Source organism: Chaetodon auriga, chromosome 2 (genome assembly GCF_051107435.1).
Source record: "Chaetodon auriga isolate fChaAug3 chromosome 2, fChaAug3.hap1, whole genome shotgun sequence".
Taxonomy (NCBI): domain Eukaryota; kingdom Metazoa; phylum Chordata; class Actinopteri; order Chaetodontiformes; family Chaetodontidae; genus Chaetodon; species Chaetodon auriga.
This window is the reverse complement of record NC_135075.1, coordinates 6505914-6650092: the sequence shown is the minus strand read 5'-3', so window position 1 is coordinate 6650092 and position 144179 is coordinate 6505914. Positions and strand designations below refer to the sequence as shown.

The 144179-nt window shown below is 42.5% G+C and overlaps 2 protein-coding genes across 7 annotated transcripts in view; one reads left to right on the top strand and one right to left on the bottom strand.

Moving 5' to 3' along the window:
- Nucleotides 1–3715, top strand: part of tafa4b (TAFA chemokine like family member 4b) — a 37682-nt gene extending 33967 nt beyond the window's left edge. The window contains exons 5-6 of the mRNA XM_076748564.1: nt 339–463; nt 2660–3715. Coding sequence (XP_076604679.1) covers nt 339–463; nt 2660–2671 — 137 coding nt within the window. The 3' untranslated portion in view covers nt 2672–3715. The remainder of the gene's footprint in view (nt 1–338; nt 464–2659) is intronic.
- Nucleotides 3716–32774: 29059 nt separating this feature from the next.
- Nucleotides 32775–142204, bottom strand: tafa1b (TAFA chemokine like family member 1b). 6 transcript variants are annotated; one of them, XR_013078264.1, is made up of 6 exons: nt 141624–142204; nt 139133–139269; nt 52507–52647; nt 40850–40974; nt 39393–39484; nt 32791–34406 (listed from the first exon to the last, which is right to left on the bottom strand). XR_013078264.1 is itself a non-coding variant. In XM_076751392.1 (5 exons), the coding sequence occupies exons 2-5, from the start codon at nt 139254–139256 to the stop codon at nt 34389–34391; spliced, it is 408 nt and encodes a 135-aa protein (XP_076607507.1). In that variant the 5' UTR covers nt 139257–139269; nt 141624–142204; the 3' UTR covers nt 32790–34388. The 6 variants fall into 6 exon arrangements, 1 of the variants encoding a protein (XP_076607507.1); XR_013078265.1 differs by lacking the exon at nt 32791–34406 and adding an exon at nt 37196–38195; XR_013078263.1 differs by lacking the exon at nt 141624–142204 and adding an exon at nt 139610–139682 and having other exon boundaries at nt 32775–34406; nt 39393–40974.
- Nucleotides 142205–144179: the final 1975 nt, after the last annotated feature.

The following is a 144179-nucleotide window of genomic DNA, read 5'->3' as shown; positions in this document are numbered from 1 at the left end:
ATAGATGAAAAAACACATGCCTGCTCAGATATACTGGAGGTTTAAACAGAGCTGTGGTGCTGTTCATGGTGCTGATTATACTGCAGTCCCAGCAGTGGGATCAGCACCATGGACAGCGCTTCTAACATTTACATTACAAAAATATGCTTCAGGCGCTGCTTTTATTTTTCCAGCCTGAGATGATAGTTCATGGTGGCTGTGGAGCAGTTACTGTGTAGGTAATGTTGTGCCCTATCCTTGCCTTTTGTCATTAATTCAGTGTTGTTCACCATATCATAATGTCCATGTAAGAAACCTGCTGTTCTTCTTTTCCCACGAACCTCTACCTGCTGCTCCAGCCTCCATTGTAGCCCAGAAGTGGTGGTGCCACATGCAGCCGTGTATGGATGGAGAGGAGTGTAAGGTGCTGCCTGACCTGACTGGTTGGTCCTGCAGCACTGGCAACAAAGTCAAAACCACCAAGGTGAGAAGCATGCCTTTCTGTGTTCGCATGTTTTCATATGTGTGCGAGTGCAGGGCCTATTTGCATGCCCACCTCTTTTCCTCTCAACATCTGCCTCTGAGTGTAATTACTGACTGATTAATTGTGTGTATGTTTTATGCATATGTCAGCTCACTCATTCGGTTCTTTTCCTTTCATTTGCTGCTTGTTCTGTTTCTGTGCTTGCACAGTGCCGTCTTTGTACATGTATATCTAGCCAACTCCAATTATTGCAGTGTCTTTGATAACTTCTAATTTGCAAGCAACAAAGCATGTAACCATATCAGTGTTCACATCAAAAGATCCCTGGAGAAACACATGATGTCCAGAAAGAATGAATAGATGTGTTACTGAGCATCTTCCAGCTTCACTAACATTTAATGTAGCCAGACTTGGCCGTGATCTTCACTTGAATAGATTTCTTTTTTCTGTGAATCACCTCACCTCAATAAATGTGTGGTGTTTATGAAAAGAAAGAACTCAGAAGTGCTTACCACGCAAAATAAAAAGCTAATCTTTGAAACAAAGCCTGCTTGGGTTTTTAAGATGCCCACAAATGAGTGTAGTCGAAGCACCAATTTAAAACATCAATAAAAAAAAAATTGCAAAGAAAATACAGAGCTAATCAACAAACAAGCCTCCCAGCGAGGCCTCTTTGTTAATCTGCTGTAACTGTATCTCCTCAGGCAAGGGTGACAAAACAACTGATGGAGAAAACACAAGACCTCTGTACACCGCGTACTCGGCACAACCACTCTGATGCCATGCAAACTTACGCTATTCAGATGAGATAAATTGATTTAAATGAGGGCCCTTCATGGCCCTTTGTAAGCCGTTGAAGTGTGAAAGTTAATTTGCGGGACTGACAACTGGGGTGTGTGTATATACGTGCCAGAGTGCGTGTCGTGGGATGGAGCAGGTGCAGTTTATTTACAGGTGAAATATAAAAAAAGAAACAGTTGCGAGGGAAGCAGCGCAGGCGCCATAAGAGTAATTGCTCGAGAGATGGCATAACAGCACAACATCTGTCGCATTCATTAGAATGCATTATGGCTGGGGCCTTCCACAGAGGCTTTACAATTAAGAGTCATAATTAAATTGGTGAGTGGGATAGACTGAAGAACAGAGGCACTGCTGGGCTCGCTCACAGGCAGTGGAATTAATGACCCTGGGCCTAACACCAACTCTGGGACTGATAGGTGCAATTATCCTCATTCTGTTGCGCGTTGCCATCTCCCTTCTTCTTCTCTTCTTTCTTTTTTGTCTCCCCCACCCCGTCTGACTAGCCGATCAGCTGACGAGCCAGTGGCTGACTACATCAGTGGACATTAATTGTGCATTTGCAAGGTGCTTTGGGACCGGTGAGCAGTTACTTGGAGACATGGTGGCAGATGTCACTGAGGATAGCTGCAACGAGACATCGATTCCCTGGCAACAGCTCTCGTGGCCCTGCACTCTCGCTCCCTCTGTGTGTCTCTTCTTTATCCTGCGTCTCTCTTTCTACCCATGACCTCCTTTCTCCACCTCAGCGTCTCATTCACCGTGATGATCTGTATCTGTCCATCTGTTCCACTCCCACACAGCGTAGGTGTGCTGTGGAGAGATGCATAGATTGCTTGACCGAGCCACCGGAACACTCTTTAACAAGGAATAGCAAAGACGCCGCACCATAAGATGCACTTTTTCACATGTCCCATTTCATATGTCTGCCTTTGTTGAAAAAACATTTAGAGCATTTTCAGGACCAGAACAGGATTTTTTAAATACATGAGCCTATGTGTTCATTACAAATGCACATGAGATGAGGTTTGTTGGTGGAAAACAGGCTCTATACATGTCCAATTATACGCCTTCAACTTACTGCCCAAGTGTAAACAAGCCATTACAGCTCCGAGACATGTGAAATACAGCTTTAGCAGCGGAGACGTGGTTAGTCCCTGCAATCAGTCAGGGAGCTAGACTGAAAGCAATCATTTTCAACCCGATGAAAAAGACATAGAGTCAGAAATAGAGAGCAAATAGTTTGGTTTAGAATATTCTCCTCTGACCTCCGATTGGCTCTTTCAAATGGAAAGATTCATTCAGCGAGTGTGAAGAGGGACAGAGTCACTCCATGTAATTACATGTCTCAGTGACACTGATTGTCTTCTCCTATGTGTGGTGTTGTTTCTTCTTTAGGTCACGCGATAGCAAGAGAGCTGCTGAGCCACGAGGAAACTTGAAACTCCCCATGTGGAAAGGATGGATGACACACACACACATTTACTGTACGGTGGGGAAATGATCAAGGAAAGGACCGTTGTCAGGCCATCCATCACAAAACAATGGGATAAACTGTACTCATCACAAACTATGTACACTTGTCTACATGGAGCCACAAATAAAACACACTGTATACAGTGTGCTGGTTGTTGAGACCAGTGGCCTACAATCATGGACACCCAGGGTACATCTGGACGCAAATGGACTCTTATTTTCCAATAACGGACAAAGTGTGGATTGATCAAAAAAATGGTCAACTTCATTCACTGATTAAGCATTTCAAAGTATATATTTCAACAAAGCATTTGTGGGTGAGTGTGAGATTCGAACTAAAAGCTGTGCTGCTGGACAGAGTCCAGGCCTGCTGTCAATATGTGGGGCTTATACTGGAGACAGCTGGAGATGATTTGGGAGAAATGAAAGAGATAGCAGCTCGTAATTAGCAAATAGCAAATTAGCATCAAATTGCTCTTGTGGGTCAAGTCACTACCATGAAGATTGTTTTGCGGGAGTCATTTTGCAGTTCTAATTAGGAATTGCAGTGTAGGATCATAACAACATATTAAAAATTCATGTAAGATATTTGCACTAGTTGAAACCATTTGGGAATGTTTTGTTTTTCTAGATATCTTCCATCTTTTGCTGTGGATGTCACATGAAATTGAAGGTGAGCATTTTGTAAAATGTCTGACACTTGAAGTAGATAAATATAAATATATATATAAATATATATCATGCCCCATTATTCCTGAGTAGTTCTTGGTTAAAAATGGCTCAGACTATTGAGCCTCGCTTACATACAGCTTGGTACAATATGAACTAGCAAAGTGTGATTCATCTGTCTCATTTTTGCCCAGAAACATTTCCAAGCTCAGCCTTCAAAGTTATATATCTTTGATCTATATTATATTCAGTATGTGACATCTCTTATGTTAACTGTTGAAAGGAGGCCCATAAAATGTTCAAACAAGGAAGACAAGTTGTCTTTATGTTCTTATTTCGCTTCAGTCACAATCTTTTTTCTTCTTTCTGTCTCTCTAAATGTTCAGATCCATAATCTTTAAAAGCACTGTAAATACAAGACAGTTGCGTGAATTGGGGTCTTTTTAACTACCCTTAGCAGCAGATACAATATGTTTTTGTGTGCACATTGCACATTGATTGCTTCCACAATCCCCCTCAACATCAATGCTTCACTCAGGTATACTGAAATAATTGCCACTGACAATTGCATTTCAACTCTTGGCAATCATGTTTTTTTCCCCTCCAGGGCTCGATCATCACTGCACTGAGTACTATAGCTTAGTGTCCTGAACAACCACCTTACATCTCTCAATTATCTCTGTCCCTTCTGCCTCTCACACCCCTCCTTTACTTTGAATCTTTCAGTCCCCTCTGTCTTCTACTACACTGCATATCATACAAAAGATGGCACAGTTGAAATAGTTTCCATACTGTCCTACGCACTATATCTTCATTCCTCAGCTGTTGGTACTAGTGTGCTGCTTTTTGCTCTCATGCTTTCCAAATCCATTTTTTCTCTCGCAGACGTGCATCCAAGTGCAAGTCTTTCTCAAACTGTATCTGTCTGCCTCTCTGATATGTGAATGTGTTGGGTCAGTGTGCCCAGGGGTTAGCCCGCCAGGGGCTGCTCCTCTGCGAATGAGAGCCTCTGCTTTCAGACATGCTGCTTTGTGAGCTATGATAAATCTGTGGGAGCTGAGCCGCTGCCTCTCCAGCTCCAGTGCTGAGCTCTGAGCCAGAGGGAGCTGGGGGACAGCAGGGCTACCAGTGGCAGGCAGCTCCACTCTCTCATTACTGAGAGGCCTGGATAGCACTGGGCTTCTCTCGGGACCGCTGACATGGAATATTTTTAGGCCTATGGTGGAGCACTGCAGTTAGGCCAGTCACACCACAATGCCCTGCTTCCTTGAGCAGTGTCTCAGCAACAATGGTTCATTCTGAGTGGAGATGCGATGACATTCAGCAGCTGCATTCGCACGCAAGCAAATACACCTACGTTCATATAAATGCACATTTTTAAACTTTCAGCAGCCTACCATTCACCCACTCACACCCACATGCACACACTGATGTGGGAGAGCTGGAATCAGCAGAGACAGTGAAAAGCCTTAATTACTGGCGGCATAAGGCAAAATGTCTCCAGAGCAGTGCAACATCAAACCATGTGAGGGCTCTGTATTTTGTATGGTATTCCTTTCCTTGTCCTCTCTCCTTCCTTCCCTCCCTTCCCACCGCCCCCCCACCCCCAGAGGTTTGGTGTTCTGCAGATGAGCCTGGCGCCTTACTCCCTCCGTCCTACATCGCTCTCTGCAGCAGAATCAATATTTGAGGACAATTTGCGCTGTGCTGCTCCCTGGTGGCTGGGGTTTGATGCTCAGCTCCACCTTCAGTTCCAACCACAATTAGACCTGCCAGGGACAGATTCACAGCTCGTCTCGGGTCACCACTATTTAACAAGAAAATCTGCAAAGTGCACCGTGTATATATTTACAACTAGTGACCAGGCTGGCCAGCCCTGCAGCAGACCAGACACACACTCCTCCGCCTTTGCCAATTTATGAGGGGAAGACGACAGAACTTGCTAAGAGGCCTCAAGGTATCTTGGAGGGATTTTGTATTACCATATTCACCTTTAATGAGATGTTACACGGCATGCAAATTTAACAGGCATCAGTGCCTATCCATGGGTTAATACATTGTCTATTCGCTGTGCAAAAAACCCTCAAACCCGCTTCCAACATTGTTATTACCAGCTGCCCTCAAAACTAATGAAAGAAATCTACTCGCTGTATGAATTGTGCTTATGGAAACATTTTTCAGCATTTAAAAAAAAAAGAAAAAAATCATCTTTTTAAATGAAAGAGGATGTGTCTGTGGTGTGTCAACAGGAGTGTAACATCCCAAACTTCCCATGGAGACTGGTTGCTTTGATCTCCATGGGTTAGCAACTGGTGGGACCCAGAGGGCAGGACACACTGAGGCAAACAAACAGCATGGAGGACATGACTGCAAAATAACATGTTAATGAGAGAGGATAGGCAGCTTGAGCGAGAGTGGAAAACAGAAGAACGACGAGCTACCTCAAAGAAAAAACAGAGATAAAGAGGTATAGCTATAGTGTTTGAGAGAGGGGGAGTGTGTGAAGAGTATTTTAAGTATGTCTTTGTTTATGCGCTAAGCCTGGGTGGCTCCCGAGAGGCCACTTGCATCGTCAAACCAAACGCCTCCAATAGTCAATCATCACACTCGTCGGCAATTCACGCAATCGGCACCTAGAAAGTGAGAAATAAAGGGATGAAACACCATTGCCTTGGCATATGCATCATCTTTTGTCAAGTCCAATTTGTATTAGCCTCCAGCCATATCCAGGAAAATATGGGTTCAGGATTCATGTTCAGTGAGAATGGTAATCTTCAGATGAAGCAAGTATGTCGGAGGCAGAGAGATGTGTGACAACTTGAGTCAGCTCTTGGAAAAGAGAGCTTTGCCATTGTAGAGGAAACAGGCTCCAAGTCCTGCTGTCTGAAACTGACATTGATTTAATATAAGTCTGAGGGAGATTAGCTGATGAAGAAGATCTGATCGGCGTTATCGGTGCCGGATGGCAGTCACTGGTCTTGTCACTGTCACTTCAGAGGAAACAAATCAACTTGAGCCAAAATGTTTCCTTTAAGAGATCATATCTTTAGCCTAACAACCATGACATATAATTACTCAAATGGGCTTAGATGTGTGCACAAACGCTCTCAAAAATACATCATTCCAACTCTGTCTAATTGTATTCAGGCCTTTTGTCATCACTCAGCTCGCTGGAGAACACAATGCAGTCAGTCCCCTTCATTCAGTATTCTGGTGCAGCACGTTAGATTGGTGAAACACGGTCACGTGAGGTTATTGGCTACCACAGCTGGTTAGCCGTCAGGTGATGGTGTGTGGATTAATTGCATTAGCTCCACTCTCTTACCCAGCATAGAATATGTGACAAAAACACCACAACACAGCCCATTAAAATTCAATGAAACCAAGCAAAAAAGAGGGCAAACAATCAAAAGTGTCTTTAATATTCATTTTGCGAAAGGGCTGCGACGGGCCGATATTGACGGTGGAGTGAACGGGGGATTCATTAACATCTTCTCCCTCACTGCTTCCTTTCGCTGAGCCGTTCCTTGCTGCGTCGTCAAACTCACTTATCTCTCTGAAGCAATTAGCCACTAGAGGCTCCATTGACCTGAGCCTTTGTTAGACTAACGGGCTACATTAGCATGGCCGTAGCCTGGCAGTCTTGGCAATGCACGTGTCTGTGCCAATGTGAGCGGCACTGATAAGAGGAGAGAGGAGCCCTGTGGTGTGTGTGTGTGCACGTGTGTGTGTTTGGGAGGGTACAGCAACTACATACATGCATATTAGCTGACCTCTACCATTGAGCCATTTCTATTCAGCACCTATATTCTCTTTGTGTTACTGTGTACAATACCGTGTGTGTGTGTATGTGCGCTGTACTCCTGTTTGCACAAGCAGGGTGTGTACAACTAAACAGTCAATGTAAGCAATTCATATCTGTGTGTACATTTAATTTGTCTGCCTTTATGCTACGACATGCAAAAAAGTCAGGAGCTGAATGGACAGTAACACTGATAACGTAAGCAGCAGCTATCAGACACCAGCAATATACATTTCGATACGCAATATCTCCTTTTTATTATGTGGTACGTGATGCACACGCACCGACAGATTTAATGTTGTTTACCGACACTATAAGATTAGGCACATATACGCATGACAATGTGATGAGTTTCCTTGCTTGTATGGGAAAAGTGTTGCTTGTTGTCACTGCTGAGCATATAACTATAGAGAGCATAGTGTGGTGCATGGCCTGTGGCTCTCTGCAGAAAAATATTGTATAGGAACAGTGCTATTTAAAGCCTGTTCCTAATTTGAAAAAATTGCATTTACTTTACTGTCACAGTGTATTACCGCCAACCGTGTAGCAAGCTTCCTGACATGTGAGAACACAATAACAGAGGGAAACATTAAGATGACATAAATATGAATTTAACTGTCAGACAAACAGCCCCCGTTTATGCTAAGTAGAGAAATAGCCCACTAGTATGTGTTTCAGTGTTTACGCCAATGACAACAACAGCTAAGTTTGCATGCATTATTCATAATTAATTATCCAAATGTGCTACTCCTTCCTTATTTACCAAATTAATGGTTTGTTTGCATGAGAAACGTCGCTTGTCTGGTACGTTGGGTGGAGAAACAGCGTCCTCATAAATTTCCCTGGCAGGTGAGGTATAGAAAGAGTGATGAGACAGAACAAGGGAGGATCAAACACACAGAAACCATTAGTTCCGCTGCTTCTGTGGCCCACCGCTACAACTTTAAAATCATTACAGGCAGAGACCTCACAAGTTCTACAATGTTGTGGTACTTGAAGCATAATCGAGAGTCAAACTCGTGCCCTCCCTGCTAGCTAACCTCTGTTCCTGCTAGCATTTGCAACTCAATAAGTTTGTCTTTCACTCATCTTTTTTGCAAAGCTGAGCCATCTTTCTATGGCTTTCTGTCCACATTTTATGTTAAATGGGCATATGCTGCTGTGCTGAATAGTGACTTCTCATAAATGCTTTTTCTTCTCTTATTGTTAGCTTTCAATAGCTACGGCTCCAATTGAGAGCTAAAGAAAAATGTATTCTATTTAAGTCTGTTTCTCTTTTCATACGTGTTTTACTTAAACCTGGTCCCAATCTTTACCAGACACCTCAACTAGCTGTGTTATGTTATTCATTCTCTTATATCAGCAATGCCTAACCATACACCATGAGCTAACCTCAGCCTGTTTGAGTGGAAAACACCCCTTGAAATAAGAGTTTGGGGTTTCATTCCAGGAGCAAGAAAACCTAATCCAGACTAACATTTGTAATAATGCAAAAGACAAAAAAACAAAACAAAAAAACAAAAACAAAACACAGCACTGGAACATAACGTGCTCGACAGTACAACACTGCCATGCATTTCACGTCATTGTTTCGAAGTGAAGGGTGGGTAACTTTTGAAAAAAACAATGTTTAACAAATGGACTGAGGCAAGTTGAGTGATGTGATAATGGACAGGGACAAGGCCGGATCAAAACAAAGAGCCAGGTTCACTGTGTGTGAGGTGGTTCTCAGTAATTTAATTAACCGCACATTTGTTTCAGGATTCACCTCACTAAAAAAATAAATAAACATATTCGGGGTCCTGTATTATTAGCTGATGTTGTGGCCCTGCCTTCTTGAGAATCTTGTTTTTATTGTGCCCACATGATGCATTTTCCTAAAATAACATTGGATTTCATTAAAAACTGCAAACTAACTAGAAATCCTGGGGCTAAGTGGTATATCAGTATAGGAGCCTTGGTGGTTTTCTGGGTCTCTGCGCAAAATGTAATAAAGCTTCCATCTATAGTTTAATTCGGCCTTGGACAGGGCCGATGGCAGTTTTTTAGACAGCAGAAATTACTGTGAAGAAGCTGGAAAAATGACACCAGCGTGTTTGTAGATATGGTAGAAAAAAATCCTCACAACCATGCTGGAAATGTTTCATGGGCGCTGCAATTTTCAATATGCTATCAAATTAATTATTGTTCTTGTTAAAATTACAAAAGGGTTCTAATTCTAACAGCAAGCGCTGCTCAGTAGATACTAATTTATCAGAAAATGACTATTAGGAACACGTCTCATGCAGATAAATCAGTGAAAGACACCCTCAATAGGAGACTGCATTACACAGCCATCACACAGGCCAGAGGAACAGCTCGCCTGGATATGACAGCAGGACTTCAGCTCTCTTTGAGGGTTTTCTGTTATGCCACTGTGGGTATATGATATGTTGAAAACAAAAGAACAGGTGAGCTTTGAAAATAATGGATGCTCAAAGTTTGCTATCCTGTACAGTGGTAGATACCCATTTAGCTGAGTATGCAGAGAAAACTGAAAACCTGAGTCACATGCTTTTCAAAAAGACTGATGAGAACATTCCTCTATGAGAAAATTCACTGAGGTACAGGAGCCATACGGACGCAGAGGCTTGCTTGAAGAGCGTTACTTTGCCTCGTCATATATCCAAAGCTTGTCCTGAGAAATGGCACTCACACTTTCTGTCCACCAGCTATACTGCCGGTGCTGCAGAGCAGGAATTCAGACACATATTTTCAGAGCCTCCTGAGCGTGGCTGCACATCTGCCGGCACTGGCAGCCAGATGCCGTGCCCTCAGCCCAGACGACAAGCTCCACAGGCAGTGACTGGCGTCTCTCATGCTGCTCTACCCTGTTCGCCCTCAGAGCTCAGGGCTATCCGCCTCTACGGCTGCCTCTGTGCCAGCCTGACAGATGCCCCGTCAGTGCAGATGTGAGTGGTGTGGGGGTGGCGGGGGATGGCAGAATAGAGCTAAATCACTGTGTAATCAGCGTGTGTGGTTGGGAGGTGATGGGGGCTCAGCGGGCATGCAAACATTTACAATTGGCCAGGCAGTCCTTGTAAACAGGAGTGGTTGTACAAAAGAGGCAGGTTGAATAATTGATAGGATGTAAGAGGATATGGCTTTGGGGGACTTTGGAGCATTGATTCAGGCTGAGAGGGAGTGAACACTGGGGGAGAGAGAAAGGCTTTCCTGGTGCTAACCTTTATTAATGCTTTTCTCTTTCCTTTAGCCCTCACCTCGACCGGCCCTGATGATTCCGTGCTTGCCAGGTATAGTTTTTCTGTCTGCCTCCATTCTTTTTCAGCCTCTCTCTATGTTCTCCTTTTGTAACGCCTCTCTGTATGAGATGGTGGGTAAGCCATCATGTCAGTGCATGACAACAACATAGCGAGAGAGAAACAAAAGAGCAGATGGCTGCAAAGAGCAAGAGAGAGAATAAAGAAAGAAATGATAGAATAGGGAAGATGCAGGACAAACTACTCAAGCAAAAGAAGAGGGAAACAAAATAGGCAAACAGGAAGAGGATAGAGAGATAGTGAGGAGAAAAAATTGCATTGTGTCAGTAAAAGGGTAAGGAGAGAGGATCAATGTCATAGCAAAACATTTTATTCTGTTTGCCGCTAGCACAAAATGTCAGAAAACAACTAATATAAGTGTGTTAGATTTCCGCACTTTACCTAGATGAAAGTCATTAATAATCTGCTCTCACACACACCGAAACATACATTCGTGCACACACTCACAGATGCACACACACACACACACACACACACACACACACACACACACACAGACACACACCACCAATGCTGTGGTAACCCTTTCATCTCGCCAGCTGCAGGGCTCATAAAACGCGCTGATATAAATAAATTCACCAGCCTGGTTTCAAGCCTTAGTCTGCCAACACACACACACACACACACACACACACACACACTATGCAAACTTGCAGATACACACATGCGCACAAACACAGGCACAAGCACACACTGTTTCACAGCCTCTTTTGACTTTGCACACTTCACATTCACATCATGTCCGCAGACTGAGAAACAAGCTTATCTGTGGTTGTTTCACTTGAGCTGTACTTTGCAGAAGTACGAGAAAATGTCTTGAAGTCTCATTCTCGTCTTATCTAACAGAAAAGGTATCAAGATGTGACATTTCTCTAAACTGGTCACTGGTAAAAGTGCTGCTGCCCTGTTATTGTTGTGGAAGTGATGGGCACTCGCTCTATTCAAATGCAAATACGTCTTTGAACGAAGCTGTACAGCTGCACCATTAGGTGCTTTGACTGTATATTGCCTGTTTTTATCAGAATACATCACAAACATTGCACTTGCATATTGTACAGTACGACACCGGAATAATTTCCACTTCAAAGTCATACATATTCCCATATTTCCTCATACCCAGCTAACTGCAGTTGCCGCAGTAATTTACAGTCCTGGTCTTGCCTTACCGTAACACTTTGCAATTAGCTATGATGGCTATGCTAATGCTTTCCCTCCTCTTGGCATCTCTCTTTGGTTTCTTCCAGAGCTCATGCATCTGGGGAAAGTGAATAAAGATGAGGCCTTTTTTTGGACTTTGTCTTGCTCCGGGATTTGCTTTATCTTTACTTCAAATGAGACCCATTTTGTGCATGAAGTAACTGAGAGCAGGGGGTGGCTTCTCCCAGACAAGAGACATGTGTTTGTTTGGCATTGGGTGGGTGGGTTGCATCATCTAGCTGTCCGCCTCATGGCCATGCGCTCCTCTGTGGCAACACAAAGACAACGCGCTAAGACCATCATCAGAGGAAATTAGCTCAGCAGCGTTGAAAGCGCTCGCTTTTCACAATAGCCAGTGGCCATGCTAAATCATTAGCCTGTCACTTCGTCGGGGTTGAGTCCAATTATTCTCTCAATCCGCCTCCAAACCAAATTGCATTATTGCAATTATATCCATTGCATGACATATTGTCGCAGCGAGGGTGTATGAGATGGGGAAAGGACGAGAGGGGCGGAAAAAAAGAGGGAGATGGAGGGGGAAAATAATTTTGGTGGCATTCTCAAGCGCTGTTTGCTAGCTGGGTCTATAAAAGGCCATATTGATTATGTTTTGTGCTGTAATGGACATTTGTATTTGCCACATAAACATCTCTCCCAATCACCCTTTCTCTCACTTTTTTTCATTCATTAAGATGTTTCTGTGTCAGACTTTGTTAAAGGACCTATTCTTGTCAGTCGTTGCAGACTCTTTCCACTTCCCCCTCTCTCTGTCTCATCACTCTGCGTCTACCTATCTCTTTCCCCCTTCTCTCACCACGGCTTTTGCTGTCACAGCACTCTTTGTCATCAGGCTGTCAGTGCTAATCATGGTGCCGCTGATCATTGTGCATCAGATCATTATCCAGACCTTCCACTCTGATGAAATCTGAGGGGTAATACAGCGTGGTCCTGTCAAACCTGCCGTCGGTTCTGTTGGCATCACCTGCTTGAACTGTAGATCACAGTTCCTGCCAAGAGAGTCAGCGCTGCCACTGGGATGAGAGCACCATGCTGAGGTGTTACACTGACTGACTAAATCCGGCACTCCAGTCTCTTTCTTGATACACATATTGGCTCCCGGTTGCAACAGTGGACTTTAAATGATGTCAGAAAACAATAATTCTTGCTTACTATAAGATTAGGATCAGCACTCCAAGTGTGAGAGGAATTCATATTTGCAGCAGCAGCTTGACTGTGCAGCTTCCACCTGGAGCCAGTTTAAAAGTTGATGCTGTTGAACTGTTGTTTCAGCGTAGTCACAAACATTTTTCTGCCTCTTCTCACCATGCTTCTTGCACTGGAGAACTGTGTGTATGTGTTTGTAAGAGTGCCCTTGCAAAAGTGCCTGTGCCCTTCTGCAGTAAGACCTTGGACCCAAATGTAATTAGACTTGGTAATGATGTGGCCTGTTTACAGCTTAAGCCCTCTGCTAATGATAAATGCACTTGACATATGTAGTCCAGACTACACTTCAAAAAAGAGAGTGTGGGACAAGTTCCATGTCGGTTAGTCAGCCAGTGGTAATGTATCATTCATTTACATCCTGGACCTCCTGCACAGAGACCCACGTCCTCAGAGATGTTTTGGACTGCCCACCATTTTGACAGCTGACTAACCACTCTAATCAACTGCAGAAAACCTTAAACTTAATGAGGAATTTGTTCTAAATGACACATACTCCACATGCTTGTTGTAACAGATGTGTTACAACAAGTAAAAAAGCACAATTGTTGCTTCCTCTTTGCTATGTTCATTATAGCTAAAAGGTTTCTGGTATGTTGTACAGTGATGCTGAAACTGTAATAAACAAAATTGTCTTGATCACAGAGAAATGTCCTGGCCACAAGTGTAGTAATGGACTATGCATTTAACACGGGCAGCAAGCCAGGGGTTTGACAAGATGAGAGAGAGAGAGAGCGAGAGAGAGAGAGAGAGAGAGAGAGAGAGAGACAGAGAGAGACAGAGAGAGAGAGAGAGCAGAGCCTTGGCCACCTGCTCTCCTTCCCTTGCTTGCCATCCTGCCTGGGGGTCACTGTGGACACACTTAGCAGACCTCCACTTAAACTCCTTGCAATCTGACTGAAATGCACGTTCCCCTCATTAATCCACTCAGCTTGTGTGTGCAGCACCGTGTGCATTTACATGTGATACTGTGTAGCCAGCAGTGCATGTATGGTCCTGTGGTGTCCTTGCGTGTGAGGAAGCTGGCCTGACCACCCGGGGAGGGGGTGAGATGGTGGGATGGTCGGGGCTAGGTGCGTGGTGATGTGACAGCGCCGGGGCAGAGCAGGGCCATTCAGTGCAGCTCCATCTGTGGCCCTTCTGTTCCTTCACTACTTGACCTTTGACTGTCTTTAGGTGTTACATGACAAGGATATTGAGGCACGGCCCCATGGCTGCTAGTGCTGCGGACTCAGTATACACAGAGGTTAGCCTGATAATAGGAATGTGCATGAAGTGGCTCACATCCCCCTGCCAAAGGTCAAATGACTGTTGGACACAGGAGTCCATATGTGTGTGCGTGTGTGTGTGAGTGCGGATGGGTGTTTCTGGATAAATCTGAGAGGGGGTTTTGTAGAGGCTTTGATTCACACTTGACACTGTGCTAATGAGGGAAAAAAACTGTCACTTCACAGTGCTAATTTGGGTGTAATATCCCAAAGTCAGCCAATCCGCTGAGGAGAGGAGAAAGAGAAAATTAAGCATCTGCTTCATTTCCCTAACTGGCCATAGCCAGACTCATTAACACGAACTGTGCTCATACAGAGATGCTCCATCGAAGCTATGGGTCCTCACAGTAACATGTGCACAGCCAGTTAAGGAAGTAAAGCACGTAGCAGACTATAAAGTCTGCATCACACCTCACCCCCATTTAAACAAAGAATGAGGATCTCGGAAAATCACACTATGGCAGCAGATTAGTGACAATGACATTAACATCAGGGATCGCCTCATAATATCAAAGGGACTGATGTTTGAGACATTGCTGCTGATGTGTGTTTCCAATAAGTATCACTATCCTTCACTAACCTCTGTGGTGATGATGGTGAGCTGCAAGGTCGGCCTAAACAAAGCTGCCTATCAGGCTGTCGAGCTGCCTGGAAACATTTCTGGGTCAATGAAAGTGAGAGCTGAGCTCATAACAAAATGGAGGCTGCTGGAGCCACAGGAACAGATGGCTTTGAGAGAATGTTTACAGCCACAGCAATGGCAGCGTTTTCAGTTAAAGAGGTTAGTGAGAGTCAGAGGAATCAATTAGATTTGAATGGGGTTAAGTTCTTAAAATTCATTAGTGACAGCTTAATTACAGAGGAACAATGGGCTGATAATTACATCTGCAATAATTAATATACTTATTGTAACAAAAGGAGCGTTGAGAACACAATCATCAGCTAATAGCTTATTACTGAGTTGATAGAATCAGCAATTCTGTAATGAGAGACGACAGAGCAAGAAAACTTGGCCCTGTGTGGGGAAGGATAGGGCCTGGTGTTACAGATTTCTGACATCGCAGCGTGTTCCCAAGAGTCTGAATATTGGCAAAGAAATGCATGGTCGTCAATGATCAGTATCGATAGATTGATAAACTTGATGTATGTAGAGATTACTAGCATACTTAACATTAGCTGGTGCTGGCAAAGTACTTTACCAATTTTACCCAAAGCTAACGCATCATTGTAGACAAGCAATACAGTACACATCAATGATCCTAAAGAGAATTGTTAGTGAGGTCCCTCCCAAACTGTGGGATGGAGCCTGTGGCAGATATACAGCATACTAGAGTGTTTTCTGATCCTTCCATACTGAATTGGCCATATTCAGCCACATATATATAAAGACCTGATTTTATATGTAAAGAGCTATAGTGTGTTCTGAAGAGTAATCACCCAGTTCAGCTTAATTGACTAGTTAAGGAACACCCAATCAGATGAGGAGATCAATTACCTGCATAGTGACAGCACACAGTTTTCTGCTCTGCTTGGAGATTGAGACAAAGATTTTCTTTCACGAGTTTTGGGTTTTTGAGATTAACAGGCTTGGTTCTTGCATGCAGCTATGGGTCCAGTTTTGCCACAGCTTAAGGCAGATCTGTCAACCCTCCTGTTTCTCCTGGGATTCTTCCTCGTTTTATACTTCTTTCTCGCTGTCCTCCCTTTTACTATTTTCCTCTAAATCTCCAGGATTTCTAACCTTTTTAAAAAAGAAAAAAAAAATAAAAATAAAAAAACACCTCTTTGACCCCCTCTGGTACAGCAGATGGCAGTCAGAGTGATGAAGTGATGAAGAGCAACATTGGTCAAAGTCATGTTTTTTGTGAAATATGCCACATGGAGTTTAGTGTACCATGTGGAGAGAAAAGCGACAAATCAGCCAAACATAAGCACACCCAAGAAACATGCTCCACTAATGACTGAATTATACTATCTCTGCCATCCATTTTCTCAATCACCCTCTGCTACCAATTGTGTCACTGACAAGTAGCTGTTTCAAAATCCCAGCTGAATCATAATGTTTAAGTAATGTGCACATATCCTTCAAGTAATACATAAATAAACTGAGTACTGAATTTATATGTCCTTTTGTGTTTCCACTGATATGATGCAGGGATGTTCACAGCATTTCACTTTAAACCAGGTCTGATTCTGAGCCTGTAACTGTCGCCACTTTGTGTAGGAACTAGTTAACCCAATCCTTGTTGCTCTGATCTTTTAAAGGCAGTGGTTACCTAGTGGTGCTTTCAGGATTCACTGTGTGTCCCCTTGTCTAAATGTAAGGGGTGCATGGACATATGTGGCTGGGCACCAGAAAATTTCCCTTATTCTAAAATCCCAACATTATAATAACAACAATGATAAGCTTTATTTGTATAGCACCTTTCATACAGCAGCTCAAAGTGTTTTACAAGTAAGAAATCACATGTGCTGAGTGGGTGTTTTACATAAAAAAAGACAGAATGGACATAAAAACAGATAAAAACGAGTGTAAAATAGATTGAAATAGGGATGGAAATAAAAAGAAAGACATTGCATAAAACCACACAATAAAATAAGATGGAATAAAGACAATGCATAAAACCAAACAAAGGCAAAAATACAGTGGAATAAAACAATATTTTAAGAGAAATGCAGCAGTGTGTGAGTGCGAGGCAAAGCACAATAGTTTCATGTTGACAAGTATGATTTAAAGTTAATTGCTGATTTTATTAATTAAGGAATTTTTTGTGGCCTAATCGAATGTGTGGCTGTATTGTGAGTATTTGCATTTAGTTTAATAGCTGGATTAATGTGGTTATGTGCTTTGTATTCATCTCCGTACACACCTGTGAAGCCTCATTTAAATTTAAAAATAATATCATTTCTTTTTTCTGCTTTAGAATTACATTCCTTTACACACACACACACACACACACACACACACACACACAAATACACAGAAAGTCTTTGTTATACAGATTCATCAGTGAAGTTGAAACAAAGTCTATGTGCGTTCTTACAGATGCCCCACAGTGATCTTTACCTGGCTAACATGCTATCTCAGACAAGATTCTGAAGCCCACATAACAGCATGACAGGACGCCATCTTGATGTCCCTATATGAAGCGCCAAAATTAATCCTCTAATGGCTACCGCTACTTGTCTCCCAGTCTGCAGTATTCATCTTGCTGGTAATTTAAACCCATGAGAGGAAGGTCCTTTTTAATTGATTGTTGTGTGCTTGGCAGGTAGCGCACAGGAAACCCTGGGCCATGATCAAGGGAACTATAACTGCTCATTATAGTGTAATAGCGTAAGATGTCCACAGGGAAAGTCATAAACCATCTCCTCATTATTACTCCTGCACACCTTTGCTTGTGTTAAATGGTGTAGTCCACAGCAGTGTAAACGCAGGAAAAACCCACGAGATCAAACTGTTTGCCCTGTTCTCAGCAGCCTTGACAGATGTCAACATGTGAACAGCTGTCCTTGGGTAAACCTCCAGTGGGGTGGGAGATATGTGGTTATATACCGTATGATGTAAACTGTAAGAAATTTTTGAGGCTTTAGTTGAAATCTTGTCATGTTTGCTTGTGATCACCATTGCTGGTGTAGTTTTAAACATTCGAAAGGGAAATGCATCAATGTCTGTTTCAGAAATCTATGTGTTTGCCAACCAGCACTTTGCAAAGCAGCATCTTAAAAGAAATGAAAATACCAAAAAGTAGGTTAATTACAACCATCTTACCACTCCCAACAGTAAGGGTTAGAGTTATAATGGGGGAGTCAATATTATTATGTGACATTTACTGACTGTACTGTAACTAATTTGCACTCCAGCCTGAGGACACCTAGACCTGAACTGTTTGTTTACATTGCAGAGGCTAAGCACGTACTTTCTCTATATGTGCTATATGCAAGCAGTGAAAAGATCTATGAAACCACTGCTATTAGACACAGATTGCAAACTAAGTTGGCGAGCCATTCCTTTAAAGAATTGCACATGCACATTGCAGCAGCAACAAATTAGGAATAAAAACGATGCAAAATGCAACATTATGTGTGTTTGGTGGCTTTGACTGAGAGGGTTACAAGATGCTTAGAGGCTTCATTTAAAACCTGAAAGTCAGAAAAAACAGCACTGTATTAAAATATATATGCAAATATTAAAAATTAACAAATGAGCTTAAACTATGTAACATGGATTTATTGAAACACTTGTAGAATGCAGGTCCTGGTACGAAGTCTTGACACATGTACAATAAACATTTTCTGGCTGAAGTGGACTGGATGTTGCCACAAGCGCTTTTTCCCAGTGGCCTTTCGCACTCCTTTGGTCTGGGTTGTGCACATTGTTGGATTCAATATTTCAATCAAGGACACTCCAGTTGTCAGGTTTATTTCCATCACAGTAACTGTCTCGAAGGCTTTCACAGGCTGGCATTGGACATGGAAACAAAAGCACAACCCCTTCACTAGGGCATGAAAAAACATCCCAAATAACCTGAGGGCCTCGAGCATAACAGTGAAATAAGGGAAACCATTGGGCATTAAAAAAAGATAATGACATATATGAGTGAAGAGTATAACAAAACAGCAAAAAAAAGATATGATACAACAATGAAGCGGCTCAGAAAATGAACAGTAGCCGAAAAAGAACACACACAAATTGTAAGAGTCTGACAAGGTCACAGCACAATATTTTCCTGAACAACATGGCCAGCACAATGATACACAGTCTGGCAGGAGAAAGAAGTTTTGTACACGTCAGTGAGGGCAGCACCTGCAACCGCTGCCAGGAAGAGCGCTGTGCCGGTGAGGTGCTTCAGCTGGCGGCGGTGACCAAAGAGTCAATGGCAACATCTGCATCCACTGCCAAGCACCAGCCCTGGTGTCCGACATCTGGGAGAGAGGAAAAATAGACAGCGCAGGCAGACACATTCGGCCCTGTGCGTGCTCACAGGCTGCAGACAGTCGGAGGTGTAGCCCGGTGTTTAGTTTATTTTCACTTCCTTACATCCTAATTTGAACAACCAGTGCTCCTCACTGCACCGAAATGAGTAGAATTCATTGCTCATATCGACCTTTAAGAGTCTGCCAGCACACCTTGTGCATCACTGCAGGAAGCTGTTGGAGGCAGCGGACTGACTCATGGCTAGATCGGACTGTGTATCTGCCAGTCCGTCTGTCTAGCAGACAGGTATATTGACTTTCATTCACAGGACATATCTGGCCGTTTGCTCAGGGTAAATGTTAGAGCTATATGACTATGCTTGACTGATGCTGTAGATCTCCCTCAAACTAAAGTAAATATTCCCCTCATGAGAAACCCTGGCCAGGTAGCTACTGGTTGTCAGCGGGACATTCACATCTCTATTACAACTGGCAGGGCACGACACAACTCAGCCGGATAGCCTGACTGCTATTTACACCTACTCACATCCCAGGTGCTGTATTTCTGACAGCTTGGCCTGTTCCACCTCCACCTTCATCCATTTCTTGGGGAAAATACTTTATGTGGACAGACTTACAGTATGTATCATCATGTCTAGTCAATACAGTTAATTATGTCCAGCATGTGTGTTTTTTTATAACCTGACCATTATTTTTGCCATCATTTCCAGCCTGTCAAAGCCAGCCCACATGTTTTGCTACTGAGGTCTGCCAAGGTCTTGGGTAAATAAGCTCAAGACAGATATCATTTCAAATGGGTTCCACAGGTGAACAACGCAAACCGCCTCTTTGGGTGAAATAGGCTTTCATCAGTCCTTGCGTCTGGTGCTCACACTGGAAAGACATAATTTGATGCTCATTACTTATGTTACACGTCCACCAAACCGAGTTTATGAATTACTAGAGACAGCAAACGAGCTGTGATTGTACAATCGCGTCTCATTTTCCTTATGTGCAATTTTCAATGGCTGTAAATGATGTTCTGAAAGCCGGTGAGCTATGCCACTATGTAAACGTTCCCAACGGTTTGTTGAGTGCTCTAGCAGATTTGTGATGCGGCCAAATCAGTCCTTTACTGCATGTGTTCCACTCTTGAATCTGCAGGAAACTGAACTGACAAGATGTGGTCTGGCTTTGTGAGGCTACAACATTTTCTTTGGCAGCTTAAATATGCAATTGTAGACACAGCTTCACAAGTTAGTGAACAAGGCACCAAAAATTGTCAATACTGTGTGTATGGAAAACTCATCTGTCTGGTGGGTTGCACTATGTATGTATTGCATGTACATGTATGTCTAACCATGGTGCTGGAAAATCTACTGGATGCACCAATATAAATTGATTAGATGGAATGTTCTAGACTTTTAATAAGGAGGAATTGATTTTTTCTCTTTCAGCAAAGCCTCCATGTTTCATAGCTAGCCTAAGTGCCTGTTTTTTGTGTGAGTGAGGTCATGACATGAATCTGTGCCCTTGTATATGTTTTCAGGCATAATGGAATAAAATGCGAAATGTATCTCCCAGCAGCCAGTGTGACATCATCCTCTCATTTTCATTTCAATTACTTTTCAGGTTTTCCAGCTAATTTGTGAGAGAATTCTATTTCTAGAGCACCATGAACACACTTCTTCCTCTGGATCACAGAAGGCTTTGATTCAACCTTGATGAATGTCCCTTCTATAAATACCCATGAATGTGTCATTACAAGACACTGTAGGCATGTTTCAGCACATATATGACATCGTATGTATGAAATGGATAAAGAGCTGGTGTTGCTGTGCATAATACTCTCTTCTTATGACATCTTAATTAGCAGCATCTGCACTGGATCACAGCGGTAAGTGCGTATGACAAACTCCCCAAGTCGCCAGAGTCTTCAGGGACTCGATTCTAATGGCTGTTGACTATTTCTCATTCTGCTGCTGGTCTCACTGCAGTCCTCGCAGGGTTGACTCCTCATGCGCACACACCCAGGTCAGGCCACGACTCTGTCAACCTGGGAGATTAAACAAAGGGGGGACCGGTGGTTTGGCAACAAAGGGGGTAGTCTGGAGGCTCCTTGGAGGGAGTGTGTTCATGTGCTTGGTGTTTATATGTATGTACATGTTTACTGTTGTCACTGCAGTTGTATCCATGCCCTGTGTTTGTGTGTGCCTGTAATGACTTTCTTAAAACAATCAAAAATGACTATTGCTGGTCTCCTTTGTGAAAATCTCGTGGCTATCTCCCTACACTGACCTTAAATTTCGTGACTGCTTCACAAATTGCTGCGAAACTGTGTTGAATAGACACAATAACACAGACGTCTGTCCTGTAATACCACCACACACTGTCCTGTGGCCTCAAATATTGCCTTAAACCTCAACATCTTTATCTGTGACAGACACTGACTCAACATCTGTCAGTCAACATCTATGAGGCGGAGGGGCTGAAGTCTGAAAACAAATATGTGCTTTTCAAAGATAGAATTTAATACAAAGCTGTAGGCTTGTGTGATAGTATACAGGTGTTACTGTTATTATGTCTACCCTCTGCATGGGTAACTTAAGTCCTCTTTTATTGTGCAAACACAAAAACAAACAATATATTTACACCTCCCCTGTCCCCTCCCACTTACCTGCCCAAATATGGGACAAATCAGTTTGAAGTGAACTGTCATATTACAGCAGCGTAGCAGCAGACAGGGCCATCCCGTCTCACACAGACCTTCATCTCCATGCTTGTGAATGTCCAAGCATTTGTGACCTTTTGAGCCACAGGCCCGGCTCTTTGTGTTGCTCCACCCATCTACCAATCTGATGGTGCAGAGATTAAATATCCTGTCTCCACCTCTTACCGCCTGTAGCTGTCACATACTGTTCTGAGCTTCTTAAAAGTTCACTTTATGTCTGGAATCTAGTTTGGTTTTACCTCATCTTCACCTCCATAGGAGAATATTCTAGTCAACACGTGCTGATTTATAAAGCTGTTGAGTCCATTTATTCAGCGATGGCAATAATGTAACATCAGAGGCATTGATTAAATTCCAGTCACTCCCCTGTCAGTGACTTTGTGACAAGGCTATCTATCCAAAGACTTCTTTAATCTGATTGCTTCATGTAGATCGCAAGTGGATTTTCGTTCCTCTCTGAGCCTCCACTATTCATGTTTTATTAATGTCATATGCTGTCGAACTGGGCTCTCCTAACTGACTTACCAAGTCATCCCTTTCCTTGTCACAAATCAAATTAGCCCAGGCTGTGATTAATCATCAGGCGGAGCACCCAGTGAAAGGGGGCTGGCACCTTATTAATTTCCTTAATTACATCTTGTATTAGGTTTCAGAATCATCCTGTCTAATTATGCCGCCTTTGACTCCCAACTCTTTCAACCTAGCTACACAAATTATTTGTGCAACCAGGGGTATTTAAATGGATTTCATTTAATATAGGCGAGTGTGATTAATGTAATAAAGATAGGGGGAGGTTCAGGTGGAAGGTTTTCAGTTCTTTCATTTGCTACACAACAGAGAGTCGGGGATAGGCTTGAAAGTTCCACGCCATGCTGCACACCACGGCTGAGATAGGCATTGCATCGTCTTCTGAAGTTTGAATTAGTATTATCAGGAGTTATTGATTAATGTAGCCTGTCTTTTTTGCTACATTAAAGAGAATTAATCGTGGTAGAAATATTATAAGGTGTCTTAGAGCCAGATTTTAATAATAGGCTACCTGTCTGGATATGAGAAACGGCAAATATGATCTGCTTTAGATTTTTCGTTAGGTTTTCTTAAAAGTACACAGCTCTGACGTGTTATTTATCAGTTCGATGATATAGATAAAATGATTTGTAATTAAAGTATTTTGTGCATCATGATGCCTGCTCTTGCCAAATCTTTTCCGTACAAGATTCATTCCCACATTACATTTTTGAAAGCAAAAAGGCCAATAAGCAACACAAGAAGGAAGAAATACATTTCTTGCACAAAAATAATTTGTATATATATACATTGATATAGATGAATAGATATAGATGAAAATAACCTAATAAAACACACTGTAGTGCTTAAAACATCTGCCTTATGACAAATTAATGGTTTCCAATCAAAATCCATAGTTAATGATGGCGTAATGTAGTGCAAATACAGGTTTATAACTTACTTCACATCATTTTATAATATCACTGGACTGAATTAACTGTCTTTGTAAGAGTTCTTAATAAATACACTACAGTTTTATTAAAGGCAAGCAGGAAAATATCAGGAGACTGAAACTTTAAAGAACCACTGCACATTGACCAGGCACAGCAATGACAAAGAAAACATAGTCCAACTGAACGTGAGATGAACTGCAGCGCATGTTTAAAGCTTTTTGAATCAATAACACATCGAGTCCATGATCAGTGCAGTGGAAGGAGCAATAATGTCCATAATCTACGGATACTGACCCTGAAGAGTGCATTGCTCTTCAGGTCCAGGATAACTTTCTGGAGTGCTGTAACGGTGTACTTGAAATCAGGAGGTAATTTGGTTCAAATAAAATGGCAGCTGCAGTTATTCAGAACTTGCCCTTGAGGACATTCCTGATGTCTGCTGGTTTAAAACGCTGGCATCATGGTCTTTGATAACATGCATTCCACTGTCAGCGGCTCAATAGATCTCTGGATGGTGGCTGCGTGATCTGTGACCTTTGGAATGCACAAAATAAAATGCAGTGAGATCAAATAAAATACACTTTGTACACATTAGAAATGGCTGCATTCAACAATAATCAGATGTGGTCAGGAATGTGCGCTGAGGGAACAGGGTCTGAAGGCAGTCACAGGAAGAAAAATCATTTTCCAAAACATGACATGGTAGAGTTGTTGGTGCGTGTAAGCACCATGCAGTCTGTGAAGTGATCCCTTAATAACATCACCACACTGTAAGACAGGAGGCCAAAATCCATGGTCCACATCTGCGATCTGACACATTCACATTAACATTAAGACCTCACATTGAAATGAGCTTCATTCAAGCTTTTCTTGTAAATAAAAATTTGGTCGCTGACATCAGAATCTCAAGTCATATAAAGACATGAATGATTTTAAAAGAAAAGTTTCGCTTGTACACAGTTAAAGACCGTTGGCAAACTGAAAAACTAAATTATCTAAAATTATTTAATATGAATGATATGCAGCACTAACACTTGATTGTGGCAAAAAAACAAAACAAAAAAAACAAACGTTAACGTTGTTGTAGAATTTGAACTACTGCTCTCCTCTGCTGTCACCTGAAATGAAACACTCATTTGCCAATTGACTGTGACTGACTGAGCTCGCCCCTACTTTTTTCTAACTTCTAAAAACTTGACACATGAGAAAAACAAAGCCTAACTCATGTCCCTGTGGAGAGAGAAAATTAATTTAAGGCTCAAAAACAGCAAAAGCACATCTTTTCCACACATTTTGTAAGACATTAATGCTGACAGATAAGGTTTTAAAAGCTAGTTTCTTCCTAACATGACTACAATGTACGAGATAGGAGACAAAATCCAACAATGCATGTTAACAGATCAGCTCTAACGTTGCTTGAAGTTTTAATTACCTTCACTGTGTTCTGGAGGTCTATGACAAAACATGAGCTGCGGAGTCTGTTCTCAGGAGGCGGGGCTTTATATTTTAAACAAAACATAATTTCTTTCATGTATCTCAACATGACTGAGACGGGAAGACTTTACATCCCTCAAGATGAAAACACCTGAACACTCCACAGGCCCCACCGTGGACTGTAAGAGACCGTGTATGCACACTGGCGCTACATTTAAATTTATACACATGCTGTAAAACGTTGATAAGCTCAGATTCTCGTAATTCAGTTGGTGCGAACCATTTCAAGACACAGCTGAGGCAACTGACAGCTGAAGTCTCATAGCAATCTGACAAAAACGGTCTGGGTAAATTGGCAAGGATCCAGGTCATCCAAATATAAAATATTTATCCAAAGCACTATAATAATCAATGGAAAGCTGCTTCATCATTTCAAATTATTTCTGTATTTGTATTCTCTGTTATAACTCTAGTAGGGATGTTGCATAGGCAATATGCTCTCTGACCTTTCAATTGACACCTCATTTGACCAATTACTATCTTCCATTTCATTAAAACAGCCAGCAACAGCCAGTAAGAGTTTGGACGTTGTTCTCTTCCTTAGTACAAAAATCAAGCTAGTTGCAAACAACTGTGCAGATGTCTGGTACTTAAGGGTTAGGGTCAGGGTTAGGGGTTAGGGTAAGGTCAGACTTCATGCTGTGGAGCCATTGTGTCCAGCTAATAAGTCCCAGCTATAGTCCTCTGCAGACATCTACTTGCACAAAAACATGCAGGTGAAAATAAAGACCTTCCACTTCAGTGTGTTTGAACTTCTATTACTCAAATGTCAGTAGCACTTTTGCAATTCTGACTGTCAGGGATAAAACTTCAGAGCATTCCCTTTCAAAAGAGACCAAAACCTTTCACGTCCTGCAAATGGTTCAAAAACAGCTGCCAGTTTACTTTGGGTATGCCTTAGATAGACGTTGGGAAAGGATTCATGAATTCCACAAGACTGACATATGTTTGGAAAAGAAATATGAATGGATTGTGTACAATAACCGCATATTTGTAAATTGGACAATCCACCATCTCTCCCCTTTCAGTGTACCACAGAATCTTTAAAGGGTGTAATTTAATTGTCTCTAATATGTAGCCTGGGAAATATCAATATAATACTATTTAGCATGCAGTAAAACAAATATCTGACTGCCGCAGCACAGAACTGTGCTTCCGGGTAGCGGAAAATTATGAATCAGCCAAATGATCAACACATTTCATATGAGCTCACGGTTAGGCTCGCAGAGCTTTGCTGCCACTGTCATTATTTGTGTTTAGAAGGCAATTCTGGAGGTGCTGAAATGAAAAAGAGAGATTATGTGGCTGAGTGCACACACCCTGCCTATGAATCATAGGAGAAAGACTGTGCTGTTTAATCGATGACACGGGCCAGGCATTCATTTACTAAGTTGTTCATTTGGGGAGCGAGTTTAAATAGTTTTGCTCCGAGCAGTTCAGGAAAATGCAGTGCTAGTGGTATATGAAATGAGAGCGGTGGCGGGGGCATCCCCATACTGGCCCACAAGGTACCTTATCAGGGGATCACAGTTTCACTGCAGCTGAACCATTCACGTGAAACTTTTGCTGAAAATTGCTCCATGTAAAACACACAGATCTGCTTTCACGTGTACTAGATAGCTTCAGTGAAGCATAGTTATTGCTGCTGTAATTGCATTTTATATTATCATGATGCAAATCACCAGGGAGCAGCTCAGTGTAGTCAGTCATAGTTGAAAGGTGACCATCTCTGGGCTGCAATGACATGGAACATTATGATGCTTTTAGTGGCACACGGAAAAACAGAAAGGCAAACTATGGACGTGTATGCCAGCGTCTTTGACTCAGGAACACATCATGGGTATGTGAAGCTCTGGTGACCAGACAAATAAAATTAACTTTACAGCTTTACAAAACAACACCTGGAGCATCAGGTCGAACACAGCTGAACACAAAGAGACAGTGTTTCTGGTTTTGATGCATTGTTTTCTTTGATAAAGCATTCTTAAAGGATATTGATATTGGCCATAGAAAAATGAAATCATTATCACTTATCTCACACACTGCAAAGCAGCCACTATAATAATGAGTATTACTGCCTCTTTATGAACATAAGCTGTGGGAAAAAATAACTCACCTTTATATTCCGTGTCAGTTTTACATGATGACAGCTTCATGTCACTGACAGGTGTAATGTACACAAAGGCCTGTTTGTGGTCTGTCTGCGAGGGAGGACAGGATACAAAGAGAAGTTAACATTGTGACAGACAATAGAAATGCTAATACAGAAAAACTCATGCTACATAAGTCACTTGGTTTCCAGTCACCACTTGTCAAGCACAAACTGGCTGTGAATGTGTTACAGGTTTACATGGAACATGAAACTACATGAGAAAATATTGTGATGTCCTTGTGGACAGCATCCATCCAGAAGGCTGTCAAAGATTTCTCACTAATAGAACCATCAGGGAGAGAGAGTGAACAGGGCCCTCTTTGTTAAGCATTGTGGGTGTTTCATATTGATTTGCTATGCATCCACATGGTTATATAGTACATACTATTTATCAAGGCATCAGTCATATTTTCTATGATGGTCATGTACTATATCAGAACTTTTGAGCATATTGTGGTGCAATCCTCCAAACTGTTGTTCTGTTGGACATCAAACAGGATACCATGCTTATATGATGTTAATACTTATTACATAATCATCCATGTACAACTCGACTAATTCTAATTGCTTCTCTTTATGCCTGTGAACATACATCACGGTGAGGAGGAACGGGTTATGTATGGACCTGCTGCAACACAATTTAATGACATGGGCAATTTGCAGTCCTTAAAAAGGCGTCGTGATGCACACTGTAGCAGCAGCATTTAACACAGTCATGTGATGCAGCGGGACTTTTTGTATGGTCTATCTGTCTATTTGCACTCATCAATGTGGCCCGATGAATACAATGTATTGCACTGATGGCTCAGGCAGTAGTATCTCACTTCCAATGTGGATCAATGGCCATCGCCATGAGACACAGACACCATTCTATTTGGGATGATAGCTTGGGGAAAAACAAGATGGGGAAGGTAATACAAAACAGAAATACGCCTGACAGTCATACCCAGGCACTGTCATGGGAGTAACATCTCAATTGATTTCTGCACCATGCTCATGTTAACATTCCATTCTAGCAGCAGGGTTTGCTATACTGGCTACTTAGATAAAGGAAGGTGTTCTGATCTTCTGCGTGCTTGTGTGTCTGTATGCTTGTTGCTAGGTTATGGTGATTTGTTAAACAGCGTAGGCTGCTGTGAGTTATACGCATTTAGAGCCTGAATAGCACATTATGGTAATTCACATTAAATTCTGGTGTGATAGCCTCAACAAGACTTGGAAAATGACTTCAGGTCATACACAACTGTCTCTATGCAAGGAATGCTTGCTTGTGTTCTTGGCACTGCAGAGAGTGCAAGCATGGCACTTAGATTTCACCTGCCTAAGTGAAATGATAGTGTTGAATCTAAATGAGGCATGCTTGGCCCTCCAGGGTGGCTCTGTCTCCTCCTGGTCCAAAGAGTGTGTCCTTCACAATCCCTGCTGCCCTTGCGCTTCTCATTTGCATAGCAGAGAACGGAGCAGCTCATTGGCTGAGGGTGGAATTGGGAAAAGTGGCTCCATCCTGCACCCATTAGACGATCACCTTTACCATTAACCCAGAAAAACGGCTCTGCAGAAAGCTCTTTTTTAACTCTACTGCATCAGTGAAATTAATATGCCAGTAATGAATTTATACATAGTAGTGTAGTGCAACGCAACACCACAATTTAAAGTGACTTCAAGGACATCCCATTTTGTGCTGGTTGTGGCGGCCCCTGTGGACAAACGCAGTTGTGATTCCACCAAATCCTGATCTGGCTTGTTTTTATACTATTTGTTTCTAAACACAGCAGTTTGCAGGATGCATAGCAATGAGGTAACATATCTATTTGTAGCTATTTAAATAACTGTAATATGACAATGGTGAAACAAGGTAAACTTTGTCTTAGTACTGTTTATACACCTACAACTAACAGATTCGGTTCCTTGGTAATTTTCTTATGTCTTGTGAGTTATGAACATTCTCTAAGTCTAAGTGTCTGTCTAAGAGCAAGAGGCCCAATTCAGGATCGGTTTCGCCTCCATTCAGATCCTGCAGTGCTCTCCATCTGTTCAAGGACCAATCAGGACTGTCACTGTCATTTTCAGCTTTTTTTTGGAGTTCTTCTCTTTTTCTCTTTGCTGATCCTGTCCCAGCCATAACCCACATAATCCAAAGATTCCATGTACCAGTTGACCTTTAGTATCTGGAACCAGTTTCTTTTGCAAAGCAAATGAAAGGAGGGCTCCAACACCAGTTTTAACAGCTAATTATTTGCTCATTATAAATGATCGATGTTGATGTATGAACCCTCTCAAGAGGTGTCTGACATGAGATGGAAGATAATATTTTTTTTTTAAAATCCCTTTGCCAAATTTCACTTTATTTTGATATAAAACTGCATCATCTTGAAGCATTTTCCATTTTTCTTTTTTATATTTTTGTAATGTAATAAAAGTTAATATTTTTCTGTTGCATTGCAGTGTTTTTAATGGTGTAAATGTAAACGAAACCTTTTCACGAATTTCTGTGGTTATGGTTTCATGCTTGCTGTTGTATGACACGTTTTTATGACAGAGGACAGTGATTCCGTTTCAAAAGCAACAGAATGGCAAAGACTTTCGGTGAGAAGTCCTTGAGGAGTGAGGGGTGCAATGCAGATGAGACAGAGCCAGGTAATGAATGACTGCAAATACATTTAAGATGAATGTCTCAGCTTAACAGTTTTTGAGTGAAAAATGTGAGAGTTTAAATTCATAAAATTTTCCCTTTGTAGAATTATATGAGCTCCATAGTGCTTTGGACATTTTTCCCCCTTTTCTTTTTAAGTAGAAAAGCAGTAAAACCTGTTCTAAAGATTTATACTTAGATTTATATTGAAAGTTTTATTAGATGGGACTGTTGGTTAAAAACTCACATTTTAGAATAATTCTGTCGATTAATAAGCGCAGGTAACTTCACAGTGTGGAAAAGAGAGATGTTGAATGAACCCAGTGACATGGCAAAACTTTTCACTCAGTGTGTGGGCAAGACAAATGCTGTAGTTTTCCCTTCCATCGTCCAAACTTTAAGTTCACAGCAACATACTGTGTGTGTGTGGGCAGGTTTGGACTGACTGCAAGGTGCTTTGTCTCTGGCAGGCAGGCCAAGCTGCTGTTGTGAACTCTCCATACAAACTCAGATAGACAACATAAAATTTCATCTGACCTCCACCAAAAAAAAAAAAAAAAAAAATTGTTATTGGTTATTGAAAACATGGGAGAAAATGTTTTTTTCCAGTTCTAATGCAGGAAGGTGATAACAATATCTAACAGATAGATAGATAGATACAGTGACCAGAAAAGTAAAAACACTTGATGATGCAATGCAATGTTACACTCAAAGTGTTTTTTATTACATTGGATGGCATTGGACTGGGGTTTTATTTTATACATATACTGGTCAGCCAGTATTTCAAATATGAAATTGAAAATCTCATATGTAAGTGCCTTTTAAGCCTCTAAGGCGTCCTGTGTGTCCTCATTCAGCAGCAGACTGTTTACACTGTCTGTGGTGACAGAGCCCCCCCCCCCCCCCGTGTTCCACCATGAAAAGGTCATGAAAATGGATGACTGAGCGTGTGTTCCTGTACATTTCTGTATTTCTGTAATGTGTGAGATGTGTAGTACGAGGATGGAAAAGTACAAAATCTATGTGACTTGTAGAAATATACATGCTGGTATACTGCCCTCAGGCTCCGAACAGTGTATCAGTTCCTTTCTCGACCTGAACCCTCTCCTTTCCAAATCCAGCTCTCGGTCATTCCGTCTCAAGTGGCAAACAATTGAGCGCCTGTGTGTTGATGTCTGTCCAGCTGTGTGGAGACACTGCTATTAAAAATGTTCTCTGTTTAGTGGGCAAGTGTGACGTTTGAAATCTCCCAGGGAGGCTGGTCTGCGATGACGTCGGTGCCGCTGGTGAGGCCAAGTTGCTACACTTTGGGTTGAAACATGAGGCGGAAAAAGGTGAGGAAAACGGCAAAGCAGCAGATAAATAAATTGCCATTATGGCAGCTGCTGACAATCATAAACTGGCAAGTCATTTCGCTGACAAGTGTATTGGTGGTTGGCGGGCATGGTGCAGTGTCATGGGACTATGACAGTGATGTATTGTGTACCCATCAGAGTGTGTGTTCATTTGTTATAAACAAAGCCGTTGCAGCAGGGTGCTGGTGTGCTTCACTATATGTTTGGTTTTACAGGCTATACAGTAATGTGGTAGTAAGTGTGGTTGTTTTGTATAAATGTTTTGATCTTTATGATGATGCAGTCTTGAAAAGGATCACACCCTCTTCATCACTGACTGTCTATAATGACATATCATTTTCCAGTTTCTTATGTCCGTGGATGAAAATGTTTACTCAACAATTGACCGTCTGATGCGATTACTTTTCATGGCAAAATGGGCCTCGGGTAATAATGCCTGAAGTCGCTGAACAGCTAGCATTGAGACTTTAAGTTTTAGTGCCATTAATGATTTTATGCTCTTAGTTGTCCAGCTGGAGTGGATGTTCATTGTAAAGGCGACACTCACAGTGACTCATGCCCATAATAACTATAATTATAGGCCGCAAAGCCCCCACAGGTAAAGAGTGTGCCATTTCCACAAATTATAGGTTGCTATGCCACATTATTAAAGAATATGAACGTGATAAAGTGCACAGGCAGGAAGTGGTGTCAAAGAGGAGTGGAGGCTCCTACTAAAAACTCCTGAAAGCAGCCGAGCATTTAACTTCCAGCAGGGCAAAAGTTTGTGTCTCACTTGAGATACCCTTGGAAGTTACAACTGAAAGTTTTCTAAACAACACTGTCCGGCATCTTCTGCGCATATCTTGGCTGTATGAAAAAGGTTGTCCTTGCTGTCAGGCGTTGATTAGCCGTCTAGCGTGATGTGGACATGGCTGTCTCTGTGTCTCTGTGGGAGGTCGGCAGGACTTGATGGATGTCTCTCTTCTGAGATTGCACAGCACCGCGGAGAGGGAGGAGGACCCTGCCCCTGTTATCTATTCATGCTGTGTTCCTTTCTACTCTGCCTAAAATGGAGCAGGACCTCCCTCCACAGCACGACTCCATCATTTCTGGATGGAGCTAAGGAGTGCATAAAAGAGAATAAGAAGAAGCACTTCTTCCGTTTCTGATCCCCAAGCACCTTTTAAGCAAAAATCCACTTAGAACTTGCATAAGTAGGGAGGGAGAAATCCCTTGATTTTCAACACAAGCACTGAATTTGAGGATAATCTTCACTGTGTGCCGTTGCGGGATGTCTGTCTCACAGACTCTTGGTACCCCCTCTAAAAATACACACAGAAGCATGGCAAAGCAGACAAATGCAGACATACACTCAGATGTATTCATTTACAGCAGCAGAAAAGCACCCAGAGACACTTTTCGTACACAAACTCTTTCCCTGACTCATTTCCTTTTGCATAAGCTCAATACGACTGCAGGACAGCGAATCCTATTAGATATGAGAAAACAAAGAAGGGAACGGCTCATTGAAGGGGAAAAAACACACTCTTGCTCTCTCTCCCTTTGCATATTCCTTCATGATTCTGGCAAGACCAGTGGGAGATTGATGTGTCTGTCTTTTTCATACCTTCTGTGACTGCTCAGCGAGGCGCCGGGCTTCATGAAACTAGCCAAATTCCTAAATGATGAATGTACACTAGTGCGTCCACTGGGAGAAGAAACGAATCTCATATCAGCCAAGAGAAGAGGTTGATATTGAAAATCATCTGGAATTTTGCCTGGCATGATATTGGAAATCTTTATTCTAATTGCATGAATGAATTGAATGCGCTGTTCTGATGAATCCTCTCTGCCACCGAGGGAATTGTACAAATGAAGCATCACAGATTCGTTTGTGTGTTCGCTGCGTGTGTGTGTGTTTCTCTGCCCGTAAGTCATTTTCACATTGCCTTGTGTTGTTGTTGATTGCTTGTTTAGTCAAGCAAAAACTTCACCATGTTAACATATCATATAAATGAAACTCTGACAAGATCTTGCACCCACATATTACAACATATCAAATTGTCACCAGAGCAACATTTTTCAAGGTATCAGTTGCAATGCCAAGGAACGAGAAACAGCATATCAGTATAGAAAACCATTTTTATTTCTCATAAGGCTGTCCTGTAATGTACTTTTATCTACTGGGGGATAACTGTATGTTTCTCCATTGTGACTAATACTTTCTCACTGTCATTTTGAATAAATCATCTCTCTCTGGTGTGTGTGAGAGGGAGATCTACACGAGAAACACAGTCAACCATGACTAACTGTCGATTATGGTCCGAGTCTTCCTGCCGCTGCTCCGTGTCCCTGCTGAATCAGAGTGGAAAGCTCAGGGGTCGTTGTTAGTGCTGCTTTCTTTTGTGAGGCAGTTCTATACAGTGTTTTCCTCATCTTTACAGAAACTACAAGCATTTTCTGCCTTAACCAAGAACATTGCTGAATGACACAAGTGACCAATACTTATTTTTATGATTCTGTCGTGGTTTTTCCCAATGCAAGCATGTACTGCAAAGCAGTCCTATACACACAACAGCCTGTTGGGACAACAGCCTCTGGATAAGCATTATTTTCAGTGGCTCATCAATATTCCACCAGGTGGCTAATAGAGTCTTAAATATACTGTGTTATTCAGCTTCTTGGATCTGTCATCTTACATGTTATGTATCTATATACACAAAATATCTTACATACAAAGAATAGAAGTGCTCATGAATTTACATTGGGCATGCCCTCCAATAAAAGTCAAAATGTCCACCATGAAGGATGAAGGTGAGGCCATGATGACAGACTCTAAAGCCTGTCAAAGACTCTTCACTAACTCATTAAAGGCTGCTAGCCGGGTCCGTTGAAGATCCAATGTTTGTCAACCAAAATCTCCCCCGTGTAGTCACAGCGGGGCTGTCCCGCTGGGGCGGCGAGTCAAATACAAATGCCTTCCACACAAAAATAAAAGGATATCAAGATCATTTCCCCTCTCGTGTCCCCAGTTACATGTTTATGTTCAGTTTCATGTAAGCTCCTCATCCGGTTTACCTTCAGGCGGGGCGAATGTCTATCAAATAATGTTTTAACAACCTCTAAATTACCCCTACTAAGCTGTTTCAGTTTTTGAGGGGGTATACAGAGTGAGGAAAACAGAGAGCGAGTAGGTCGGAAACTGACCGCAGCTGTGTGAAAGAGGAGAGTCACCAACATGGCGCTCATTGATCAAACAGGGGATTAGTCTGGTTTCAAATCCTTGGCACCACACGAGCAAAGCTGTTTTATCTGGGTGGATATCCTTTCTGTGGTCCCAGGTAATCCAGTCAGTAGCCGTGGATGTAATAGTTTTAGTCCGTTCGGTGGGAAGAGAGAGGGGAGATGGGGGGAAGAGCCTGGCACGCAGCCCTGCAATGGGAGCTCTCTGTTAGGTCCTGGGATGAATCTGCAACACAGAGGAGGAAGAGGAGAGGAGAGAAAACACACATACACTTAGATAGAACAAAGGCATACAAGTGTGCGAGGATTAGACCCAGAGGAATTGCTCCGTTCGCGTGTTTCAAAAACAAGGAGAGTCTTTTGAACTGTGGAGGCTTTGTACAGCCCCGTCTCACCTCGTGGTTCCCGCTGCTACTAAAAACAGACAGCTTATGAGTGGGAACAGTGCTGGAAATGGAGGTGTGTTTGGCATTTATAGGCATACCTGGATATATCAGGAAAGCTCTTTACACAAAAAAAAAAAAAAAAAAAAAACCAACCCTGGTGTGTTTCCATGCTGTGTATGTCTGCTTCACAAATTGACTCTCTGGCATATTTTTTTTACTTTACCTCAGACCATTTTAGCCACATCCCCCACACCCCTAGCTTTGCACCTTCACACCAAGCCAGCCAATCACAGCTGAGTATTTTCCTCCCACCCAAGAAAACGACTTTGGCATTGGTAAATGGGATCAGGGCACCTGCTGTGGAGTCAGAGCTGCCTCTCCGTGACTCTGGTTCAGGGACTTTTATTCAGCCTCAGTTGCAGACCTGTACACATTTCAATGGTACATTGTGCAACCTTGAGACTGCTATTGAATGTCCTGCCTTTCAGCATCCTGCTCAACCTGAAGCTCAATAAAAACTGTGTGCACCACGTCTAAAGCCTTCCTTGCCCTCTTATGACTGTCTGCACAACAAAAGCATGTTTTCCAGAACATTTCTTTACCTCACTTTCGACACATTTCCCAGTTACTTTATTGCTTCAAGATTGTATGGCGAAGAAATCAGAAGTCCCCCACGCGCTGTGGGGCCAATTAGAAACCCCATAATCCTGTTCAACTAAGAAATACAGCCATGACATTTCCAGCAGGCTTGGCAGGTGGTAGCCAGGTGTGTGGACTTGATTGTGGAAGGAGCTGCTTGGGACTGTGAGCTGGAGCACTTTGAGAGTCTCAGAGCTCCAGTGTGTCCGACACGCTCGCCAAATGATTTCATTCAGCATTTTCTGAGGGGAGAATTGTGTGCACCTGTACTCACCTACCGTAATGTGCATTATTGTGAGATAATCGGAAGAGGAGACTCTCAGGCATTATAAGTTTGGTCTAATTTAGCATCAGCAGTTGGTAGACAATGTAAGTTTGTTCGATGTGACAGAATAATTTGACATACTGCCAAATGTCTTAATCTTAGCAAGGCATTTGGGTCAAAACCCATTTCTCTGCAAAACTCTGGCAATGGGGTGAAACTGTTTCACCACTTTGTAATGAAAATTGACTTCCTTAAAGAATTTTCTAGAATCAATTGTCATTTGCAGCTCTGCCTTTTCTTCTTCATCAAAGTGGGTATCGTCAGAAAGACCCTGAGTTAGTACCTAAAAACCTGGTGTAAGATTTCAAAGAGGAGGGGTAACGTTAGGTCATGTGTCAAGGAACAGTACTATATTTTGGTGCAGATCCAAGTCCATGTGCACTTGAATTTGAATTTAAAAATCTTACACATGCGTCCTCTAATTGTCCAATAATGTTTCTATTTTTGATGCACACCCAGTCACTAAGGTAACAGATTTTCAGGATTGCACAGCCTTTTCACAGTGAAGTATCCTGAGTGCTTCCTATTGTACATCTACAGTGTATCCTGTCTGAGGATACTGGTGCTAGAAAGTCCTTGAAACAAGGAACACCTCAGTGGAAACAAGTGGAACCCCACTGACAGATTTCTATTTATTTTTTTAATTATTTTTAACACCAAATTACTGGTTAAGATAGATATCAACTAAGCTCATGCTAAAGAAACACTTGGCAGTACTAACGCATTCTCCCTTGCTGACTACATCTCATCTGTTTAGGCATTGCGCCGCAGCTGTCCCTCTAAATAGCTTTAAAGTCTCAGATTGAACATGTTGATTTCTGCTCCAGGTGTTGTCACAGTGTCTCTCTCTGTACAGCTTTGGCCCTTTTCCCCCATGATCCTTAAACAGAGCAATGCTCTGGGCTCATCTGTCCAACATTTGCATCCGTATCATCTCCTGTGCGATGGCATATCAGAAATGTTGGAGCAGAGTCTGACCTCTGGCAGAACAAGAGCAGTAACAGGTTACACATTACGGCTCACTCTCCATCTCAGACACAATCCACCAGAGGTTTGTTAGCGGGAGAACAGGGGTTGTATGCAAATGCTGTCATTTCAACCCACATGCATACGTGTGTGTGTGTATGTGTGTGTGTGTGTGTGTGTGTGTGTGTGACTAAAAGTGTCCTCTGTTCTTTTTTTGTCCTCTGTCTCTTCAAATGAACAGTGCAGCAGGTAGCAGCGGATTGCTCAAGGATTTCCTGCCTATCCCATCTTTGCTGGCAACTAAGCCATCTGCATTCTAATTTGCTGGCCACATTAAATTGCAATTTACTCAGACTTCAGTTAGTAAAAGGAGCCAAGGACAATTGCCTTAGCAAAAGAATTTAGTGCAAACACAGCCTACCCTTTCCCCCCTTTCTCGTTTAGTGCAGAACAAATCAATCATGCCAGCTGAGAAACCTCTTCAAACAGCACTAAAGAGCACCCTCTAAAAACAGAAGACTCCAGACAACAAAATACATCAAGATCCATTTAATGTGACATTGACAATGGAAAAAGCAAAGAAATCTGCTATAAATTAATCAGTAGCACTCGGAATGAACTCCTCCACCTGAAACCTGCATCAAAATGTCACAAGGACGACAATCTGGCCATTCTTGGCAGCTTGGACTGCACCTGTCCGCTCATAACCTCATACTTCTACAAGTATTTCATCATTGATCACAAATGATACACTGTTTATCATTTGTGTATGGCTGTATGTTTGTCTTCATGATGACATTATACAGGACTGAAGGAGGAGGAGAAGTGATGTCAAGCACAGAGGTGGAACAGATGATTTCTCTGTGAAGTTGAACTGGATGTGGCGTGGCTGCTTGGAGTTCATTTTGATCGACTGCAGAGCGCAGTCTCCCGATTTGACAAATTAGATGGTGATGCATCTGCTGGCAGGTCACTTTTGCTCTGAAACTGTCTCACAGATGGGCTACATCCTGTCACAGTGTGTTATTTTGCTTGAAAAAGTGCCCGCCGCTCCTTTTAATAAGAGACATGTGAGCCTCTGAACAGCACGTAAATCATGTTGGACTAGTTGGAGGGGACACACGCTGTAGAGTGTGAAAGACGGTGGTGTAGCCACTCGATTTCAATGCTTAGCACTCACTAACCTGAACAATTACATAGTCCATAGAGGAAATACTGAGGCCTTACACAGTTAAAGCAAAGTCTGTACACGAGTGGATATGTTGTCGTATGAAAGGACTAAAAAAAGTCATTAAAATTAACTGAATGTCCGCTGAGGGTTGCATTGCGTATGTATGACACTGCCTTGATTCTGATGACAAATTCATATTCAGTCTAGCAAAATAACAGTGAGGTTATCAAATGAACGACGCTGAATGAAGTCTTTTCACTATCATCAAAAGCAGGAGAGAAGAACGAGTGGGAGCAAAGATGTTTTCATTACAGCCCCTCTCATTCTGCCTGTCTCTCTTAAGGTGTATAATTGTTTGGAGGGAGCAGAAATGGATTAATCTGTTTAGCGAGTGGAGCGGGTAATGCAGATCTATGGTGGGCGAGTGTTTTGGAAGGTGCTCCCCAGCCTCGCTCTCACTGTGACTTCCACAAACAAAAGGGCCTGCCTTGTCTGCTGCTACAGAACAGGCAATGAAGGGCTCCCTCTCTGAAAGACATAAAGAAAGAAAAGAAGAAACACGGATGTCAGGCAGTGGCGTTGCTTGGCTTCTTACTTTTCATGCCAATTTTTATGAAAGATGGTGATGAAGTCTGTGTGCGGGTGAACGATGCGTGTGAGTGTGTGTGTGTGTCGGCCTCGTCGTGTCTCGCTAGCACTTTTCAGAGCAAAATGAAAACCTGCAGGTGAAATAAAATGGCTGAGAATTCAAAAAGAAGCAAAAAACTAAACACAAAAACAATGCCGTGTTGTGGGGCTTGCTGGCTTGTTACAGCCCAAATACAAATGAGGCAATTTGGCCTGAGAGGCAGGTGAATGAGGAATGTTGATTAAAAAAGAGAGCAGAGTGCAGGATAAAAGGCCTTTCATGTAGCCTATGGGCTATGCTGTGTGCTGATAGCTGCTTCAACAAGACCCTCAGAGGTGGATCAGGGTATCAAGTGGCCTCTGATAAGAAGCCACACAACAAAAAGGGGAAGAGGCTTTGCCCGGGGTCTCGTGCACACATGTGAGTGTACACACACAAACACAGACATATCAAACACATCAAACATGTGCGTTCACACACAACTAGGAGCACACACAGAGAGGAGCAAGTGGCACGTCACAGATTAGTGACTAATGGGATTGGCAGACCAGTGTAAGGCACTGTAATCAAACCCACACAGTGGCTGATAGCAAAAACAGGACATGGAACAAAGGAGGCAATGAAAGGAAGAGGGACTGATCCTGCCATTACACACTGTTCACAGACAGCAGGGCCCTGCTGTGGGGTGGACCTGGTTCTGTGTATGTGCACGTATGTGTGTTTCTACAGTACTCCATGATTGCGCGGCTGCAGTATTTTAGCATTTTTACCCATCTATGCACAGACCAACAGAGATACACGTGCCGCCGTTTAAATGAAAATGCAGCTACTTACATTTTATTTGACCGTGCACTGGCTGTGCTGGGTGATAAATATTTACAGTGGGTGGCGGTGCGTTCAGTATTTGTGTCACGCCTGCCTAATCATGCACAGCATGTAAACACACACTTGATTATTTCGCACTGAATATTTGGGTTAATGAGAAGTCATCGAACATGAGTTGGTCCCACTCCTACCGCCCGACACTCAAGTGCATTACAGTGATGTGAGAGAGACGGGAAAACAAAAACAAACAACAGCTTGAGAAAAAGACTAACCTTTACAGAAGCAAGAATGCAGCTCAATTTCTGTTGACGCATCCTCTGCATTTTGCTTCCGGAAGCTAAAAAGGGGAGTATGGCTGGGTGTTCTGCAAAGAGAGGGTCAAGAAAAAAGGACACGTGTGTATTGGGTAGAAAAGCAGCTTCAGGCCTGACCTTTCGGCCCTCTTCTCTTAAGGTTTTGATAATATGAGACCAAAGCCATTTTACTCTTAGATATACGTATTACTGGTCATTCTCCATCTGTGTGCAGAAATGTACAATCTTGATTAATGTATTTCAAGAGGATAATTTGTCTCAAATTATATAAAGACAATCATGATTTAAAGTACTTATTTCAAATTGTGCAAAGGACTGAATTGAGAATTAGAGATGCATTCTTTAGAGTGAACCAAGCACTACACCTTACCTTGACAGGATGGCAAGACCCCATTCCATCAGCTCCTTTCTGAAAATTTTGGGCCTGTGGCGGCTGTGAAGGGCCCCAGTGAAAGCTTTATGTCTATCTGCTGGCATATAAATCTGCAGAACAACCTTGGGAAGCCCCGTGTGGTCTAACCTTCACTGGCTGTTGCCTCATTCCCCACCATCGCATTAGTCTCTGCTTCTATTCAAAGTCATTGTCACCAAGCACTACGAGGAGACGAAGGTTTGCTGATCGCGAGCAGGTGGGGGGGCGAGTCAATTAAATGAATACAAATCGGGTGATCAACCTGTCACACAGAGCCGGACTGCTGGCTTCGAGGACTTAACTCCCTTCATTATTTTTGCATGGCGCATTCGGAGTCGGTTTACAGAGCCGAAAGGCAGTGGAAAAGCAGAGTGGCCGTTAACTTTATCTCTGAGAGGAGTGTGGCCTGAGGCAGAGCTCACCTGTTTGTTTACTGCCTGCTTTATGTGTGTTCTTTACTACTACGGGCCCTTCGATATTTTGCTTACACCAAACAGAATCCACCTTGTTATACAGCAGGCATAGATGTGCTGTGCTTTCTGAGTATTCTCAATAAAGTGTGATTTGCGCACATCCTTTTTACCTGCAGGTTTGACGCTGTGCATGTTTGATTGTTGAATGACAGCAGATTAATTAAAAATGAAGCAGGCAGTTGGCAGAGATGCTTAAAGCATTTAATCAAAGTTTTCAAAGGCAGCTTCTTGTTAGTTCTGGTGATTTCCTCATTTCAAGTCCAACAGCAGAGGTTGAATAGTAAAATGAAGTCTGGCTGGCATTTGGGTGGCACTGTTTGAAAATGAGTGTGCGCATGGTGGTGTGCACGCATGTATGTGTGCAAGCGTGTGTGTGCCTGGGTTAAAGGTGCATATAGAGTACATGCAGAACAGGATATATTAATGTCTTGTACTCGTACGTGTGCATCTGTGCATTGCGAATGCGGGTCTGTGCATGCAGGTGCATTGCATTTGTGCTTAAGCGTGTGTGAATGTGTGTGAGGTCTCACTCTTGTGGTCTTGATTTTGTTCCCAGACGAGCACATCCATCCAGAGTTGTCAGGCAGAGTCTTACACTCTTCTCCCTCCAGACACGGTTCCATCTCACACCACCATTTCCCAATTACAATAGACGCTGCGGGAGGTGAGCACAGATACACAGCGAAAACAGGTAAGTTTATCACTCAGGCACACGTGTACACACACATTTACATACGTATGCACCCGAAACAGATGCCAATGCTAAAAATACTGACAAAAAATTCAGCAGATAAAAATACATAAAAGGACATCATTAAAAATTAACCTTAAATGAGCATTAGTAAAGTAAATAGATAATAACATACAACTAATAGCCAAAAACTCAAATGTAGGCAGTGCCCTCACAAAAAGTGGAACATATTCAGAAACCTCCCACGCAAACACATTTTGTGCACATGTTCTACACAGGCGCACTTGTACATGTGCACATACACAAAAGCACCCACACACTTTATTATGAGCAACTCCAGAGGAACATCCAGCCCACTCCCTAAGTGAACGTATTTCCTCCTCTGCGGCCTCAGAGAAATTGTATCGTTGCTGCTTGGGTACTTTCGCTGTTGACAATAATGTCTTATACCAACAGAAATTAATCATTATTTTGTTTTGATATAGCTACATTGCATGTAGGGGAGCAATCTCATTTTTAATCAAAACTAATTGCCTCTCATTAACATCGACTGAATTCTTCCTCCAGCTATCTGACTAAAACAAATATGTTCTCATCCTCCCATCAAGATCTCCCTCCCTCCTTTCATCTGTCTCTGCGCATGTCTCTGGGTGTGCCGTGTGTGTTTGTGTGTGTGTGTGTGTGTGTGTGTGTGTGTGTGTGTGTGTGTGTGTGTGTGTGTGCATCTGGAAAAAGATGAAAATTTGTTTCAAGTGTTAGATACTATCAAAAACACCTTTTATGACGTGTGATTTGTTCCTTTAGATGTCTTGAGTACATCATGTAGAGGGTCTATATATAAATAGACTTTGGTCACCTAATTAACTTACCACAGTCCATATGCTCAATTGATCACAGAGAAAATGCGCTTCCAGACTCCTCTACATCTATGCACAGCAGTTGTAATGTATTTGAGATGAACACCTGCGTTACTTAACACGTAACATTATTTACATCAAACAAACTGAAAATCACTGGTGCAAAATTATTTCATTTCTTACATTTAATGTTCTGAAGTTTGCAAGTTTCTCTCTCTTTCTGTTAAATCCAGGTGTGTACACACCTGGATTGCACCGTGATCTGTTTGAATTAAATCACAGCACATACATCTAAACCACTCTTTCAAAGTCAAGCTCTGATTCATTTATTAACCATGATGTGTGAAGAACTTTTTGTTTTTCGCAATCCTCCGTATGAGGTTTCTGACAGCGAATACGACGTGACAAAAGTTCTAAGCTATTTTTCAGACGATGTGCCACCTCCTCCCCTCACCACCCCGTTTTCTCAGCATGTAGTATGTTTTCTTAAAACAGCCTCTTTCCTTTTATCATGCTGACACAAAGCGAAATGTGAAGGTCAGATGACTGCAGTGAATGCAGTGAGTTAAACCAGTATCATTTCATTTTCCAAACCCATGTTTTGAACCATTTGGAAAAATAGGTTTTCCCCTCCAGCCTGTGTTGCCAAGGTTACAGGCCAACCGCCAATCAACTGTGTGTATGAGCAACATGCCGTCTCCAACTGATGGAGGAAGTGCAGTTCCTCACAGCACAGAGCGTGCTACGGTTCTGTGAACGGACACACACACACACACACACACAGACACACACACAAATACATACCAGGAAAAGACTGGACACAGAATAACACCCCACTGCTGTTCAGTGAACTTGCCGTGTTTTCCTGACTTTTCTCTCCATAAGCCCTGAGGATACTCAACGCCAGAATCAGAGCATCCACTAACAGGCTGTGAACTTGCCCTTTGGCTCCCCCCATGGCTGTTTACCTCATCCACTAATTACCACATGTTGGGCCATCATCCACTGTGCTCCCTCGATCTTGCTTTTTCTTCCCCTGTCTTCATCCATGGGCTAAATATGCATTTCACATCCTTAATCATGTTTACATTCAGCTGTATTTTAGGTGCATCACTATGCAGGACGTCTTCGTTAAATGGCAAATTATGATGAGGCTTGAGGTGATGTGTTTAATCTGTTCTACTGAATAGTGATGATGTACTGCCTCTCTTTTCAGCCCTTTCTTCTCGCTACAGAGCAGAGGGGAATGGAGTTGTTTTTCATTACACCACCAACTGAGGATATATATTCAGCAACGTGAATGCAGAACCCACTTGAAATTGAAAATGGTGAAGTAATACCTGCAAAGCAAAAATCAATTCTCTCAAATAGAAGCAGAGAGAAAGCAGGAAAAGCGAGGGGATTAAAACACTGTCACGTGAGCCGCTAGAACACGAGAGGCAGTTTGCATGAAAGTTGAATGATATTTACTGTACTTCACAGACCTAAATTCACCTCACCCTCTGTGGCCTGAAATGTGTGCACACACAACATAGATAATTTATACAAGGGGAGTCTAGAAAATGGCTGCATTACATGGAACTGTTCAGTTTTTCACAGTGAAAGAAAGGCAAGAAGAAAACCAAATCTTGCCTTTCTTTCTTTGTTGCCTTTTTTTTTTTTTTTTTTTAAATTTCTGTGACCAGTATTAAATTCCTGTACAACATTATCAATGATCAATAGCCATTCAGTAGTCAACTCCTCGACCTGGTTTATTGATTTTTATTGTTTTGACTGCCATGGTTTTGTGTTTTGCTCTGGCCATTAAAATGTGTCAGTGTATTTTCCATATTGCTAGCAGTGCTTTTGTCAATGAGTTTTATTTAAACCAGCAGTTTGAATCAGCAGTATGGCTGCTCAGGAGTTAGCGCTCATAACAATGTGTCAAAGTCAGACGCCTGAGATTCATGTTTTGAATGCTGTTACTTTTATTTTTTACTCAAGCTCTCTGCTGTATGTATGGAAAGCCTGTAAGCATGAAAGGACCCTCTTGCACTCACATTGATTTTACAGTATACTTTTGAGAATGCACATAAAGCCTGTAAGCATGCATATTGAGATTGGACATTAGAGCTATATCATTAAGCTTAAAGTCCCATTATAATAATGTGTTTTGCTTATTGTTACATCACTTGCATGTTTAACCTTCACTATACAACTTGGTAGGAACAAAAGTTTGCTGGAGGGGGAAAGTTGAGTGGCCATCTCTGATCTGAGTTCAAGGTGTGTATGTACCAGCAGGATTTTGTGACATATCTAGTTGCGACTTGGACGAATGTGATGTGGAAACTAGAAAACGTCAGTGCAGGTTACATTGACAATTTTCAATGAAGGGAGGACACAACTTGTGTCAAGTAGTTAAACTTTTGAAAGAGAAAATATTTGCATATTCATGTGTCATGTGTGTATTGTTCAGTGAGAGAGAGGGGTAAGATGTCATTTTACGAATTTCAACTTGGTAATTCACATGTTTGTGAAAAGAAAAATAAACCATGTCATATATATATATTTTTTTACATGTCTTAAAATATACCTGTGTGGATCTTTACATTCGTAAACTTAAGAAAGACAGAATATATGGACACATGATGCATGGGACGTCAATAAAATTCTGTGACACTGTGGATTCACGAGGCTGTGCTTCAGCAGCCCTCATGACTCCTGCAGTGTGTTAGTGAGAAAACATGTCACCAACGAGAAATTCTACACTAGCCCTTTTAAAATTATTAAAATCATTCCACAGTACAGAGCAGATGATGTGGATAATCCACCACCTTTAAAAAAAATACACTTTTGCATAACCCTAATTAATATCTTGACAGCAACCCATCTTGTACTAAAAGGAGAGTAAAACTTTAATGAGCAGTGACTATGAAATACATCTTATAAATATTCATGCTCAAATTTGATCTTTGCCGTGAAAATCTGTTTCAGCTGAGACATGTGGAAGACAGCAGGTCAATTTAAGAAAACCTGGCAACACACTGTAAATGACATGTCTGAGGAGGATAAAAAACAGACAGTCCACCCTAATGTGAACACACACACTCACACACACACACACACACACACACACACACACTTCATGTCTGTGGCTGTAGCTGGTCCAGGACATCTGGCTCTGACCTTGACCACTGGAGAAGAGCCATCTCCGGGCCGGGATCCATGCATCACTCTCTGGTGACCACTGACCTCCAACAGTCGTTTTACTTTAACTACTCCCAGTGCAGCCGTCAGCATGGAGGGTATAACCTTTGTTCCAACATCAGCAAACTTTACTCCTCCTCTGTGTGTGCTGGTGAGTGGGAGAGGAGGGGGCCACTTCAATTCACCACTGCCCCAACTCCCCCTCTTGGGCTGACTATTAATTTTCAAATCCATCTGTTTACAAGCTGAAACCCTTCAATATGATTTAAAGCACCAACACCAATTAACACGATCCTCGCATGTTACCACAACGTAGCTGCTGCACACCGTCAAAGATGACAGATGGGCTTGGAATAATCAAGGACTGAAAGAGTGTTGGATTCTAGATGTTGGCCATGTAGCAAGCCGGAGTCTTTGGCTTTGATGGACAAACAACCTAGATTGGGACTTGAATTGATTGAAAAACATGAAGCGGTGGACCTTTTACAAGTGCATCTGTCAGATCATTGGTGAGCGGGCTGTGTGATGGATTGAACCCGCTGACACATCCCTGCCAGGTAGCAGAATATTTGAACACCTTGACGGATGAGGAAGAGAATTGATTTCAGTCTGTGTCAAAATCTGAATACGTGTCTGTGGGCTCAATGAATCGTTTTTTGTTTTTTTTTTTTACTTAAAGTGGCCTGCACAGCACTAGCTGGACTTAACTTAATCATAGCAAAACAATGGCTTTCCAATGATGTCAGCTCTAGTGTCTGTTTTTTGGTGAATCACTTAGATTGGTTGCCTTCAGTCAGGATCTGGAGCAGAAAGCAATTAGCCATTAAATCCTGGTGCCATTTTGTTGGGTTAAATTTACAGTTTGGGGTGTAGGGTCGATGCTTGCTGATAATGGTAAACAACCAGCTTCACTTCCCTTCTTTCACACACACTCATTCAGGTCATCTATCACCACCAGACTCTCCTTTATCTCTTCCCCTTCACCTGATCACTTTACCTCAGTGCTCTGCAAGTGCAGTGATTACTCAGTTATTAACCAAACAAAACGGGCAATCAATCAGTCATTCATTCAGATAATCATGCACATAAGCAAAAGAGTCAACTACTTGATTGAAATAAAAAAAAAAAAAACACATTTCCATCCTAATGAGACAGAGGTTCAAGTGCAAGCATTGCAAAACAGCAGTGAAGTATTGAAAGGGTCACAGGAGCATGAAGCAAATGAAGCAAGTGTATAATTACAGCGGGACTGAGACTTGGACCCATGAACCCGAGGTCAGCCTCAGTGAGTCATTATTCTGCATTAATCTTTGCCCCTATCAGAAGAGAAAACTGGGGTTTGATTAGCTATTCAGAAAATAGCACTTGGCTTTCTAATCACACACTTCTTCTGAATTTCAGAATTTGTAATGGGCTCTCTGGCACCCGCAAGACTTGAAGAAGAATACCTGTGTTCATTTGATTTAATTAAAGCACGGATTTTGAATTCAAATGAATTCTTAGAAATGCCACAGAAAGGGCTTCCGTCTTCGCATGATCCCACATTCATTCAGATAAACCTGGAATGAGCAGTTACACATACAACCGCAACACCTATTCTATAATGCAAAATACTGGCATGTGGAGTAAACATTATATATAGCTGATGTGTGTGTGCGTGTGTGTGTGTGCGAGTTGGTGTGAATGTGCGTGCCTATTAATGGCAAGACATTGGCTCCTTCTGTTGTGTAGTTATTTCCTTTCCTTTATGTGGGTACAGAAACAATTTATGAAAATCTCCCACACAGCTGACATAGATCTGCCTCAAGTTTCTATTCTTCTCTCTTAGCACAACCACAGAGTTGTTGCTCCAGCACTGACAGCAGAAAGGAAATATGATGTTAACTTAAGAAAGAGAGAAAGAGGGAGAGAGAAAAACAAAACCGAGGAGACGGATCTGCTCTAGCTTAGGGTCAGATCCTCTCCTGGCAAGGTTAAAGGTGCAGAGTTTAATCACATCCTCAACACTGTGAGAGCTCACTGGGATGTGTGACAAAGATGGAGGAGAAAACTTGTTTCACAATCATTATCTTCAACTTCTCCAAAGACACAAACATCTTTTTTGACCCAGGAGGACTTCAGTTTGTTAGTGTCTCCTTATGTCTGCCTTGGTGTGTGTTTGTCAGTAGGAGAAGGAGTTTTTTTTTTCTATTGTACAGTATAATCTGCTCCTTTTGCCCATACCCTCAGGCCATATCTGCAGCAGGTTCGTGTCTTGCCAACCACATATGGTAGCAGATGGCTATTCAACAATATGAGCCCTGTGAGAGGACTGTGAGGGGCACAGGTTTTATAGTAGGAGGACGAGGAGTTTGCTTGGTTGTTCTTGGGTATCGGCAGTGTGAACTTCACTATCCATGCAAGCAAGTAATGAATAAACTCTCAGAAAATGAAAAACGAAAAGATTTGCTAATAAGGAAGCTCGTTGTTTGATTTTCCTGCTGATGACAATGGTGGCCCTCCTTGTAACAAGACTATTACGCTTTAAAGCCCGTGTCAAACTGCGTCCTACTCGAGCACGCCAGTGATACTACCACTTGCATTTGTTTGACCAGTAATGTACGTGGAAGAATTGCAACACGCCTTGTCCTTCCCCTCAAGTAGCATCCGTGTGCCTCCCCCCTGGATGTATCTCAAATGTACCATGACAACCTGTCATGCTCAGCTATACGCGCCTGCAGCCAAACAGAAGGGTTCATTCCCCATCAGTGATCAGCAGCATCTGCGTGTGTCTCGTGTTGAAAGAGTTTACTGCTACAGCAACTACATGACAACACAAAGTGGAAGCATGTGTGTATATTAGGGTATCTGCATGCATGTGTTGAGTAAATGAGTTCATAAGTATATGCGTGTGTGTGTGTGTGTGTGTGTGTGTGTGTGTGTGTGTGTGTCCATACTATGGCTGAGGGCTTACATGTCTCATACACTGGGATAAAGGCAGTGGTGCGGTGATGAGCGGCTAATCTGAGTGCATGTGATGGGCCCGGCGAGGCTGGAGAGATACTGTATGAGTGCTTGACTTGTTAAAAGGGATGTTCTTCACTAAGAGCCTCGTTGGCCCTGACATAACTGGGACATAGTTCTCCTTGTCAAAGCTAATAATCAATTCCCACTATGGGTATAATCTGACAGCAGACCCCCACAGAGCATGACACCTCCCAACGCAGGCTGTCGTCACAGCCGTGTATTAATGACAACCCAAACAGTTACCAATAGCAACTCAAATAACCCAATGTGGGCCGTATTCATGAGGTAGTAAACACTCGACAATGGGACTGATCTTCACTGTGTGCTTTGATGCTGCGGTTTGAAGCTAATGACTGATAATACAGCACATCAGGGAGACTGCCTGTTTCTGCAAATTTGGCCAAAGATAAAGGAGCGTTCATTCCTCTAGGCTGTGTGTGTGTGTCCAAACCACACGACCTCTGATGATATATTTTTGATTTGTTCTATCAGAGCACTGGCTATTCTTTATATATTTTGGATTTTTTTTTTTTTTTGTGAGAACATAACCTGCGTATGGTACATCGGCGGCAGGTGTCCCCCAGGGGGTGGCGGGATGAGCTGGGCTGCGGCATCGTTCCTCATCTGGACGGAACATTAATAACGCCGGGACCTGGGGAGAAAGCTCCATCTGGGCCAGGCCGGTGTGCTGCTGAGGGGACAGGCCACTGACTCCACGGGTCTATAATCCCTCACGTAGTGCAACGGCAGCCTGCAGGGCCCAGCTGACAAACACTTGCAACATTCAGGTATAGCTTCCCTAGATAATCAAAAGCCCTGCTGCTGTGTCCCTTTATTTCCACACTTACAAAAAAAAAAGAGACCTTTAATTAAATGGTGTGTTTGCAATGCATGACACTTCCGACTACAAATGAGCTCTTATGAATAATCATATTATTATTTCGTCTGCCCTTCAGCCTTTATCCCGTGGTGGTTTAAGTGTTAAATAAATAACAAACAGCTTGACTTACTTCCAAGCCGGTGAAAATTATCCAAGAGAGGAGACAAATGCATCAAATAAAGGAAATAAATTATTAAGAGGTGAGGCCACCTTCACTCGTTAAATGTAGTGCGGTGGTGCTCAGTACTGTAGCTTGCTGCTCAGTGACTTGTCATTTCCATTTTTACCACCACTCTCTCTATATGTGCGTGTTAATCAATACACTAACAGCAAGGACTATCTCGCTGTGGGAGCCTGAAGCACAGAGGCATGAAGTGTTAACAACATGTACTTCTCCACCTCTACTCTCCACAGTGCACAAGTCAGTTTTTTACTAGTTAATTTGTACATCTTTGTCCAACTTCTACTGCAAGCAAGTAAATGTCTGAGTTTTCAGGGATTGTATCACGTCTGTCTAGGCCATGTTTGGTGAAAAAGACACAATCTGAATGAGTATAAAAGGATTCCAAAGTCTCTTGTCTGCCTGGTGCTGTGGAGGAGACAGTGTCTGGTTGTGTGTCTCTCTGTACAAGGACAACACACACTGTTCAAAAAGCTGCATCTCAAGGTCAGTTCTGTCAATGTTTCATTCAGGAGATGCCTCCAACCGCAGGGCAAACATACAGTTCTTGAACAAAAATGTCTCAAGGACTAAAAAAAATTCAGAGTTTTGTGTAATTTTTCCATCAAACCAAGAGAAGGTTCTTTTGTGTCATTGTTGGCTCATAGCTAATTCATGTTGTAGGGTCTTCTTGAGTTTCAGCTGTGGCTAACCGACCCTGTGAAACCTGCTGTCTGGCCCTTCATGTAACATGTCTCATAATGAAGATATTTTGGTGTCGCTTCTTCTTCCGAGAGGGCAGACAGAGAGATGACTTTGATCTCTGTTGAAGGTAGAGGTGAAAAGATCGACACTGAGGAGCAATAAATGAGCTCTATGGAGTGAAGGGGGCATCGCAGTTCTGTCCCAGTAGACTTGTGACTTCCTGTCGGCTTTTTTTTTTTTTTTCCATGGGGCTGCCTCTGCCTGATTGTTTTTCTCAGTTGAGGTAATTCAGGTGCACTAGCCTGGAGCTTCCCTGACTTGTGTTTATTATTCATTTCCATCAGCCTGAGCTGCCTTAGGCAATGTGATCTGCAACGTGCTCCCTACTCAGGTGTTCAACAGCCCAAGTGGTTCATCCTCTATCTCCCATGATGCCCAGCAGCACAGCACCACTGGGGTTGTTAATGGCTCAATGTATTTTTATTAGAAGAAAAAACACACAGACAGACAGTATATTGGAATATGATGTAGGTCATTATCTAAGGTGTTTATTAACCCTCTGAATGCCAGAACCCATTGGTGGGTTTGAAAGCATAAAAAACATAAACGAAATTACACCATTTACTATAACCAGAATCACTAATTGTCATTGGATTTTCAACTTTCCGATGCTCCTTGAATGAATCATGTGCTGCAAATTCTTCCCTCAGGAAAATGAATGAAACTGTAAAATGGTGATATTTAATTTAATCAGAAACACTGTTCAACATGTCTCATTTAAAATGGTGCCAAAGTGAAACTGCTTGCACTTGCACATCTTGTAAAAAACATTCAATTCTGCACCTGTCAGTGCTACTGGGAAGCCTGGAGTAACTACACTGACACCTACAGCCACGTGACAACAATTCAGCAAAAAGTTGAGTGAACTGCAGGAGGAGAAGAAAAGAGAGATCATTTGCTGGAAAAATGTATATATGCCATGGTTACTTTTTTCCACCCCACGATGCTTGTGGGTAAAATAGTGTATTGTAATTTTTTGTTAAATAAATTATCAATGAAATAAAATGTTCTTTTTTATGGTTTATGGTATTTTTACTGTGCTTTGCTGCACAAAAGACATTTTTGAGTTCTCCATACTTGTAGCCCTGATTGTCTGTTTCCATGGAGGTGCAGGACCGACAGTATGTATTAGAGAGAAAATGAGCTCACACTGAGTGAAAATGTGACAGGAGCAAAAAAAAAAAAAAAAAATTCCAGAAATTGCTCCAGGTTCAAGCATGTGGAAAAATAAGCATTTTATTATTATTATTATTATTATTATTATTATTATTATTATTATTATTATTTATACTGTATTCAAGCCTGATGATAATCTGACCCCAGAACAGTGATGGAATGCAATTTAGTACATTTACTCAAGTATGCACTTAAGTCCAATTTCGAAGTACTTAGACCATTTTACACTACTTTCTACTTCTACTCCACGACACTTGTGGCAGCTGTAATAACTAGTTGCTTTTGTAATTACAATTAACTTCACCTTCACCAGCTGCAACATTAAAGTGGTGACCGCATTAATGTATCATTATAATCCAGTAATATTATATATTATCCTGAAATTAGTGTTCTGTATAATGACTACCTTGTGATGAGGAGACTTTTCTACTTTTATCTAGGTATGAGTTTGAACGTAGGATTTTAACAGAGTAATTTACTCTGTAGTATTGCTACTTTTAGTTGAGTAAACCATCTGAATCTGTCTTCCACCACTACCAACTGTCTTCTGTCTCTGAAATGTAATGTTAGTCTATTCTGCACATGTCATGTATATAGCTGCAGTCAGGCTGGATGAGTCACTGAGAAATCTCTTACCTAATAATTAAATGATGCACGTATGGTCAAAGTAATGTTACAGTATGAAGTGACTGAATTCAGCAGAAATATGCAGGCACCTCCAGTGTGCTGACACGGCAAATGTCTTCTAAGGTTTCTTTCCTTAATCTTGTGTAAATGACAGCTTTTCTGAATTTCATTCTGATTTAATATAATTTGATACAAATTTCACAACATTTATTTAGATGATCTTTCATTGTGATATTATGTTGACAAAATGTTATATCCTATTTTTTTTAATAACAGTGTCACTTCCATGTGTTGTTGATTGATGTGAACACAGTTTTTATACTGGAATTACACAAAGTGTAATGAAGCTTCTACACTGATTTTTTACAACCTCCTGAAAAAAACAGTCTTATTGGCAGAAAAGCACGATTCTGCAAACTTAAACCACAATTTTCTTTTTAAATCAAGCATCAGTGTCTTAGGGTTAGTGTTAGACAAAGATTGCAATTAGAGCAAATAAACATTGTTTACGTACTGGCAACAAAAACACTTTGGAAAAGATCATGTTTACAGTTAATTAAAACATTAATGCTGCTGTCTGTGACAAGAGGCAATGAAAATGAAACACGCTTCCCATCAACCAACCAGACCTCAGTACTATTGCTCTCCACCTCTCTACATTGGGCACACTGCACCCTGTGTTGGCAATGAATTTTGTTATGTTGATGTTGGATGTAATTCACACATAATCTCTGGGGATACCGGGCTATGTAGGCTACAACAGGTATCAAACAGACAAGGACTTTTTCCCTCACAAGTGGCTTCATTAATTAATGCACAGTGTTAAAACACTTCCTCACCATCCACACAGGAGGGTTTGTTGCGTGTCGTCCCGGCCACTTTCCCTGGTAAACAGGAGCACTTGACTGTCTGAGAACGCTCCTCAATACGATTCTTGTTACAGCATCGGTGGGCAGCAATCACCTCACACGTACCTCCCTCTGCAGACAGATACAGACACAGACACAGACACAGTGGTACAGGGTCAGTCCATGGGAGAGATTAATAGGGAACAAAATTAAATAGAAACAGAAAATGAACGGCAGCGATCACATAGAAAGGTGCTGTAGTGGTTTTTATCAACATCAAAAATCCAAGCGACAACAATGTGAATGAAATGACCTCACATCATACCATGTCAGGCATGCTGCAGTACAATCATTGGGCACTTCCACTGTAAGTATGTGTAACAAATTGGCCCTCTAGGCATCTCAATTATATCATCTAATTGCCTCTCACTCAGTGATGGCTGTCCTCACTCCATACCAATCAACCCGTGATGAAGATCACATCACGCACTTGTTATGTCTTAATGTGCCTGCCCTTGCATCCTAGATCTTCCATATGTTGTGGATATGATTGTAAGAGATGAACCTGACAGCTTTGAGTGCCATGACTCAGCCAAGACAGTCTTAGGCTATACAACGCTGAAGCATTAAGTCTAATGCATAGGTGACATCAGCCGGAGCAAATGCTGTACAATAGGTCCCAGTCTGACAAAGGAGGGTGTCAAACAAATTCTGTGAAAAGAGAAGGCAATAGGCGCCGACGGCAGTACTGGGTCAAAATAACAATAGGGAGGATTGCCCAGGGGAGCGAGAGGTGGTGATAGAGCTGAGGGACATCCTGAAATGAGTGAGACAGGCAGAGAGAGAGAGAGAGAGCTAGAGGACAAGGTGTGTCTGGCTGCCAGGGACTGGCCATGCCAATGAGTAATGAGGGAGCCACTGGAAGTGCCCCCTTCACACAATTATAAAGCGTGGGGCTAATGCAGCCAACGGAGCTGCAGGAGAGAGGCCCTCCATCACAGCTCGCCCCTTTCCTTACGCCCCAGGAAAAACTCTTTATCTTCCCTTGACAGCCACCGCAACAGACACCAGCGTCCAACAATTAAACTGGAGCTCATCCCTGGACAGAGGAGAGGAGAGGAGAGGAGAGGAGAGGAGAGGAGAGGAGCAGGGTTGAACCTATCCTCTCCAATCCACAGAATGGATAGAGAGCGGAAAGAAGGCGAGACAACGAAACGCCACATTCCATCTTGTTCTAGCCTTATTTTACGCCTCCGTAACAAGTTTTAAAGAAAACTTCGTGCTACGGTGAGAAGATGCATTTGCTTCCACTGCCATGACAACAGCCGGTATGTGTTTCTCTAGCCGGGATGGCTGTGCAAATGTTTGAAATGGCTCGGGTCATGAATTACGGAACTGAGCTCCCAGCAGCCTCGACAAGTTTGGCAACAGTTTTCTTCTCCCATTCCCATCAATGTCTGCTGTGGCCAGACCAAAGGCCGCTGAGTCCTGGATTAAAAGGCAAACATTTGCAGTCCTGCTGGACCGTGCTGTCGTGCAGTATTAATGTCACTCTCTCAGTGCTTGTTGTTAGATATTTCTGGGCAGGAGGAGGCAGAACACAGACTATAAAAGTGAGGAGAAAAATCCCTTGAGTGTGCTAAAACCCCAAACCCTACAATGTGTTGGCTTGTTGAATATTTTACTGACAGCTTCCTGACCTGCAGACTTGCTTTCAAGTCACAGCAGATCTCTGAATAAGTGAGGGCTTTACATTGCATCACAGAATACTGAATTGGTTTGAATCCCCTTGGCTAGCTTCAGTGCCTTATTTGCAGGTTTGCACTACAGAGGTGTAGCCAGCAAACACATGACAAGGGACAACAAAAGGCACCCCCTGTCATATTCATGATATTCTTGTTTGAATGTGATGTGACTTGTCCTGATCTGTGACTTTTGGATTCATTTCCTCAGTGGGACTTAACCCTCAGAACCCTTAGAACCCTGCGGCTGGCTTTGAAAGGCATGTTGTCCTTACAAAAAAAAAAGAAAAAAAAAAAAAAAAAAGCCAAAATTGCACCATTTGTCACATTTGTCATTGCCAAAAACAAATATGAAAATTAGCAGCTGTCTGACAGTCCTTGAATGATTAATTTGTGAAAAATAAGCAAATCTAAACCTAAAACAGAGACATTTCATCAAAATCATTTAATTCTACGTGTCTCATTAAAAATTAGTCAAAAAATAAATGGTTTGCATGAACCAGACCCTGTAAAAAAACATTCAATTCTGTTCTCTAAGCACACCTGGGATACCCTGAATGACTTGACCAACAGCCATGATTTTTCCCTGCATTGGTATCACATGTGGGCACTGGGAAAATAAAAATAAAATTATCAATCAAATCCAACTTGAATTTAATTTAATTTTTTTTTTTTTATGATTTGTGACATTAGAAATACATTACAAAAGACATTTCGGAGTTCTTCCTCTTTCTAGCCAGGCTTGTGCTGTTTCCTTCAAGGGGCGGGACCAGGACTTGTGTACCAAATATTCAAAATTGTGTGTTTCCCCATTTTAGTCAAAGATGCTGAAGGTGACATTCATTGCAAATGCTTATACACTGAGATTTGGTGAACAAGGCTCTGCTCTGTGAGTGAGCTCTGAAAGAACCTGAGCAGCAACATGAGTTCCCCTTTAAAACATAATACAGCACATAATCAGGTTTCCAGGTACAGGCACATACATTCAAATCAATAATACCAAAGCTTCAGTGACATAAAGGAGGCTGGGATGTTGGAGGGAAGTTGTGGCAGCAAAGAGTGTGCATGAGGAAATCAGCTGATGTTATTTGTCAGCTGGCAGCCAAACAGAAGAAGCCCCAATGATCCAGTGATGCGTGTGCATGAACGTGAACAAACCAAGAACATGAATGAAGCCGAGACACCAGTCAGCCGATTCGCATGTCCACTGCTGAGCGAAGAAGTCTAAACCTTTTGAAGACACGACTGAGCAATCAATGAATCATAAATTGATGGCTTGATCGCTGTAGACTTGAAGTTTAGGAGGAGACCCACCACAAAGGAAAGGCTGCATGACATGATTCTAACATTGGACAGGATTCACCTTGACAGCGTTTCAGCGTGAGATATGAACTGAACCCAAACAGTGCAAAGAAAGTATTAAATCTGATTAAATCTAGATTGCAAATGAAAGTTTCTTCCAAAATTGTAACTGGAATAATAGAATAATTACAACCTACGGTAGATCGAGCAAGTCTTGAGTTACTGCCAGTTGATTTTCTACCTGCACTGAAAGAAATGAAAACTGATCGCTGGCCTTAAGACACAGCCAGTGATTTAGTGTACAAAAAGATGAATGATCATCACTAATGTGATACATGGTTTATGAGGTTTAAGCCTGAATTTGTTTTACTTTCAGACTTCTGACTGAATATTTAAACATATCATTTGATTACTCTGACGATTATTCTAATTATTGCCACCAGAATTCAGGATTATCCCAAATACACACACACACACACACACACACACACACACACACATACCTAAATACATGCTCGTGTGTGTGCCAGCCACGGGGCGAGGTCCAGCCATCAGCCAGGTGGACATTAGGCGTGATCACTATGAACCATCTGGTATGGGAGGAGAGAGCAGTGTAAATGGCTTCACGATGACTCTACTGGGCCAGTCACGAGAGCCACTTAGACGACAAATGGCCACTTGGACTCGACATAATCCCATTCAGGTAGTTGGTGGGCTAAATGACCATCCATTATCTGTGTCTGAGCTGGTGTGCGTGTCTGTGTCCATATCAGCGTGTTTGTGTATTTATGCACAAAATATTTTGTAGTGTTCCACTGCACATACTCTCCACTGAAACGCTCAAGCCGTAACAGTAACTGTGTGTGCGTTAAGGCGCATTGTGGGATGACATCAGCTTGAGACAGGTTGTGATGGACGTAGTGCTCGGAGCTGGTCAGGCGGCTAAAGGGGTTAAACCAACCTGCTAAGATGGAGTGGGTGGCTGTGCACTCTAGCCTTTGGTGGGTGGAGGTGAAGGGCATCGATGGGAGCACCGACTGGTCATTTTTCTCTCGGCGGCCCACAGTGACAGCAGCCATTAAATGACTGGACGAGGTGATTATGTTTAAGGAAATCGATGCTTCATTGTTTTCAGCTTATAGCCCAACGGCCAATTAGGAGCTGTTAATGAGGTATACGGTTGTAAAATGTGGAGATAGATAGGGGGAGAAGGAATGAGAGATCAAGAAAAAAAAAAAAAAGCCGTACTTCATGTCCAGTATTTTCCACAGAGAACTGAGGGTTTGACATTTGTAGAATGGGGACACTTTGAAAACTGCAATACATGCAGAATCTTTTACACTTACATACAGTAAACGCACCATATTGGCTGTAACATAAGCTTATATATTTTGTGGAAATGACATTTAAAAAAGTTGCGTTATGGGTTGTTTGTAGCCTCAAGTTTACAGATTGACTGTTTAAGTTCAGTGTGACTTTTAGAGTTAGTCCGCCCCGAAAGTGTTTTGTTAGTTCAGTTTAACCTACAAGAGATTCTGAAGGCTTGCGTTTTGCAGCCATAGATCGACGGGTCACAAAGAGCGACAACACACCACCGATGATGGGCTGCATCATTTCTGTGCATAAAGTCAAGGTCACAGGAACAAACCCATGACAGTTTATTCAACCAAAGACTCCAGCCTCGCAGGAATGAAAGTGACAGCTTCTTTTTATCTCCTGAGTGACAAAGAACGTTCTCTCCTGACAACTGATTTCCTTCTGATCTCGCTGCATCTCGCATTTTTTGACGCAGAGCAGGTGCTCGAGACATGTCACCGCACGAAAACAAAGCAAAACGAAACAAAATTTCCCCGCTGCACCTTGGCTCCGCTTCAGCATCAACAACGATATTCTTTACAGAGTGGCCAAGAGCAGTAATCACCGGCTCACCATCAGCAAGCATGTCTGTCGCCTCCTCTCTCTCTCACACTGCTCCTCGCACTGCTACAGTTATTAAGTAATGACATATGGCCGAGGGTAGCAACACAGCAGCCGGGAAAACTTAAGCCTCTCAAGGACTCGTCATAACAACTTAATCAGTGCACACTCAGTGAAAATGAGGCGTTTCCGTTTGCACGCTGGAGTGCGTTTTGTTTTCTCAGACACGCAGCTGCTGCATCAACATAGTCCAGCTTCCTTCACAATTGCTCCTGTTCTGTGGGCTTGTTGTTGTTCCCGAGTGCGTCTGTGTAACTGACAGCTATCCACTGCCTTAGTACTTCTAATTGTCAATTTACATCTCAGGTGGCAACAGGAATTATGGTTTCCATTGTCTGTAAATAAATGTAGACATGTGTAGAGCTAAGAAATGTAAATGTGACACTCGATTGTTATTCAAGAAGCAGAGAGGGATGCATTTCAAATTACTGCTGAAATTGATGCACATTTGGAAGGCAAACTGAGACTCTCACAGCAGCCAAATGCCTTTTTACAAGTGAACAAAGTTACTTTGTACTGTGTGCCAGAGAAGTCAATGCAAACCACCGTGAAGTTTTATTAAGCAGCAGATTGTTGACTGACTTTTATTTCTTCTGTCAACTTTTCTTTCAGTGGAACCATGCATGATGGACCCTTTTTATGACTTGTGATGCACAGTTTAAAACACAATGAATCCCACTGAAAAGTTGTCAGATATGTCAAAAATTAAAAAAGCTCTATTCTGTTTGCCCTGACTAGTTTTTTGCTTTTCATGTTCAAGGGGGGGCGCGGGCGATATTAATGATCTGTTTCAAGGAGCAAAGGCATCAAAGTGGCTGTGGGCCAGCTGTCCCACTGCATATATGTTTAATGATTCTCATCAGACTTTAGCTTTTCATTACTTAAACATCAAGTTGGAACTTCATGAACACTCCTCCTGATTACTTAGGATAATGTTTAAACACGCTACAAAGTGCTGTCGAGTGGATTCCAAATGGAGGCCTTGGAGGCAGTGCCAGAGAACAACTTTTCATGTCCTTCCTCTTGGCAACTGATACGGTTTATATATTTTATCTGAAATTACACAACCCTCATTTACTGCTCAAATCCCTCTACTTCTGTAACAGGACCAGTTAAAATGAATAGTGTGTGAAGAGAAATCCCTGGGAGGAGTAGAATTAGACCTCACTACTATATTTCCATGATGGAGTATATCACTGCTAATGCTCCCTGAATCGCACCTCATGGAGTATGAAGTAGATGTGTGAAGTTGCCAGAGAGTGAGAGCGAGAGAGAGAGAGAGAGAGAGAGAGAGAGAGAGGATGATTGCATGCATAGTGCATATTTCTGTATAGCATAGAGCTATGCTGTCATGCATGTCACTGACTGGAGGTGTTAACATGAAAACTGAATGTGTATATTGCACATTAGAAAGAGTCTTTTGTTGGTAAAAGCATGAAAAGACACCATTCCTCTTGTGGTTTGGACATGGAGTACTTCTCTGCAGCGCTGAGGTTCTCGTGGCCTTTGAGAATAAATCGCCCACTAAGGCTTCAGCCCCAGCCACTTCTTCTCACTCTGAAGCCCTTTCCCAGAGAGCTAACTCTCACTAATGAATAATAAAAAGGTAGCCTCAAGGAGAGGGCTACCAGAGGAGCTTGCACCATTCACCACTAAACGCATCTAAAGAAGAAGTGGGAGGATTTGCTTGCTTTGGGACATTTCACAGTGCAGACTGTGTCCCAGAATAACAAACAAATTAATCTCAGGCATTGTTAACCATTGTTTATCCAATCTAAAATCCTTTTGACCCGTGCGCCACTGATGCATCAGGAGCTGGAGTGGATTCATCGTTTATCAAGTGCCCATCAGCATCCTGCTGCAGTGATCCGTATGGTCTGTCTGACCTCAGCCAGTGTGAAGGCTTCAGGCTGGTTTCTCATTGACCCTTTTGTGGCCTGGATTTCACTTTCCTCCTGAGGCAGCATCACCCACAGTAACGGGAGCAGACAAACAAGTGGACATAGCAGCTATCGTAGTGCCTGGAGCTACCACAAACCTGAAGGAGGCAGGGAGGGAGCAGGAGTGGGGGAGGGGAAGGGGGAGAAAGACGGAGCTCAAGCTGACTGACAGGAACCACTGACCCAGCTATACTGGAGTCACAAGAATCAATGTTGTTTTTTTCCCCTCTGCTGGTATGGCTTATTTCTGAATCTAGCTAAAGTCTCACAGAATACTGAATACTGTTCTACTACAGTGGCTCCAGCATACAAGAACCCGACAATGAATGGGTCTGATAAACGAGGGGAAAGCCAGGGAAAGAAAAATCTTAGTATGCACCTTGCTTTTAAAAGGCTTCTTCATGCACTGTGACATGGAAATTGCCTGCAGTTTACTGAATGGGAAAAGTGTGGTGCAGCAATTACACCATTGGTGGTAATAGTCTTGACATTTTTAACAGGTAATTCCATTAGTACAAATAAGAGATGCGAGGTGCTGCCGGCCACGGCCCTGGTCAACTCTTAATCACCTGTATGGGTTTCCTCTTGTGTGCCTGTATGACTCCAATGCTCACATCTTTATGGTTATTAAAGTTAACGATTGCTGCGTGCCTCATTTACCAAGGCTCTATCAATACCAGTTCAGCACCATGAAATTACCCCAGTCCAGAGGGAGCAGCGTGACAAACTGGATTAAGAAGGGTTCTGTAATGCCCTGGCATATATAACTCTCCGTGTCATGGACTCAGCCCACTGCGAGAAGACCCACTGCCAAGATCAAGCCCAGTGAGGGGAGGGGCACTACAGGGGCTGCTGACAACCATTATAGCTTAAATGTCAATTCAAGCTTTTATTACCCACATGGTTGTTCAGAAAGGCTATGAAAACTAATGGCTGTCAGGTAAAAAAAAAAAAAAAAAAAAAAAAAACACACAAAAAAGACCGCTTTGGAGAAAACACATTAAAAGTTCTCAGAAGTTACCTGAGAGACGAATGGAAAATGGGGGGTGATTATTGTAAATATATGCAGGATGTAACCTACTTCTGTGGTCTTTCAGGTGGAAGGATAACTTTGTTGGATACTCTTTTATGCGCATGGCAGTTATATTTTGGATGGAGGAGGACTTCATTGCATTTTAAATGTGGCATCAAAATAAAAAGCTGCAGTAAAGGGGAGAGATGGCTCGTGTCCTTTTACTTACATCCTGCTTATATATTTCCACGGAGGGTGAAGCCAGGAATAGTGTGGTGCTGTGCCAGAAACACTATAGCACACAATTTACTATATGCTGTCACTGTCATATAAAGAGGAACATTAGATAGAGTCAGCAAACTTCTATTTATGACTTCTTGTTTCTTCCTTTATTCCTCTCTTCTGCTGCATGTCTCTGTGTGTCATTACAAACCAACACAACCAGAGGATCCATGCGGGCAGGTGTAGCCACACCTCTTTGTGTTTCACTGCACCCCGCAGTCCAGTTGGTGGTGCCTGACCTCTATCCAACGTCCATATGACACAGGTCACTGCTCGCTCTAAATGAGAGTCGGATGGTGAAATGAGAAACTAAATTGTCCATTCAAAATCACAAAACTGCCTTTTTGAGCGGCACAGCGGAGCAGCCTTCAAACAGTGACATTCCTCGCTAGAAAACAATTGAATGCTGTGAGCCCTGAAAAACGGCCTGAGTGCAGACCATGATTTTCAGTTCACCTCTTCTCAGAAAAAAGAAAGACAGGAAATGTTCTGAAAATGGCTCAAAATAAAAGTTAGAAAATGCTGTTTGTTGAGTACGATACATTAGAGCTTCTGTCTGGTCGGAGGTCTATTTTGAATATTGTGTGACACGGAATGACACAGTGGAGGAGGTGTGATGCAGAGAACACGGTCGCTGTTTCAACTAGTGCTCACGCCATACTGGGGCTTCAGCGTGTGGGGTCTGGAACGACATGTCACTCCAGGTTCAGTTGAGGTCTGCCTGGATTACACACAATGCATTATTGAATATGCATAATGCATCAGAAGGCACTTAACATCAAATTATGGTTGCATGCAAAAATTCCCAAAGTAGCGTATGTGGAGGAAAGGCACTTTGCTGTGAAAATAATCTGCCAACTTTCAGTAAAGCTGAGCAATCAGGGAGCTGCATGGTTTTGAATTACTGGGCCTCATATGCAATAAATGTTAATAGGTTCAAATCCCTCTCACTGGAATGTTTGCATGTTTTAAAGCTGCCTTTTAGCGTTAAGGAAAGTTGGCTACATCTCACCGTGTGTCTGTTAATGTTCTCTCTCATTTATTCATTCATTCATTCATTTATTTATTTTATTGTAAACACTTGCACAAACAGCATTTTAAATGAGCTAGCTATACGTGTGCTGCACAAACATAACTCCAGGCTGTTAGTGCCAGTGTGGTTAGATAGCTGTGAAAGGTGACTCTGCTTTGCCATGCACCTGGCTGAGCCAAAGCAGTCTGGCCCCCAGCATGTACTGTGTGCTTTGTCTCCCTGACTAAATATTATAAAGATGTGCCGAGTGTCCAAGATCTATTAATGAAAGCTTGCAGCCCTCGCATGTGTGCTATGATTTATCCCCTGCGCTCTGTATTTAGGCCCAGTGTCGCTGCCTGACATGAACATGACAAAGAATTTTCCACTAAACACCTAATTACAGCGGATATTGGCTTTTAAATGACACATTCTTGAGATGATAACTGCATGGCAGAGCATTGATCACTTTCCCAAAGAAAATCAATGTGCTAAACACTTAGCTCCTGTTTGACAATGCAGAGTAACGATGTCAGATGTGGCATTTAGAGGTTGACCTTGCTCTCAGTTGCGGCAAGGACATGAGTGTGATGTGGACTATGAAGGCGACAGGAGCATGAAGCGGTCATAAAATGCTATAATTCATCTTGACGGAAGATGTTTTATTTAAACTGATCAGGCAACAGCCATTTTTTTCATACCTGCCTATTAGATGATAGGTCATACCAGTCCCGTGTCCTAGAAATTACGCTCATATACCACCTCAGCAACACCAAACAAGTTTTGAGGGAAACGTAATGCAGACCAAATTGTGCTTTCTATTAACATAATGAGGAAAGTGATGCACCTGGCAAATCGCAAAAGTGTCGATACTGAATGTGTCAGTAATGTATTTCATTTGTTTTCTGCAGAAACAGGCAGTCTTGCAGTGAACTATCCACTCGTAGTGACTACAGCATTACTCGTCTTTTTTATGGTTATGTTTAGGCACTGACAGTACTTATTATGGTCTGTTCTAACGCAGAAAAACTCAGCAGGGACTTAAAGCATAAGATTTTTAAACCAAAATCTAAATATTTCTCTCATTTTGAGCAGATTGCTACTGTTTTCTACACCTAACCACAGTCTGGAGGCTGGATGTGAACCCTGGATTCTGGAGTCACAGTCCTGCGCTAATTTGCAACTAATTTGCATCATAATTACCAGGTAATTATGAATGCAAATTAGTTGTATATAAACATAATTTCAAGGAGACAGGGGTGGCCATACATTAAAAAAATCGCTTGAGTCACATTTTTTCATCAGCACATTAATCCCTGGCTCAATCAAAGGCCACAATAATAAGATAATCACTTCTAGTCATTAGATTCATTTTTCTGATTAGGAATCTGTAGCTTCTGCTTGTGCTTTTTCATACACAGTATATATTGAGAGTGATGATTTCTGCAGTGAAATTATCTAAATTTGTCAACCATCAGATATTTTCCAATAATTGTTCTATCAAGGTTTATAGGCAGTGTTGTAATGAAGGACTGTTTTATGGTAATACTGAATTTTTAATATGATTGAAGCATCAATGTGAGCATTTTGACATGCCAGGTATTTAAATTGCTGGATTACCCATAAACTGACACCTGGTTATGTTATACATTACATTTCTCAATTGATTTTTAATTAATAATCAGACTACATACTCCAATTGTTTCTCTCCCATTGTGGGCGAAAATGTGTACCATTATCTCAGTATTTAAACAGTCATCATGTCTCACGCAGGTATAAACATTTAGGACATAGACCCCTAACCCATCATGGATGGATGACACATAGTACAAACTGGTTTTTTTTTCAGCATATCAGGGCCCCACGTTTCCAGTAAATATGGGAGCTTTTCCTAATATACATGATAATATGTAGTTCTAATCAACGACTGCGTGCAAAATAACTTGTTTTCACTGTTGATTCTCTCCATCCTCAACTGCAGAGATAACTATCCTCCTAATAAAGCATTGCACATGACTTTAAAGACAGGTTCCATCAGAGAACATGATGAAGACGACTGAACATACAGCACAGTACACAATGTGCGACAGATTAACTGGGGACCAAACAGACATCGGACAATGTTAATCCGTTTTTGTGTCACAGAGCACCAAAATCGGTTTTCAACCTATCTCTCTATTTTGTACCTGTGGGAGAGAATCATAGCTATGACAAATGACTGTAAGACAGACGAGGGATGGGTGGGTGGCCAATCGGTGGGGGTACGAACGAGAGGAGAAGCGGAGCGTGGTTATTTGCAGACTCTAAAATCAGAACAATATGAGAACTGGAACACAATTTGGCATCAGATTACTCACAGCGATATCCATCAAAACACACAATTCAGTCACTCAATATCATTACTGTCAACTTGATAAGCTTTTAAGCTGGAGATAACATCTTGATGTGGTAACACGAGCGGGAGAAGAGTCTCAGACTCATCTGTTTCTATTGTTGAGGCCACAACAGAGAAAAATGAACCATGTACCGCAGCAATGAGATGTGAGATGATTCATTAGAAAAATGATTGATGAGTTTATTATTAACAAGCTGCCATCTGACATCCTTGCAGAGTTGAAGACAACAACAAACTCTCCCCACTTTTGACATCTCTTTGAATCAATACTCAGTGTTTATTAAGAGTGTATTTGTGTGAATCACATGTTTTCTCTGTGTGCAGAGATAATACTGCAATCAAAGGTTTTCAAGCTTCCTGTGGCTTCTTATCAAACCTTGCCACATTGGGAACTGAACGCTGAATTGACTTGCTGAAAAGCTGGAGCTCTGTGGAAAGAAAAAGCCCAAACTTTCACTCTTTCCTTTTTTGACTGAGAGTGATTACTTCGTCTTCCATCGCAATCCTCTGCAGAGAGGCATCAATCACGAATTGAAATATGCCATGATTCAGTCACAGAAACTATCGCCCATCTACGAGATTAAATATCAGTGGTAATGAATGACACAGACTCTTGTACCCATTAATTATAAAGATTAGAATCATGACGCTGTTTTGAACTCGTGCCCACGCTGATTCTCAAGGTCACTCTCTCTTAGAAGAGGACTTACTTGCAGGGAAACATGGACAGAGTGAATGAGATGTTTCACAATCCTTTCCCAAGCATTTTTCTGTTACTTGCTTATGATAAGTTATGGTGACAAAACGAGCAAATGATTGAATTTTTAGAGTCTTGTATCAACATTAACACCCAATATTCACACACAGGGCATGTACCTTGGGCATTATATTGTCTCGTAACTGTGAAACCCTTAAGCAGAAATGAAATGAAAACCTGAATCTCCTCATCAGTCTTGCCTCTACATACCTGTAAATTTGATCGGTGCCACCAGGGTGGACTGTGAAATCATGTGGCTGCACATCAAAGTGTGACTGAACTCAGTGTGCATACTAATGCAAGAGCAATGCATGCACTGAGCTCTGTGATGGAGAGAGAGAGAGAGAGAGAGAGAGAGAGAGAGAGAGAGAGAGAGAGAGAGGGCGAGGGAGAGAGCAGCAAAACAACCAAAGAAAATCTCTCTTCAAAGAAAAATAAATATATTGGAAAAAGTGAATTGTGTTGACATTTAGTGAATATTTTATCCAGGAGAAAATAAGGTTAAACACAATTTTCAGGTACACAAAGGTCCACCTTAACCGCTTTTCCATGCTGATAGCTACCTTTCATCCACAGATTGTACTTTCAAAATGCCCCCTGCCCCAACCCATCAACTTGGGAGGTGATATGGCTGGTATGGTGCCAAAAGCAGCAGTCACCGCGTGTATCCTCTTTATCCATCATATGCACTGCATCATTTCCCTGGTCATTGCCTGTGTACTGGTGGTGCTCCAAGTCGTGACTGTGAGATCAGAGCGAGGAGATAAGTGATTGTCTCCTGGCAGACAGACGAGCTGCCTTGACAGGCAATGAAGAAAGGAGCCTCTGCAAAGCACTTCAGTAGAGGCTCTCCCTATTTCCCTCCGTTCTGTCTCCTTCCACCCATCCATCCATCCATCCATCCATCCATCCACCCATCTGTCCATTCATCCATCCATCGCTCTCTCCAAGGTAGGTCAAAAGAAAGATCCTGCTTGGCAGCTCATTCCTCACTCTGATGAAGCCGCTTGTTAGAGATTCACCAACTCTTCTCTGTGTCACACACACACACACACACACACACACACACACACACACATACACACACACACACACACAGAAACCCTTTCAGTCAAATACTTGTCTTAGAACGTCTCCATTTCACTTTTCTCACTGCCTGCCATGCCTACTCATGTGTCTCTCTCATTAAAGACATCTCCAGCGGTGGAGTGTACGTGAGAGGTATAGCATCTGACCGGTCTGAACTGTGACATGTTCAAGGTAGGCAGATCGCACCATGTATGGGCTTTTATTACCCAGGTCACTGACCAGAGGTCATCCAGGCCCAGTGGGCCCACTGGCTGGCAGCTGCCAGCTGAAAATGCCCTAAAAAACTGAGATGTGGTGCAGACAATGATGGAGAACATGAAAACAGGGCAAAGAAAAAATCTGATGTGTGTCTTATGGATGTGCACACACACACACACGCACACTCACAAATTAAAGTTTCAAAATGTTTCTTAGTTGTGGTAATTATTGCAATTAAGTCTGTCATACAAAGGAGGCATTCTACACGGTGCAAGTAAATGTTTCTAAATGGCAACTAATGGAATTGTACTGGTTGTCTTTTGCTTGACACTGTGGCAAAGAAGTGTGTTTTTGATTAATTTCATCATGGGGTAATTTGTACATTAATTTTCACATTATTGCTCTGATCTGTCAACACCTATGCACTCTAAACGGAAGAAAACGCAATAACGATATTTGCCAGCTGTTTCCTGCACACAAATTAAATTAGATTGCCGCTCTCAAGGCTCAGCAACAGATGGTTGATCCAGAGGAGAGTAAATCCCCAGTAGTTACTGTTCTATGACACTCCTATGTTAATCTCCACAGACTTTTCTGGAAGAGTTCCATTTTTTATCCATTTTAACAACCGCTGGCATTTTGCAACAGTTAACTGCTGTATCTTTTAACCAGACAGACCCATTCAGCTGCATTCAATGGCAGCTCGGTTAAGTGTGTTTTAGAGGTTTCCTATCTTTCGTTCTCAGAGTTGCTGTGTCTGAGACATATGCCAACTCTATTCAAAATAGAAATGTCTTCAGACCCGCCCGCTCTGTTTGGAGTTTAATTAATCACCTTCAAATTTGGCATGTGGCCTTCTGAGAACAGTGCAGCTTTTTGTTGACGTCATGAGTGGAGCCCGGCACGCCCTCTCTGGCCTTAACACCTCTGTTGGCATCAGCTGGAGGACTCTGATAAGACAGGAGGAACAGGGTGAGACGCATATGGTGATTCTCGGGTCTAGTTTCTACCCTGAGAACCCTCGAGGGTCTCAGTCTGAATGTACAGTGCCTTCTCTCCATGCATGGCAGCACAGCAGCATCTTTTACAGGTGAGCCTATGGAAGAAAAGAACATGCTGACTGGAGAGTTTAACTAACAAGACTAAGGGGCTTATTAATGGAGGAGTGACCAGTGCAAGCCGCATTTCGACCATTTGGTTTTCTCCTGCCTGTCCTCTTTGCCCACCTGTGTGATATTTTGATATCAGTTTCTGTTTTGCAATTTTTTATGAATGAAAAAAAAAGAAAGAAATACTTTGACCAAATCTGCAGGAATGTGGGAAAATGTGTAAAATGTAATAAATCTTTTAAATGAATCATTTTTAAAGCAGTAGATGCCTTTAAATCAGCATCAAAAATGAACTTTTAATGTGTTGAAGGGCTGGCTTGATCAATAGTTTTATTTCTGTCATCATTGTAAAAATAAAATAAAAACAAATCACCGCCTGCCTCTGGCTGGCTGCACCATCATCACAACAATACAATTTCTAGAAGAATTGTTTCACCATTTGTTGATCTACTGTTGTCACGATTTCCTGTGATTGGTGCAGCTGTTTCAGAGCGATAAGACCGGTGATGTGACTGGCTGAGAGTTCGCCACGCTGTTGGACAACAGATACTTCAGGCTGAACCAAAGCGGTGAACCAAGTGACCGACTGATACCTGGAGCCACGCTGCTAGCAGGACTAAAAACACTGAAACATTTGCTGGATGCTAGTTTGCTGTTTCATATAGTTAAATGAGTTAGAAAAACATGGAATCCTTATAAAATAAGAACATCATTTTGGAATTTCGTATCTGGATCAATTTGTCATTATTTATTCACATTTTATAGATCAAACAATGAATCAATTAAGTGACTCATTAGGTGATCCTAAAAGTAATCAATAGATTAATCTATCATGAAAATAATCCTCAGTCGCAGTTCTTTGAGAGCAGCAGATGAAGAGGATGAAAAGAGACGGAGGAACAGGAAGTCGGATAAAAAGACAGATGGAACAGGTTGCCAGCCAGCAAGCTTGCCATACTGTTGTGTCTCCTCATATAACTCATCACAAGGCACATCCCTTTTTTCTCCTATCCTCTTCAAGACTAGGTCTCTCACTGACCTTGTCACAACATTTAACTAAAACTTTTCTTAGAGGACACATTTTAACAAAACTTTTCCACAGTATTTGTTTGCTCCCCTGTTAGGAGGATAAACAGGAATATGGGTCAGCCCTGCTGGAATACCTGAAGACTTTCAATCGCACTATTGATGCGCAATCTGGCTGCAAAAAAGGCCCCTGAAAAACTCTTTAATCATTATCACTACCTCTGATCAAAACCTTAGGGAAACCATTAGATTTTTCTCACTAATGCAATTAGAAACAAGGAGGGACTCACGCTTCCTGCATCACTGACATAATGAGGAGAGACAACAGGGAGGCATGAAAAAGCCTGAAATTTGCCATCATAAAACCAACTCTCTTCTTATTCACTGTTCAACGCATCATTCTTGTCATGCACTTTAGAAATTCTGCAGGCTTCAAAGTGACACAAAGTTTTCTCATGAAAGTGCATAGCGAGCCCTACGAAAGTTAACCACACAGAAAGACAGACAGCTTCACGCTATTGATCAGTGCATATCCAGTACTGTAAAAGACATTCATAACGGTCATATATGAGTGAGTGCATCAGCCGAGCTACCAGAAATAACGCAGGCCTGTGCACTTTACTTTGCAGTATCTCTGAGCAAAAGTTCTGTTAAATCAGAGTACCTTGTCGTATTATATGACGTTCCACATTATGTTGGAAGGCATATGGGTGAGCTAATTAGGAATGTTCTGTTCTTTGCCACAAAGTGCCTGCTTCCGGCTCTGGGCCACTGACTACACTGGTCAGGTAATGAGCTGAGCTAGCGACACAGAAGCCCCTGCACGCTGCGACAGGGGGTGCCCTCCATAGACCTCCATACTGAAGACATGTTCCAACAACACGCACAGCGGCATGCTCGGTAAGGTGCGCCCCCACAGCACTGTTCACTCAGTGTTAATGAATCAATCAATTTCTCCCAGATAAATCACAGTGAACGCCTCGCAACGGCCAACTGTCACCATGATGAATTCCTTCATTTCATGTAATAAGCTGGCTGGGAAGTGATTTATCCCTGGTGCGCAGGCAGTTATATACAGCAGTGGACAGAGGCGAGAGATACAAAATGAAGTGTAATATGTCATTGAAATATTTCCCATGCAGTCGGTGAATAAGGCTGAGCTGCAGGAAAAACACTTAAGCCAAAAATCCAGTCGATATCAAAAGATTTCACTCCGGTTGAAGCCAGTTGGGAAATTCGTTTGAACGGGCAGTCTTGTGCTGCGCTAAGGGTTCCCTGAGCTGCTATGGGCCGAACCACATTTCCAGACATCACCATATAGCTTGCTGACATTTTCTTGAATTATGCACTGAGCTTTTTCAAGGCTCCTGTTCTCTCCCTTCCTTCTATTACAGAATGAGACCAAGATAAGTGGGAGTAAGAACTACATTCTAATGCTATTGATTGCCTATGCTCTGCCCTCGTTCAGGGCCAAGATTAAGAGCTGTGGTTGTTTTAAATGCGGACCTCCTCTCTGGCTAAGTAGGAGACACTGCGTGCTAATCAATTTAAACCACTGCTAAGCTCAAAGCATCACACACAACAATCCCCTCCCAGTTTGTGTTAGGCATTGGTGTGAGTGTTATAGTTTGGTGCTAATCCCAGTTAAGTGATGCTATTACTAGACCGAAGTCCATCTGTCAGTTGACCCACAAAACTTGAAATGGTACATCAACAGCAGAGCAAATAGAACATATCAGTGAGCATCGGTTTCACTTTTTAGATGGCTGATAACATCACCCTGTCAACTGATTGACAACTGAGTTTGTTACTGTATTTATTTCATCTGGACATTGATCTTTATGAAACTCTGAATGTGAAATCTGAAAAAGGGTAGGATTCAAACAGCAGGAAACAGAAGAGAAATGGAATGAATTAAAAGTGAGCACTATCACACTAATGGATAATTCTGTATGAAGGAAAATGCCTACATCAATAATCATCAATCATAAGATTCATTCCAACCCAACTCCATTGATAATTCCATTTGTTGTAATGGGAAAAAGGCCCTTGGGATTTTTCTCTCTGTGCACATATCAAAATATTCTCCACTTTAATTTATGACTCATTAGGATTCTGTAATAGTTAAAGTAATAATAGTATTTCACAGTTTTCTGCAGAGTGAGATAATTGGAAGTGAGACATTAGGTAGCCAGTGGTCAGTAAATGAAAATAATATTACATGGTGAAGAGCACCTACAAAAGATGGTCCAGACCTTACCTTGACTAATCTGTTTAAATGAAACTGCTATTAAGGAACCTGCTATGCAGGCTTTGTGCTTGTGTGTCGGATGTGTTTGTCCAGATTGCCAAAAATAGTGTTTTGAATAGATATCCCTTTCATAAGGATAACAACTTTTTTGATTCCTCCTCACCCAAAACTCAAAGTTCACATATAAAGTCCCCTGAATTAGCCCCTGAAGAGCTGTTTAGCCCTCTCCCCCATCATTACCGACACCTTTATGGTGCTATCTGATAATTGATTAAAAATAAATGAGATATGCCCTGAACTTATGAGCTGTAGAAATCGAAAGGTGATGTAGGAGGCTGTGCTTTAACGACTTAGGCAGGGTGATAATTGAGCTGTCACCGTTTGTTACCTTGTCATTGCATGTGCACGTGTTTGACTGTGCATATGTGCGTGCGTGAGCATGTGTGTGGGAATAGATACGAGCCCCCTAATCTCTTAATATGCGTCTGAGGTCTCGTTTGAGTTCAAAAGTCACCATTTAATTATACCGCAGCAAATAATTTTCAATTATGATGGCGCTGGGGATCTCACCTTGAAAAAGGACGGCTCAGAGACGGGCGGACAGGGCCCCTTCTAACCTTTGCAGAGATGGTTTTTATTTTTTCTGAAACAATGGAGTTTGTGTGGTTGATTTGCATTGGGCTGTGGCATAATGAAGGTCTCGAGTTGGTGACCCTTTTTAGTTCTGACTTAGGGGTCACATTACTGGGATAAGCCTCTGGCTGCTAAGAAATCGGTCTTTCACTGGGGCAATTAGCACACACACACAAACACACAGTTACACACATATGCTTACTTGCACACAAAAACACTTGTTAGAGAAATACTTCTTTTCGTTTTTAGGTGGCTCCTTGCAGAAAACTGAGTGGTGAACAAAAAGAAAAAAAAAGAATTTGGGGCAAGAAGTGCTCACACACACAGTACAAAGGGAACAGGGTCGCGGCACAGTCGGAGTGACTATTGTTTGAGTCATTATTCACAACATAATTTTCACTATGGGAGGTCACCTGCAGTGGTGACACTGACATTCAGTTACAATGTCCCGTGTCAAAGGCACTGAAAACCAATCAAGTGGCAGGTTTGACAATGTACTTTTAACTTCAGCTCAGTCCGGAGGTGCTTAGCCACATTAGCAGAAACATTCATGTCCAAAAGGCTGAAAATGGCAGTTTGTCTTGAGGGTTTGACTTCAATATAGAGCTGAGAAGTTTAGGAAATTTCTCCAGCAGAAATGAGGTTAGCATTATGTAAAATTGCCCATTTTATGTTGCCTCAAATCTTCTCAGAGTGGCAGCCAATAGACAGCACTCAGCAGGATGCTCTCCTCCGAGCAGTTGGCATCACTGAGCCCAAGCAGTGGGACAGTCTCACAACACAATGAGTGATGAAATAGCTCCCAAACCAAGCTCACTGCCTCGCTCACTTTCCCTCTCCCTGCGTGTCTCTTTCTCCCTCACTCACTCTGTCTCCTGAATACTCCACTTAAACTGAAAGCTTCCCTTGTTCTCAGCACAGAGGAGCGGATGCAGGTTGAAAGACGTTTCTTTTTTCTTCATCTCAGTGAGAAAATGAGCCCACTGCTGGCATTGGTAGGAACGGGGCTTTTACAGCTTTCTTCTATTGAGAGCAGGTACAGTGTGTGAGTGCCAGTTCTCAACATTTCCATTTTGCCAGACATAAAGATGCCCCCCTACACTCTTCCTGGCTCTGGTATCGCCACCAAACACTGTCATATATCCTGCTCAACTGTGAGTGTCAAAGAAGGAGAAGCAAAAAATAAAAAAATAAAAAAATAAAAGGACTGAGGGTGGAAAGAGGAGAAGGATATGGAAACTTTTTTACCGTTGAATGCAATTTCCTCTGCTGTCTTTGTTCGATTCAAATGCTGCTCATTTATCAGGCAAAACTACCTGCCAAACAGGAGAGAATATACACAATAACTAAATCCCTCCAGAGTTACAGAGAGAGGAGGAGGAGGAGGAGGGAGGAAGGAAGGCAGCAACCAGCCCCGTTTCTATTGCCTGACTCACTTTTGTCACTCCTGGACCCTGCTTCTCTCTCTCTCCTCTTTCAATAACGCCTACACTTGAACACCTACACTCGTTCTGAGGTGACATCCACCTGCATCATGAATGCAACCCGCACAGAGACAGAAAAATAACAACGGTCAGTGATGCTGACTAAGATTTTAGATTTTCTCTCTGAAAATAACAGCTGACACAAGGTGGGTGAATTTATTTATGACATATACTATACATATGAAAACATGCATATTCAGGCTTAAAGGAGAGGTTAGGGCTATCGTAATACACTTCACTCATGTCATACTGTATGTATGACTGTAAACACCGTACACATGGCTGTAGCCAGGTTTTCAGAAATACGGCAAACATTCCCCCCATTGCATCCACCACATTACACTGATTCATTTAAATGTTCAGTTAATATTTTCTGTAGATTTCATGTCTGGTCAAAACCATTCTTTAAAGAATTCTCAACACTTCTAGGGATATAAATTAGCTTCCTTTTCCACAGCTTGTTTTTGGTGAAAAAGCTCTGAAAACGTGTCTGGCACCACAGACAAAGTTAGTGGCTAGTTGGTGAACATAGTGAAGCATTCATCAGCCATTCAAGAGCCAGCTATTTCCCTCAGGATTTACTGGAGACCAAAAAATGTGCTAAAACATCATACACTAACTAGGTGGCCAAACACAACTCTAACTGAATGCTAACATTGCTCTGTGTCTGCTGGATGTGTAGGCCCATCACTGCGAAGTCCACAGTTTGACTCCCAGACTGGGAACCTTTGTTGTACGTCATACCTCTCTCTCTCTCTTTTGTTGCAATTCCTGTCCAATTTCTACTACCACTGTCTAATAAAGGCATCCATTAGTATTGTGTTTCCAGCTCATTTCAGCTGCTCCCAAGACTAAAAATACTAAAAATACACACACACACAAATACACACACACACACACACACACACACACACACACACACACACACGTGTGTGTGTGTGTATATATATATATATATATGGTGGGTTTAAACACACCAAATTTATTGAAAAGAATACAGAAGAGATGACCTCACTGTCCTTATTTCTTCTAACGGTGAGAAATAAAGTGCAAAATCCACAGTCCCAATTCAGCAGAAAACTGCATTGTAAAGTTTAGCTAAAGGTAATATGAGGCTGTCTATAGCAGTCAAGGAAACACACAGTGAGGATTTGGTGTAAAAAATACGGCAACTTCGAAAGGTAACTGGACGCATTAAAGAGGGATCACTGCACAGCCAGTCAGCGAAAAGCAATAATTACAGCATCCAATTACTTCTCTAAAATGCAGGAGATGAGGTTATATAAAGACATACTTTAAAAAAATCAAAACCGGGGATCCACATATGAGTGAATTTTGCTGACTGCCAACACTATTTTTACATTGTCCTTACCCTGAGCTCTGATTGAAGCCGTGCACCAGCTCTCATTTGGAACACATTTTCATTGGAAGAAGAGTTCTGCTGCATACACCAGCTGGCACCATACCAAACAGTTTCAAGTGTGTATAATATAACCCCAGTTTTGCTTCACTTTGTTCAACATTGTGTTTTTAAGCCAAACAATTTGGAGGATGTGTGTATTCTTCTGGGACACGGCAATTGCCAGTGCGTGTGTGTGACTGAGCAGACTGTTACTAATTTCCTCTTTCTGTTTTCACCTGTTCCCTTGCTTTATTGGCAACGGAGACCTTGAGGCTCTGCCTCCACTCCAGCACTGGGGAGCCTTCAGACAACCAAATAGCACCTGGACCACATGCTTAAATATGTGGCAGCTGTCTGTGATATTTCAAAACTGACAGAGAGAGAGGGGGAGAAAGGGAGAGAGGAAAGTCATGCAGCGATTTGTAGGCTACAGCTCACAACTGACTGGAAGCGTCAGTTTCAGCATGTATCCACTCTGCATGTTTCCTGTCTGTAGCTTCTTCCTACTCATGCACGGAAACCCGCAGGGGTGTGAAATTTAAAGAGGTAGGGGGTCTGACAGGGTCTCAATTGGACTGCAAATTGGAAATGCACCATTTAATATAATCAAAGCAAATAGTTGGAGTCCAACTGCAAGTGAGAGCAGCAGGGAAATGACGGAGAAGGGAGAAAAGGCGTGGGGGGGCGGGGGGGTTCTTGTTAGTATCCCATGGAGGTTTATCGCTGGGTGGGTCAGAACATCTCAGGGTGCTCCCTTTTCCTTCTGTTAGCGGTTTAATTAGAGATTCAACAGCACTGGAGAGGACAACGGAGAGTGGGAGAAGGGGTGATGTGGAACGAGATAGAAAGAGTTTCTGCGCAGAGGAACTCTTTGTGCTTGTTCTTGAGGCACAAATAGCAAGGCGTTGTTTGTACCGGATTAATCAGCAATTGTCCTACAATTGAGAGCCAGAATATTTATTCTGCAGACAAGCTGATAGCACTAATGATGATAATAATAACAACAATAACAACAGTTGAGTCTCTTGGGAGAGTCTTTTTTTGTGGGCACTTCTGCAGTAATTACATGATGCATACCCATAATTCAGCGCTAATGTATTTAGAAAAATAGCACGGGCTGAGAGGTAGGTTACACAACCGAGGGAGGCTGAGGTCTGAAAATAAACTGGGCAGAGCTGACATGAAGCTGCACTCCTGTAGGGCTCTGTGTATTTAACAGATCAACCAGCTGAAAGGCAAAAATAATAATCCCACCGAGACATGGGTGGTCCCTGAAAATGCAAATGAGGTTGTTAGTTGCAGTGGATCCCACCACGGAACCCCTGTACCAGTGACCCCCACGGCACCGCCGAGGTGAGCCCAAATTGCTTTGACGAGGGCGCTTGTTTTTATCTCATGCTTGGCTTGTCCAGGCTTGTGATTGATGCAGGCCTTTCGGAAGCAGCAGCACTCATTGTTTTTAAGCCCACATACCTGAGTTATGAATGTTTCATTCAGTAGACTAAATATGAACTAGGCGAGTGAGAGCCTCTCCAAGAGCACTGAGGAACAGAAGACCCACGCATGCTAATAATGGCCTTAGAGAGGATTGAAGAAAGAAAGAGGGTAAAGAGAAAACAGGCAGCAACCATCGTCTCTTTGGCTTCCATATTTCCTACAATCCCTGTCTTCTGCACACGTTACCCTCTCTGTCAATCACTCTTAATCGTTGTTACCACCAACAAAAATCCTGAAATAAGTGTCCAAACCGAGAGAAACCACATGAACATTTTTTACTAATGCAGCATGGCAATAGATCCATCTTGCTGAGTTGGGAGATGTGGGGAATAGTTATTTGCTGCAGTGACACGCCGGTCTGTCATATCTGAATTCAGGCAAGATTCATCAGTATAACATGCTGCAGTGGTGGCTGACAAGCCTTGCTGTGTTCCACTGTGAGGTTTGCAGAGGGGAAGGCCTTGATCTGACCCCCCCCCCCCCAACCCCTGCTGTAGTAAGAAGAAACCCCTGACACACTTGATGTTAGAAGTTATGGCTGGAAAAGATTGAAAAAGCAGTCAGCCATGTGCCAAGAAATGTCACATCTGCAGTGAGATAGTGATAGCGATACATGTTTGATAGAGGTGACATGAGTGTAGGTATGATGTGTGTTAGATGTGACATGCAAATAATTTGGTTTGACTCTCTCTCTTAGAAAGACACACACATGCACGGACGCACGGACGCACGCACACGCACGCACGCACACACACACACACACACACACACACACACACATAAACTCAATGTGACTCTCTGGTGTCAAGTCTCATCCATGCTGAATAGTTCCTCTCACCATGAGCAGATTATGATTTGTGGTGAACTGAGGCACACTAGCTGCTTAATGGAGTTGAACAGGATGGAGGAGTCTCATTCTCATCTGCCTGTATGAGACATACGCAGACGCAGAGGGCCTGATTGAAAGAAAGGAACAGAGAGAAAGAGAGAGAAAGAGAGGATGGGAAGGGGAGATCCACTGGGATGTGTCAAATGTTGCATGAATCACTAAATACTTCCTGTTCTAATTGGCTCTATTGAGCTGTGCTGGAGGAAGTCGTCACATCTATAAGTAAAGTAGCAATACCAAATACTCTGTTATAACTAAAAGTCCTGCATTCAAATTTTTATTCAAAAAGTGTTTGCATTAAAATATGTCAAGTACCAGAAGTTCTCATTATACAGAATGGCTCATTTCAGAAAAAAAAAGTATTTTCGATTATTGGATTAGAATTATGGATGCATTATTATATACATCACTTTGTTGTTGCAGCTGGCACAGGTGGGGCTCAATATTTCTATAACTGTATTTTGTATTATCAATGAAAGAATAATGAATCTGCAAAGCAACTAAGTAAATGTAGTGGAATGCAAAGTGCAATATTTACTTCTCAATCGTGCTGCAGAAGACATAGGAAGTAGCAGAAAGTGGATACCCTCAAGTAAAGTACAAGTACCTCAAAAGTGTACAAGTACATTGCATGAGTAAATGCACTTTCCACCACTGCTATTGAGTGCATCAGCATCCCCTGTGGTAGGGGCCAAATGCCTCCCATTGTATATATATATATATATATATGTGTGTGTGTGTGTGTGTGTGTGTGTGTGTGTGTGTGTGGTGTTGTGTGTCTCATCCAACACTCAAAGTGATGGGGATCAAAGGATTGCCACTCTGTGTACAGTGAGTCATGAAGTGATATTGTCAGCTCCACTAAGGCTCAGATCCTTGTATGCAAACGTATGGTGGGGCTCAGGGCTACTGTGCAAGGGATCTACAATGTTTTATTCCAACAGTTGAAAGGCTGGCATCAGTGTCGAACAGACATTCAAAGTGAATACCAAAGGCCCTTGTCCCGGTCCATCATATAGAATGGGCAAATCCCAACAGTTTACGTTCAGTTTCATGCTGAAGCACTAAAGTGTTCTTGACACAAACACAGACAAGCACACATTAAACCTCACTCTCACGAAGCTCTATGTAAAGGCACCATTGAAGACCATAAGGATGCTAAGGTGAATTGGAGCAGAAAAAATGGCTCAGGTTTAACTGTTCTGAATAATGGCTTTCAGTGGCTTACATCACCATTACATCATTTTTACCAGACACTTAAGTATTCATGGATTCTCCAATCCCTGCATTGTTAAAGTAGCCATAATCTTCCTGCTGTGTGTGCAACAACTGGAAGCGACAGAGTAAAATGCAAAAACACTCTGCTTATGAGTCTCTGAAGATTTCTATTTAATGGAACATGTGATATAAGCAAAATGACAGCATCTATGATACACTGTAATCAAGTAACATCATTAAGCACGCATGCATTAACCACTTGTGTAATGTATTCATGAATATACAACAACCATCACATTCAATGGCTTTTGCAACACTGGTCTATGTCTGGAGGTTGACAGTGGTTATTAATGCACATTTAAACACTGAGAATAGAAGTGATAAATAATAATTTGCACTTTGATGGCTTGCATTCAGTTCTCTCATTGAGTGCAAGTCCTATTTAAAGGCTGTCACGGCAGTTCACCATTCATTGGTCTCACGTGGTATGCATGTCTGTTTTCTTTTCCCACGGTACAGAAATGTGCCATCTTAAACATATATACCTGTAGGCTGGAACCTATTTCACAGCGTGGGCAGTTGCATGCATGGTGAGTGGTCGTTTTCAAATCAACATGCAGCACAATCAGCCTTCTCTCCCCTGCTGATGGACACCTACACATCTAGTATGTTATGCTGTGGGCATGGACAGGGTCTGTGTGTGTGTGTATGTGTATGTGTGTGTGAGACAGGCAGGCTTACATGCAACTTCTGGGCCAGACACACTCTGAGGGGCATGGGGCGTACACAAGGTGTTGGTTATGTGAGAAATGTACCTGCATATGGACTGAAACAGCTTGAAACATGAGGGCTGTTATCCACTGCGCACATTGTTCTGGGGTTTGTGTGACCTACAAATATGCGTGACAGCGGAGAAAGAGTTTGTATATTTCGAATATTGCTTAACATTAGTGTTGTTAGATGCGTATATAATCTATTCTGTGTATAACATTGTACAGCCCACTATTGCGTATGTTATAGACATCGATATATAATATAAACATGACACCCTCTCTTATTTTCCATGCATGTAAAAAGTGTTCTATCAGACTTGGCAAATACCAAATAATTTGACAAAAACTGGTGGTTTCATATGAAATTTAAGTAGAGTAAGATAATGACAGGATGTGGGCATTATTGAGCATGAGCTTTGCTGACTATAATGAGGGGGGTTAGAGGTGTTTGTGGCAGGGCTGCAGATTACAGAAAATGAAGATGGCTTCAAAAGGATATGGCCTAATATTGAAGGAACAAAAGCGTGGCATGTTTTTTCTGATGCTCTGTGCCATGTTTCAGAGTGCAGCTTTTTCCTGTTGCCTAGGTGCTGAAGGGCCAGGACATGGAGTCTGTTGCTTTTATAAGACCACTTGCAACAAAAGCAATAATTGCCAAAACATTGTACTGTAGTGACTCATTGTCAAAGAGTAAATCTTAAATTTCAGCAAACAATAAGGCAAGCCCCCGCACCACCCCCTTTTCCCGCTTTTCATTTTCCCCTTCGTCTCTCCTGCTAACAAGCAAGGCTTTTAGCATTGAAGGACAGGAGGTGTGAGAAACACGTCACACATGTCATATGTGTGGAAACGCAGCATGGATTGGAATATGTGAGATGAGCTCCTATCTGGCTCTCCATTAACAGATGACTGCAGTAGTCAGCGCACAAATCAAACTGCTGAAAACATAACAGTAGCATTAAAGAGTTTGGTGTATCCACCGACAAAGGTTGACAAAACAAGTGGCAGGAACAATAAATGTTACTACTGTTTTAAATGAGCTGTAAAAGCAAGTGATTTTTGGGCATCTTATGACTTTACGAGGGAAACACCAGAAGGGAAATAAGAGGAAATGAGGCTAGAAAGAGATTTAGAATGCAACAGATGTCCCAAGCCAGACTCATACTGCAAATAGCACGAAACCACAGAAAGTGGTTGAGTTGCTGAGAATGCTTTTTAAAACCTTAAAACCTGTGTTCATATTGCCGTGCACCTTGTTGCTGAACCACTCCTGGATGGGTGGACTGTCCTCAGGTGAACAGGTGAACAGGTGATACGTTTGCTACCCATCCTTAGTTGGGAAGTGTTGTTAGGGTTCTGCTGTATTTTTCTTCACATTTACCAGCTCTCTAGCAAAATGGCCTGTGGGAGTCAATTTAACAGGTAAGAGTCTGACTCCTGGGACTGTTTGAGTTCTCACAGATTGGCAGACTATACTTATACAACCTATGCAGGGCATAGGCTATTCCAAGAGCATGCACATAGACAGAACATCATATGTTGGAAGAAAAACGTAGAAATAAGCAAAGAACAACCTTATCTTGCCTCACTTTCAGAAACCCAAATTCTGAACCCTCTGACTTCTCATTCTTGTACCTCTTGCGGCTGCTGAAAATAAACCTGAAGGACACATGGTGTGCCTCGATGACCACTCTGTCTTAGCTAAAACTGCCAGGCCTCACCCCAGGAGAGAGCTAACGTACTCGGATGCACCAAAACGGAGCCCTCCAGGCATTTGGCTCTCCTTCACCTATGTTTGAAAGCCCTTACAGTTATCACAAACATTCACTAAAACAGCAATCCAGGGGATAAACATTCCTGCTGCAGTAAACATTGAAAACCACATGTGTGCACACTACAGTAACCCTGTTTTGTGACCGATAAGCCTCTAAAACTCCATTTAGTCCAACTTTGCTAACTCGACTTGGCTTCCCTCAAACTATAAAGCTGGCAATGATCAGAGTGGAGTCATTAAGGGAATAACACTCGGGGAACATCAATAAATGCCCAGAAGGCTCTTGGTTCAGGTCAATCATTCTAGTCAGTTAACGGTCTCCAAACAACAGGGCAAATTCATCATAGGGCCTAATCACATTGGGCAAGTCCACACTTCGCCTCAGAACAATATCCGCTAACGACATTAGCGAAGGGCTAGTAATATGATGTGATTTCCTGCCGTCACACAGAGGTGCTGATCGATGGTAGGGATGAGTGGAGCATAATTCAGGGATACCCAATGTGACCATAGAAATATTTCTACTTGCTGTACTCACAGTTTGTGCATTTTCTTAGCCTAAAGGACGGGATTAAAATGTAAAATACCTCTGTGTGTGATAAATAAAAAAGATACATACATCATTTCAGAGACAATGCAACACTAAATGCCACACTAGTTTGTCTAGAAAACGTTGGTATATCGCTTTGAGTTTTGCCTGTTTTTGCTTTGCTGGAAGTGAGTCTACTATGTTTTTTCCTGATTGGAAAAAAAGAAGTATTTCTGGGGTCAACAGATTCAATTAACCTTTTGGAAGAAAAGCAACATACAGAAAAAAAAGCAAAGAAACCCTTCAGTGAACCCATGGATGCACTCATACACTTGGTATACAGTATCAGCTCCATGTGAACTGAGCACAGTCAGTTTTCCTTCCCTTACCGAGTCCCATAGGATCTACGTCACTTGCGGCAGTAATTGCTGGGTTTGCAGTTGAATTCTTGTGAGCTCAAACCAACTACAGGTCCCACATATATCGCCAGTTTGCTCACAGAATAAAGCTCTAATAACAGCCACAGAGTTTCCAACAGTGTCCACAAAGTAACCAAAGCCAGGGTAGTAAGACATGAATTATAAGTTTGCTGTCTTTGCTAAAACCCACATCATCAGCCCTGAACATTTTTCATCAATATAACTGGATCCAAGGCAGTGTTTTATTAATTTTCAAAAGGGAAATGAATCATTAGCATGATGTGCTTTTCTGGTGGGTTACAGCAGTAACTTTAACCCACAGGACAATGATTTTTAATGAGAAAAATATTTAATCTAAATATTCAATGTGAGGGCAAGGATTCTTAGCTGAGTTTTGAAACTGGTGGTGGCCACATTTATTTATTATCTCCTGTATTAGTTACACTTCACTCTGCTAAGCCCCTGGGCCAAGTCGTGCTTCAGATGTGTAGTCATGTGCTGAGCAGTCACTGAGCAGTAACGTTTCTGGATGTTCCATGGTGTTTAAGCGTTACTGGGCTCTTGAGCGGCGAGAGCTCAGCACAGAGGAAGGCTGTCCGCTCTGCCACCTCGCTGACAGCCGAGCAATGGTCCCTGGATCCAGGCTTCTGTGGCTCCCCTCCTCCTCCTCTTCTACCAAACACCACCTACACCTCTCCAGCAGCACCTCTATCCATATTCACAGCCGCCTGCTCCCTGTCATATTCGCCTCCCTGAGCCTCCTCTGCTGCCCAACCTCATTGTCACTCAGCTGGGGATGGGTGACCAGGCAAGCTGGGATGAGGCCAGGGCCTGAATAATGGCTACTCTATCTCCTACCAAGAGAGACCAGCAGCCCGTTTAGAGGCAATCTTACTGTGCCTATGAACACAGACTCCTGAGAGACGCCCAGAAGAAAAGTGTGAAAACAACAGAGAAAAAACTAAATGGCGCAAAAAGAAGGCAGCATCAAGCTGACAAAGAAAACAAAGAAAAATGTGTTTCTCTTCAAACAATCTCCACAGCTGTTATTATCTGTGGCTCCATGCAATTACCACATCATAAAGCTATTCAGCAAAATGCAGAACACATAACTGCCACAACATACACCATCATAGACACTAACACTGAAGTATCTGATTGTATCCCAGCCGAAATTTTGTCAGAATGGATTGTAGACTGAAAACAAACCAAAAAACAAAAAGACAAACAGCATGTGGGATTTCTTCAATCCTCTTGCTCTGGAGGTCTGATGTAGAGAGCAGTGTGGTGCAGGACAAGCCTGCAGCTTGTGTCCGAGCACAGCTGCCCTCTGATGGTGGTCCCATGCTGACTGGTGAGAATTACTGGCAAGACTCCAGCTGATGTCCCTCAACAGCCTCTGATCAATCACGCCAGCTCATTATCCAGCATCTCCTCTCAGATAACAGTAGGCAGTGGGGTGCCACCTTGGAGTCACCTTGGGTATTTAAAGTAACTGTTTACACAAACTATATATACCAGCCTGCTCAAGTTTACACTGTCAGTGGTTGTGGTAGGTGGGCTTGATTTTAGTTAGACCTGCTGAGTGATTGTCATAAAGCTTGTTGTCATACTACCAGAAGGGCGCTGGCCGCTCTCTCCTGTCTAATCCAGCTTTGTGTCTGGGCCAGGTGGCTGTCAGCTCCGGCCAGGTCAGCTGGTGGGCTGGCAGCTAGCAGCACCATGGAGGAGAGGGCCCACTGCAGTTCACCTGGGCACTGGAGCTCACACCCATCCATCTTCAGCACCAAGTTGTGAGGCCTGTCACACCGCTGGTGGAAGTGCAGCCTTGATGCAGGGTACCCTGCAGCAGATGCTCCAGGAGGATGGGCAAGGTTAATGCATCTGGCTTTACCCAGGGGTACATCGCCTTGTCAAAAATGAACAGAGGACTGCTCGACTAAAACTCAGAGCAAGCAGGTTGTAGAGAAGTTTGCAAATTTAGAATGACCTTAATTGTAAATGGCCCCAATATTCTTCACTGCCAGGGTATGTTCCCTCCTTTCTGCTGACATGCATGCACCATCCAGAGGCACTGAAACATGTGTTCTCATCATTGTAGTTAATTTCATGGTAGAGTTGGTCTACTGTGAAAGACACACCTCAACAAGTACTCTGAATTAAACTACAGAACACCTCAGTTGTCCATGACTTTTAGAGTGACACATAGAAGCCTTTCTGACGTGACACCCGTATTGGCAGGACGACATCATTTGTCAGTGCATTCCCAAACCAGGGTTACAAATCACTGATCACTGAATTAGATCTGACAAGAGTTGTTTAGGTTTAGACAGAAAAATGGCTTGCATAGGTTTAGGGAAACATGATGGTTTGGGGTAAAATTGTATAGCACACAGCAATAGGGAATAAAGACAGGAAGTAATTCATTATGAGAATTAGGATCAATTCCTATTCAAACAAAAGCATTTACCCACAATAACAAGAAAAACAGCTATACAAAGAAGACATTTCTGAAATGCTACTGATGATGATGGTAGATGAACTGGAGCTGTAGGTCCAAAATGTCACGTATTGCTGTATCTCCTGTCACTGTGTCAGATAACAGATACTATTGGCTATTCATGGTTTCTGCTGTGTTCATCCTTTTTAAGGAGGAGTTGAACAACCTTACACGACACAGGAAAGGGACCAGTTTTCAGTTAGCTCTTCATTGAGAGGATGCTGGGACTAATTGTCATTGACAGATTTAAAGAGTTCACCAGTGATTGTCTCAAGAGAGCAAATTGAGGTTTAATGTGGAGTTCAGGAGAAGTGACTGAATTGTAAATTGTGAATGAAATGGAAAGGTGGTGAGATGGACAGTTTCAGTAATAACCAGTTCAGCTGGACATGGATCTGAGGAGTGTAAAACATTATAAACAGAGGTAATGCTTTAGATTACAGCTCGCAACATACAGCGTAATTACAACATAGTTAGAGTCTAACATTTCGCACTAACTGTGTTCTGTGTACTGTGTAGAGTATATACCAGTACATTCACTGTATATAGGTACTATGGAACAAGATGTGCAGTTAGTAAGAAATGGGGAAAAGATTTGGGATCTTATGAAAAATGTATAATCTGGTTATTTGTTAACTACTGGTTACTAATTCAGACTGTACTTATTAGAATGGGTCCCTACTCTATTACTATTGCAAAGTAAACTACAATGTGACCATTAAACTGGACATTTCAGGGAAGATTGGGTGAGGACTTCTGCATAACCTAAATCTTTTGTGATTTTATTCATGACCTTATTACAAACAAATAGGCAAACTCCATTGTTCCCTCATGATTTTGGGGTGCGTACTGTAAAACAACTACAGAGTACATCTGGGATTCAGAATGTAAATTCACACGGTTGATGTTGTTTCAAGGTAAATTCCAAAGGACTATTTTATTTTAAATAGCATAGTTTTACTCCTTATTTTAATGAGAAATGTGTGTCTTGCATATAATAAACAGTGAGTTATAGTTTGTGTTGTGCATTAAACCTAGAGCACAGTACTACTGCTTGTTGTTGAGCTAAAAAGCAGGCTTAGGTGCTTGTAGCTGCGAGAGCCAGTTGCCCACTCTCTGCACTCACTAGCCTCAAATAGCCTGTGTGTGTGATATTCTCCTGCTAGCTTTGAGGTGGATTTCTGATGAAGAGTGACTGTTGCTGTTGTCCTGAGGCTACTGGAGAGGAGCTGACAGCTGCTGCCACACAACCTCCTGGACCTTCCTGAGTATTGCAACCAAAATACCCTCATCCACGTTTTTCTATATGGAGCTCTCTATACTGCATATACACTTTTGTTTTGCTGGCCAGCATTTCATTTTTTTTTTATTAAAGACAATTAAATGATTCCTTTGGATTCCTACTAAAGACACATATGAACTGAAAAAGGACTCATTAAGTTCAAAGCAATAAACTCTCGCAAAACATTTCCAGGTTTAACTTGTGGACTCATATAACATGAAGCCAATTATTTGAAGCAAGTTATTTTTTCTGGCATTAATACTTAGTTACTTAGTATAATATTGCGCTTGTACTTAACATAATTCCGTTGAATGGGAGTGTAGGTTTCCTTTGATTTCATCCCTATGTAAGGAAGTAGGATAAGAGTACTGTGATAACCTGAAGTATAATAAAGATGGATAAGCTACAGTCCAGCAGTTCATAGAATAACTGGATAAGAGATGCAATGATATGATATTTTCCTGATATTATTATTATTTTCAGTTACAATGACCCTTAAAGGAATGAAAACAGAATGTTGAAGAAATGCTTTTTTCATGATTTCACAAAATACTATATTTTATATTTTTTGCTAACAGTAATATGGTCTAATTCACTCTATAGTTATAAAATAATATCAAGGGTTTAGTAGACGACCATTGACAAGCAAATGTACATGTATGATAATTGTCAATTTTCATGCACTGCTGTAACCCTAAACTGGATATAGTTAACTCTTTCCAGACCCTGAATAAATGCTCCTGAACTGTTCAGCTGTTAGAGATATACTTGCTTTTTGGCTTTTTGGTTACTGGAGGATACCACTGCAAGGTGCACCAGAGAACTCAAGCCATCCATGATTTTCATGATGATGTTAACAATAAACATGGTGATACTCACGGAGGATGCTATTTCATTAATTTGAGATTGTGACAGAAAACGCAACAGCTGTGATGGTGCTCAAAGAGCAGAAAACGCAGCAGCTTTGATAGGCCCCTGAATTGAGTATTGAGTATTTTGAGTTATTCTGCCAATACGAGAAACTGATTAAGAGAAACACCGGCAGTACTTTCGAATGTCCACAACACACGTTAGTCAATTCAGCAGAGCAGCTTGCCGTCACCCTCTGCTTTCTAGCAATAACACATCTGGTACCGTGCTCATTCTGCCCCTTCACTGCCCCATTGTTCACATGTGTATTCCATCTTGTACAAGCGTAGGATTAATCTCTGAGGAAGTGCACAACTGATGCTCCAAACGGACGCAGGGTATGCGAGGTAGCCATCATGCAAAAGCATAGTTAAAGGCAAGTACACGGCCTATGGCCTGACAGCTGTATTGTCGAAGCAATTATTCTATAATAAGCTGAAACTGGGGTTACACTGACAGTTCTCAAGTTGTTAAAATGTTGAACGTCTTTTCCCTGGCAATTGTGTTCGACCAGCATTATAGCTCCTCACAGTGCAAGCTTACCATTTTTCCAGCTCTGCACACAGCCTCCTTTTTTCTCAGGAAATAAATACAAATAAAACAAGATAAATTGAATGACTCACAACACATTTATATGGTTAATATACTCTTCTGACAGCAAACTGTGTGGTTAATTTATTTCTTTTTTTTTTGTCCTTCTTTATGTTTGAGGCAAATAGAGTTGAGTCTGTGGTGGTGGTCCTCCCCTTGTTACATTTAGTTACAGGGTAACTATGGGGTGGTATACATGAAGTATGTGGTAATTTATGTTATGGTCATAGTGTGCCCTGCAATAGCAAGCTATTGTGCTCTTGTGCAGCGAAAGTGACTCTGGTTTCCTCCTTATTCCATCATATCACATCTTGTTTTGTCTTGCACACACGCAAACACACAGAGAGATGCACACACACACTGACACCTACACACCTACACACCTGTTCATAAGTCTTGTTACGTGATTGACCAAAATGCTGTGCTGCTTTAGGAAATTAAACTGACTTTGCGCTTTTTTGTAGGATTTTTGAATAATTTTTTTGCAGTCAATTTTGACCCATAACACAGTAATTATTAGTTTATCTCTCTCTCTCTCTCTCTATATATATATATATATAGATATATATATGTATGTATAATGTCATGGGTTAAGTAGAATTCAGTACCACAGAAAAGCAAATATATACTGTATATATATGGATGATAATTAACACTGGTCAAATTTGACCCACGAACACTAAGATTGGAAAGTACCCTGTTTTGTCATCCTGTTCGATTCTGGTACATTCGATCTACTAATGTGTGTATCAGGGTGTTTATTAACATAGTTGCCAAAACTGGAGTTGTGGTTTAGCAGTTTTACAGTTGATGCCACTGTCACATTCTCAACATGCGTCCCTGGGACATGTAGAGAAAAACAAAAGTAGAGCGCTCCACTTCCACAAAGTTCCTCTGGAGATGGCTGGTGCTAACAGCGTTATCATTATGCAGACGTGCTGCTGTAAATTAACACAGCTACTAGAATGAAAGATTTATGGGAAAACAGAAAAAGTTAACTCGCAACAATGCACTTTCATCATCCTCAGGAAAGGCTCCATATGTCGCAGGACTGGTGAGGTAGACAATGACTGGAAAAGATGGGCTTTATACAGTGTGCTGGAATACAATGGTAAATACTGCAGCACCAAGTCAATGAAAAGGATGTCACAGTGGGACCTTGTGTGTCCACAACTGTAGCCTGAAGGTGCAACAGTGGAGTTTGACACCAAACGGAATTCACTCTCTCGCTCTCACCACTCTGAAGTCCAGTCTGCTCTATATAAAGCACCGTGTCAGTGAAATTCACTTAGACAGCTACACGTTTTTTTTATTTTTTTTTTCCTAAGGCTGTATCATACTCTCAGATCATTTATAAATGAGTTGGCGGGATGTCTGCATCACGAGACGTGCCTGAGCATGGCGAGAGCGCGATAATAGATACACTCGCTCTGGCTGTGCGTCAGTTTTCTCCAGTGAAGTGGGTTACGGTGAGGGTTATTATGTAGAATCACACTAGCAGCCATGTAAATTTTTCTCCTCATGTTGGGCTTCTGTGCCAATTTTCAGTGTGAAATACAATGGCAGCGAAGATGTTTCCATGCTCACACACATACAATGTTAGCACACACTTATTTCATGTGCATGCACTCGCACAGCATCCATTCAGCTTAGAGGTGAAAAAAGCAACATGGCTCTAAGAGCAGGCCAATGAGTAAGACAGTATAATGGCTTATGGGAATTGAGGATTAAGGCAATGAGGCACTGTCAGGTTGCTGAGGCTGAACTGTGTGTGTGTCTATGAGTACATGTTCATATACTGTCTGCATGGTCTGCTGTAGGTTTTGACCTGAATCCAACAGCATATATCTGATGCTCCAGTGCAAAGACATGATAGCTCACCCGGATGAAATGCGTGTGGTGTAATGGCAGGAAAGGGCATGTCTGTGCGTGGGATGGAGGAACCAGCTACCTGAAGGCTGAAGGTGTGCAGGTGTCAGTCACACTGTGCTTCACATGCTTGGAGGTTTTGGTGTGCATCCACCCCATCATCAGTGACCTCTGCCCGCAGTTCTGCCATGACAACTCTGACATCTGTCTATATCCCAGAGAGCCTCCAGTTTCTGCAGTCAAGGTCATGTGTGCTGCAGGGGTTTGGGGAACGACAAAGCCCTCTAAGGGTCTCAAGCAACACTGGGAAATATGTTGAGCTTGCCGGAAAAAGCAGTTTGTCAGCGATTTGCTACACAGAGGAGGGGTCAGTACATCTGGACATGCTGCTCCCGCTGCTGTGGCTGACCCCAGCTGGGGACAAGGGAGGGAGCCGCCATGAAGGGCACATGGCGGTGGCACAGGAGGACTGAGGGCTTGACCTTCGACAGCCATGTCAGAGAATGGAGTTTGAGTGCAAACATCCTCCTCAGAACCTGGGAAGGGTGAGCATTCGGAGGCTGTCTGACTTTAAGATCATGTGCTTTTTTTTTGAAGTGTTAGTATAATCAAGATTTACTTGCATCAAGCATCATGCCAAATATGGCTCCTGGATGCCAGAAGAAAAAATACTCCAAGCTTTAAAAAGTAAGTTTTTCTGGTCTCTCTCCACGGGCGTGTATTAGCTCAATAAAATACAATGGTAGGAGAAGAGAAACAGTTGCATAACAACTGATCAACCCCCTCATTTTAAATGGTTGCACTGTTGTCTTGCCAAATTTAACTGGAGGCCTGGGACTGGAGCTGTGGGTGAACATAGGGCCTGCATCCCCTTGGCTCTGACAGGGGCCCGTGGGCTGCCCACGGCCACTCCACATCATTTCAAGGCCTAGTTCCTTTTCATCTCTATTATTTATAGGCATAGAGCAGAAGAACAATCTCTCTTGCGGCAGCTCATTGTGCGCACCTCCCCGTTACACAGAACCTTTATTTACACAGTCATCACTGGTTAAGCACCGGCCTTGCAGTGACAATGCTGTAAGACTTCTATCTTTGTCTTTTGTGTAGTATACTACTGTATGAAGGAAAGGAAACTTAGAGTTCAAGCTATTCACTGTGCAGCAAAAGAATTTATCAACTTTTGAGCAACCACTCCTTTTGCTTTGTATCTGTGCAATAGCTCTCAACTAGATGTCATCATCTTGCCATGTCCTCATGTTTTCAAAGTCTATTATCCTTTAGGGAGAGAGATATCAACTCTGAGACTTCAAACCTGAACTAATCGGGCTACATTTTCATTCGAAACTTTTCATTTTTCCAAAATCGAATCAATTAAGTACTTTGAAATGGGGCAAAAAAAGAGAAAATACACATAAGACTCACGGGAAGAAGAGCTGGGTGAGGTAGGGGGATGTTTTAAGGACTGTGTTGCCAACTCCCTTGGAAATACTTTAGACAAAGCAGACTTTTAAAGCCGAAAAGAGTGATGATGGCACAAGAGAGGAAGGAGTAAACAGACTGAGGAAGAAAAATGCCAGCATGTGTATTTTGCACCCTACTTTATCTTCCTCTGAAATATAAAAAGGAAATGTTTGGAGCTTTTGTCATCCTGATTTTAATACAAAGCAGCTAGATGGCTTTGTAGGACAGCAGGAAGACACAGTTGTGCCCCTCAGGGTGACACTTCCAAAGCCAGCCCATCAATCTCCACATGCGGTGCGTCTGGCTCTGCTGCTTGGGAATTCTGTGTGAATGCCAGCACTGATGAAACCTGATGCTGGCCAATTCTACTTTTCTATTCTGAATAATCAGGTAAAATTATGTGATGTATTGCATGTCAACTTAATTTCATACGACTGTGTATGTGCCTGCATGAGTGCCTCAGTGTGTGTACATACTGTTATATGTCAGTGGCACCATGTGTTAAACCATGTATGAAAGTAATTACATCCCTGGAATGAACCAGTGTAAAAACTTGGGGATGCAATTATGCTCCCATTGAATAACTCATCCTTCCTGGCAAGTGCTAATTGCATTAAAATGGATTGTGTATAGTCCTCTAGCATCAGGCATTAAGATTAACGCCAGGAGAGTTAATAGTGTGTCATCTCCTCAGCCCCCCCGCCTCCTCCCCCTTCAACCACCCACCCGCCCCCTCTCCACGTCTCCACCACTGTATAAGATTAGAAGCAGGGAGAAAAAGAGAGTGCAGGAGGATAGAAAAACATGTTCTGTTTCTCCTCTCAGCATCTGCTCTCCCAGCTGGGAAAAGACCCAAGCTATTCATCAGACTCCACGCTGCTGTCTGCATGTATTCCACTCACTCAAAGGTCACACCATTAAAACACCAATCTGAAATCCTCCGGCCTGTTTTTAGAGCTCCGTCCCTTCAAATAGACCAAACCTGTAGGCCAAACTTATTTACATACAACTCAGACGGGTGTGGGTAGATGTATGCGTTTGTGCATCATTTATCAACTACTTTTCCTCTATGTTAGGTGGCCCGAGGGTCCTGTTGACAATATGTCTTCTCCCATTTATAAAAATTTCATACTCTGTTATGATAATAAATTTGTTGCATTTTGTTTTTAGATTGAAAATTCAACTTTTGAAGTTGTGTCCTACACGGCACTGCTCCTGTAATCGGCCGTGTGTGTCGACATGCAGCACTCCTCTGGGTACTTTAAAGCTACCTGTTCTCTCTGAGGTACAAGGGTTAGGTGTGTGATCTGTGCGGTAGCTTACACTCACACAAACTTGGGGGCCAAGAAAACGTGTGTGTGTTCAGCTGTAACACTCCCAAATGGCTCAACGCGCTGTGTCATAGTTCCCTGTCAGGCCCTCAGCGCTCCAGCAGGCAGCTAATGCCTTGAAGAAATGGGCTTCCGAGCTCAACATTAATCCCTACAGCATTTCTGTCCTCACTTCCCTCCTTCCTTCCTGTCAGAGCAAATTTAATGTGACACATATTCACAAGAACACGGGCCCTTGTAATTGTTCGGGCTCTGGTGGATCCCAAGTCGTGATAACGGCAGATAGCTATGTGGCTATAATGCCGGAGTACCAAAACTTCTTGCAACCGCTGGCAAATCCTCACTAATAGCTGCTGAGATATGTTGAAACACAATTTCTCAGTTAAATGATGTGTTAAACAGAAACCACCCGGAGTGCCCCTGTTTTTTATGGTTTTTTTTTTCTAGGAAGAGACATGTTAGAAGGTCTCTGCTCATATCCAGAAAGCTCTGCCTCACCTATAAATACTGTATATAAAATATCAAATATAAATGCTACATGGCATTAAATTTAGGAACTAAAGCTTTCTGTGATGTGATGTGCACAGCCTGCGGGCTCACTGCTTACGTTCTTTAACACAAGCACTTCTAATCTTAAAGGGTGAAGTTGACGCTGAAAATATAATCAGGGAAGTGTTAGAGTGTTTCAGACACTGATGTAGAGACAAAAGAGTGTCAAACATTTCACGAGCAGCTGTTGTTTAAGAGGACAATAATGTAAATCGGATTCTGAATACAGCGAAACAGGAAAAATGAGAATCCTGAACATAAAGATAATGGAGCATTACATTAATAACAATTCCACTGTTAGAAGCGACTTATTGATTAAACTGAACTGTAAAAACGTCTAATTTCTTTAGCTCACCCAAAACCAAAACCAAACCAAATCACCAATACAGTATTTCAATCAAGGGCTGGAAACATAAGAATCTCACAGCTTGACTCCGTCCTGATCCGATTCAGACTTGATTCTCGATCAAAATTGATTGTGAACTCAGCAGATAGGGTGAACTATTTTCAGGCTCTTACTGTGTGCTAAACTATGAGCTAATGTTTTTAGTCTACTGAACTGCAATGTGAAACCAAAGTGGGAGTTCAGCTAACTGGTCTTCATGAAGGTCAGTGTCTGACTCTCAAAAACGTTTGCTGCAAAAATGTGCATGAATGTTGCAGTTTGCTGCCAGCATGGGAGTAATGAAGTGAAAGTGTATTTAACTGACCACCACCGCTGGTCTATATGTGTGTTCAAGCATAAGTTAGTCTATATCAGGGGTCAGTAATTTAGTCAGACCCTGGGTCAGTCAGTGCACGTTTTACATTAAGGCTGCAGTGTGTAACAGGCACAGTGGAAACACATGTCATGTCTTCCACTGACAAATCTGTGCTAACAGAGCACAGCAGCTTATGTTAATATGCAGTTGATCGAAATGACTCATATACACAATATGTATTTTCAGTGTTGCGCTGCAGAAGTTATTGATTGATTCTCCACACATGATAAAGAATGGATAAAAGAACTGTTGAGACATCAGTCTATTATTACTTAAACAGGCTAAAGAAGTGAAAATAAATCTGTGCTTTAATTTAAGGAGTATCTGATTCATTGAAATAAAGTGGATCATGTTATTTATTTGTGCTATTCTTCTGGTGAATTTCTAACACATTATTTCAGCGCTGTGCACTTTTCAAACAGCCTGGTGTAGAATGAAGGACAGAGATCCCAGTTTGCACACTTCTCCTCACATGGTGGCCAAATCTTTCTGTTTGAGGGTCAGATTTGGCATATGAACACCAGGGCTAGTATCAGGGAGACCCATTGTATTATAATTCAACACAACCATTATCAATACTGTTTATCTTTATATGTGAAATAGTTTTTGCCCCAACAGAATTACTGAAAATGATTAAAAGCTCCATTCAGTCGATGTCCCCACAGTACTGCAGGACAGGCTAGAATACTGTATTAACCCCCCAAAATACCCTTTGATTTTGAATTAATGTCCAGTCCAGAGAAATGTAATTGACCCAAGATCATTACTGAGCCACAACGGTACTTTCAAATGGGCATTTAATATTTTTGAAACCTGTTTTCCTTTGGGCCCTCTGCAGTCTACACAGTGGTTAGATTGAATACTGTGATTTGCCAGTCCATAGAACGTTCAGCTGATATTCTAGTAGAGCTAACCTTGTCTTTCTATTTTGAAATGTTAGGAATAGCTTTGTTATAAGCATCATTGTGCACTTGACACTGAAACATAAACCTATTCCTGTTCAAATCTGCCCAGAGTTTCATTGAAAGCTTCTCATTTCTTGAGAGAGGCATCTTTGTCTCTTTCTGCACTTTCAGTTGTCAGTCTGGCTCAGCCATTGTACAGCATTTTGTTTGCCATGTACAAAACCCTTTTTTTTTTCTTTTTTTGCTTCGTGCAAAATAACATCTATTTAATCCGAAAGTGAGCTGTCTGTACCCAATCAAGCCTTTGTTGTAGGTGATTCCACACTTTTTAAATATTGGGCATGTACTATGAATATGTTTATAATGTAACAACAGTCACCATTGTATTATTCATTGATTATGTAACTATATTCAGAGGGACCGCACTGGCTCTGACTGTCTTAACTAACTGTTCTAAGCTAAGACTTCTGACTGCTCGGGCTGTTATACGCTGAGGAAACACCAATCAGTGTAAATACCGCTCTGCTGTGCTGGAACCCCATGCAGCTTTTTACTGGGATCTATAGGGGAGCCCTATACTTGCTTAACATCTTCTGGGCTGCTGATTGCTGCTGACAGCGTGCGTATTTGAAGTCTGAGGGTGTATGTGTGCATGCATACAAGGCCAATATCTGAGTGCATGTACCCCTTGAGAGTAAATAAAGAAACGGGCAGGGAAAACAGCCGTGGTAAAACCAACTAATGTGCGAGATTTAAAAGCTGCAGGGGAGGCAGATAACCTCAATAAAAGGCCGTAAAATTATTTTTCCAGGGTGCAACAAAAACCTGAAGAAGAGGCAAATGTGCTGTTATATCCCAGCTATTAAGTTAAGAAGAGGTTTAATGAATTCTTGCAATGTTTATTCCATGAAACAAAATCGTTTTTTGAGATTGTGTGAAAATAAACCCCTGAAAAAGCAGGAGCAATCAATCAGTGGCTGTATTTGCTAGATGCACAGTTAGCGGCCTGATTCTTATTTTTATATTTCCAAATACATTGTGATGTAAAACCTCAGTTAGCCCTCTAATTGCTGGTTGGCAATGAAAGAGGTTATATAACCCCCACTTCTTATTGAACGCCATTGTTACTGTATGATTTATTTGATATCTTGTACTCAGAGGTGAGAGTTCATTGTACGACACCAACCTCACTTTAAATTTCATGATGATGCAGAGAGCTAAAAGAGTTATTTTCAATCACATCAGCAGAGTAATCGCATGCCTAAGTGCATCTGTCTTCACTGCGAGTCACTCAAACTTCATCCAGCCAACTGACTCCCCAACATATTTGGATGCATCAATTCCACTCATTTCAAGTCCTGGAAGAATTGCAGATTTCGCAAGCTGGCGTTCAACCCACAAGACTTAAACACTCTGCTTCCATTTGAGAACTTTGCATGCTAGATAAAAGAGATAAAACATTAGCTGTTCAGCAAGTCAGAAGAACAGCTAAAAGTAGGGAAAAAGAAGCGCAGGAAAAAAAAAGGGCCGCGCTCTCCATCTGTTGATTTGAATGACCTGACAGCAATCACGCCAAAACAGAAACGTGGGGACAACGGCTGCAGTTTTGGGCGAGCGCACAGACTGACAGGAAGACACTTGCAGCCCACGGCGTGTCACATCCATGTCGCTGAGGCGGAGGTGTGTGTGAATGTATCGCCATGAGCGAGGAGCTTGCGAGTTTTTACGTGATTAAGAAGGTCTTGCTGCTAGTGCAGTGAGAATGCATCGTCTTGCGATTGATTTGGCCCAGAGTTCTCCAAGTTCTCCTGCTGTGGTTCTTTATTGGCCCTTGACTTTGCTTTTGTGCTGAGGAGACACCTGCCGAGTCCTGACTGCCAGCTGACAGACCAGATTCCTGAACTCATGGCTGGATGGCGGCCCACCCAATAAAAGCCACAGGAGCGCACACATGCTCCGGAAAGGTGTGAAGCCTGTCTGTGTGCGTGTGTGTGTGTGTGTGTGTGTGTGTCTACCAACTGCCTGTCTGTGTCACTGGACACATTTCTGATGTGTGCGTGCAGTGGTGTGTATGTTTGTGTGTGCTGAGCTCATATCGACTGATGAGGGTTGAATCTAAGCAGCCCAGGGATGTGTGGATTAATCGAAGAGGCTGGCAGACAGATTCCTCTACGGCTGCAGACAGCACCAGTCAGACAGCTGGTCAGTCAATGCTTCTTTTTCAATACATATCTGTGCGTACGTGAGTGTGTATTGACAACACCCTCTCCCTCCTGCTCGTGCACCACAGGGGTGTAATCTCAGTGTTTGAGATCACTCAGACTCTGTTACTCTGAATAAATGATGCAGTCAAAATACGAGAGTGATTAGATTGAAGCACAGTGATAATACAAAGAGAAAGTGAAAGAGTTCCCTTTTTTTTAACAAACTGAGGCAGAAGGCTCCTGTCTTCAGGAGGAAAGCCCAGTTTTGCTTTTTCTTTACCTCATAAAAAAGAAACTAAATTCCTCCACTTCTCTCACGCTGCCTTTTAGAGAAAAAACCCATTAGGCTTGGGACAAATGGCTGATGGGACAGGAAGGACTCAATAATTCAGCAGCCATTGTTTGCGCCGCGCTCTCAATTGACCTCTGCTCCTCCGTTGTTTTTCCTGCTTGATGGATCTCCTCACTATGAAACAACTTTCGGAAGACTCCAAAGCCCTTACGAATATAAATAAAAACACAGCTTGAGGCAGCAACTCTAGTGACTGCATTATGTATAAACACGCACACATGCATGTCAGCCAAAATGAAACAAGCAGACAGAGAAACACACACAGATAAACGCACACGCCCTGGACTTCCATTTAAATCAACTCCTATCTGTTTATCAAGGACAGGCGAGCTTCTGCCCCACAGCTTAACTGTCACTCCATGATAAATTAATTACTGGGGCCTTGCTTGTGTCTCCCCCAACTACATACTTATCTCCACCATGCAATGAACTTGCATGCATGCATAGGTGAGCACACAGGCTCATACACAGGTCCAAAGCACCATAACCCCAATTGGAAAGTCACGGTCAAATTGTTTTCTCTACCATTAAAATGCTTATTAAACTGTTGAATCTGCCAAAGGTGTTGATTTTAGTGATATAATGAACACGCAACAGCAGAGCTCTGGGTATGTACTCGTGCACTGCACAAACACACAAGCGAGGTGAGCGTTAATAGGCACGGCAGTCCGACAGCTCGCCAGAGGAATGTGCTGTAAGAGGTCCCAACGATGTGGCACAGCAATCAGAAATCACTCACATTTTTACTCACTTATCCAACAGCAATAACTGCCTGCTGACAGCTTTGACTAAAATTAAGGGTTGCCAAACAAGATCCAGCTCTAATTACTGGAAAGATGATTTGTGCTTGCAATGTTTGCCCTTGCCCAGCCGGGGAAACCATCTACTTCAGCAGGGAGATGGGGAAACCGGAGGCCGGGGTGGAGATGTGTGGCTCTGACTAGTGCTGTGATTGGCAAGTTTATTGGATTTCCTTGTGGGGATCTGAAATCTGATGTTTTAGGCAGAATCAGGTAAGAGCTGCGGGTTAACCCGGACCACGCTAGCTCCTTAAAACCTGGGAAGTTTGCTGATTCTGCTTGTCCTTCAAGTTGTATGTTATTTATTTCAGCAAAACGAAATCTTATCTACTGGCTGAGTGTTGTGCAATTCAGCATGGGACTGGTGTAATTATTACTTTGAGTAATTATTTTTTTTCTCCAGTAGGCAAAGACTAATCCATCATATTGATAGTCCACATAGATCCCTATGGGGAGTGCACGTCAACTGAATATTTATACACTACGTGGTAAAGCACGTTTTACTGAGTCATTCACTGAAACTGTGTGAGATGATACTCTTCTCCTCTGTGCTACAGCATAGAATTTGTTGACAGCAGCCTGAAACAAACAGAGTTTTTCTCCACTATGTGTTGCTCATTGGTGGTTTTTTGAATGTGAGCTGAGAATATCACAAAATCCACCAACTGAAAAAAAGACTAACTTTTTACATTTTTTACCGTCCTCCCATTTTTGGGGGACAGGGCATTTGGGAATGATTTCAAGGATTATTCAAGGCTCTTAATAAACCAATACTATCACTGAGGCAGATGAAAGCACACCCTCCTCCACAAGCCAGAAAGAAATCATTGAAGTTTAGAGCTCAAAATACTGTAAGATAACACAGACATGTTTCTGCTCCTGTCTAGCCATGGCCAACAGGATTAGCTGAACCAATGATAAAGTAGAAAAGTGAAGGTCTTTCTCTCTGTAGCAAGAGCATGTGCTACATTAAAAGCCTCTTCCTCTTCATAGAAATGCAAAAAGGCAAACAAGTGAGACAGACAAAAAAAAAATCCTTTTAGTAAGAGAGGCGCTGGCTGTTCCTTTAGTGGCAATAAGCCTGCATAAGACCACTTGGCTCACAATACATAATGTAAAACTAGCTGGCTGGAAGCTATGCTATCATGGAAAGGTGATGCATGATGGATGGAAACACTGCTCTGCCCGCCAAGGCTGAACATTGTGAGGAGAGGAAGCTGCTAAGCTCTGCAGACAGCATCTTAAGTTCCATCCACCCCATCGCTATTGGTTAATGATCCCTTGCTCCGTTCCTGCGGGAGCTATCGGCTACCTACACTGCGAGGTCAAATTCTGTGTCACCGTTGCCCCAACTCCTCTGCACAGGAATAAAACCGATTATGATTGAGCCTGGAAGAGAGTGTTCCCACTGCAAAGAGGCAGTCAACTTCAGTATGCAGTATGCTTCATCACACACGCTGAACATCGGTTGAATATTCAAATATCTAGTTTTTTTCTTGCACACAGTAAAAAGCAGTGTGACAAAGCCTCAGTGTGCTCACACAATTCAGCTTAACTTCGGACCAAAACTCATACGAGACAAATGTACATATTTACAACCATCCTTCCCATCTTTACATAGTGTATTAAAACAACGGTGTGTGTTGTAAGAGGATCAGTTTAAAAAGCGACTTTCACTGATTGAATTTACATAACATAAGGCTTTACATCACTGTTTTATATAATAATGTTTCTAAAAACTGCACCTACAGACCTGGATATAGCACCGACCACGCAGCCAAGACACACACCCACACCAAGTCATTCACCCACACACACACGCAGGCAGTGTGTGTTTCCATTACACACTTTTGTTCGCATCTCCTGTGTGGTTCTCTACTGTAATTGGAAAGCCAGTGAAGGCATTCTGGGAAACATGACCATGCTGCTAGGGGAAGGCATCCAGGCAGAAGATATTAAAATGTATAAGTTTCACCTTTTCTTTTTTTTTTTTGTGATGGTAGTTCAGAGCAGGGTGGGGGGTGTTCCGCCACCGGAGCAAAGGGGACAGTCATCTTCTCACAAAGCCCCTCCGGTGTCTTCCCACGTCTGTCCCAGACGGTCATCTTGTGGGTATGCTAAAGTTTAACACTGATGAAAGCTGACTGACATCATGGGAAATTAATGTTATACATCAGCCAGCGTGCTCCTGCAGCTCAGGCTGGAAAAAATTTAGATCTTTTACTTTTCCTTTGGGTAGGTGGATGGTGGGTTGACAGCTATGTGTTCGAGTGAGTGGGAGGGGAATGGGTAGGACTGTAGTGTGTGCTGTTCATGTGGGGGTGATGGTATATTATGGGCATGTGAGGTTAAAGGTCTCAGGAATATTTCGAGTTTTCACACAGAGTTTATTAACTGCTACTTTATTCTTGAAATCTGGCACATTATAAGAGCATCTGCATATGTTAATATAGGCTTGCCTGAAAATGCATGGACTAACAGTATTAGCAACCCTGGCCACAACCATGTCCTGGTCTCTGCAGATTAATTAGTGCATAGACATTCCCACCTTCAGACTAACAGCTAACTTTGTTCTCGTTATGTGCCAGGCCTTTAATTAGCCAACAAGCTTTCTGTTCTATGCTATTTTTACTCCAAAACATTTTTGTTTTGTTATCTCCTCTTTTATGCAGTGTCAGCCTGCACAAGGGCCACACAAACTGCTCCAACACTGACATATCTGCTAAAGATGTGTCTGAACCTTAATGCGTGTTGTTTGTGCCTTGTCTTTTCTTTAAAAAAGACCTCATTTACAACTGGACTTAATTACCGCTGTAGCGAAACTGCCCATCGTCAGCGTTCAGCGGGAGAGATCAGAGAGTTGACTTGTTTCTTCTTCTGGCTAATTAGTATGTATGTGCAACACCAGTGGAAAGCAAAGTGTGTGTAAAAATCATTATCACGAGGAGCTTAAATCTCAGAATGCATGATTATTTTACACAGCACTCCACTGTACAAGCACTAATGTCTTAATTTCATCATGACAGATACAGATGTTTAGCTATCTACACATAACCGAGCTGACATTTCTTTCTTTCCAAATGTCAGTCACTCTGTTATCTCCCACCCAGCCCCCAGGATTCACTCATTTAAAAAAAAAAAAAAAAAAAAAAACCTCTTGTAACTCTTTTTGCCTTATTAACACGTCCTGTTTTCCTGTGTGGCAGCTGGTGAGACAAGAGGGTGGGGACTCCTATCTCCACTCCTGATTGTGTTGCTGTCTGTGTATTACTTTGTAATCTGTTGTTTTTTTTTCATGCTATCTACAGCGGGGTGGGGTGGGGCGGAGGTGCAGGGAGAAGCGTGGGGGCGGTGGTTTGGATGAAAGCTGGTGGGACAATTTATCATTCTGTTTCTCCCTTGTCAAGTCAAAACCCAAGACTGTTCTTGTCTTAGCCAAAGAGCAGTGATAACTATAGGCAAACAGTCGAGCCGTTTCTAACATCTGTATTTCACACACAATCCCCCGCTGACTGGGGTTTGAACATTCTCCCTACAGCCCTTGACACAGCAAGCTGTCTGCCTCCTTACTTTGGCAGTTGCTCCACACAAACATACACAGAGACACACGCCAGGAGCTTGCACATACCCCAGCAGAGATGCAGATAAACAGTTGAATAGATAAGGAGCCAACAAGATGAAATGTAAAAACAATTTGACTTGACATACCACATACACGCTCACACGCCTCCTCCTCCCTCTCTCCTCCATCCCTGCAATAAGAGCATCATCTGTGTTGTTGTTGACGTTGTCAAGCTGTGGTGCTGTGAATAGATGATCTTAGAAATGAGGTGAGTGATCACAAGTAATTAAGAGTGAAGACATGGAGAGGGACGTGCTGCTTTCCTTTATGGTCATATATTAAAGAAATCCCACAAGCCTTTTAGCTGGAAGTGATCAGGAGAGTCATGCAGGAGTAGAAATATGTTCAAAGATACACATATCACTGTGGATTAAGTGTCAGACGAGCGCCTAGCCCCCCTCCCCACGAAGAAAGACATATGTTGCTTGAATTTATGAGTAATTTCTGCTCACTATGCAACTATATTGTTTCCTGTGGGCAACATTTATCATTCACCTCACAAAATATGCCTGGAGACATTTTTTCTCCCCTTAAGCACACACAAGTTCTTTTCTATGCTGGAATTTCTGGCACTGAAAGTCTGGTTGTTTGTGGCAACTTTACCCATGTCAAAAAAAAAAATAAAAAAATAAAAAACAACAACAAAAAAAAAAGGAAAAAGTGTGCTTGCTGGAGAGAAAAAAAAATTCACTTAAGATTTTGATCCTGCATTTTTTGAAACTCTGGCATTTGTAAAAAGTGTGTTCTGCTGTGGGGAATAGCAAAGTAGTCCAAGATGTGAGTCTGAATAAAATTTTGTTCTTGGTCAAAGGGCTTTTACTATTTATGCTATTGACATCTTTGGATATCAAAAACCTGCGCCCGACTGAAAAAGTTACAGACAACTTCTGCCAGTGTTCTTCTGAGCGTCACTTATCTCAGATAGCTGAAATTGATGCAACAGTCAGTCCAGAGTCGTGTCAGGGGGCGAGGACGCAATTACTTCTGATTTGAGACTTTTGATGAAAATAAAACATGCAGACGTCTATCCTCCATTTTTACATTTCTATAACACATCATTCCCTTACAACACACCTGACGCACATATTCATATTCACCCCATGCTGCTGGTACAGCCCATCATACCAAAGACATAATTAATTATTGTAAATTCATTTCGTAAATTTCATTTCTGTGAAATAATTAGCAGCAAATTGCAACTCAATTAGCACTTGAATCTCTTGTTATGTGAGGGGTAAAATCTTATTTAAAATGTATCAGAAACATTGGTTGATGAAGCTCAATTTCACGGAAAGCTCAGGTGTAGCAAAACTAATAAGGAGCCTGAATGTGGCTTCTTAAGTACACATTTGAAGTGCTCGTATTTCAGTTCAGTATTTCATCAGCAAATAAATCACGCATTTTGGAATGCGTGACTTTATTTGCTCAGTATTTTTAAGCTGTATTATTGCTACTTCTACTTCAGAAAACATTCTCAACCAACACCGTTCGACCAATGTCAACAAATCACATTCACTTTTCTTAAAGACTGGTCAAAGCATGCAAGCATGTTCTGTAGTGTTTTCACTCCAGGCTGGACCCGATCCCCCAGATTTCTTGGCCACGTATACCCTCCTTAAAGCTTTAAAGACAAGTGATGGTGACAGCACAGGAGTAGCTAGTGGCAGTAGATCTGATGCATTAGAGAGCTAAGGATTGCTGTTTCTACCACCTCAACGCCTCTTTCTCCTCCTGCACTCTGCCGCATCCTGCCAACAGCACATACACTCCTCTTCTTATTGCATTTTCATGCCTATCATACTATTTTCATCAGCGTCTTCTTTATTTATATTTTCTTAACAGTATCCACACTATGCATACAAACACTTTTCACTGCCTCTGGCACTTTGGCTGGAGTTTGTCTTCTTTCCCTAAAATGAATATATAAGTATTTTGGATATTGTTGAGGCTGAAGCATGAATTATTTACAGATTTAAAAGTTAGAGTTTCTCCCACCCAGAAACAATGAGGGGCAGCGGACTTGGTTTAGAATAATTGCTCAAGTATCCGGATCTTTTGCAGTTTTGTTCATATTCTCATCACAAAGACACAAAGTTTTACCCTGCAGGACATATCATTTCAATTTTAATTTAGACTCAAGAAGTTCTATTCTCTTTCACTCTTCACATGCCATTGCACCATTAAGTTCATATATATGCATCAGCAGAACAAATCACGCTTCCAGACTTCTCTGTCTTTCTCGTATTTCAGTTTCCACTACAATGCGCTGAAGTCAAATAAACAAGGGAAAACCTCCAGTTAGCTTTGTGACGCTGTTGCATCAAGTGAACAGGCTGCCTCTGCCAAAGAGATGAACAACGCAAATGGTACAAGTTTCTGCCAGTTTGCATGATGAGAAAATGATATGCTGGGCAATGGCCCTGGTGTTGATGAAAAGAAATATGGAAAATGGTTTCCATATTTAGCATCCCCACGAGCATTCAGTTGGGGGTGGCTCTGGCTCAAACTCGTGTTGCTTTCTCTGAGCACTGGGATGAAACATTGGTAGTTGCTGTTTTTAAACACCATCATTTGACAGGCATGATAATCGACAATTTGGGGAATCACTTTCTTGTCCTCAAGTGACACCGAAACAAATAGCAAAGATCAACAGCATGTAAGATTAAAAAAGAGCTGAATGAGGCACGAAATACATCAATTTGCATTTTTATCGTGGATCTGGTTGGGGGGTATGATAAGTGTCCAGCATTGGGGTGTAGGGGCCATGAGTCGAGGCCTGAATGGGCCCCTTTAGTACCATCAGGTAGTGATTACCACTCAGGCCATCATCAGTGCTGCCTGGTCCAGCCTTCTCTTCTTCTCACACCAGGAGAGAGCCAAACAGCCTGATTATAACCTATTCAAGTACAGGTGCAGTGTGTGTGTGTGTGTGTGTGTGTGTGTGTGTGTTTAGACAGAGTATAGTGTATATCAGGGATCCTTAACTAGAATTGTCCAAGGGTTAGATTTTTTTCTAAGGGTCTGAACCTTCAATTTATTTAGGCCCAATTAGCCCATATTTGTTTAATATTTTGACTTTCTTACAAATTAATGTTATCTCTATCAGTGTGAACAGACTCCTAAAAGAATGGAAACTCCATAATTATAGTTAGATACATAAAAATGCTCTCGGACCTCCAAGTAGGTAGTCAGAGCTCAATACCAAACCCAGAGTTCAGCGACCAATGAATGAGTCCTTATCTCAACAAAAGCCCTCTTAAGGATCCCAGGAAGCAAACAAAAATACTCACTTTGAGACTTAATATGACAGTTGGTCAATGAAAATAAACCCAAGTGGCGCATCTTGTGTCCCTCTAATGGAGTTACCTGTGACCTGCAGGGAATGTGCAGCCTGGGAGCCAAGCAGTTTGATGGTGGGTCCACGGAGCAGAGTGGACGGGTTGGAAAACAATTTGGTTCTCTGGAACATGTGAACTATGAATTGTGGACTTTTTGGCTTGTTGCCAGGGGTTGGCAAGCTTAATGCATGATCACTCTCAGGATAGACTGGGCCTCTTCCACTGGTGAATAATGTTCATAGGCACTTTCTGAAGTCGTTCATATTCTGAGGGCGGATGGGAAGCTTTGGCAGGTCAGATCTGGCCCATGGGCCGCCAGCTGACAATCGCTGGTGTGTACTCTGCAGGCATACAGCTGTAGCCTCCACCTCTGATTAACTCAGTGGGGGTAAAATGACTGTGAGGACTGCTTGGGGACTGGGATGAAGAGGGCTCAGAAAACAAAATAACAGTGCAGAGAAGAAGTGGGACTGGCTGAGGGAGTGGGTGGACAATTTGAGATGAGATTGTGCACTTTGTGTGTGTGCGTGCGCGTGTGTGTGTGTGTGTGTGTGTGTGTGTGTGTGTGTGTGTGTGTGTGTCTCACTAGGACTTTACTCTTTGTTTTAGCATGTATAGATGGTATAAACCTGTTTGTCCTGCAGAATGAGCCAATATGACAAAGCCACTTCAAAGCAAAAATAACTTCAATGCAACCAATCTTCTAGCATATTTTGCATATCTTATTTTTCAATGTATTTGTATGTGTATGTGTATTCAAATGCATATTATGCAATATTGATGGTTCTTTTTTAGTGTAAGCATTTTAGAAAAAGTGCTTTTGTTCTATTACAGTCTTTTCACACAGGCAGAGCATGATGGAGTGACTTGAACTTTATAAATATTTTCTGTTGCTCTGGCTGTGTAAAACCATCATTGCAGAACTTGGCATTTTCCATTACAGCTTGACAGCTTCTCTCTGAAGTTTGAAAACATCGCCTAGCATTTTTCTCAAGCCCTTTAGTCCTCAGCCTCATAACCAGGGTAGGAAAATCCAAGGCAACAAGTTGAGCCTAATAGGCAATTAGCTTTTCAATAAGCCTTACTCACTGTGATTACTGGACTACATTAGTCACTGATTCTCAGTAAAAAAAATGTTTGCAAGCAAGATAATCACAGCGATGTTTGAAAGTAATTAAAGTTTTGGTGCAGTCAAAAGTATTCTGCATGTCAAGGTAGATCTTATATTTATAGATTGCGCATCTGAACACAAACACTCCAAGAAGCAAATTGAATACACTGAAGTTATTTTTTGAGTTTACCACCAGACCAAGAACAGAGCATTTCTCCAGGGGTGCTCAGTTCAGGTTCACTTCACACATTTTGTGTTGTCTCTACACTCAACACTCGCTGACACGGCCCTTCCTACTCTCATTTGGAAAGGCTTCATAGTGCGTGCCTCTGCTTCTCAGTGTCCCTGGCCTCTCCTTGGCCCCCATCTCTTCCTGTTTCCTTGCATCAGCTCCATTTTTGTCTCTGAGTGTCTGTGAGAGCTCCAGTCGCTCACCCCGCTCTACTCTGAGCCGAGGGATCGATGAGCGGCCGCGCCTCTTACTGTAATCACTGACCCGCTCCCCAGCCACCATTTGGCCCCTGACCTCCTTTCCCTCAGCTCTGAGCATGGAGCTTTATTTCTGCTGAGCCAAGTTCAAGAGGTCGTAATGATTCCAGTTCACTTGGGTTACAGCCCCTGAGCCGACTCAAACTCCCAAAGTCGTGACTGATTTTGCTCCTATTATTGCTCTGATTCCACACTGTTGAGTTGCACAGTTCGCGAAAGCCAAGGTGCCGTCTTCATTTCGATTCACTAATACGAAGTGTCTCAAAAGGCAACTCTTAAACCATCATTGTGTTAGTGACAGACACACGATGCATTCCTGACTGACCCGATGCTTTGTGCAGACGAGTTTCTTTCTCTGTGAGCCTCAAGTATCTAGGCTACATACCTGAGGGTGTTTTGATAAATCATAACTTAGGTAGTCCAGATAGCTGTCTCCATAGCAACCCTCAACCCTTGTGCGTTGAATCTACAGCGTTGCACAGCATTGCATGGTTCTCAGCATCTAAGGGCAACAATTATAACAAGTGATGCTGGGAGGATGGGAATTTGACTAAAGTCCAGGGTCTGTTAAATAAAGAGTAACTGTTATTTTCACACATTCACATTCAACTTATGCAACACTGGACCCCCAATTCACTGGGTGAAGACCTCTTGGCATGATTGTGTAGTGTTTGCACAAGCCCAAGGATGATCTTCTGAAACTATTCATTGCACAATAGCTGCTGAAATCAGACGGTAGACAAAACATTCTAGCTAATTAAGTATTAGGCAATAAGGACACAGCTGTCAGAGGAGGCTTTACTTCTGGCAAGGCAGCGTGACAGCAGTACTGATGTTGAATAACAACATTGGTCGTGCTGTAATGTTTGAAGAACAGGTTTTGTGCATAATGCAGGAGGTTGATAGGGTCATTATTTACAATAACAGCACTCACCCTGAGATGTTGAATACTTAATCTATGATCTGTGAATCATCTACGCGGAGTGATTTACTCCTCAGTGTCTGCTGCCGCAGCTCCTCTACTGTGAGAGCTGATAAAAATCATGTCAAAGACGGCCGGCTTTAGAGCACACAGTTGTGAAGGCGTGTTCATACTCCATACAGCACTCACGCTATTTCCATGTGCTGTGAATCATTAAATTACAGTGTGAAGTTCCCCACAGACGGACACAGTCATAAGTACCGATCTCTTGCATATGCCATCTGTTCTGAATGTAAAGTGATCAGGGAAGTCTGAGTATTGTGTATGCGCCTTTAGTCTTAAACACATTTGCTTGCTGCTTGTTGCATATGACTTAATTCAGCTGAATCTTCAAACAGACTTACAAATACAGGCTGAGAGAGGGCTGATTGAGTTAAAAGACTTCACTTTACTTATTGCAAAGTTTGCTTCACCTCGAATGACACTGATTGGCTTAATGCTCTGCTGCTGTTTGATTTTGAGGTTTTGTTTTTTCGTCTTGTTGTTTCCCATATTGTTCTAATCTATCGCGTTATGTTCTAATGCCACAGACGTTTAAGATGGCTAGTGGAACATCTAATATTTCTAAACTTAAACAAAAACACATTTATCATGTTGGCATCACAATAATCACATTAAGCCACCTCATTATTTGCACACAGTTTGCTACTTTAACATTTATGCACAGATAGGTTTGAAAATATTAAGACAGAAGAACTAATTTATTGCAAAGCTGTGATGTGCTACAATGCATGGCACACTGAAATGAGATTCTTTATGAAATTAAAAATATTTGCGTGACAGAGGATGCATGGGGAGAAAGAAAGATTTGGGTTTCAGCACAGTCATTAAGTTTGTGAAGGGGATGCTTTGTTTAGCTCCTGTTAGCCAATGGGCTGCTGTGTCACTCAACATTAGCATCACCCAATGCCCACCAGGCCCCTGCCCAAAGGTGAGTCAGAGTCAAAGCTGCCCTTTGTTACTATGGCGCCGAGTCTCAGTCACTCTTCTCTGCTTTCCACCTATCTCCTTCCAATACCTCTCTTCCTCTCACATTCATATGAGTAAGTCATATAATCGCAAGCAGCTGAAAATGTCCTTTGCTTTGCAGCACATTGCTTTTAACACTTCTAGCATACAGAGTGCAGAAAACACAATGGCAAAGAAATGCAGAGACTGGTTGCAGAGATGGAAGGCTAAAACCAGCCATTGTTTACTCTCCGAGGAGCCTAGCTTAGAGGTTGCATTAGGTGCTTAAAAAAGATTTTGTTTATCCTGGTGTATAGTCAGTAAATAATAAATAATGAATTAATTGATTCCTTTCTTCAGGGGTCCTTTGCTTTGAAGCGGGGTGGGCTTTGAAAACTTTGGCATCAGAGAGAATTTTGCCAGGTAGCTGCCTAATTACACTTCCAAGGCCTGGCTGTCTAATAGATTTTCATTTTTAACTATCACAAAAGCTGCAGTCTGCCCTCTGAGGCACATATGTCCTTTTAAAAACCATTGTAGGGAGTAATAACACTTTTGTTTGCCAAAGTATTATTTTTAACTGAGCCTGTTAATATAAAAGCAGAGTCTGGATGTTTTTACACTTTTTTATGAGGTATAAAAGGTGACATGTTGTTAGCTCTTTAAAGTAAAGATGTGTTGAACATTAGATGAGATGATGAACATCTTGAATGCTGATGTTGGATATGTGGAGGGTCAGAAGTTGGTGACAAATGCAGGACGTTTCGTGTCGAAAACCCAGAACCATTGTTGACTTACACAGGCAAGGAAACTTTTGATAAATATCAGCTGTTCTGAAACATTTACACTCAACTCTGGACTCTTTACTTCCTCTGGCCTGTCTCTCTTTCCATCAGCGATTTTCTGTTTATCCTATAATTTTTCACTCTCATAATCTGCCCTGGACAACATTCTAAAAGCAAATTACACATGAGCTTCCTTGTTTCTGACAGGGCTCCTCTCAGCATAATGGAATCAGAAAATTCATAGTATCCTCTCTGGATAATCGAGAGTTACATGTGCATTTTTGGGTATGAGGATAGTCAGTGTGACTACTCGGCTGACTAATAAACTGTGACATTCAGGCACAGTGGCGGGGGCGTTGCAAGAGATGTATATCTCAATAAGTAATCATCAGGCTGCTCGAGACGAGAAGGTCTTCATGAAACATCACCAATTATATCTAATTGTATGTAACGTGTGGAAGCACATGCCTTCTAGAAGTAAAAGTGGGAGGACAGTTATGGGGCTTTGTATAGATTACATATGATGACGAGGAGGCTGGCGATCAAATACAGTGACTCTAATGTGACAATAATCTGACATAATTAGATGTGGATGAGTCACTATTTGCGTGTTTGCTCATCTCTTAGATAACGGTACTTGTGAGGCAAAAGAGACTGAGACTAATGAGTTGGGAGGCGCAGACAGAGTATCGCCGACTGAATGAGAACAAGCTTTCGGAGGTCGGGGGGAAGTGTTAGTCCTGCATTGTACGCTGCAGTTACAAGGGATGCATGCACCAGGATGCAAAAACATACATTTAACATGAAAATGCATCTGCGCACAGGCACACACACACACACACACACATGCGGCATCACGCGAGAGAGAGCACAGCGTGTCCACTCGCAAGTAAATGAACCAGCAGATATCTCGGCATGCACACATCAGTGTTAAGTGCCTCTCTTCAATGGGAAAAGTTAACTTACACCTCCTGGCTGTCGTAAAGAGACAAGAGCAGTGATGGCTGAATCTCTGAGCAGTGGCAGAAAAAAAAAACAAAACATTAAATGATATGCTGCTGCATTTTACAATGGCGCCAGACATTCCATTAACGCTAACAAGCATTCTTGACTTTCTCTTGACATTGCCCGGTTCTCTTGTCTGAGTCATGCTAATGTGAGTGATTGTGAGTATACCAGTGTGGGTGTGTTTAATGTCCCAGCAGTTAAGACTAGTAGTGTAAACAGGCAGCCTAGCACCATCTGTTTCTTTATTATCCCTGGTTTGATTGTGTCTAACTCACAACCTCCTTTTGCTTCCTTCTTAATGGCAGCTCTCCAGAGACAACTCTGAAACTGAGGCCTTACTTTTAAAGAACCACATCCACTGTACCATAAAAGGCTTAAACTGTCTCCCATTATACCCAACCTGCCTGAATGAATGAATGAATGAATAATTTATTTTTGTGTCTGGTCATTTACATGACCCATCCCTCATGGAATTATTCAGACACATTAACTAACAACAAACCAAACATTGCGGCACGCTGACCCACCGTCACCTAACAGCACAATACATCAACATCATCCAGCCGTAAACATAAACCTCCCACAAATAATGCTCCAGGAGACATCCCACAATGGAAATACCACAAAAATACAGACACACAAACACAGCCCCCCCGAGCGCAAGACACAGTACACAGATCCAAACAAGACAAAAACTACATCTGCATGCATTAGTGCCAGACACTGTATATTTGATCTGCTTCATAAACCAATAGTCTGCAATCCATGTAGAATAGAGTCTGAGGAATTTATTTATCATATGTTACTCCTCATATCCCATGCTTCAGAGAGATATTCTGAGAATGCAAAAACATTATCAAAAAGGTATTCAATTAAAGCTCCACACCTATCAAATCTAAATTACGAATATTGTTTTTTTTTAAGCGATATTTGTCATAAATCATGATATAAAGGGCAGGAGAAAGTTAAATGAATTTCAGTTTCCACCTCATTTATCTCACACGTATTCTCTTTCATATTCAATCACACCTCTGTATCCTCCTGCTTCAGTATGCACTGGTGATATAGCGCATTAACTGTGCACAGAGTGGTCTCGGACTTTTGGGGGAAATTACACTTAACATTTTTTTCACATCCGTAACCTTTCCTAAATAAACAGGCTCGTTGGCTCATCCCATACACAGTAATTGATTAGCAAGAGAGCTGCATTTCAGTTAACATCATGAGGGGTTTGTGTGTCCAAACATACATTATTCAGAATCTGTGTGTTGAATGAATCCTGTGTTGAGACTCCGCTCAGCGTTTCCTACTCCGGCTAGTCTCCCTCTCCCTCCCATCATGCGTCTCTAATTCTGATTTCAATCACGGATCTCTTGGATCTCCCCAACACCCTCTGTACCACCAAGTGTCTCCTTGTTTAATCTATCATTTAAGAGCATTAGTTAGAGAGGGGCCTATTAAGAAAGAACCACCCCACCCGATCCTCTCCCTGGCAATGTGGTTTTTACTAGAGGGATAAAAGTCTGCTGTAATCTCTCATCCTTTCCGGAGGTGCTGGGTTAAGTAGGTTAGCAATGATTTGGCATTTTTGAGTGCAGAAACAGGAGACATTAAAAGCCCTCACAAGTATGCTACATATTAAGATTGGATTCCTTTAGAGTGAGGCTTATTGTAGACAACTAAGGAGCAGGGGAAGAAAATGTGGAAGTGCTGTAGAGCAGTGAAAGAGGAGCTGTGTATCAGGGTGTCGCTGATTATCCTGTTGTTCTGTTCGGATTTCTCATATCAAATGGATTTGCAGCTTACAAGCTCTGATAGCTCTGTTGCTCATAATATGTGTGAGTGAGCATGACTGTTTGTGTGACTGTGTGCCTGAGCGCGTGGAGGTAATATCTGTGTTTTCATCTCTAAGGGGCCTTAGCAGCTCATATGTCTCGACCATGACGGACGGGGCCCAAGTGGTTTTCCTCGCGTGCTGCTGATCCCGTCACATCAACATGAAATGTTGATAGTGCAGCAATCGGGAAGTCGAAGGCTGTTGGGTTTGCACACTCCTTACAGGCAGCTCTGCTCATTGATTTGTGCTTGGGTTTTTGAGGGTTTGGATTTCCTAACGATTCACCTGCGGTTCTTTTCCTCTTTGACCAGAGAGAGCGTACCCTTGGGATGTTACTGTATGCTATAACTGTTTGGCACATCTTTGCTGCAGTGACGCTGAGACACTCCCGGACACTGTAAAGTACAGATCTGTCTACACACAGTATCAGCCTGGTACCCCACGGGAAAGCCAGCAGGCACAATGGGCATCAGCATTTTACATCTCCTAGATCCAGGCTAGTGCTGCAAACGCAGATCAAATGTGACAAAACTGGTTTCTGAACGTTTCAAGAAAGAAAACTAATTCAGAATTCATGCTTTCATCTTTTCGGCAGCTCACAAATGTTCTGGATATAAATGCTACAAAAATATCCAATTACCAGCTATATTCTTTAGTCTTTTGCAAACTTAGAGGTCTGCAGCAGTCACATGAATTTGAAAGGCTCGAATGAGAAGCTTGACTACCTTTCATTAAAGGCAGCTGTTGTGTTTTAATAACGACAGATATGATGTCCAGGTTGAAAGTGGAATTGGTATCTGGGAGACGGGAGAGTGATTGGCACAGCCGCAAGCATCTGATAACTGCATCTGACTCCTTCAACAAACAAAAGGACGACAAGGTGTCGAGTGGGAAGATAATGGTAGAGGACATCAAAGCACTACTGGCAGCTCTGAAACTCTGTATACAGGGTGCTTTGCTATTGCTGTTATCAGTGCGGCGTGTCGCTCACACAATCCACGCCTATTAGCAGCCATTCATACTGTAAGTAATGCTCTGATTTGAGGTGATGACTCAAAGGTAATCATAATGGAATACTTTTCTTTATCATCCATGGAGTAATCATCCTGTAGCACACAATAGCCAAATAGCCCCTTTTAGTTGGCACAACCTCTGTCTGAGACCAAAGACCTTTCGTTTTTTTTTTTCCTTCGGACTATTAGCAGAGCAAAAAGGAGTCTGATATAAGTCTGTCTGGTTTTGTAATGGCTTGCTGCCACAGGGACATGGGTTTGTTCATTGGACGTCTTAAACAAAGCACAAGGTCTTTTGGCCCTGTCTGATTTGGGAGTGGGGAGAGCGGGATTGGCTATTATCTCGTGGGGGCTGCCGCTGAGGAGCACTGGGAGGCTGCAGCCAGACCCCAGGTGCACTGTCGCACACAGAGGAAATTGAGCAAACAGGAGATAAGTGAGATGGAGGGCTATCTCTCTCTGTAGGGCTGCGTCACGGAACCATTCCTCACTATTATATAGGAGGGTTTCCACTCCTCTCTGCTCCTCACCTCTCCTTCCCTCTCTCTCTCTCTCTGCTCTCCTCTCCCTCCCTCTCCTCTGCTACCATAAACACGGTCCAGACTAAGTGTCTCGTGGCAAAGGAAGTCTTGGGAGACTTTTGATTCCTCCTCTATACATAGCATCAAAGTGGATTTCCGTGACACATCAACCTAATCAAATGCTAGTACTTGCTATTATGCTGTGCGGCGCATGCTATAAATATGACATATTGACAGGGGTGGAGGTGGGAGGCAGCGACAGTAACGTTAGGGAAGCATTTACAGTCTATGCAGCAGCTTGTGCTGGAACACCCTGAGGCGAGTGAATAAACAGACAATGCTCAGTCAATGTCTGTGTTGGCAATACAGAAATGTAGCAGACAGGCGAGTCAGAGTGCAAGACAAGTCACATTATGGCGGTCTACCACTGTATTGTGCAAACTCTGGCCTAGCACATAAATGAAGCGGAACATTATTAGAATCAGCACATCCATAAACATGCTCAGCATCTATGTCAGCTGGCGGAGGTGTACCCCCACCCACCCAGAGGAGCTGGGAGTGACAGGGACACGGGATGAGGGGTGGCCTGTGGTGGTCATCACTGCAGCTCACAAGTTTGCTGGAACAGAGCGGTAGTGGCAGGCTCCAGATGTGGAGGAGCCCGGGGGCACTGAGCGCTGCACGTCTCCACCCATCACAACATGCCCCCAGAGTGGGCGGAAAGATGAAGTGGGGTCGGGGGGAGTGTCTGCTGGCTTGAATGCATCACTTAGATGGAAAACAAAGGAGATGGTTGCATGCCTCAGAATGTACCTTGTCTCAATTTGGGAAGAAATTATGGGAAATGTGAGGAAAATTAAAGACTTGTATGTTATCGGTGTTGTACTCTTCATGTGGTTGTGTTTCTTTGTGCGGCAGTCCAAAAAAAAAAAAAAAAAAAAAAAAACAAAGAAAAGCTATGATGAGAGTAGTGAGGAAGAATGAGAGTTTGACAAGTTACTTCAAGAAAAAAAAAAACACTGTACCTACTGTATTCAGGAAGAGCTTACATAAGGACAGATGATAAAAATGTCACCATGTTGCATCACATTGGTGGCCAGCCAACCTTTACTTTTGTCCCAGTGATAAAAAGCTTTGTCTGCTAGCTATCTTTTTTCTCTCCTTGCCAGACTCTGTTCTGTTAGCCTCATTAAGAAGAATCATAATCAAATAAACTTTAAAAAAGACAATCCTGTGTAAATGAATTAGATGGCTTTATGAGTGCATGCTTGTGTCCATGCTCATTCCTGGATGGAATGTAGTCTTAAAGGACATGATGTAGGGGGGAACTTATGACAGAAATGGATTCTAATACTCATAATTATGTTTTCATTAGCATATAATCACCTGAAAATAAGTGTGTGTTTTCGTTACCGTAGCATGACCTCTTTATATGAACAGAGGGAGCGCGTCCTCTTCTGTGGAAGTCCACCATGTTGCCACACCATGTTTCTACAGCAGCCCAGAATGGACAAACCAAACACTGCCTTGAGTTTCATGGCTGGGTTCTCTAACACATTTGGAAAGGAAGGGGTGAGGCGAGGGTTTTTCAGTCGTTGCACTCTGCAACTTCACCACTAGGTGCCCCTAAATCCTACACCCTGGACCTTTAACTCCCCTTTTCGGCTGTCTGTCTGACGTGCAGAGGATGTAATTGTAAGGTGTATGTTCAGTAGTTATTACTACATCGCCTACGGTGGACACTTGTGCTTTCTCTTCCATGGCAGCCACGCTAACTTGTCTGTCTTGTGCATGGATGACATTACCATGAAAAAACTGAACAAGTGGGGGGCTACTCCGCCTGCACTGATGTGTGGTGTGATGATAGACTGGCGATATGCTCATTACAGCGATCATGTGTGTGGATGCCACATGCCAGTCCATGTCAATATTTCCTTCAGCTATTTTATTTCTTTGGGAAATTTATTACATTTCCAACCCTGGAGCAAGTACTGTCACGTTCTTACATCACACATCACCCCTGTCCTGGCCTCTGGCCCACATAGCTCCATGCCGTCCGGAAGGAAAACATCTGCTGCATGAGGCGGGGAAAAGGGTGCATCAGCAACCCTACAGCTCTCTTTACCAGCACACTTCTCTTTTCCTAGCTGTCCCTTTGTCTCTGTCTGTCTGTACAACAGCACTGGCTGAATTTATTAGCTCCTGGAAGTTGTTATGCCCATAATATACTGGATCAATCTTCATTAGTCATTGGTCAGCCTGGGTTCAGGCAGAGAGAAAATAGAGGCTCCTGTCACCAGCAAAGATGTCTAGGGCCACTTATTTCGATAGATTCTCAGAGGAACTGACCTTTGCTGTAGTCAGTAGGGCTTGGGTGGTGATTGAGGAGCCACTTGGCCCTGCTTTATTGAGTGCTTCTTGCTAAATCCTTGGACTGATTGTTCAGTTGCTCTCTTTTACCAAAAATCACAATTAGACACAACTGCATTCGGCGTCTTTGATATATTACAAATATGGATGATAAGACGCCATTTACATTCTACTGTGTAAATGATTCATGATCAGTAATATTCAGTACATTCTCTATTCATGTGAGCCATATAGGAGAGAATTACAGCTGTACTGATGATTCCTGACGAATCCTTGAATGAAGGTGAGCGTGACTGAACATACACGTCTAAGACTTTGTATATGTCCTTGCATCTTATCCACAAGGAGCTCTGCGGTTGGGCAAGTCACAGTCATCTGTTCATGCTGAATTTATGTTTGTTTGATGCTTCTACTTTTGCAAGAATGGCAACCCACCTGCAACAAAAGCCTTAGCAGCTTATCCCTCATTACGTGTGTGTGTGTGTGTGTGTGTGTGTGTGTGTGTGTGTGTGTGTGTGTGTGTGCCTAATGAGGGAGATTACGTTGAAGCTGGTCGAAAGCACAAATGTATGGCCTCATTGAGCAAAGACATGTCACCATCGGACGCCAATCACCTCTATGGGTTCCAATGAGACAGGCAAAGAAGCAGAGCTCCACACTTTACTTTATAGATATCCAACTGGTCCTGCAGATGAGCCACTTATGTCCTTGTGTGTGTGTGTTTAGGTGTGTGTCTGAGAGAGTTAAAGACACAATGTGGTGGTGAGAAAGAGCATCTAAAGCAGCCAATCTCGTCTCACTCGAGATTTTCTCCTATCCTAGTGTTAATGTGCCCATCTTACAAAGTGTTAGTGAATCAAAAAGAGAGCAAGGTAAAGGCTTTGGGACCGAGAGAAACAGCAGATAAAGAAGCTATAGAGTGAGAAGCTTATTTTCTTTTCATTTAGTCCTGAGTGGTGATTTCGCGGCTTCGATCGATGCCGGGTAATAAATAAATAAAACAAACATAATGTGAATGTGTTTCTTTTAGATTAGCACACATTAGAGTGAAGCCTCGGCATATCTTCATGTGAGGAGAGAGGGAGAGAAAAAAGATATGAATGTCCTCCTGATAATGGAGGGTTTATTACAGTAAATAAGGCATTCCCTTGTTTCCTGTCTGCTAAAGCTGATACTTTGTAAGGTGTCACTGGCAGTCTGCTGCGGTTTCCCAGCCAAATACACAGCGCGGTTCAGTGTTGGTGTGAATGCTAAAAACACATTCCCTGGGAGAGCATTTGTTCATGAATACTCTTTACTGACATTATTATCCCTCAGCACTTGCATGTAGCTTACTGAAATGTGTGAGGAGGGAGGAAAACCTGATTTTCACCTAATGCTCCACACTCATCCCTCTCCCTTTTTTTCTTTAACCAAGCCAACGGTCCAATTACAGGGAGTGGAAAGTTGCAAGGAGAAGCAGAGTGGCAAGTATTGGAATACAATTTATGAATCATTAAGAGAGAGGGGACATTAATATTCATAGTCCTTAGACCACCAACAAGTGTTGGAGTGGGTTCAGTAAACAGGCATGTGCGTACTCGCACACACGTGTGCGTGCACCGCAGTGGCAACCTCGACTGCATTTATGCAGCACTGGGTGAATTAAGTGCTGCAAACGCGCCCTGCACCATAATGTAAATACACATATTCTTAGCCTCCAACACACACACACACACACACATATACAATAAACCCACATGAAAATCCCTCTGGAGGAATTCTAATTGCTGTCTGTGGGGGTGACACAGTGGGGAATCTGAAATTAACCCCCCAGCACAGTCTTCCTCTCTCACCCTCATTGGCTTCTACTCCAAAATGCTCACTCCTCTCTCCCCTCAACCCTTGAGCATAATTACTCCTCTATCTACAGACAGAGTATTGGTTTCCTCTAACTAAAGAACAGCAGACTCCTGCTTCCTCCTATCACTCTAGACCTTAGCTGGGTCGCCTCTCCTAATCACCCACTAAAAGCCTGGAACTATATCAAAGGGGATGTGTGTGCGTGCACGTGTGTGTGTGTGCCTGCAGAGGTGTGTGTGTTTGTACGAGTGTTTGTGGGTGAGCCGCGCACTCATTTGCGTACTGGTGCGTGCGTACGTATGCACACTTTTTCCCCTAACACAGTGGTTATTGTGCGTTAGATCAAAGCCATAAACCCCTCTGGGCTTGACACACTCTAGCAAGGCTGCTGCAGCGTCGAAGCCGAGCTGCAGTAATTCTGCTGATACTGTATGCTGCTATTAAAAAAAAAGTTGAGTGGAGTAGCGAGCTTTTTTTTTTTTTTTTTTTGCACAACAGGGGATCACAGAATTCTCTCCTTGTTCTGCGGAGGTGGTGGGTGTGCGTGTGTGTGCGTGTGTGTGTGTGTGTTGACGGGATAGGAGTGATTGCGGGGCGTACGGGGAGAAGAAAGTGATATGTGTTCAGTTATAGATTTCACCTCTTTCCTGAAACATTCCCCTGGGTTGCGAGGATGTCAAGGTTTCTAGAGAGGCTGTATAGTGGGGGTCACTGTTCAGAGAGAGCTTTGCCGACGGCCAACGCTAAGCCCATGTCGCTGCGTAAAAATGAATGAAAAAAACAACCTGAAACAGCTATAGCATATACACTCCGCGGGGAATACAATAGCTGAACAGAATGTACAACAAGAGCCCCAGATGTATTTAGATTTTACAGAGGAAGAGTGAATGTTTTCTGTTTGTTTTTCACCTCATCCCAGCTTTGTGTTTTCATCTCTTTTCTATCCTTTGCAGAGAATTACAGGCATGGCTTTGCTGAAAGGGGTGAGATGACACGAGGATTGTTGGATGCTGAGCTGCTGCTGATGCTGCGGGTTATGGGGGAAAGGCTCGAGCATTTCAGGGAAACCTTCCAAATGAATATTCCCTCTGTTCTTGGTAAGTCGACTCATCTTGGCCAGCGGTCGAGGGTCTTGGAGCAAAACGGTGCTGGGAGCTGCTGACATCAAGGTGCCATTGTAGGTGTCATATTTGGGGAGATGAAGGGCATCCTTCTGTTTTGGTCTGTGATCTCAGAGGGTGGGAGACAGGAGAGATGGCTGAATCAAGAGAAGAGGTCAGGCCACACAAGAAGGAGGTGCTCCTCCTTTTTCTGCTGTTCCCTCGCTCATTTTGCCTCCATCCTTTGTTCCTTTTCCACAGGAGAGGTGGGGTTTTTGGAATAGGAAAGGAGGACTTTTGGCAGGGGTCTCTGTGGAAGGACAGGTATAGAAAGGGGGATGCCTCTCGAAATCAATCTCTCTCTCTCTGTCTCTCTCTCTCTCTCTCTCTCACTCGTTCTCTTTTCTTTCCCCCAGACTCCCCAGGCTTTAGCATGGGAACCTGATGAATAATGGAGTGCACCGTGACCTCTGCGGTGCAGGTTCAAGCCTGCTCCGGCATCCTTCTGATCTGATGAGCGCTTTTGATCCAACCCACACCAAAGCACGAATAGACCTGGAGAGGTAAAAGGCCTCTGATAGACTGTACTGTACACCATTTGCCACTCTGATCCCTAATATGACAATATTTACCTCAAAGAGAATCCGCAAAAAGCACAAATCTAAGCTGCTGCTACTACTACTGCAGGAAAAGGGGAGAAACAAAAATCTATAAAGGAGTTATAGCTTGAGCTGTCACTGCAGCACCATGCCTTATAAAATGATTTGGAACAAAGTTTGCTTGTTTTATATGCCTCTGAATTGTTGGCATAGAGCTAATTTGACAGACTTGCAACTCTAAGTGAGGTGTTAAAGCTGCATACTGTGACCATAAAGTGAAGTCTCACACTTGTGTCATTTATTTTAGCATCCTAAACCACACGCCTTTGTTCGCAGGTGTCAAAGTCTCCTTTAGGGTGTGTCACAGAATGACAAATAAATCCACAAGGTTAAATAAAGCTGAAGTTGTGATATCACCATGATTTATATTTCTGGACAGGGTTTGCTCGGCTCGATCAATGTGCATTGCCCTGTCCTTACCCTCCGCTCTGCATCACGCAACCGACCTCTTAGTCAAAGCTCTCCTTCTTTTCGCACCATACACCTTCTCTCTACCTTTGCCCTGGGGAGCCCTCTCACAGAGAAGACTTAAATAACATGCTCACACTTCAGGGAAAGGAAAAGGTGGGGGAAAAAAATGTAAGACAAAAGGTGATAGAGGGAAGCGAAAAGGAGAGGGCACATCTGTCTCGGCAGGCCGGAGCACGAAGATGATATCCTGATTAAAACACGATGTAGAGTCTGGAAAACATTGATCACACATAACACTCTTCACCTCGGCCACGGAGACCCAAGATGTGGGAGATATTAAATAATCATGAAGAGTCTATCCCCTCAGTTATGTCATGGCTGGGGAGAGTGAAGGTGTGAGAGAGGGAGAGGGAGTATATGGATGGAGGGGAGTCTTTAAGTGTTCCAGCCAAGCGGAGCGTGAAGTAAGGTCAGGAGAGCCGCATGCAAGAGTGCAGAGAAGAGAAGGGGGGTGAGGAGAGGAGCTCCTCATTCAAAGGAGCAAAAGCTCCATCACTTGAAAGAGGAAAACTGGCTGAGCTGATAGCAAGGCAGCTGGAAGTGCACAAAAATATACAATATAAAATGAATTCCACCTGATGACAGGGTCAAAAGAGTAGATTACCCAAGAGCTCAACTTCACATTTTCTAACATTAGCTGAAACGTTTTCTCAAGACAGAAGAAGCGTCCCCACTGAGCTGAAGTGTTTTACTGGTGGTCCAGTCTGGATCCTGGCTGTTGTCTGACAACAGGTGATGCTGTAACAGTAGTGGCTGCAGGACTGTTTGTATTCCCAGATTGTTAGGAGTGTTATCAACCATGGAAAAAGACTGATGAATCATTTTGGTGCAGGTGGGTTCATTCTCTCCCACTCACCTTGCCATTTAAAACATGCAGAGAGAATTAAAAGAGATGAAGTGAGACAGTCTTCCACCTGTGCTATTTTCCTTTCCAAACTGTACTAAGTAATCAGTTGCAGGGAAACAAGTAAGAGGAGTGATAATTTGACAGCTGGAAAGAGCACAGACAAACGAAGCTGAGACACAAAAAGAAAACCTGTGGGGGCGAAAGAGTTAAAGGTGCATTTGCAATGAAATTTCTACAGTAAATACTCCCTGATAATATTCACCTTTTCAGGTGAATGCTGGGCTGTGTTTTTTGTGTATGTGTGGTGTGTATGATAGTCATAAACACATACATAACTACACACCATTCACAAATGGGATCAAAGGCATGATGTGAGTGTAAGTGTTGCTGCCCCTGAGTAAATGACTGACAATTTACTAGTGTTGTTGTTGCTGCTGCTGTTGTTGAGCCCTGTGAGCTGTGTGATCATGTTCAAACGCAGGGAAATTGAGGGAGCAAATGGATTTTAGGAGGAAGGATAGCTCTCACATCTCCACCACAACGCTCACAGCTGAATCCACCAGCCAACGGGCATCGCTCTGTGACGGATCCTCATTGCTACTGAAACACGCCATCTATAATTTCAGTTACAGGTGCATGTACACCAGAAATGTGTGCAGTGACATTCAGCCACTCAACCATGGTACACACATTCGTTCAACTCGTGCAAACTGTGATTGCAGTGGAAGGTGTGACAATTGCACAGCGCAGGCACACCTTTCTTGAGACTTTCGGCGCTTCAGAAAAAGGATCTGGGAATTGACGCTAATTGATTTTGTTAGATTTAGCTTTGCTGCTCAGTGTGATTCAGAGACAGAGAGAGAATCCAGAGAGAATGTTTGATTCCTAAGCCAGTAATTCTTCTTAGCTGCCTGAAACTCCCTCCTTTCTGAAAAAAAAAAATTAAACTAAATTATAGATCGAAAAACTTTGATGTTCTTACATGTTAATGATTAATTCTGCAGCCATAACCCTTTATGCTGTGCTCAACACTACACGCCATATGCTCCCACTCTATTCCTATTTAGCCCCTCCACTCCTTGAGTTAAGATCCTAGAGAGACAATTTGTGCAGTCCATTAAGGGCTGATGAATTGGATTTAGACCAGCACACTGGTGTGAATGGAGGGTCTAAGCACACAAACTGACAGCCCCCACTCCCCACACGCCTTTGCAACTCCGTGAATAGCTTTGGCTCTGTGTTGGCGTGTGTCTCAACCGCACAAACTGTAACTCATTAACGTTGTCCAGAGCTCACGGCTGTAAGAAGCACAATGGAAAATTGGCTGTCTATCAACTGGCATCTATTCTGTGCCGTACACACGGCTGTGCAGGGAGCATGCTGTTCTTTAAAGAGACAAAAGACACTTTAATCTCATCAATGTGGTACTGAATGACGGGGCCTCAAAGAAACATGTCCACAGATGTCAAAACTCGTGTTGTGTCGCTAATATGATCTTGTACATCTCGTGAGCATCTTTTAATCTAAGCTCAGGAACATGGAAGCACTTGGCACTTTGCTGATTTTGATATGTAAGTTTCACATGCTGATATATGCTTTAGTATTGCAAGTGATAAGGGGAAAAATACTGAGATGCACCAAAAAAGGGGTGCGTGCTTTAATTTAGCATTTTTGCCGCTTCTGTTTTGAGACCTGAGACATGTCAACAAGCCTTGTTTACTTCCAAGTCAGACTAAAAACATGGCAGAAAGATTAGAAATAACTAAATAATTTAACGCCAGACCCTGCTGGGCGGTTTACCACAAAAACCACACACCATCACATAGACTCATGAAATGCTCATGTCCTCAGCCAACGCAAAGACGTGCTACGCTTTAATACCCTCCATTGATTTATTCAAACCACAGAAATTTTGGTTCAGACTCATCCAAATCATGTGGTGGTAATTTATTAATAAGCCTAAAACCTTGATGTTAAAATTCAGATCTGAAATTTATCATACCCTTATAAAGCTAATGCTAATGAATTGGACATGCATGATGAATGCTGAGTAAATCCCCCCCTGGCTCTTAAAACTGCAGTCCAGTCTGTCTTTCATTTAAGCAGAGCGAACAGTAGTTACTCATATTCCAGTACTGGGGGGGTGTTTGATACTGCTGCCATTGTTAGTGTTGTAAAGTACAAGTCAATGGAAAAACTGCCAACACTTCATGTGGATTTCTACACAGTCTGATGAATAATATTAATTACAAACAACTGGAATTAATTCCTGTTTCAAACAGATTTCGTAAATATTTCCTTTCTGGTTCATTGATAACATTTCCTAACAGCATGACCCGCCTTTCACTCATTACATATCAAACTGTGAGTATTCCTGAATGCAGTCCTGTTGAACGCAGGCACTTAAGTGTTTGTTTCCAGGACTAAGTAACTTAATTTTCAACAAGTGCAACCATTCCATGTCACAAAAGTGTGCATGTTTCGGAGCATGTCTCTCACATAAACAAAGAAAAGCACGCATGCAAGTGTGACTACTGTATGTACGACACTGTACTGAAGGAAATATATGCAGTCATGTGTGCGCACACTGAAAATAAATGTGAATGCAATATAAAATGGTGGCAGCACAAAGGGAACGTTGGTTCTAAAGATATCTCAAGTTTTAAGATGAGCCATTTGCTGTAAAAGGCAAGTCAAAAGGTGGGTTTGATACTGTCAATCCTGCTGTGAGCTTGATGCAATCATCCAGAAAGTGTCTGTAGCACTCTACCAGAGGCATTAAATATTAATTTCTCCACTTAGGATCCACTGATTCAGAAAGAAAGTGCAAGCCATTGGGCACTTAATGGGACACTTATCATACTTGCTCTGATAGGCCCAATGCCTATCTTGCTATTAAACATTTGCTGTACATGAAATCACCTTGCATAGTTTTTCATCAACACTGAAATATCTGCAGCGTGTGTGAAAGTTCAAGCGTGTGTTTGCACATGTTTGTATTTTTTTCTTCATATAAAACAATTGTGTGGGGGTGTGCATGCGTGTGCATCTGTGTGTGGTTTAGTGCCTAAGTGAAGCTGGATTTTTACAGTGGTCTCTTTAATGCCCAGTATCACAACTTGGCCCTGCAGAGCTGTCAGCCACACGGCGAGCATAGGCCTAATATCTCACATGGACCGCGGATTAGTTTCTGTCTGTTGCTCAGGGTGAAATGTGCAATCTCATATCTGAGAAGTGGGAGGCAGAGGACGAGGAAGAAGGAGGGGATTCTTGCCATTAACGTCTAACCTTTTAAAAATGGATTTGCAAGTGTGACGAGATAAGGGCCGAATGTGATCCTGAAAATGTCTCCGCCCCGTGACATGTAACCGAGAGGAAAAGAAGCGGAGACAATTGCAGTGTTCTCAGGAAAGTTAAACACACTGCGAGCTTAAGATGTCGCCTTCCATCCAACATCAAATGTGTGTATAAGGAAAATTAGCACTCTGGGTACTTATCATACAGTATGTTCAGTGTTGGGCTGAAGTACTGGAAACTGTTTTGACAACGCAGCACAAAGCTGTTAACATTAAAATGTAAAACCTTTAAAAGCAGCAGGACACAATCTATGTGAACTGCCAACCAGTGAAAACAAGCTTGTTTGGGTGACATTACCAAATAACAGTGCAGCTGACATCTCATTTTTACAGAGAAATGAATTCTTCTCTTTAAATCTGTTTATCAGTCATAGACATAGGTTGGAGCTCATCATGAGCTCCCTATTGTATCACATAAAGTAGTACAGTCCCATATTTGAAGGGTAAGCCTGGCGTTATTTATCTTTTTATTACTGTAGAGAAATTCCATAAAAGACCAAGACAGTATGCATTCTCTGTACAGCCACGTCTATTTCTGTATTACAATGACTACTGTATAAAACACAAAACCACGTGTTTGAGCATGCTCAGTAACGTCTGACTAACATGAAGCTGCTCTACAGAAATCTCTGACTTTTCCTCTAGTGCCACCATGAGGTAGACATTTTTGATTTTTGGTGAAATATCTACCAAATCTAACACCATCGGATGGATTATGTGAACCTTGGAGCACACATTTATGTTGATCCTCGGACAGTGAAGGTTTCATCTAGCGCCATCATCAGGTCAAAATTTGAACTTTTTGTGTTCCATGACCATATACCTGCAAAACTAATGACATTCCCATCAGCCTCAGCTGGACATTGTGTTAAGTTCTAATTAGCATGTATTAACATGCTAACACTTGAAGACATATGCATGTTAGTACCTAATTGTGAGCATGTTAGCATTTAGCTCAAAGCAATGCCTAAGAATAGCCTCAAAGAGCTGCTAGCATGGCTGTAGACTCAAGTTGTGTATGTCAATAGACATCATGGCATAAAGTCATGACTTGCATCATGTTGTGGCCACATAGACAAATGTCAACTTAAATTCATTGTTGATTTTTGTCTCATATAAGTCTTGTGGACAATAGCTAAAAAGAATACATGACACCAGCATTGGCTCGCACCTTTAAAGTGTGCACAGACTGGCGTGTCTGCATGCAAACACTGATGAATACCGCGAGCTCCGAGACAGTCCTGCTAACGATCTGGCACATCAGCCAACACATCAGTGGAGCAGTCGGGGAAAAGAAGGTACGCTTTTAAAGAGGTTAAACTTTTCACTGCTTGGCAGACTGGAAGTATAACCTTCTCATGAAGACCAAATAACAGCCTCTCTTAGCTGCTCCTGGCCAATCATTACAGCATCTCCCTGATCAAATGGATTGGCCATCTGTCTGGACGGGCTTCAGCAACAGCACCGCAGCGAGCTGGTTGGCTGGCTCAGACAGACACATCCTGTCTCGTTCCTTTGCATACACATGAGCTCATTCTCTTTCTCCACTCTTTTTCATAAACACACAAACAGGTGAACCCAGCCAGACATGCAAATGTCCTGAGGAAACTGTTACGAGATGGCAACTAGCATCTTGCTGGGAATGAGATGTAACGGGTAAATGATGACCAATGGTAGTCTAGTCTTTGGACAGGGGACACGAGATTGATCGGCCAAATTTTCTCACTGTTCAAACGCATTGTTGCCTCTTCCAACTGGCAGCAATGCCTGAGCAGGATCCACACATCCACAGAAAACATGAATCTAATTGTCTTCACTCTCGCACTCAGACATAAAGCATAGGCACAAGAATTCTCCCTGGCTAACAATAAGGGACGGGCATGATTAGTCATCACCTTGCAATTCTTATGTTTTACACTGTTACTAATGTGAAGCCTGCAGTTTATTTTGTGTTGATTTGTGTCTTTCACATGCGCAGTGTGAGAGTCACATTCCTCCTTTAAGACTACATAATCCCCTTTTCCTCATGAAAAGGAATATGAGGGTATTTTATCGCTGCTGTCCCATGTGTAAGACACCTATTACAAGTGCCCTTGCAGAGAGAGCTGTGACTCCAGGAGCGGGCTTACGAGCTCTGTACTCGCTTCTCATCCAATTCACCTCAGGATGAGATGGCATGTTCATGAGAGCCTGTAAGACCTCACGAGGGGCTCGTATTCACCCCCCAATATCACCAATACTACTAACATTAGCACACCGCACCTCTGGCTAGAGAGTGAGAAAGAGGGCCGCTCATCTTCAGTGCTGCTGCTGGATAACATCTGTTAGGCACAACTGTGGCGCTTTCATCTCCTCCGGCTACAGAAAATCTCCCCTCATTGATTCAACACTGAAGTGGTGCTCAAGTTAATTACAGGTATCTTCCTCCTGTTCTGGCCGTGGTCGGTGAAATACTTATCACAGAAACTGTTGACATTGATACTATGAAGATGGTTCTCATCGTTTAGGAACACTGATACAATCAAATATCTGGCTCAATAGATTAATGTGTCATATACTTGAATGTTGTGTTTGGTTGAGATTTTTACACTTAAAGGTTTAAAGGCCGAAAAGAGCATGCAATCGAGTTGAACACTTCATATTCAAGTGTTAAAGCAGTTACTTCTGTATTCTTCTTTCATTAGCAATTAATCTGCCAATTATTTTCCGGATTAATTCATTCATAGTTTTGTGTATAAAATGTTAAATACAAGAAACGATATTCTTATTCATTTCCCAGAGCCGGAGGTGAGAAGTTCAAGTTTCTTTATTTATCTGAACAACAGCTTAAAACCCAAATATATCCAGTTTAAGATCATATATGACAAAGAAAAGCATCGAATTCTCACATTTCAGAAGCAAGAACCATCAAATGCATTGTTGCCTGACAAATTATCATAACGATGAATTGATTATCAAATTTGCTGATGAATTTTCAGTCCACTAACCCCTGCATTATTCTTGGTGATGCATCAAGTCTTATTAAATATAAACCTTTAATTTGATTTATTGCAGTTTCTGGGGGAGTGGGGGAGGTGTTTGTTTGATTTTTGAAATGTGATTATATATCACTTTATGCATCAGCAATTGTATATATATATAGCTTATAGATTTAGCTTTCATCAGACCTGGGCCCCAACCACTGCAGCGTTTAATGACTTGAAACATGATTAGAATTACAACAATTTACAACTAAGTGAAAATTGCTACAGTATATAAAGTAGTAACTCCCTCACTGCATTGCTCTGATTAAAAAAGAGGCGTTAAATTAGAAAAAAAAAATGACAGAAGACAAAATAAACTTTGACAAAACAGTTTAAATGAATTAGAGCCCCTCCTGGCCCTAAGCAGGTCAAAACTGTACACAGGTGACACCTTTAATGATTGCGTTACACTGTACACTGTATCTCTTAGGAGGACCCTCTCCACAAGCAATAACCTGCTTTTTCTCAAACATGCTGCCATAAACTTTATTCCAACATCCCTTTATTTATCCCTTTGTGAGCCCGAACAGCAGTTAATTTCAAGATTGATTTGACATTGCAAAGTTTGTCCCGTAAAAGCAATTTAAGATAAGCCAATAAAAGTAATGACACAGCATTAGATAAGAGTATGATACGCACTGTAATATAAACTAGACACAGACAGAAGTAAATTGGATGTTACTGTAACACTTCAGTCAACAGAAGTAAGGATGTCTGACAGTATTTTGTGGACTGGAAGTCATAAGACACGACATGTCTAACACCAAGTTATCAAAAGGCTGAAGTACAATCTAACAGACGGTTCAGGGTTGTAAATGTGATAACACAATTGCACCTCAGAAGGTGCCTGAGTGGAAATGATACCTTTTCTATTTGCACATCTAAAGCTAAGACACAAACAGCTACATGCACAAACATAACACATACACACACACACACACACACACACACACACACACAATGGATGTCACGATGTCAGAGCAGAGAGAAAGCTGTCAGTAACAGATATTCGCCACACTCATATTTCCAGTGAACCTTTTTCAGGGGTTTCCATCTTCGTCACCACCCTGCTCTCCCTCTTCTTCTCCGTCTCCCTTCTTAGTATGTATCCCTTTACCCTCCAACTGCATCAGACCAGGCGAACAAATAGTTAAAGCTCTTGAATATGTACCCCCTCAAGCCTGCCCCAGCTGCAGCTGTGGGTGACATTTCTCATTTGCTGAAGAGCCGAGGAAAAAACAAAATGCGATGCTGTCTGCCTGCCTGCCCTCTCATGTGAATCATCCAAAACTGTAATAACATCACTTCAGCAACATGCTGCTGCACAGACAGCTGGTGTGACTTCCCTGACAGGGTGCACGCAGTTCCTCTGTATCCCAGCAACTCCCACCGAAACCATGCTTTATGTTAAGGTGCCTCCCCATCATATATAGGGATTATGATCATGTTAGCAGCTTGTGTGAGCATATCCATCCTGCAAATCAGGTGGAAGATAAAGGAACTGTGACATAAGTGGTAAAAAATAGTGAATGAATAATGCTGGTGACTGTGACTAATAGGAGGGCTGAGACAGAGCCAGCTTCTTCTTTCTGCCAGCGCTCTGCCTGACATCCATTCAGTTAAAAAAAAAAAAAGAGAGAAAAAGTAGCTTCCAAGCTAGACTCCAGTGAATGTATCACAAAACATTTCTGTATTTTATTCATGGTTAAATCAAAGACTTCTGCTTTGATTGCACCTAAGAAAAGAGGGGGAGTCATGTCGAGACGTGAGCGCAGCTCGATGCGAGGCTTGCACTCAGCAAAACAGGGGAAGAGGTGGAATGTAATACTAAAAGTTAATATACAGTAAGCGAGCCAGAGGTACATCTTCTCTCTTCAGTGAAACATCACACTGTTACTGTGCTTCTTTGCATCTGCTGAGAGCGAAACTAAAGCCCTTGATCCTGAGGAGAGCAGAGCGCATTGGCTCAGCTCTGAGTAGACTTTTCATTACACGCTTACACCCAAGTCACACACACATTTGCAGGAATGTAGGCCGTCAATGGGAAATGGGAAGTGGCTTGTCAGATAAGAGGAAAAAGCAGCATTTAGCTTGTCTGAGGAAATCACTTTTACAGCATGAAATAGGTAAATATTAAATCGCATCTGGAGATTAAACATGAATATCCAGTACACTGATTTCCCTGCTCTTACATTTGCTGTGCTATAGACAGTATGCATTAACCTGCACAGTTTGCTTGCTGTTTGCTGTTGCAGCTCCCCATGCCTCCCATTTGTGGATGCGAGGGATGGAATAATTTTGTAGTCTGATTTAGCCCCGGTATCCTACAAAATGTAAAAGCTCAGTGGCAAGATTATAAAAAGTGATGTTTTTGTTTGTCTTTCATGAAGGAGCTTAAGCTCACAGGCCTTGATTCAATTCCACAAGGACAGAGAAAAATATATTATGATAAAAGATGAGGTGAGGGATCCAGTTATACATCAGTACAGCTCCAGCACTCTTTATTTAGCATGCATGTGTGCCTTGCAGTTTATGCCTCGGAGACGACTGAAATCCACAAGGACGAGGAAAAGATGTTATGATCAAAGACGGCATGTGGAAAGGTATTCAGTCCTGTCAGCTCAGTTCCAATAACACTCTTATTTTGTACACATGTATGCCATCCTCATACTTTTGCCGATGCCTTCAGGGAAAGGGTTGAACAAGTTCCTAGGAGCAGGCATTAATCTTCATTTAAACTCAACTCACAAAACTTACAGAAAGCAGGTCAAAAGGTCTTTTTGTCGGAAAAGCTCAGGAGCTCCTACCGCTTAAACCTCTGGGATGTGAGACGAGGAAGAGAAAATCCTACGCAGCCTGCTTGGCTGCCTGAGGTTCTAAATAATATTTCCTTGCAAACACACACTGCCAGCTTTGCTCAGTTTCCCAGGATAATTGAAGTTAAATGTGTCTTTTTTGGCAAGGCCACAGAGGAAACTGATGTATGGAGGAGAATGTGAGTAAAAGAATAAGATTGGGATAAGACCCGAGGCAGATGAGCTGCGCAGCTAATGGGCAGACGAGGTGTCCGGAGAACAACTAAGATAAAGAGCATAAAAGTGAGGGGAGAGACTGTGTGTGTGTGTGTGTGTGTGTGTGTGTGTGTGTGTGTGTGTGTGTGTGTGCGTGTGCGTGTGTGCGTGTGTGCGTGTAAGAGAGAGAAAGCTCCTCTGGGTCATTAGGCTACAGACAGACACATGCAGGTGCCACCTCATCCTTCATTCTCTCACTCTGCTGGCCAGCAGGCGCTGGGCAGGAAGGTATGAGGGCATCGAGCCATGTTCAGTGAACCTGACATGTGCTGGAGATACTGTGGCAAATGAAGACACATTGCAGGGCCACTGGATACTAATTGTCCCCCTAAATTTTCAACAGTCTGGCACCGTTCTCTTACAGTACAAGTGACTGACACATTTAATGTAAGATACACAATAGTGTGAAAAGCACAAGATTTTCTGTCTGTTTATTCAGGTATTTGGCTCTGTCCATCTCACACGTCGCATTTGGGATGGCAGCGACGAGCAGTTAACTGTGACATCTCAACCTAAGTTCCATTATTAGACGTCTGCTGTCAGATAAAGCTGTGATAAGACAATACGGCCCTGCCTCGGCGCAGCAGCCACATGGATTCATCCAGACACATCAGACAAGACAAATAGACCTCGGCTAATGCTGACAGAGCACCCGCGGTGGAAAATTTAGACAGACTTTCAATCATTCCTTTGACAAGTGGGGACATATTCAAGCAAGAGGATTTCTGTTTCCATAATTCCAAACCCCATAATCAATTTTTGTCCCCTGTCAGGGATCTAATGAATGATTCACTGGACTGAGCTCAGAAAGCAAGTCACCTTGGCAACAAATTGAATATATACCTCTCAAATTTCATGTTATTAGGAGTGTGAAAACAATTCTGAGACACAGAAGGTGCAAAGATGAGGTGGTTTTCACACATTTTGTGAGTGTATGTAAGTAAGGTGTGTGTATGTGTGTAACACAACACTGACATATGATAACCCTTTAAGTTGACATGGCATCCATGTTCACCAGCTAAATGCTGTTAAATACAGTGTACAGTGACCACAAAAGCTGACTGCTGTGGCCGAAAAACGACATGAGAATGCTGGCACTGAACCAATATGGCAGTTATTGGCTGTAGAAGGAGCTAATACAACAAGCAGCCCCTTTCACGTGCTAGCAGACTCATGATCCACCGTTAATATACAAATATTTATCATAGCCACTTTAAAGAACACCGACTTTTAACTATATTTTAGAGGCTAAAATGTCAGTGAACAAGAAATTGCTCAATCCTGAGGCAAAAGATGTAATTCAGAAACAATGATTCTGTCTTTCTCCACAGAAGTGAAGCCAGAAAAGAGACAGACATGAACAAAATATTCACTTGCTCCTGGTGTTTTGTAACAAGCGACATAGTGATGACAACAAGTGTCAGCATACAAGTTATCTTTGGATTATGTTCGCATGTTGTGAATTGTGGCTACAGATTAGTGCTGAAAATGATCTATTTTATATATCTCGCTAAACTGTTCTACAAAATTGCAAAAAAAGTGCTGCAGTGATTTAGAAAGTAAATTAGTAGTATGGTTAAGACAACTTAATTTGGCTGCCACTGGGTAAATGAGTTGCTCGGGCAAAGTGAATCCTCTGCAAACAAAACACTCAACGACTAACATTTGTCCCCCGCAGTGGTTCTAAATGATGCCATGAAGTAGCTCTGCTGCATCACAATTACCTGGCAGTGTGTCTCTTTGCTCCATTAACATAAGCAAGCTATTTCACTTCAGCGAGACACTACTTGAGGGGCTTGAGGGGCCGAGAGGTGATAGAGAAGCTGCACAAGATATTGTGTGAATAAAGATGATAATGATTTCTGATAAAGTAACTTTCTGCTGCTCTGTTTGCTATAAATAAAATGGATGTTCTGCGTGGGGCTGGAATGAATAAAACCTGAGAGAAAAAAGCAGAACTATTTAAAATAGACAGCTGAAAATAGACTTACTGTGATACACAGACGCAAATGCCGAGGTGTTGCTAGACGGATGATTTGTTTGCACTGTGTGACTGGTTTGTCTGTGTTCGTATTCCTCCATTTATTGGAAATAATTGAGGGAATGAGCAACCTGTGTTAAATAGCACCTGTACACTGTGTCTGAGACAATCATTTGACATCAGAGAAGAATAGGATCTAATCTACTCCAATCTAATCTCACTCAAGGCGGGAGGGAATGCACCAGAGTACACGCAGTTAAAGGCTTGAAATGAGAAATACCGCTGAGCAAATAAATACTAATGACATGGCAATGCTGCCACAGGTGAATCAGAGTTTGCAGATGCAGAATATGAGGGAGTGAGAGAACATAGGTGTTATTTCTCAGCGGCTCATTCATGGCTGTAAGTGGCACTTGAAAAACAGACTGCTCACATTCAACATCAAGTGAATCACTGAAACGCTGAAATTAGTGTGTCCAGTAGGGAGGGAAGTTTGCACTATAACAGTCTTGAAAAGGTGAGTTAACATCCTAACTGACTGAAGCACCTTGTGAGGTGTAATCTTAATTGAACATCCTGATTCCTAATTGAATAAAACCCTAATCACAGTTTAGACCATAACTGGACAGGACAGGCCTGTCAAGCCCTAAGTCTCTCCACATAAAGATGCAGCCTGCTTCAGGCTCTAATCTAATCTAAAGCTATACTGTGCCTCATTGGACAGCGGCGTTTTCTCAGGCTTTTACAAAAGCCAAAAGAGAGGAGCAAAGACAATAAGGGTGGAGGTCGGAAGTCTATTTAAGCATGCCTGGTTAACGACCTCACCACCTACTAGGGATGCACCGATCCACTTTTTTTCACCTCCAATATCGATACAGATATCTGAGGTTTATTAATCGGCCGATACCGATCTGATACTCATACAGAAAATCAGCACTGAATTACCTAACAAATGGTATGTCTCACTGTGTGGAAAAGACTGGGATCATTCTTTCGTGCATCAGACTTAAACATTTCTTTCCTGTTTTTTAAAAATAAATAGATATAAATGTACTTACTTATTTATTTATTTATTTATTATTTTCTGGTGAACTGTGCGCCAGTACAAGAATCTTAAACCAACAGCTTTCTAGCTTAGTCAAACAACATGTAGAAAAAAATAACACAACAAGTGTATCTGGTGCAGTCAGTGCTCTCATGCTGTCCATCGTCTTTCCCATGTTGCTGGCGTTGTCCCTCAGAATCACGTGGACTTTACTCAATGGAATTTGTCACTTGTCCAACATTTCCTTTAGGGTAGCTGCGATCGTGTCGTTGGTGTGTGACCCACGGAGGTTTGTAGCATTTAGCATTGCACTGTGTGGCGCGTAACTAATCTAGCCAGTGTGCAGTTAAACGTAAAAGTGACACTGGACACCCTCTCTTTGTTTTTTGTTGCCTGCACACTAATATGTGGAAATTTTTCACCTCTTTCCTTCATCTCCTTCAAAGTTAGCTGCGTCATACCGCCTCCTTTTTATTTATTCAGTTCAATGAACTCAGCGTGCTCCCTGGCGTGAAATCTCTGTAGGTGCTTGATCAAGTTGGTTGTGTTAGAACTTGATGTTTTACTACCGCCCCTCGGAACATTTACTGCGCAGGTACTGCAAGTAGCCGTCTTTGTAGCCCTCGAGTTTGTAGGCTGAGGTAGTATGAAAAAGTTCCAGATAGCCGATCCTTTCACTCGCTCTATTTTGAAAACAATGTGGTCCACATTATGTTCACTTCAGCACTGCGTGTTGCTTGCACATGACGCCACTCACAGTGCCTATAGCATAGCATTAGACTTAATAGATTGGCCCCTATGTCACCGATACCCAATCTAGAATCTTCTTCAATATCGGGACCGACACCAATACCAATATCGGATTGGTGCATCCCTACCACCTACAGTCGTAACATTATTTCCAAAGGCAAGGACGTGTCACCAAATAACATTTTGTGGGGCTTCAGGTATCTGTTCATGACTGGAACCTTCCATGTGTGGGAGCTAAACTACTAGTATTAGACTAACAACAGCATATTTAACAGCCCCTCACAGGGTTCTTGTTTCAAAACAAATCATTTGGAAACTTTAAAAAGTCAGACTATTCAGAGTAGCAACAGCTGATTAAATCAGCTCGCAAGAGCAGTCATTTCAGATAGTTAGAAATTTTTTTAATTATTATCATTATTTCTGCGTGAAATCAAATGACTATGAATTATGAGTGGTGCATCTGCCATTGTTGTCATTGCAAACTGCTTAGAAGCTGTGCGAGATAGCTCTAAAATGAGCCCGCTAACAGCAGTGAATTAAACGGCAACATATGCAGCAAGTGGTGAACCAAGAAAGAATGTTACTTCTGGTCTACTTTCCCAGTTCAGACAAATCAGTGGAGCTCACCTCTAAGTGAATATCTGATTGTGTGTGGAGGAAAAAAATCAAGAATTGGCACACAGGCCATAGAAAGTGCCAATTCAACCTCCACTCTTCCCTCCCCTCTCGCCAGCCATAAAACGCAGTGTAATAGGATTCCTAAGCTTTTCCAGTGACTGCTTCCACTATCACACAGACATTTAAGTGCACTAATCCATGACAAATTGTCTCATCTGATCCATGACAAATCGTCTGAGGGGCCGATAGAGACGAGGAGATGGGTGGCGGGGGTGGGGGACAAGAGGATGGAGAGCTGGGGGAAGAGGCCAGGCGCAGAGAGAGTGCTGCGCGGCACCTGAATGATCAGGCAGTTATTGCCTAGTTTTTAGAAAGGTTGCTTTCATTACCTCGAAGGGCATGCTGTGTGATAGAAAGTGGGATCACATAGCGCTGATGAGCTCTATACCTAAGCCCCCAGTTTTCAAAGCAATTATAATCCCATGTGGAGGTACATTATAGGATTTTAGTTCCTCTGTTGGCAAAAGGCGGGATTTGCAGATGCCATGTTCAAAAAATGAATGTTTGTGATTAAATTTGTGTCATAAATAATGTATGATTTTCATCACCCCCTGGTTCAATTTGGCTCTTAAAGAGGTGGCTTTGCATGATACACACCGAAGTGAATATTAGGTAAAAGAAAAAAAAAAACATGGCAGAAAACATGCCTATTGCAACCACATGAAAGGCTATTCCACATCCTCGGACAGTAATGACTTGTATTTGTGTGTCTGTGTGTGTGTGTGTGTGTGTGTGTGGTTTACACTGTATGTTACTGTATTTCCAATGCTGCCAGCCAGATCAAACAATTTCTTTTCATCCACTTACATGACTCAGGCATCATCCATTCAAGTGACTGTAATTTAATTGAATTTTCTTTCATCATCAGTTCTACCTCTAATTAGTCCCCACAGTTTAAAGAGGGTGCAAATAAAGCTGATTTAATGGCAAAACAAAAACGCACAGGGCCCATATGGAAAGCTGTTTCTGTAGGTATGGATGGATCCTCCGTTCATGAAGCCTCTAACATGTCCATGGCTGAAGCGAAGCAGCAAGATTACACTTTGAAGATGATTGCACAACAAAGAAAAGTTCATTTCTGTGTTTCTGCCGCTAACAGTGAGCTGTTGCAATGAGGAAACAACTATGGAAATGAGTTCCAAGCTGTGTGTGTGTGCTCAGTTTGTGAGCCAATGAAGCTAATTTCTTACATCCCCAAACTCTGACAGAAAAATCATCAATCTTCTGAAGCAGCCATCCGTTTGGCAATGGCAAGAAAGAAAAATAGAAAAAAAAAATCTATTCATACTGAGTGTACGTATAGCTTACAGACTTCTACCCTGTCCTCATTTACCAAAAGACAGCTATCCTAAATCAAGTTCAAGCGTTATTTCTACACTCTGTATCTTGTCAGACCTTCCTCTCCCCAGAAAATCCCAAGCCTCAGATCTCAACTTAAAAAGGAGCTTCAATAGATACATAAAGCTACAGTTGAGCACCGCAGAGTTTTGACAGGTCGTGTTCTTAAAGCCGAAGATGCATTTCTTAATTTCCGAAACTTGTGATCACGGCGTGCTCTTTTTTGGCCGCGTGATGCATCGTGGCTTATCAAAGTAATTACATGTTTTCGACACTGAGAGACTATAGTGACAAGTCGAACAGTCCGTTCACTGAAATACCTTCCACTCGTCTGTGATTAGACTTTACAGGACATTTCAAATCAATGGATGAAAACATAAGCTGCAGCTTTTTCAGCCACATCACATGCAAACTTAGCATGCCTTTGGCTGCCACTCACAGATGAATCACATTTTATTTCAGCTTTTGATTCTGATATTCCTTCAAATGAACAGTAGGTAACTTGCCTAATAAGGGGTTTAATCATATATGAAGCACAGTTCTATAATAGCGTAATATACACTGTACTGCTTTGTCATCGAAGCTGACAACAATATGGTCCAGCAAAATGTCAGCAAGAAGCTGCCAACAAGGTGTAACAGGCTAGTGGAGTTAGTTTTACAGCTGCACCTGGAACAAGAATCATGGTGTGCTATTAGATCTGAGACTCTCTTAAACTGCCCTGTCAGAGTCATAATAAAGCAAAGCAGCAGCTGAAGTGTTGTTCTATTCAGATGGGCCCTCTGGGTATTGATACATAACATGACTTCTGTATGCATACTTCATCTAAACAAGGGTGAAATAAAGGCAATACCTGCTAAGAGTAACTTAATGAAAACACAGTGAGCAGACAGCGCGTTAGGGAGCACTTTCAGTTTAACTTTAGTAGACACCAAAGCCACAATAGCTTCTGCCAGCAACGCACTGGCAATGTAAATTAGTCACACTTTTACTGACTTGTGATGGAGTCCAATACTATGTGCTGTCAAGAGCAGCCTGGTTTGTGCAGCAGCAATCTTGGCAAGAGCTCGCTGTGTCGGCAGGTGGGGGGGGTGCAGAGCCGGGCTTGTGTGTGTGTCATGTCACATTCAGCTCATCTGTCAATGTAGTGGATTATTTCTTGAGAGACCGGAATTGGCTGCCCAGAATCAGGCCACCATCAATCTTCAGCTGCACTAGCAGGACGCAGAGGAGGCAGCGTGGACCAGAGGCTCATGGGAAAGAGAGTGCCGCAGCTTCCTGAGCAGGTGACGAAGCAGTCAGGCAACCCGTTACTCAATCTCCGCCTCAGTGGTGACTGTGCCGATATGTCACAGAAACATTCGGGAGAAATGAATATATGCAATCTTGAAACTTTATCTCAGCAGTCACATTTTTTTGGTGCGCACTGTCAGCTCACTGTAGCAGACAGCAGATAAGCTGATTTCTCAAACATTGTTAGATGCTTCAACAGGCTGGAGGATTACATCTACACCTAGCTCAACATGACCTTCACTTCGCCTCCTCAGATACCACACAGCCCCTTGTCTGTGCATCTTTGTCCATGTAGGATGGTTAGTGAGTTTTTGTAGCGCTCAGTTTCCCAGACAGTCAGCCGGGCTGCGTGCCAAGATCCACAAGAATTTATTTCAGGACATGGTTTCTTACAAAATACAAACCCCCCTATTTCACTTCAAAGCGCATCTTATGACTGTCCAGACAACAATGCAGTACCACAGCATGCCACATCGCAAGGTGCACCTTGTCCTCAAGCAATTTTCAAGATAATTAATCGATAATCTCAGCAAATGGATGACATGTGTGACACAATTCCTATCAATCTGTTCATCAGCACAGACAGTTCAAATCCTACATTTCTCACACTTCATTAACGAAACCATTTTACGACTTAATTTTCTGTATGGCAGACAGTACATCACACAGCTTTTCATCATCCTTTAGAAACACAGAAACATTATTTGATTAAACAGCATAGCATGAAAGCAATGGATTTTTCAAGGCAAGACATCTCTTTTTTGCTACGTCCTACATAGCCATATCTATTTATATCTGAGGGTTCTGGCCTCAATGAAACCAGAGAGCTTCTCAAATTATAAAATCAATTCTAATTCAAATATTCATCATAGCATTTCAATTCTGAGAGAGCAGTTCTGGGTAGATCGGTTAACGCCACTCCACGGCTGAGTAAGATTGATGTCAGTTTAATCCTCTTAAAAAAACATGATATACAGTAAATTGTACAGTTGCCGAGCAGCAGAGGAAAAAAAAACAGACAGAGATATGTTCCCTTCGAGCGCCCAGTTGTGATAGACCATTATCCCTGGGAAGCCTGCTGATTAGGACAGCAAAATATCAGAACATATCCTCAGATTATGATTGTCAGCACCAATTATGGCTGTCATCCATCACAGTGTGTTTGATTTTAAAAGTTCTCTGGAGAGTGCTTGTGTTAAAATAACAGTCTAAAAGGAGTTGGTGTATCCTGCAAAACATCCCTCATTTGATTACCTCCTGTTATTCAGAATTGAATGTCTAAATCAGTCTCATAGTGTAAAGAGATCAGGGATTAGATCAAACAGAATGTGTGTTTATCATGCATCTCTACAGTGGAAGCTTGCATCCTCTTGAACACAGCTTCAGCGTCCCCAGAGGAGCCATGACTACCATAATGGTCAAAAAATGGTCTGTAAATGTGCGAGCATGCACACGTCCATACCCTCCTCAGTGTTGTATGCAGGAAGTGTGTGAGTTGATGTGTCTGACAGGAAGCCTTCCAGATAACTCACAACCATAACTATCCTTTGCCAGGATGATTCCTCTAGATCCGGTTGTGTTGTTGGTGGGGGGGGGGGTTCTGATTTTTTTCCCTTCTTCCCTTTTGGGACCACTGCATTATTCAACAGACACTTACTGAGCCTTGCACTTCCTTGTACATCTTTGGCACCAAGCTCGACTTGCCAACCAGTCAAAAAGAAAAAAAAAAAACAGAAAACTGGAAGCCAGCCTTTAAAAATTCATTCAGAGCTCTCTGTCGCTCATCCCTCACACTCTTGTTCCAATTAACGGGACTGGGATACTTTGAGAACTTTCTATCTATCATAGCCGGGATTTTCATGTGTCAGCTGTTCCACAGTAAAAGTAAGTCAATTCTCCAACTGCTTAAAGTCACAAATGCTCAACACAAGCATGGAGAATTCAATGCTGGATTTTTTTTTTCCTCTTGCTGTGCTTCAATTACTGCCTTTTGTCTGGCAATGCAACACACACACACACACACACACACACACACAAAGGGAACCAAGCAGAAGATAGCATCAATGTTTAACAGCCGCTTGGCTTCTGGAGAGAGCCACACTCTCTATGAGGGTTCAGCATGGGAGTCACACTCATTGTTAGAAGCTTAAAGAAAGCCTTTGCTTTGCTCTAAGAAACCTTTGCCTTCCCTGTAACACCCCCACATACACCATAAGCAATGTTGGTAAGCTTTTCCATAATCAGAGAATTAGATCCGCCTCGGCGTCTACCCTCCCCTTTGCCCCTATGGTGCACAAGGCGTCGGGCTTAATTGCCAAACGTTTCCAGTGCAAAAGAGGGAAACATAATTGTCATTTCCATCTAAGCCACAGTGATCAAAGCTCCCTTGGCTACCAGCACAGTAATAGGGATTTTTGCCTACAGCTTGTCCTACTCGTAACAGTCTGCTCGTAAGATTCAGGGTGTAGTAGTCAAGAATTCCTCGCCGCACACACAAACCATCTCCCCACCAGTGAACTCTCAGTGTTTGAAGATGCTTTTTGTGTAACAAGGTTTCCATGTTCAGATTTAAACAGAAGTGTCTAACAAGAAGTACAATCTACATATTTCTTCCACGAATAGCACAAAATGGATAGGGGCAGATAGATTTGTGCATGACTAAATATAAGTACGTAACCTGCAATTAGAGGCACAATTAGCAGTCTTCCCCTTTGCTTATCCTGTATGACTGCGAGCATAGTGAATCATCATGTTACAGTACAGTACCGTGGCAAATCATTCTGACATGCTGCAGCAGTCTCTCGCTGTTGCTTTTAAACAGCTAAGGATGAGAACTCCTGCCCCATCGGGAGGGCAACGTCTCGCACTATAACGCTGTGCTGTGGAGCCAGCGGCTGACAAAGAGGTACACGTACCCAGGGTGAGAATGTCGGTGCGACCGGGCCGGGCCACGTGGTGCTGCTGGATGGTCTGGTAGAGCGTGGCCTGGCACAACAGCAGGAAGCCGAAGCTAATCCACATGGCCAACAACCAGGACATGGTAAGGCCGAGTCTGCAGGACGGCACACAGCGGGGGACGAACAACAGGGAAACAGGGACAGAGTTGTATTACAGCATGTATGCATACACATTTACAACACAAAGGATGTGTTTACTTTAACATGATTAACAAAAGGGACAAAAAAAATTAGACCAATACGTCTATTAGTATGATGTATTCAAGAGGTATGTGCATGGGTATTTTCTTATAATAGGGATGAGAAGGAAAAGAGGAGATTGAGGTTTCAAGGAAAAGCCCTGCAGACTAAAGACTCAAACAAACAATCAAACGTGAAGTTAATCTTGTCCATATCTGTCTGGTCTAAACCTGCCATGGTCTGATAAAGACTTACCGCACCAGAATAAATATTCACACGCAGAAGCAGAAAAATGACTGCAATCTCTTTGTCAGACTATAATAATTGCATAATGAGTCTAGCCTTTACAGCAGCATCGAAACCTTGATTGAATATTGTCGAAATGTATAAAAGTCTGCATTTCTAAGCACGAGCAGCCCTCTTGCAGATTTGTTCAGCGACTGCCTAATGGCTGCTGAGGGCCAGCATATGGAGACACGCCTTAGCCCTCATTGAATAATGAGGCTCTCCTCCTTTCCAGGTGTTATTAGCGCTTCTCTCCATTCAGAACCCTGCAGTGGGAAATTTAAAAGAGTCGCCCCACCTCCTCTAAACCAAACTGTGGCTTGGTGTGTTCAGGCTCCCTGCCGAACACATCCTATTCAGCCAGACTGTTGATGTATGTTTGAAAAAAATGAACGATCCTTGGACTGATCATTAGTTTTGAGAAGAATATATTTCCATCACAGGCTGTTTTACATTTGTCATTTTTCACTGAGGTGGGGACTTAAATCCGGCGCTCTAATGTAACACTGTGAATCTAATAGTCCTTTAATGTTTGATTCTGCCACATCTTCATACACAAGAGAATATAAAGCAGACTATGAGCCCCAGGGAGTATCTTCAATGTGAGCTTCAAACCAGGGAAATTTCACATTTAAATAAGGACTCTGTAGCATAGACATAAATGTTTCAAATGTCTGAAGAAGTCGCATGAAAGCAGGCCTGATCCAGGGAGTCCTTTCCAGAGAGGCACCAAAGCCACTGCTTGCTCCAACTAGACCACTTTGTGTTTTGATGTGCATCTGAGATTAAAGCCATTAGGCTACTAAATGTTGCGCGTGTGTTCTGCGCCCTTGGTGACATTGAGGCTGCTTCATATTCAGCGAAAATTAAGCATATAATTATGAACAGCAGATTGTGAATCCCCACCCCTGCACTAAATCCAACATAATCCCCAGTTTTGTGGAAATGTGAACAGGTCCCATGGGTATGTTTTCCACTTCTTTTTTTAGCCACACAATATTTCTGTTCGCCAATCTGGTTGCATATTCAAAAGGATCGTCGCGCTCGCATGGTTAACTGCATATTGCATAGAGGCTCCGAGCTCCTCCCGGTTCTCGGGAGCCATTCTTGCAGAAAATAAAATGTGGTTCTTACCAGCAGCGTTTTTACCAGAGGTGAAGACGCACGGAAGTAAAACGAACAAGCATGGGCATCATTTTCAGGGAACTTCAGGGGAAAAGAAAGCAGCTTTGAAGAAAACTGATCCAAACTCTTGCAGTTGTCGTGCAGCCTTATTCTATCAGCGCAAGAGAGCTTTTCACTCCATAAATGTCCATCCTGTTTTCCAAGCGAAAAAGTAAGCAGTTTACTCTGTTTTGTAGTGGCACGTAAAACGAGAGACGCCAGCTCCTCTATGCGTAATTGGCAAGTCCATCGTGAGATGCGGTCGAGGAACAGAAAGCAGACACACCTGCAGGCGCAGAACGACTGATGCACCTGCGTGCAACGCTCATTCCACAAAATGATACTCGCTTTGTTTCTCGCAGCGACAACTTCAGTGATGACTCCCAAAACGTGAGTCTGACTGTCATAGAACAGGAGTCAGTGATGGAGATGATGCCGGCTCCTGTCTCATGAATACATCTCAACAGAATTTTAGTAAAATGTAAATGTACTTATTTCAGTCTGTACCCTGAATCCTGCCTGTGCTTTTTATAAGACGAATGCAACACATGCGCCCCATGTTTGAAACTTATATAACGCACTGGTCAAAAAGAATAGTTATACTATGATAAACAAGATGTTTTTAATAGCAGCCATTTTTCTTATTTCACTACTTGCGTACAGGGCGAGCTTTGACATTTCATCTTCATTCCACACTTTCCAACAAGCAGTGTATTGTAGGTATCCTGAGACACACTTGTCCCACTATATCAACCCTCACCACCCCACCCATCCCGTCCCCAAACACCAGAGGTATTCCTCGAAAGTCCCACACCCTTACCTGAGCAGTGTGTTCAGGAAGAAAGGAGCTCAGTCAGAATCACTGCCTGTCTGTCTTTAATCCATCCATACTTTGAAGCCAGGGATTCCCGCCTGAAATTCCAGTACCAGGTAAGCCGAACACAGCACAAAAGCGACTAAAACGCTGTTCTCAATATTCTCTCCTTTGAACCCCCCCGCTGCTCTGTTTCTTTCAAATCTGTGGCAACACAGTCACCAAAAGCAAAACACCCAGGGGTCTAAGTCACAAACTGGCCAGGATTTGAGGGATGGGAGGCTGATCATGTCACTGCTGTGTCAGCCACATGCGAGCAGATCTCTTGTCCTGTCCTCCCTTCAGTCTGTGCGTCTTCTCCGTCAGTAGAACTCCTGTGTTGTGATGACAGGGAGCTAATTTACCCCCCACACTTGTCGTCTCCTTCTCACGCGCGCAGCGGAAGGCTCCAGTGGAATGACTGCTCTGTCTGCTCTTGGCTGCGTCCCCCCATTGAGAAGCTGTGCTGATAGTGTGAGCCTCAGTCCTCTCTCCAACGCACTAAGTAGAGAGTCTGTGTCAGAGAGGCAGAGCGAGTGTGTGTGAGTAAGCGTGCGTGTGTGTATTACAATGTAGCCCAGCTGGAGAGAGAGAGAGAGAGAGAGAGAGAGAGAGAGAGAGAGAGAGTCAGATCACATGTCTTAAAGCAAGACTGCCCACTTCTGCATCAAGACTTCATCAGCAAATGAAGCATGTTTTATTACCCCCCCCATACATCCATACATCCCAACCTCCCATCCAGAACGTCAGGAGACACGCACGAGCATAGCCTTCAGCTCACTTTCAGTGTATCTGAGTGCATCCGTGTGCACATGCATGTGTGTGACTTGGAGAGGGTGTGAAGGGAGGATGACTGAATGTGCCTCTTTTAGTCATCGCCTTCCAGCATTTGAGGGTTGAAAGTAAAATGTGCTCCAAGCGCAGCACTTTTAATAGAAGGCAGAATGCCTCATCAGAGCTCTGCAATCACCATATTATCCATTACGAGCCGGCTGTGCTCTTTCTACCTGTTTTCACGGTGATGAGTGGGGCTTTGTTTTTAGATTTTTGTTTTCGGATGCTTCCCACCACTGAAACTTGCATCTGCAGCGGCAGCCTGAAAGAGGCTGTGAGCATCCTTCTGTCACTTGCTCGCAAAAGGAATCTGTTCTGGCTCTGAAGGAAAGACATCCATTGTCTTTTGTATGTGTGTGTGTGTGTGTGTGTGTGTGTGTGTGTGTGTGTGTGTGTGTGTTTGTGTGGGTGTATGTATGTGTGTGTCTCCACTGTGCCTGAGCCATGCAGGCAGGTGGAAGCAAGCAGACTTGTTTCTGTGGAGTATGTTTTCCTCCAACACATTTCCTTCCATATGGAGGAGCTCCCCTTTAACTCATTATACTGTTAACCAGAGATTTACAGTATATGCCAATCCCACGCACCTGCCATGGCTGACTCACTCAGTCTGAGTCTGACATTTCACAGAAAATGAACCCTATGCTACTCACAACAGTACACAGCTGAGGGGCTAAATAAGCTGGCAGACAGTGAGGGTGGTGTTGGTACTGTGGGGGAGTACAGACAGATGAACTTGATGATGAATATCCGCATAAACTTTGTCTCAGAGCTGTAGCTGCACCCTGTTTTCATTGCATGCTATGATTTGCGTGAATACAGTCCATCTGTGTGTCTCCGAGTGCTGTGGTGCAAAATGATCAACTTCCCGATTGGAAGTTGTTATCCAGTTATCTAGGAGATGGAATTTTCAAGACGGTTAACAAGCCCTTCAATCGCTGGTCACTGTGCCATGCCACGGGGCATCCTGGACTATCGCTGCTCCTGCTGCCATCACCTCTGCTTGTTCTTCACACACCACGGTGTGATTTGACAGCCAGATGTGCACGGCCCCACAGAGTCACAGTTTGCAGGGGAGCAAGGGCCTGAGTGTAGAAAAACATAGTGTAACAAAATAGAGGAAAAGATGTGAGGGGGTTCATTATTCCCTCTGCTGGATTATTCAAAGTGTGCTGTGAGCACCTGAGTGGGTAAAATGATAGCTGTTAACAGACCTCCTCTTGTGGCTGAAAACCAGAGGTGTGGTAGCTATTCCTACATGTGCTTTAAGCCATGTGTTGATGTGTTTTTGCCTTTGGACCGTGTCCTTAGTGTTCACATAGTTCTGTAATATTCTAATGGGGAAGCAGTTATGAATAGTGAAGCTGCCATCTGGATCTCTGTTGGGTAAAGCACACCACATGTTAAGTGACCAGATTCACATTAAGCAAGGACTGCAGAGTAATTACCACATTGATTAGTGTTCCTACACTGTCAAGCTATATTTGCACAAAATGGCTTGATTACCAATAAATTGGCTTATTTGTATCTGTGCATAGTTGCTGATATTTCCTTTTGTCAGCCGCGTTAATAGCATGCACGCTTGAATTTCATTTTGTCTTCAGCGCTTAATGTTTTCATGATCTGTCCCATTGGACTGAGATGAAGGCGTGAAATGAAACAGGCCCACAAACAAGCCTCAGAGGAGAACTT

Coding starts and splice junctions, on each gene's coding strand:
- tafa1b (XM_076751392.1), bottom strand. CDS start 139,256: ATGTCCTGGTTGTTGGCCATGTGGATTAGCTTCGGCTTCCTGCTGTTG. Junction 52,648..139,132: donor CACCGACATTCTCACCCTGG/GTACGTGTACCT, acceptor ATCTGTCTGCAG/AGGGAGGTACGTGTGAGGTG. Junction 40,975..52,506: donor CAAACCCTCCTGTGTGGATG/GTGAGGAAGTGT, acceptor CACCTCCCGCAG/CGTCTATTGTAATTGGGAAA.